The following is a 117,563-nucleotide window of genomic DNA, read 5'->3' as shown; positions in this document are numbered from 1 at the left end:
ATCCCTGAACAAGTATCTAAATGATACAATCCTTTCGGATGGAGTCTGTCCGCTTAGTAGTAACCTCACTTCAGAGGGGAGCCTCCATCGATATAAAAGACGCATATTTACACAACCAATTTTTTTCAGCCTCATCAGAGGTTCCTACATTTTACGGTAGAGGAACATCATTTTTTTCCTTGGGTATTTACAAAGGTCCTAGCACCAGTACTGGGCTTTTTAAGAGCCCAAGAGAATCTGGTGCTCGGGGACCTGGACGACTTCCTGCTCAGAGATCACTCAGTACAGGCTCTAGAACAGAGCATAATACACAGTACGGTATTTAAAGAGCTTATGCTGGATCATAAATACTGACAGGTCAAACTTGAGACCAGCTCAAAATTTTAAGTATCTAGACTGATCCTAAACACGGTCCAAGCAAGAGTATTCTTACCTTGTGAGGATCTGCGCCCTGAAGGTTCAGGTGCATCAGATAAGGGGCACCAGACAACCCTCCATTCGGCTCTGTATGAGCCTTCTGGTGAGGATGGTATCCTCTTTCAAGGCAGCTCCCTATGCCCAGTTCCTTTCCATGCCCTTAAAAACAAAGCATTTTGTTGGCTTGAAACGGGAAGAAAAGCCCTGGATTGTCCAATGTGTTTATCCCCTTGGGTATCCTTAAAGGGGTTGTAAAGGTTTGTTTTTTATTTTCTAAATAGGTTCCTTTAAGCTAGTGCATTGTTGGTTCACTTAACTTTTTCCTTCGATTTCCCTTCTAATTTTTTTTTCTTTGTCTGAAAATACATGAGTGGGAGAATTCTCTTTTTTCTACAGTCAGCTGTAGAAATCAGACTGGCTTTAAATACAGTCAGGGCCAAAACTTGACCTCTATCAGTATTCTTCCAAAGGCCTTTAGCCTCCCATTCGCTGATCCGAACCTTTATGCAGGGGGCAACTCATTTGCTTCCCCCCTATTAGTTCACTGATGTGTCCTTGGGACTTGAACATGGTGCTGTGTTACAGAAACAACCATTTGAACCTATTAAGGAAATTCCATTAGACTTGCTGTCATGCAAGCTAGCCTTCCTGATGGCTATCACCTTGGCTAGAAGGGTGTCAAAGTGGTGGCCCTTTGCCCCGTGCAAGAAACCATATTTCATCCTTTACCATGACAGGGTCATGTTACGACCCGTTCCAGTTGTCCAGGCAGTCAAAGTATATTTGTCTAGATCTGCGGAGATCCGAGGATTACTCTTTCTTTTTGCTTTTACAAAGGGACCCAAGAAAAGGGCAAACGGCTTCCAAAGCTTTCTTTGCCATCAATTGATCATACGGGCTGAAACATAAAGATTTGTAAGACTGCTACCTGGTCTTCAGTGCATAGGTTCACAAAATTTTATCAAGTGGATCTTCGGGCAGCCAAGGATTTGGCTTTGGGCTGCTGTATAAAGTTCTGATGGCTATTATTATTTTGGCAGGGTGTATCCCTCCCCTCAAGGCTATTGCTCTGGGATATCCCAGCAGGTAATGAATATTAGCCTGACTCTGTCCCATGATATATGAAGAAGAAAATAGGATTTTTTCGTCATACTTACCTGTAAAATCCTTTTCTTTACAATACATCATGGGACACAGTGGTCCACCCCCCCCCCCCTTTTTTTCTTTTCTTTTTTTTTAAAGACTCAGTGCTTGCTACAAAACTGACGTGCTTCCCATATGAGAGGGGTTATATATGGAGGGGCACTTCCTGTCTAAAGATATTTGATCTACCAGTGTCATTTACCTGATGATGAAGTATAACCCAGCAGGTAATGAATATTACCCTGCCTCTGTGTCCCATGATGTATCCCAAATAAAATGATTTTTACAGGTAAGTATGATGAAAAAAATTTTTTTATGCCTGGTGGAGATAACTATCTTTTTAGAGCAGTTCTCAAAGCAATATGCCCATACCTCTGTGTCCAGAGTCAGAATATCAAATTTCCACTGTTTCCATAACCTATTAATCTTAGCTGAATGAACATAGCATAGGGAAGTATAGAAACTGGCTATTGGAGAGTACTGTAGGATAGACCGTTGGATCGGCTTGGAGCAAAGGTACATGTGGAAATTGACCGAGCAGCATGGCATATTTGAAAATACCACAATAACATCTGGTGGGGAACAGGGAGATTGTTCTGTCTGAAATAATCCTAAAATAAGTCAAGAAGTGGTCCGTCTCTCCCTCCCCCCCAGAGGTTAGAAAGAAGATCAATGATTAGGCTTAAGAAATCTCCGCCTGCCTATGGCCCACACGCAAGGGTTGTCTTATTTGAATACAGAAGCCCCAAATATGCCCCAAGACTGGAAAATTAAATTGCTCAGCTCTGAAAAAGATCCTAGATAGACAGCTTCCAAACACATCGTAGTGGAGGTATGCACAAACCACCAGGACAGCAGCCCAATCATAAGTTTGGTAAAGCTAACCCTCTCCTTTTGGAAAGGTAGATGTAGAACTAACCTTAAATTAACCTCTGTGGGGGCATGGCCGTGTGAAGTCGCACCATCTCTGAGCTCCCGGCCTGGACCATCCCTTACCGGCTAAAACATTAGGAGAACCGGCATGCAATCTGCCAAAAAACGCAAGGAGAGACCAGGAACCAGAGTGACCCGCTCCAGTGCAGCAACGGGTGATTTGCACAGATATTTCGGGCTAAAACAGCACTCCTCACCGGGCGCCAGAGCAACGGCGCCACGTGGCTCGCCGCAGGGAGACCCCAGACTGCGGGGACTGGGACGGCATCCCGGACACACCATCCACCCCGGCATACTCTCCGGATCTGACCGGGGGGATACATACCAGACATGGCGAATCCCGGACGACGCCCTGAGGACGTGCAGATGGATCCAGACATCCGAGCCATGCTGCAGGCGCTTCCCACACGTTCGGACATCGAAGCCCTCATCCTCCGCCTGGAGGAGACTCATAGGCGAGATATCCAGGAGGTGAGAGCTGACGTCTCCTCCCTCACAGAGAGAGTATCCACAGGGGAGAACTCCCTGACAGCACTGGAGACTAGGGTTGCCGACCTGGAGAGGGCCAGAGACCAACACCGGGACACTGCTGTTGCCCTCCAGCTGCACCTCGAGGATGTTGAAGACCGGAGCCGCCGCAATAATCTGCGGCTCCGGGGTATCCCGGAATCGGTAGCGGCGGAGGATCTAGGGCAGGCAATCCAGAGGCTTTTCGGTGTGGTACTAGATGACCTCACGGGGGTGGTGGAAGTGGACAGGGCGCATAGAACATTGGGGCCCAGACCGGCTGATCCGGAGAGACCCCGCGACGTGGTGTGCCGGCTGTTGCGGTACGCGCAGAAAGAAGATATACTACGCAAGGCATGGGAGCAAGGAGAAGTGCTCCTGGAAGAAGCTGCAATCAAGATCCTACCAGACCTATCTGGAGCGACGCTGAAGCAAATAGACAAAAAAAACTCTGGACGGCCGCACTCCAAAATGACTAAAACAAATTTGGTCTTTATTTTCAAATGCACATGCATTCACCGCAAGCAAAAAGGTACAGTATAGGCCGACGCGTTTCACGCTGTACTTCAGCGCTTAGTTATGACTAAGCGCTGAATTACAGCGTGAAACGCGTCGGCCTATACTGTACCTTTTTGCTAGTCATTTTGGAGTGCGGCCGTCCAGAGTTTTTTTCGTCTATTTGCTACAATCAGCATCGCCAGCACCCTGGTGGTTCAACAGCCCTTAATGATATGTGAGGCTCACCTGGAGCGGTGAAAGATTTGTCTGGAGCGACGCTGAAGCGGAGGGCGATGCTGAGGCCCATCCTGGAGCTGGCGAGAAGGAAGGGATTCACATACAGACGGGGGTATCCCTTGGCCGTCACCTTCCGGAAGGAGGGCAGAGCTTTTACCCTGCAGACGCGCGCGGACCTGCCAGCACTCTTTCGCTTCCTGGAGGAAGAACACATCCCGGTCCCGGACTGGCTGCAACTGCTCCTGAGGCCCGCCGGCCGTTCTGGCCTCTCCAACTACCGGATCCCGGCCCAACCACGTCATCAGAGAGGCAGGAGAAGATCCAGAGCCCAGTCGGGAGGCGACCAGCGTGAGTAGGCCTGGAGCCACATTCTATTAAGGTGCGCCCCGCCTCCCCATGCTTCCCCATACCGCCACACGCTTCCTATTTCCCGGCCGGTCCCTGCCTATCCCTCACTGTTGCGGTGACTACCGCGTCACTCCCCGGGTTTCCCCCGTCCGCCGAGCTTTGGTGGGCCTCGCCCGCAGGGAGGGAATGTTGGTTTACCCCCCGGGAGTGCCCCATGTAGAGGGGGTTTGATGTGCTACCTCATGCCCGAACAGTTATCAGCTTGCGGGCGCGGATTCCCCCCCTCCCCCCTCTCTTGCTCCTCCACCCGCCTGGCCTGGCAATGTCACAGCCCCCGAATGGGTTGTGCACCCTGGCGGGGACACTTGTCCTGCAATCTGACGGCCGCCGCGGCCCCCTCCGACCCCTGTGTTTGGTCTGTAGGTGCCCCCTTTAGCATACCGCAGGAGACAGCGGAGACTGTGACTTTGGGAGAATCAGCACAAGGAGACCCTGGGGTGATCTGGGGGGGGCCCTCCTCCCCCATACCCCCCCTTCTTTTTTTCACGAAGGACAAGGGATGCTCAACAATACCGAGAGTGGGGGGTTGGGGCGGGGTGCTCGCCTGGGAGGGGGCTGTGGACTCGTGGGGGGGACCTGTTTATATATGGGGGAGATCGCCGGATGCCATACACTCGGTGGCCCGTCTACATGACTCGATCATCCTGGTCACCGCTGAAGAGGTACACCGGAAGAGGGACATTGTTGATTGCTTTTGGGGGGCGGATGTGGGAGGGGGGCGTATAGCTCGTTATTCGCTGCCCATACCAATGCTCATGTTGCAAGTTTGAGGGAGATAAGGGTTAACATATGTAGACTGCTATAAATGGATGCTTTACCCTGATCCCCAATATTGCTGTTGTGGAGGGCACATGATGATGAGAGCTCTAGTGGCCTACAAAACTGCACTGTTTAGCACTGTTCTGCTCTGATTTGCAATGTTTTATACTGTTTTGCACTGTATGACTTCACTGAAATACCTGATTAGTAAATAGGTTCATATCATACCACTGCTGACTAAGCTTAGAGGATATGATGCCATTTCTCACCATACCTACCTTCAAGGCCGGTGGGGGTGGGAGGGGTTGGGAGACTCAGTTCCCGGCTCTGTACATCCCACCACCCACTTAGGAACGCGCTCGATTCCCGGTATACCACCGGAGAGCGTCACGGCTTAATTTAGCCCACTTAGTATTTCTATCTTAGGCCTCCTAACATTTCGCTACTCTTGCGGACCCGCAGACTCCTTTGCCCCTCTCTCCTCCCTACCCTTCTCTACCACCCCTCCTCTCTCCCCCCTTGCACCCACGAACATGGATACACTTACTATAATTTCGCTGAACGCGAAAGGCCTGAATACCCCTGAGAAGCGGAGGATGCTGCTTCATGACATGAAACGCATGGGAGCAGACATTGTGATGCTCCAAGAGACGCACTTTAGAGACAACAATGTGCCAGTCTTGAAAAATAGGTTCTATCCTACAGTCTACCACTCCACATACTCCAGGGCGAAGTCAAGGGGTGTTTCCATCCTGATCTCGGCGAGGGTGCCATGGTCGAATGCAGAGCATGTGACTGATGGCGAAGGCCGACATTTATTCCTGAGAGGCTTGATCGGCGCAGAGCGGGTCACGTTGGCTAACCTTTATGCTCCGAACGATCGTCAAGATGCCTGGCTGAAACGCACACTGGTAAAACTCACGTCCTTCACGACAGGTCAACTTATAATTGGTGGAGATCTGAACGTGGCCCTGACACCCACGGAAGACACCTCCATAGGGACGTCTTCGCTATCTCGTGACGCACAGCGGCGCATTACTGCAGCGTTGCATTCCTCGCAACTCATAGATGTGTGGCGCCTCTTCCATCCAGGGGAGAGAGACTATACGTTTTTCTCCAGGCCTCACCGCTCATACTCACGCCTCGACTACTTCCTGATCCCCCACAGAAACTTGCACGCGGTCAGGGATACAACTATCGGGTCAATAACATGGTCTGACCATGCCCCAATCTCGCTGACATACGCACTCTCGGAGACACGTAGTTCGCGAGGACACCCCTGGAGACTGAATGAGGGCTTACTGCATGACGCGGACGTTATAGCTGAGGTGACTAGAGAAATCGGGCACTACTTTGAAACGAATAGCACAGGGGACTGTAGTCCGGCTGTTGTGTGGGAAGCACACAAGGCCGTTGTCCGAGGGCTGTTAATCAAACATGGGGCCAGACTGAAACGACAGAGGACAGAACAATTGACGTTACTACTTCAGAAACTGCAGGGACTGGAGATGCGACATAAGCAGAACCCCACGGGAGGGATAGGGACGGAACTAGATACGGTGCGCAAACAGGTCACTGATCTGATGCACTATAAAGCGAAAGCAGCCCTACACATATGCAGGCAGAGGGTATACGAGTCAGGGAACAAATGTGGGAGATTGCTGGCCTGAGCCATCCGGGCACAAAACCTGGCGTCCTACATACCGCATATTGTCTCCGCGGGGGGACACAAGAAGACGCTTCCCCAACAGATCTCGCAGGAGTTTAAATCCTACTACCAGTCCCTATACAACCTGACTCCCAAACCCGTCGACCCTGAACAGACAGCAGACTATTTGACCTCCTCCCTTATGCCGACACTGTCGAATGAGACGAGAAGCCTATTGGGGGAACCGATCACTTTGTCGGAACTCCAACTGGCTCTGAAGTCCGCCAAGAAGGGGAAGGCCCCGGGCCCAGACGGTCTAACCGTGCCCTACTATAAGCCTCTACTCCCGGCTCTGGGCGAGCGAATGGTGTCCCTATTTAATGTTCTGGGCACGGGTCAAACATTTCATGACTCCACGCTTTTAGCACAAATTTCGGTAATTCCAAAAGACGGGAAAGACCCGGGCCAGTGTGCAAGCTACCGCCCGATTTCTCTATTAAACACCGATCTCAAACTTTTTACAAAAATTATAGCCACTAGACTGCAGCAACATCTTACCGGCCTGATCAACTTAGACCAAGTGGGATTTGTCCCGACGAGAGAGGCCAGGGACAACACCATTAGAGTCCTTAACCTGCTACATACGGTCACCGTCCAAAAGACACCCTGCGTTTTCGTGGGCACAGATGCCGAAAAGGCATTCGACCGGGTGAGTTGGCATTTTATGTTCGCCACCCTGGAACACATAGGTATAGGGGAACAGATGAGGAACTGGATTGCGGCGATATATTCAACCCCAGCAGCAAGGGTGCGAGCGAATGGTGTGCTTTCGGAACCATTTACCATTACAAATGGAACCAGGCAGGGGTGCCCTCTCTCACCCCTGCTGTTTGCGCTTTCGCTCTAGCCCTTTTTATGTCACGTTCGGCGGAACACGGGAATTAGCGGAGTTGAGGAGGACAAGACGCAATACAAAGTATCAGCATATGCGGACGATATGCTGTTCTCCTTGACGGAACCCTCAGTGTCTCTGCCCAACTTGATGACGGAATTTGAACGGTATGGGGCACTGTCAAACCTTAAAATAAATATGACCAAATCGGAGGCGATGGGAGTGGGGATTTCCCCTCAACAGCTGACCCGCCTACAAGGTAAATTCCGCCTAAAGTGGACAGACTGCCCTGACCTATCTGGGCACCCGGATACCGCCTAGACTATCCCAGGTGTTCAAGCAAAACTTTCCACCACTTCTTAAGACTGTACAGACGTTACTCACGACTTGGACGACAGGACTGCATTCATGGTTTGGGAGATGCAGCATACTAAAAATTACGATCCTCCCCAAATTCCTTTATCTCCTACAGGCCCTCCCGGTATTTATTCCTGCAGACTACTTCAAACAAGTATATACGACCTTTAAGACGTTCCTTTTGGCGGGGAAGCACCCCAGGATACATAGAACGATTATGTCCCTACCTAAACGTTATGGGGGCATTGCAATGCCTGACGTTCGTACCTACTATCAGGCAGCACACTTGTGCCGGCTGGTCGACTGGTGCCGACACGGAGACATCAAGCTCTGGCCTAGAATAGAGCAGGCCCAATGCGGGATTCCCCTGCAGCGGGCCCCCTGGTGTCGGGCCACTGTACGTGGAGACATCAGGTGTCACCCACTCATTGGAAACACCCTTGCGGTCTGCGAGAGACTTTTGACGGGGACACACCTAACATCTCGGGCCTCGCCGCTATGCCCGATACTGGGAAACCCGCTATTTGAGCCGGGGCTGCGGGATGGGAGATTTCGGGCCCTGAGAGAGCGGGGCTTTTATCAGGCATCCCACTTTAGTGTAGCGGGGCGGTGGAAGACGAAAGCGGAACTAGTAGACCCGGGGGGAGATTGCCGCTTAGATTTTTTAAGGGCAGAACAACTCAGCCACTTTCTTGGAACAATGAAACCCCCCCCAGCGACTGATCAGTCCCTTACCTCATTGGAGGAATGGTGCTCGAATTCGGGAGCCCTGCCTCACACACTGTCTCTAACGCATGAACTGTTGATCCTATCGAAGGTAAAGGACCGACCTCCGGGCCTGGTCGGGTGGGAGAGGGCTCTGAATCGCACATTCACGGACAAGATGAAGGAGAAAATTCTCTCCCTCACTCATAAGTCTTCTATATGTACCAAGATACAGGAGACTAACTACAAGATCCTGACCGGATGGTACAGGACCCCGGACCTACTCAATAAAATGTTCCCAGCGATGTCGGATAGATGTTGGTGTTGCTTGGGGGAAAAGGGAACGCTGTTGCACGTTTTTTGGGCTTGCCCTCGCCTTCGGAATTTCTGGGGCGAGGTCAGGCGGATAATGCAGGAATTCACGGATCGGAAGATCCCTGATGACCCGGCGTTCTTCCTCCTGCACGCGACGGCTGCCCCCACGAAGGTGTACAGGAAGTCTGTGGTCCGACACTTGCTGGATGCGGCCAAGGCCTGTATTCCACTCCGGTGGAAATCAGAGCACCCCCCGACTATCGCCATGTGGTTGCAGAAGGTAGACGAGATCAATAAACTGGAATATCTAATTCTAACAAGCCAGGAGGCGTATACGGCTACCTGGCGAGGTTGGAATATTTTTAAATACTCCGATAGGGGTCAGGCCCTTAGAGGTGGAAACGCCTCAGTCTGAACTCATTGAAATTGTAGGTTGGAAGCTCCCACACATGGGGAATGAAAGATGACCCAGAAATGGGGTACCCTCTGGGGTTACAGAGGGCACAAATGTCCATGTTCGTGGGACCCTCATTCTACCCCACCCCGCTCCCTCATTGCTTCTCTCCTCTCTTTCCCTTTCTACCTTTCGCACTAATCTACATCTGTCTCTTAGCTTGGTACCCCTGTGGCACCTCTTTCGGTATTTTCCAAGGGCTGACAAGCTCTCTATTCCTAATCTCCTTCTCTATTATTGTTCCCTGGATAAAAGTTGAAAATGTAACGGAAATGGGCTTAGAGCCATGGAAACCAACCTGACCTTCACACACGGGAGCCTACCAGCAGTCCCGGTGGGCATTTAACCATGCCCTTAGACGGCTGAAGTGACATAGGGCCCCTGGTGGTGGTATCGGGTGCTAGCCGGAAAGGTATAGACCAACCTGTTATTATGTACATTTGTACTAAACATATTGCTGTATTGCCTTTCTGAATGTTCATGTAATGCCATGGTGGTTCTTGTGGACCCATTTCCCTGCTTATAAATAAAGAAATTAAAAAAAAAAAAATTAACCTCTGTACTGCTAACATCACATTCAATATTTACAGTGATCAACTACTTCTAATTACAATAGACACTGTGCACTATATGTCACTCCCATGCATTTGTGAAAGAAAAAGTATATTATAAACCAGTGCAGCTGTAATTAAAGTCTTAGTCATTTAAAAAAAAATAAAAACCAGCAGCTACAACTACTAAAGCTAACATTTGGGAGCACAGATCCAAGAGGTGACAAAGTCAAAATGAAGATAAAAATCCATCCAAAGTTAACCACTTAAGGACCCGCTCATGTATATATACATCCTGTTTTTAAAGATGGATATCTCGGTAACGGCAGCAGCTGCTGCCACAACCGAGATATCCATCTTTTCAGTGAGCGGTCCTGTAAACGATAACAGTGGTCTCCGCGGCGGATTCGCCACGAGATCACCGTTATCGGCGGGAGAGGTGCCCTCTGCCGCTTACCCTAGCCGTCGGCAGCGGCGGAGGCAATCGGGTCCTTCCTCCTGCTCGACAGGGATACGAGTGAGGACAAGATGGCCCCCACCCGTCCCCATAGCATAGCAGGGCGTAAGCGACGTCAAAACTTAATTTCTGCCCATGCTTCTTAAAGCAATATTTTCTTGTCATTTTTTCAAATGACAAATTTATTTTTATTTTTTTGCATTTAAGTCCAAATATGAGATCTGAGGTCTTTTTGACCCCAGATCTCATATTTAAGAGGACCTGTCATACTTTTTTCTATTACAAGGGATGTTTACATTCCTTGTAATAGGAATAAAAGTGATCCTTTTTTTTCAGTGTAAACATTTATAAAATAAATAAGAAAACAAAAACATTTTTTTTTTTTTTTTAAAGCGCCCTGTCCCGAAGAGCTTGCGCACAGAAGCGAACACATACGTGAGTATTGCCCGCATAGAAAAACGGTATTCAAACCACACAAGTGAGGTATCACCGCGATCGTTAGAGCGAGAGCAATAATTCTAGCCCTAGACCTTCTCTGTAGCTCAAAAGATGCAACCTGTGAGAAATAATACCGCTCAGAAAACTGCTGATCCCCTGGCTTTGCTTCCGTCCCACCAAGCTAAAAGGGTGCTGGCTATGCACAGGTGCATTGGATGAAAAGAGGTCCTGGACTGCCGCACTCCTTAAAACGATATCTTTATTCAGCAAGTGAAATCCAAAAAACAACCAACAATGTTGCAGTCAAAAAGAAGTGAACAAAAGGAAAAGGATGGCTGACATGTTTCACATCGTGTGATGCTTACTCGTAGCTAGTGAACAATGACAAAAACTGTGTTTTAGCCTAGGTTCACACTGCTGCGAATTCAAAATCGCGGTAAAATGCGCGATTTTACCGCGATTTCGCGGCCGCGATTTCGGCCGCAATTTAATGTAAATCGCGGCCCGAAATCGCAAAAAGTAGTACAGGAACTACTTTTTGAAATCGCAGATGCGGAGTCGCACTGATTAGGACAGTGCCATTGCCGACAATTGCCGCCGATTTGAGATGCGATTTGACATGTCAAATCGCATCTCAAATCGTTCCAAATCGTACCCAGTGTGAACCAGGGCTAAAAGAAGGAGGGAGAAAGGTTCCACCAATTAGCCCACAGGTGATCATTAGTCAATAGAACACTTCGATGAACCCTGATGTGTCACACATGGGATACTATCGTATATGAGCTGGATGAAAAATCAAAAAGAAGAAATCTCTCATACTAATGATAAGAGAGTGAAAAAAAATGAAGAAGAAGAAATCCCATGTGTGAAACAAATATGTATCATAACCGATATAGTGAAAAAAGAGTTATATTAGTGTACTGTGATATAAAGTGTTGTGCCCCAGATGAGGATATATCCCTGAAATCCACCTTCCGTAGATTGGAAAGCCTCATGGCTAAGGAAATTAAAGCATTTTGGGATGTCAATACCCTCAAGGAGTACTTATCACTGGAACAAATCCCTCAAGGGTTGCGTATTAAGAAGTTTCCAACATTTGAGTTCCCCAATGAGGAGTCAAAATCAGATTGGACTGATACTCTCTCCATGCTCCTTCAAACTAATGAAAATCATTGTGGATTTCAAGCAAAAGGAATTGGACAGAGTGCAGAAAGAGATGATTCCCATACAAAAGGGACTCATGGAGCAACAAAATACACCTGGATACAGTGATCTAGATAGCCAGCTAAACAAAAGGCTGGACAAGCTTGAAAAGTGTCATTGCTACCAAAAAAGAAAAACGCACCAGAGATCAATTAGACTATGATAGCAACAATGTTTATATTTGGAAGAAACCAGCTTTTCACATTAATCGCTCAAGAAGATCTGCATCTAAGAAGCGAGTGAGTTTTTCCGACACAGAAGGGGAACCCTTGAACGATACTATGGCAGCTACAGCATCAGACTCATTTTCGGACAACAGCCCTGATCCTGCAGGTACATCAACAGGGAATACCATGTCTTTAACCACTTCCCTACCGCCTCATTGTGAAATTACGGCGGCAGGGACCCCTTCTCGATCCGGGTGGACGTCATATGACGTCCTGCGTTCCCGGAGATCTAGGGCGCGCGCGGCGACGCTCGTGACCCGGCGCGGGTGCCCGGCGGCCGCGATTGCCGCCGGGTGCCTGCGATTGTCGGTAATCACGGCAGGATTGTGGATCTGTGTGTGTAAACACACAGATCCACCTCCTGTCAGCGGTGAGGAGACCAATGTGTGTTCCCAGTACAGAGGAACACACATCGGTCTCCTCCCCTTGAGAGTCCCCTCCCCCCTACAGTTATAACACACCTTAGGGACACATATTAACCCCTTCAACGCCCCCTAGTGGTTAACCCCTTCCCTGCCAGTCACATTTACACAGTAATCAATGCATATTTATAGCATTAATTGCTGTATAAATGTGAATGGTCCTAAAAACGTGTCAAAAGTGTCCGATGTGTTTGCCGCAATGTCACGGTGACAGTAAAAAAATCGCAAATCGCCGCCAATACTAGTAAAAAAATTAATAAAATAAAAATGCCATAAATCTGTCACCTATTTTGTAGACGCTATAACTTTTGCGCAAACCAATCAATATATGATTATTGCGATTTTTTTTACCAAAAATATGTAGAAGAATACGTATCGGCCTAAACTGAGGAAAAAAACGTTTTTTTAAAAAAAATTGTGATATTTATTAAATAAAAAAGTAAAAAATATTGTGTTTTTTTTTTAAATTGTCGCTCTTCTTTTGTTTATAGCGCAAAAAATAAAAACCGCAGAGGAGATCAAATACCACCAAAAGAAAGCTCTATTTGTGGGAACAAAATGATAAAAAAATTGTTTGGGTACAGTGTAGCACGACCGCGCAATTGTCATTCAAAGTACGACAGTGCTGAAAGCTGAAAATTGGCTTGGGCAGGAAGGTGCGTAAGTGCCCAGTATGGAAGCGGTTAAACCAGGGCAGTTACAGCTGCAGCAAGAGGGGGAGAAAGAACGGTACAAAACGAGGAGAGGAGGAAGGAAACACAAATGTTGCAATAGGTATTTTCACCATTAAAGGCAAAGACGCTCTCATTCCTGCTTTTCCCATCATGCCTATCTTCCATCATCTTCCAAATTTGCACACCATTGACAGGCAGACCCATTGTGGCAGGAATTGGTTCTTTAAATGAACGCTTAGGACAATGGGTTGATGAACAACTCCAATCCTTGGTCATAGAGCTACCTGGCTATTTACGTGACACCAAGCAGCTGCTTTGCAAAATGGAAGATGTTGTGTGGAAGGAGAACGTTTGCTGGATTACCTGTGATGTGTCCAATTTATATTCCTCCATCCCACACACCCTTGCATTGCAGGCGGTATCCTTCTTCCTGAGAAGATCGGGACGTTTTTCATTTATGCTTCTAAAATTCATTGTGATGTGCCTGGAATATTTACTCACCCATAATTTCTTTATGTTTGACGGGGATTACTATCTCCAAAAATGCGGAGCCTCCATGGGCGCAAAGTTTTCACCATCCTTGGCCAACCTCTATATGGGGTGGTGGGAGAGGCTCCGTATTTTTGGATCTGGTAGTCCCCGTCGCAGTGACACGGTTTTCTATTGTAGGTACATAGATGACCTATTGTTCATTGTTTCCAACCCACATACAGATCTAAAAGAGTGGTTAAACTACATGAATGACAATCCGCTCAATTTAAATTTCACTGGAACTTTACACCACAAATCCATAGAATTTTTAGATGTGACCTTGACGGGCGATAAAAATACAGTGATCTCTAACCTCTATAGGAAACCCAGTGCTGGGAACACCCTTTTACGGGCAGACTCCAGCCATCCGGGACACACTATAAATAGCATCCCGGTCCGTCAATTTTTAAGATTGAGAAGACTTTGTAGCAAAGAAAGAGATTTTGATCAGGAAGCCATACATATGTCGAACAGATTTAAAGAAAGGGGTTACTCAGGAGCTGTAATAAATAGGGGTCTATCAATAGCCAAAAAAGTACCCAGGAAAAAATTGCTCTTAGATAAATCTATCACTTCCAACAGACAGGGTCGCACAAAAAATCCTAAAGATTACGGTTCTAATTACATTCCCACCTTTTCTACTCCGTACAGTAGCGAGTTTCACAAAGTAAAAAAGATTGTTACCAAATATCTCCCAAATTTGTCAAATTACCCCATTTATTGTGAAATTCTAAAAGGGGGTGTCCGTACTGTATCCAGAAGGGCTCCATTCTTGAGCAGTCTATTGTCCCCTAGCCTTTTTAGTAGCAGGCCAACTTCCACCAATTGGTTATCCTTCAATGGAACATTTAGATGTGGTGGCCATAGCTGCACATACTGTCCTTTTATTACCCCGGGACTGACTGTGCTGCAAACGCCGTTGTCCCTGTTTAAAACAGTGACTCTCAAACATGCCCCGGTTCCTGGGCGACATCTCTAAATAGTCCACTATGGTTCAATCCCTCACTTCCGGAACTTAATACCTTACCTGACCCCCAGAGATAGATATCTAAAGGGATTAAATACCTATGCCACCTATACACCCCAGAAGGCTTTAAATCCTTTGCCCAGTTAAGAGACGAATTTACTCTACCCCTCAATTATTTGTTTTCTTACTACCAGCTAAGACACGCTGTGTGAGCCTAGTTTGGCTCATTGAACAGTCCACTTGCGATTCCTGACCTAGAAAAACTTTTACCTTCCCCCGGATCGAACAAAACTTATCTCCAACTATTACTTAGCCTTTACTGTGAACTCTAATCCTAGATTTAAGGCGTCGCAGAGTAAGTGGGAATCCTTAGACATTATCATGACGGAAGACGATTGGACGGAGTTCAGCGAGACGTTTAAGGTTTCTGTTATATCCTCCAGGTACAGAGTGATTCAACTAAAAAAATTTCACCAATCCCACCTGACTCCGGCTAGGATGCATAGAATGGGCATACTGGCCTCGGCGGATTGTTTCCGTGTATGTGGTCAGGTGGCTGATTTTATCCACTGCTTCTGGAGTTGCCCCATTATACGGGACTTCTGGAGAAGTATAGGATCCTTCCTCTCCTCTGCTTTGGGGCTCCCCAATATATTGTATCCTAAGAACTGTCTGTTGGGGATCTTTGGTGACCTCGCTGTTCCCTCCCAGGTCAAAAAATTGCTTCGAATCCTATACTTCTATGCTAAGAAGTCCATCCTACTGACCTGGAAGGGGGCGGCGACTCCGACAAGGGGCCTGTGGCTGAAACTAATCAATGACGCCCTGCCGCTTTACAAGCTTACTTTTGAAATTAGGAAAATAAATATTCCAAAAGTTTTGGGGCAGGTGGCTGGCTAGCCCCCTGACCTTATCTCCTATTCAGCCGTGAAAGACAGAATTGATGTTGTAACCTCCCTCTACTGTCATAATCTCCGTACGCAGTCCCACAAAGTGGTAATATTGCCTTTTATATTTTGATGTATGTCGCTTTCTATTCTGACCTATGATTTATATATACGTGCTGTTGATACTGGTATAGAATGATCCAGGAGCAAACTGTCTGTTTGATGTATGTTCTGTGATGTTTTTTTTTCTTTCTCTCTGTGTGTTTAGTATTGTTTTGTTATTTTATGTGCAAAACTCAATAAAAATATCTTCAAAAAAAAAAAGAGAAATTGCTCCAAACCTAAAGACTATACATCCCAGAGCCAAATCGTGAGCAAACATTTTTGGGAAAAGGGGTATCCACAGGATCTCCTTTCAGTGGCCTCTACATCCTGTGCGGACAGTTGCACCAATCGTAGACATAACAACACTCCATTTAAACAGAATTCCAGATTCATCACAGGTTTCAACAGCAACTATAGAAACATCACTAAGGTCATGATTAAACATTGGCACATCTTACAATCTGACCCCAATTTTGGTCCTCTTTTCCCAGAGGCACCCCAAGCCCCGGTGTGATAAACCGACCAATATTGGAGGATATTTTGACAATCGTGTTGGTATCTTCCAATGTAAAAAGAGGGGGTGTCTAACTTGCCAGTCTATTCCCTATGTTCACCCTTCCGCTCACGCTGCTCCTCCAGTGTCCATCTCTGATTCCCTCGGTCTTTACTGCGGCTCTAGTCACACAGTGATTGTGCACCCCGGATCTATGCTGGGGCTTTCTTCTCCCTGATGTTGACCGGCGTTTTTGGCTATGGATACCACTCCCAGCTTCTGGAAGGTTTTGGCAACCAGCCCCTTCCTTCCCTAGCCCCTCCATAAGCAGGAAAGCCATCTCTTCACCACCTTTTGGCTCCGATACCATCACCATCATAGTGAGTTTGGCCCCTGTATTGGTTACATGATTTGCCAGCAATAAACTGGTTTTGACTTTGGATTTTTATCTTCATTTTGACTTTTTGTCACCTACTGGATCTGCGCTCCCAAATTAGTTCTTTTTTTTACAACTACTGTAGCTGCTGACCTTTAGCCCTGGTTCACACTGGGTACGATTTGGAACGATTTGAGATGCGATTTGACATGTCAAATCGCATCTCAAATCGGTGGCAATTGTCAGCAATCGCACTGTCCTAATCAGTGCGACGCTGCATCTGCGATTTCAAAAAGTAGTTCCTGTACTACTTTTTGCGATTTCGGGCCGCGATTTACATTAAATTGTGGCCGAAATCGCGGTAAAATCGCGTATTTTACCGCGATTTTGAATTTGCAGCAGTGTGAACCTAGGCTCAGGCCTCATGGACACTGCGTGTTTTTTCCAGTTGCTGTTTTTGGCTTCTGGTGGTTTTTTTCGTACAGCCAGTAAACTCCCCGGCATGATATCCTATGTATCCATGCACACATAGGCTGTTATCTGCGTTTTTTTGGCAGGGGCATTTTCTGGCTGGGGAAAAAAAAAACAGAACTAGTGGGTTTTGAGGGGAGTTTTTCAGCTGTAAAAAGTGCTCCAACTGATAAAAGCGTAAAAACTTAATTTATGAGTGTTTTTGAGCCATAAGCTTTGGTGGGAGTATAGTTTTGCTAAAACAAAAAAATGCTGAAACCCTCATTCTACAGCTGTTACTGAGATTTTTATAATGTTCAGTGTGCACGAGGCCTTAATAAACAGACACTTGCCTGTCCAGTAATCCACTGCTTTCCTCACATGGACCCATTCTTCATCAGTCTTCAGGTCCTTGGTGCTGGCATGTTTACTTTGGGAAGCAAGCTCTGACTCCTTGCAGCTTCACAACCGGCTTCCCACTGCTGCGCTTTGTGAATGGTCCAGCGGCCTCCTGTGATGTGTCCCAGAAGGCTGTGGGCATAGAGAATGTCAAATACCCGCTCTATAAAATAAAGTGTCCAAAAGTAGGAGGAGAGGAAGAAGCTAAAAAGTGAAACTTACCCTTTTGCATGAAATTATACTTTAATAACAAACACAAAACAACACCCTAAAGGCCTCTTGCACACTGCAGCTTAAAAAAGCTCAGTATAGCTTTTTTTTTTTTACTGTGCTAAAGTACAGCCAATTAATTGTAATGTGTCTATGCTCACAGGCACGTAAACAGGGGCTGTGCATTCTTCAGTAAAAAAGAAGAAAAATCTGCATTTCTAGTCAGTAATTTACACCTTGTGCGCAATTGCATGCAAAATCCTATTTTCATATTGTGCAGAACAAAACCGCGAGAGTACGTTTTTGCGCGCCAACGCCTATACGCAAAAATGCGCGCAAATACATACAAAAAAAACTTCGGAAAAAGTAGATGCTCAAACAGGAGTATCGTGTGCCTAAATGTTATACATCCAATAAATAATATTCAATTCTCTGCAATAAAGTCTTTGTACTTCAGATTCAACACCTCATATCATTCTCAGCGCATCTGAAATTATAACAGTGTCATATTCCACTTTCATCTGAGTGCTCTTCAGTAGTTGTGCGCTCACCGCCCTATCTATGACCTATACATTGTAATAGGAAGGCCTCGATTTCCCACAAGGCCACCGAGGCCAGGCCTCGGGGCGGCAGCGGCATGGAGTCCCCCGATGGCCAGAACATACAGTTAAGGGCGGTAAGTTGCTGTGTGGGGGAATCCGCTCGCTCGTTAAGTGATTGCGGTGATGTTGCCGAAATCACTTGTCAAATGTGTGCTGCCATCCGTCCTTCCCTCCCCCCACATAACTTTCTCGGCTGGCTCTGCCTTGAACTAACTGTGGCGCGCCTGCCCTCCAGTTGCCATTCTCCATTGATTTGGGGGGGGTGCATTGCGGAACCTGGCCTTTGGGCCATAGGCTGGTAATAGGCAATATATAGTGTTTTCCCCTTTTGAATGAGGTTCCAAACTGTTGGTTCTGCTTGATTCTTTTCTTCTTCTCCTCCTCCAGTCCTCATAGCAGATAGTGGACAAAGACAAAATAAATTCTGCAATGGTATTTTACCATTTAAAATATTTTTATGTTATAATAAAGTCTGGTAAAACATTTCTATTATAACACACACATAGAATGGCACATAGAACCAAAGCACAGCAATAAACAACTAAGAACACCAACGGCCGATATTCTTCCTGGTTTGCAATGTATGTAATGATGTCTCCCACCATGTTTTCTCAATTACATAAATGAGTAATGTAATGCATTGGGTGGAGCTTGGGTGATGTCATTAGGTACATCGCAAACCAGGAAAGAGCTGGGTTTTTATGTCAGAACAACTCCTAGGTAGGGAAAGGCAGGCAGATTTTAAGCATGCCCTGCAGCAGGCAGAACAAATACAAGCCAACCCAGAGGCCTTACAACGTCTCAGGGAACTGCGAGAAAACTTTTCTAAACTCCTCGATCTACACCTCCAACGCAGGCTATGCTTCTTTGCACATAAATACTATGAATATGGTAATAAGTGTGGAAGGATGCTCAAGCGAGCCTTTTGTAAGCACTCATGTTTATAAACTCCATTCTCCTACGTGGGCAGTGGCTCAAAACACTTGAAAAATTGCTTCTATGTTCCGAGACTATTATACTGCCCTGTACAACTTGGATGCGGCCTCTCCCTCTGTTGATGCCGTGCTGAAATTGTCTTGAATCAAGGCCTATCTTATTTCTTTAGGGCTCTTAACCTTTTCTCCCGAGCAGTAGGCCGAACTGGAGCAGCTCATTTCCCCTGTAGAAATCCTGTCTACAGTGAAATCCCTCCCTAGTGGGAAAAGCCCTGGCCTGGGTGGCTTCACAAAAGCTTACTACTTGAAGTTTTTCCTGCAGCTTCAGCCATTTATGTGTCCATGAAGAGGCCTTTTTAGCCCATGTCACGGTTCTCCCCAAGGAATGGAAGGACCACACTTGGCCTCAGAACGATCGCTCAATTTCTCTACCTAATACAGATTTAAAGATTTTTGCTCTGACCCTCACCAAAAGGTTAGAACCAAATTAAATAGAAAGTTAGGTCCTTTGCGCTATCAAGTGAATCAATCTAATCTAAATAATAATGTGGAAAATTGCTGCTAGACCTAACGTTTACACAGTGCACAAAAATTGGTAATGAATAAAAAAGTGATTAGCGCAACTTTCTAATAGTAAAAAAATCACATGTATGTGCTGAACTGACTAATAAATCATATGCAAATATCTATTGTGCAAAATGAGCAATAATCATACTGTGCAAAATAAGCAAAATGTCAAAATGACTGTGCAAATAAGCAATAAAAAGTCCTAAATAACTGTGATGAGAAAAGTGCTGAAATAACGTCCACAATATCTTATGTAAACAAATAAATAAAGTGCTGTAGTGACTGTGATGAACAAAAACAGTGTCTTCTATAGGAAATCTTCGTGACTACCACTCAATGCTCTCTGGACTCTTAACTCAGTAAGGAGTGTGTGTATGTGTATATGTATCTATATATATATATATATATATATATATATATATATATATATATATATATATATATATATATATATATAGCCTTGATGATTTCCTTAACTGGGGGAACGGGGTAGATCTCCTGGTCTTTGAATCCAGTAATGGCAGGTGGTGTCTCTCCAGGTTATGTGTTCCAAATAAAGATGATGGCTTCCAAACTTCCCAGCATGATTAATTCGTAGGATTCAAGCGTATTAAGGGGATAAAGAAAAATCTCCCATGGTGCAAAACGTATACTAAAGTAGGTTTATTTAAACAGCCATATGGGCACTTGCAAGGAAAAAGTAAAAAAACAGCAGAGAAGTACAAACTACAGCGTTGCAGACACCTCATACTTCACTTCCCATTCATTCGGTATCCGGCCACTCCCTATGCATTACATCACAAAACGTGACTTCATCAGGGGACTCTGTAGAGCACAGACACCGGCCACCCCGCACAAATGTCTTAAGACCCCACCCCCCGGTCCCTGGAAAAGTGCCCGGGCCTATTTTTTGTCCCAGTCCAGGCCTGTAAGAGCAGATCCTTCTTCTGTTCCCACCAGCAGCTGAACTTAAACCTTTGAGTTTTCATTCTTCCTTTTGAAAACAGCCTTAGGACCTACCCTGCAATCTCTTAATTTCTTTACACTTTCCCCTACCTGCATGTTAATTTTGTTCCCTTTCTACAGGGCTTCTAACCTCTAAAAACAAGCACTACCTTTCCTGCCTGGGCCCATTCCCCTGTTAAGCTGCACAGCACCTAGCAACTTTAATCTTATTTTGATCAGTGCCACTGCCTGAATTCTGTTCACGTGGAACTGGAAGACCGTTGAGTCTCCTCTGTTGCTTACTCCAGCAGCAAGGTACTTCCACTGTTAAGCATTTTGTTTGGGTCTATTGGTCCATTTTTTTTCCTGTGGACCAATTGCTGATGTTCACCTCTGAATATTGCTCTGGGCTATCTCATGTTCTAGGAAATAATTCCTGTACTGTACAATAAATGAGGGATTTTGATGTACATGTAAATTCTGTATCGGAATACATACCACAGGTCCCTCCCCTCTCTTCTCTTTATTGCTTCATGGAGTGGATTGGTTAATATAGGGACACTAGAGAGTAGACCCAGTGTACAATCACCTGAAAATAGTGGCATATAAACAACTGAGGACATAGAAAGGGACCAGAGGACATGGAGGGGGACCCGGAGGAGCACACAGAGGAGGGAATGGAGAAGGACACTGGACAGTCGGTGGTACTCTGTGTGGTGGGGGGGGAGATGGAGAAGCGGCTGTCAGCTGCTTTATTGAAATCTATACAGAGAGATTGATGCTTGCTACTCACCCCACCACCGCACCAATCACCCCTGACTGCCCAGGTATCGAGTCAAGCATCGGAGCATTTGCACAAGTACTCATGCAAATGCTCGGTATCAGCATCGATAATGGTATCGGTGCAACCCTAGTCAGGAAGGACCAAAAGGTATGTTTTTTTGGCCGCAATTCTTCCATTAAAACCACTTCTGGCCAAACCTCTCCAGACAGTAGATGGGTGTACCTGAGTCCCACTGGGTTCTGCCAGTTTTGTGCTGATGGCACTGCTCCTCTGCTTTTGAAGGGAAGTAAGGTTTCATCTGCTGCATTAGGCTTCCATTTCTGACCATTGCATCTATGGTCTTTATTGTCACCCAATCAATGGTGTCCTCAATGCTGAGAAATACAGACAGTTGTCTATCATGCCATACCATCAGGGAGGCATGTGTTTGTCCCCAAATTAATTCTGCAGGACAACAAAACCAAACATACAGCCAATGTCATTAAGCACTATCTTCAGTGTAAAGAACAACAAGCAGCCCTGTAAGGAATCGACTTCAAAAACTGTGTGCCTAAAGAATTGATGCTGTTTTGAATGCAAAGGGTGGTCACACCAAACGTTGATTTGGATTTCCCTTCTGTTCATTTACAGCACTTTTTCCACATTTTGTTATGTTACAGCCTTATTCCGAAATGGATTAAATTATTTATTTTCCTCAAAATTCTACAAACAATAGCCCATAATGAAAACTCTTTTTGAGTATGATGGTACAAGCTTTGGCACACCTATATATATATTATATATGTTTTTAAGTAGTTTCTCACATTGTTCTTTACAGGATCTCTCAAGCTTCATCAGGTTAGATGGGGAGCGTTGGTGCACATCCATTTTCAGATCTCTCCAGAGATGTTCAAGTCTGGGCTCTGGCTGGGTCATTCAAGCACATTCACAGAGTTGTCCCATAGTCACGCCTTTGTTATCTTGGCTGTGTACTTGGGGTCGTTGTCTTGTTGGAAGATCAACCTATGCCCCAGTCTTAGGTCCAAAATGCTCTGGAGCAGGTTTCCATCAAGGATGTCTCTTTACATTGCTGCATTCATCTTTCCCTCGATCCTGACTAGTTTCCCAGTTCCTGCCACTGAAAAATATCCCCACAGCATGATGCTGCCACCACCATGCTTCACTGTAGGGATGGTATTGGTCAGGTGATGAGCGATGCCTGGTTTCCTCCAAAAGTGAGGCTTGCCATTCAGGCCAAAGAGTTTAATCGTTGTTTCATCAGACCAGAGAATTTTGTTTCTCCATGGTCTGAGAGTCCTTCATGTGCCTTTTGGCAAACTCCAGGTGTGCTGTCATGTGCCTTTTACTTCCGTCTGGCCACTCTACTATACAGGCTTGATTGGTTGAGTGCTGCAGAGATGGTTGTTCTTATGGAATGTTCTCCTCTCTCCACAGAAAAACACTGGAGCTCTGTCAGAGTGACCATTGGGTTCTTGGTCACCCCCATGACTAAGGCCCTTCTCCACCGATCTCTGTTTGGCTGGGCGGCCTGCTCTAGGAAGAGTCCTGGTGGTTCCAAACTTCTTCTGTTTACGGATGATGGAATCCACTGTGCTCATTGGGACCTTCAATGCTGCAAACATTTTTCTGTATCCTTCCCGAGATCTGTGACTCGCTACAATCCTGTCTCAGAGGTCTACAGACAATTCCTTGGACTTCATGGCTTGGTTTGTGCTCCACATGCACTGTTAACTGAGGGACCTTTTATATAGACACGTGTGTGCCTTTCCAAATCATGTCCAATCAACAGGTGGACTCCAATCAAGTTGTAGAAACATCTCAAGGATGATCAGCGGGATTTCTTTTGTTTTTTATTTTTAACCACTTCCCACCCTGCCTATAGCAAAATGATGGCCGGGCGGTGGTTTAGTTATCCTGACTGGGCATCATATGACATCCAGCAGGATAATTGCCGACGCAAGCCCATCGGTGGTGCGGTTTGTCAGTCTGACACACCGCTACACCGATCTCGGTATAGAGCTTGTGATGGTGGCTCTTTACCACGTGATTGGCCGTGTCCATTCACGGCTGATCACAGTGTAAACAGGAAAGACCGTTTATCAGCTTTTCCTCACTCGCGTCTGACACGAGTAGAGGAGAGCTGATCGGTGGCTCTCCTGACGTGGGGGGCTGCGCTGATTGTTTATCAGTGCAGCCCCCGCGGATTCCTGCACTGGACCACCAGGGATGCCAACTACACATGGATGACCAGTTATGGCCACCAGGGATATCACAGTGCCCAAAATATGCCAATCGGTGCCCACAAATGGTGCCTGTCATTGCCCACTACTAATTCCTGCCAGATGTCTCCTCATCAGTAATGGCAAGCAGTGCAGCCTTTCGTGTGCATTAGTGCCGCCTATCAATGCCCATCAGTGCTACATACCAGTGCCACCTATCAGTCCCCATCAGTGAAGGAGAAAACTTGCTTATCTACAAAATGTTATAATAAACAAAGAAAAACGTATTTTTTTTTCAAAATATTTGGTCTTTTTTTATTTGTTGCGCAAAAAATAAAAACCCCAGCAGTGATCAAATACCACCAAAAGAATGCTCTATTTGTGGGAACAAAATGATAAAAAATGTGTTTGGGTACAGTGTAGCATGACCGTGCAATTGTCATTCAAAGTTTGACAGCGCTGAAAATGTTCCTGGGCAGGAGGGGGTGTAAGTGCCTGGTATTGAAGTGGTTAATACATTTGCAAAGATTTTAAACAATCTTTTTTCACATTGTCATTATGGGGTATTCTTTGTAGATTTTTTTGAGGAAAATAATGAATTTAATCCATTTTTAAATAAGATTGTAACATAACAAAATGTGGAAAAAGTGAAGCACTGTGAATACTTTCTGAATGCACTGTACTTTCCATTTTGTTAATTCATAAAAAATAAACTTTTAATACTTCTATTGTTGAAAGCATTCTTAATTTACAGCATTTTTTCACAGCTGCCTAAAGACTTTTGCACAAAAGTATAAATTTATTTTGGGTACAGCGTTGCATGACTGTGCAATTACCTGCTAAATAGGCACAATGCTACGAATTTGCCTGGTCATGAAGGGTGTAATATCTTCCGAAGCTGAAGTGGTTAAAGATGCTTTCAGAAATAAAAGTGTTAATAGTTTATTTATATCATTTAACAAAATGGAACGTGATTTGATTTGGATTTCTCTTCTATTTATTTACTTTCCATTTTGGTAATTGATTAAAAAATCTTTAAACACTTCTATTTCTGAAAGCATTCCTAATTTACAGCATTTTTCACACCTACCTAAAACTTTTACAATGATGCTCCCCCCCCCCCCTTTGAAAGCGGGGGGCGGGAGAGAGAATCTTCAGCTGGCTGAAGTTTTCCTTGCAGGACAACAATTTTTTTGCCTTGCTCTAATTACACAACTTTGTTAACGGACATCAGCTTCAGCTGGCCATACACTGTTAACGTTTTTTTTATCAGTAAGCGCAAAAAAAACATATTAAAAACGCAAAATGCACCTGCAATATGCAAACTTCAACCTGCATAGGTGTGAATCAGGCTTAATAATACTTACTAAACTTCGACTTCTGTTGGAACTTCAAAACACCAATTTAAATTTGGCCGGTTCAGCAGGTTCGATTTCAAATGGGCAGTTTAGGGTTTGCTCCCAGACATTGTTGGTATTTGACATCACAAAAAGTTTATAGCTTTCAGTTTTGCTATGGCCATTTGTTTTAATGAGAGACTGCCATGTTCTTTTAGACCATGTGCCCAACCAGTGGCCCTCTGATGTGGCCCGCGATCTGCTCTGGGATGGCTGGTTGGCAAGTCCAGATCGCGGATTGCCGATCTGTCATCCCAGAGCATCAGTGTTGTGAATTAAGCAAGCGGATGCGGAGCAGAGCCGCATAAGCCGATGCTTCCTATATAGCACCGTCTCCTGTCACAGGTGGAGTGATACCAAATATTGGCATATCTGCAGTGATTACTGAGCTGCTTTCAAACTGATCAGCAGATGCACCGATACCTCCATTCGATCCGCTAAAAAAAAAACAGAAGAGGATCCATCCCCTTTCACCTGGGTGGATCAGATCGAAGGGCCCATAGAGTAGAGTGGGCTATGTCTGCTCTCGATATGCAGAGTGGACACAGACCTGTCATCCGCCCGCTCCACTCATTGTGGCCCATGACCGGTTACCAAGTCACTTAAGTGGCCCTCGCTCTTCAAAACTCAAAACTCTTCCTGTGTTAGACAATTAAATTAAGATTCTATGTAGTTAAAATTCCACAAATAAAACAAGCTTAATAGAAAATGTTTTATTAATGGTAGGGAACATGCAGGAGGTTTCATGTTTTTAATAGTCCTACTGCACCAGGCAGGGCACTAGTCATTGTTGTGGGGCTCAAAGCGGCTAAGCTGCCCCTGTAGCCTGCGCTGCCTACAAATAGTTGAGAAGGGTATTTGGCTATTACTCAGGTGATGAGGGTAGAATTGAATGCTGGGGGTGTTGGTTGGGTGCTATGCCTGCAGCCTGTGCAGTGATTGGCCAGCTCGGTTGAGAAAACCTTGTCCATGAAGAGTGTTGGTCCGGGCACAGTCACACCGACCCTTCTCCCTCACCATGTCTGACAAGCCGCAGACCATCGGCTCGCTGAAGATGGTCTTGTGCTGGGGTTCACCTGACATCCTCTGGACACTATCAAGGTGAGACTACTGTGGGGGGTTGGGATGCAATGCAGAGGCCTGTAGAGGGAAGGGAGGGGGGTTTTGTGTAATGATGGGGTAGTGTGAGGAAAGAGGTCCTGTGTAATGATGAGGGTAGTATAGCCCATTTTTATTTTTAATAAGTCCATGTGTGTTTTTTTTGGGGATGTTGGGGTGGAGAGCAAAATTTCAAGGGGGGGAGGGGCAAGAAAATGTTCACCCAGGTTCCAATCAATATTATAGACGGCCCGGGCACCAGGTGACTTAACCTGAGTAAGAGTGATGCATGTCCTGTTCTGCTGTGTAAGAGGTAAAATGGTATAAGGAGTGCTACATAGCTTATCCTTCATAGGTATATATACTACCCTTTTCTATTTGTCATTATGAGGATTATAAAACCTAGTATGTTATGAATTTGGCACCAGTTTACGCTTCCAAAAATGCTATGTCTTGTTTAGAGCTTTGAGGTTTTAGGATAAAAAAAAAAAATCCTAAAATAATGTTTGTTTGCTAATCCACTTGACAGTTCCTGAGATCCGCTGTCCTTCTTTTCTCTATAAATTGAGAAACACCATCTGGTCCTGGAACAGGGCAATGCACAGCATAATTCCACATCCAAACAGGAAGCCAGTACTGTGGAGGACGCAGTCCATTCCTTGGCAAAGATCAGAGCTCTCGCGGTGTAGCATTTGGGGCAGCTGAATACAAGATGACACAATGTAGTTACTGTATGATTTGCTTTGCTGGCTACTTAAAATTATTCATAAAATAGCATTACGATAAAGGTCATTAAAGTGATAGACTAACATTGCTTATTGTTCCCCTTTTCTATGCCAAAAACATACTGGTAGGTTAATCAGATTTCACTCAAAAAGTAGTCCTAGTGTGTGCAGGTTTGCTAAAGGTGTAAGATCCGTCACACAGAGGTGATATGAATGGCTTTATATACCGTACTCTGTAAAGTAGCATAAAATTTGTCAGCACTATCTACAAAAATAAAGTTCTAACCCCCTCTGACACATAAAATGTTTTGGTCCTCACCAGTGTCACCATCTAGAAAACTTTCAGTTCATGGGTTTAGACAAAAAAAAAGAGAATGATATATCATACTATTACAATTTAAAGGCTAAGTTCATCTTTGGAACAGGTTACATTTTCCACCCTACAAAATGGAAGGCGCGCACACCTAGTGCATTACCAATGATAATTTAATGAATTATAAAATCCATAAAAAGTGGGTGCTCACAAAACACAACTCTCAATTGGGCCATAAAAATCACACAGTGTATGCACATGTGCAGCACCATAACAGGGTAAAGCTGACGCGGTTCAGGGGCGCACCGCGGTCCTCAGATCTAGGCTAATGAATTTTATTATTCATTAAATTGTCGTTAGTAATGTACTAGGTGTGCGCACCTTCCTTCCTTCCTTCCATCCACCCAGTCTTGGAATACCAATGTACCTGTTGCCCTTCACTTTTGAAGACCCCTTAGAGCTGGAAGGGATTGTGTGTCTTTTCACATTTTCCACCCGTTTTTAGGGCAGAATATGTAACATGTTGCAGCATCTGCAGACTCCCCCCCCCATCCATTTCCTCCTCCCTGTGACAGAGGGTGGGGGATCCTCACCCTGCACCTGCTGTTATAATTTCAAAACAGCGCAGTTGTGCCAGGCTCCACCCACATGGCTGCGTCATTCACCGTTTCCTGTGAATGAATGCCTAGAAGTACCATTTCGACTGATGGCTCATAGTTCTCAATGAGCTGGTGAGCGCTTTTAGTACCGTATTTTCCGGCGTATAAGACGACCCCCTAATTTTCCAGGAAAAATGTTGGTTTTGGGATATACTCGCCGTATAAGACTACCCCCTTCCTACTAGTCTTTCTGGAAGCTGAGGGTTAGCCAGAACAACCGCTGACAGAAACAACCGCTGACAGAAACAGGCTTCTTTCAAGCCTCACTATGCCATTACATGCCCCCACTGTGCCATTACATGCCCCCACTGTGCCATTACTTGCCCCCACAGTGCCATCACATTACATGCCCCCACAGTGCCATCACATTACATGCCCCCACTGTGCCATCACATTACTTGCCCCCACAGTGCCATCACATTACTTTCCCCCACAGTGCCATCTCTTGCCCCCACAGTGCCATCATTTGCCCCCACTTTCCCCCCCACTGTGCCATCACTCACGTTTTGCAGGCCGGTGACAGTCTCCGTCTGCTGCGAGCGTCCATGATTTCAAAGCCGCGCCATCTTCTCAGCGTGTCCTGTGATTGGCGGAACACAAATTTTCCCAGTAGCGCCTCTGTTCTGTGTTCTGCCAATCACGGATGCCTTCTCATCTCGTCCAAAGATGAGAAGGCATCCGTGATTGGCGGAAGACAGAACAGAGGCGCTGCTGGGAAAATTTGTGTTCCGCCAATCACAGGACACGCTGAGAAGACGGCGCGGCTTTGAAATCATGAACGATCGCAGCTGCACGGAGACCGTACCCGGCGTATAAGACGACCCCCGACTTTGGATGCATTTTTTTGCATCCAAAAAGTCGTCTTATACGCCGGAAAATACGGTACATTAATTTTCCTGCTCTTCGGTAACTGCCTGCCTGTACGAACAGACAGCTATGCTGAGAGTCTGCAGAAGCCTAAGGTTGCAGATTGTGGGTGTAATGCTCTGCAGGGTCCTTACAAAAACATGTGCATTTATTATTTATTCTTCAAATGAAGAACTTATCCTTTAAGGTCAGACATAGATGGGCCACATATAAGCCTAATAAAATTTTCACATGTATGGACATAAAATCAATAAATAGCATACCATATCTACAAGTGCCACATATAGAAATATCCCAGCAGTGGCAGCAAATATCCAGGGAGTTATATGAGTAGAACTCCTACTGGCTACAACTCCAACCACCATTCCCAGATATGAGAGAAATGATGAAATCAGACTGAAGCAAAGCACCCTCTTTACTGGAACACCAGTTTGCAGCAAGACAGCAAAATCACCTAAAAAGAAAAAAAAAAAATTGTAAACTTTTTCTGTAGCGAATAAATGTTTTACACAGATGATTTAAATACATACATCATTAAAGTACTTAATTTGTCATTCACAATCTTTCTGATATCTGTTAAAACATCATTGCAGTTTGGGCGGGATAGCAAAAGATTCCAATAAACAACATAACGCTATATAAATACAGTGGAACCTCGGATTACGAGCATAATCCATTCCAGGAGAATGCTCATAATCCAAAGTACTCGCATATCAAAGCGAGTTTCCCAATTGAAGTCAATGGAAACTAAAAAAAATTGTTCCGCATTGACTTAAATGACATGCAATACCGCATGCAGCCAGAGGTGGAGGTACGCCGGAGAGCCTCGGAAACAGCCGCAAAGGCCTGAGGACAGCTCGCTGACCTTGGCAAACCTCCGAAAGGAGGTTTACAATCCTTCAAGTCAATTCCTGTGAGTGCAGAGTGTCACCACAGAGCCATACACAGGGGTATCTGTTCCTGTAATTGTGCCCCAACTATACTGATCACCCTTCCTGTCTTCGATCATCCTTTCCCCCTGTGTGCCCCTTTGTCATGCAGTCCTGCTGGCTACACCTCCTTTCCATCCCACTGGCTGTCAGCTGCTTGGGGCACACAGGGGGATAATTTCAGGATAGAGAGGGGGGCTGGTAAATATATCATATATAACTGTGTTTATTTCATTTCAGTTTGTGAAGGAAGGATGCCTCTGTACAGAAAGCTCCCTGTTCATTTATCTGGAGTGCAGTAAATTCTGCTGAGAGAAACATTTTTTTGGGGAACTATATCCTCAGTTTCTTTTTCTGTCTCAAAAGTGGGACATCAGGAGTCTGTTTAACCCCCCCGGCGCTGAGCCACAAATGTGCACAATTTTTAATGCATGTTGCGTATCTATTTACTCGTTGTAATATCTTTTATATTTTACAAAAAAAAAAATGGGTTATATATTGTGTTTTTTTTGGGGGGGAAACTGACAGCAAACCTTACCTACTCTTTCCAAAATATATATATATATATATATATATATATATATATATATATATATATATATATATATATATATATATATATATATATATATATATATATATATATATAAATAATGTTTTAAGTTTTAATCTGAACAAAACAAAAAAACAACATAAGAATAAGCTAAACTAATAATAACAAACAAAATATTAATAAGCTAAACTAAATAATAATAAATAAAGTAATAAACAATAATAATTAGTCGTAAATAAAATAATAAACAAAATTATAAGCTAAACTAATAATAATAAGCTAAACTAATGATGGACGTTCCATGTGCAACTTTTCCTGCATTCCCTAAAACTGTTAGTTCACTTATGCCGCGTACACACAATCATTTTTCAGCATGAAAAAAAAAAGTTTTTCAGCATGTCGAAAAAACGAAGTTTTCCCAACTTCATCATTAAAACGATGTTGCCTACACACCATCGTTTTTAAAAAATGATCTAGCAAAGCGCGGTGACGTACAACACGTATGACGGCACTATAAAGGGGAAGTTCCATTCGCCTTTGGGCTGCTTTAGCTGATTCCGTGTTAGTAAAAGACGATTCACGCTTTTTTGTCTGTTACAGCGTGATGAATGTGCTTACTCCATTATGAACGGTGGTTTTACCAGAACGAGCGCTCCCATCTCATAACTTGCTTCTGAGCATGCGCAGGTTTTTTACATAGTTTTAGCCCACACACGATCATTTTCTACAACCCCGAAAAACGACATAGTTTAAAACGATATTAAAAAATGCAGCATGTTCAAATTTTTTTTTGTAATTTTTCAGAACCTGAAAAATGATGTGAAGCCCACACACGATCATTTTAAATGACGTTTTAGAAAAGCTATGTTTTTTTCATGCCGAAAAATGATCGTGTGTACGCGGCATTACTCCCATACACTACTGTAGCGACGAACATCCAGCACTGAAACTATCAGCTCAGACTGGAGCACAGTTCTCATAGTGGGTTGCTCGCTTTATACCCCCTCCATTCATCATTATTTTCACTAAATACATGGCTTTCTGTGATTGAAGGAGAAGCGCATGAACAGTACAATCACCCATCTTCCAGTCACAAAATATATTCCATTCACACATGGGGCACATATTATTAGTAGTAACTTACTCTTATAATGCAGATGTCCAAAAATGTATTTTCTTGGAGTTCATTTTTAATGCTTTTGTCCCACAAGGCGAGTATTGTCCCACAAGCCCATGTATTGTAAAAGCATAGCAGAGACCAAGACCCGGATTCACAAAGCACTTACGCCGACGTATCTCGAGATACCCCGCGTAAGTCTATCTATGCGCCGTCGTATATGTGCGCCGTGCCCACAATCTGAGATACGCCTAAAAATAGGCTTCCACGACCAACGTAACTTGCCTACGCCGTCGTATCGTGGGCGCATATTTACGCTGGGCGCATTTTCCGCTCCGTTTGATTTTCTATGCACATATGCAAATGAGGGCATAATATACGCGGATTGCGTAAGTCGTACGTCCGGCGTAAAGTTATTCAGGGAACACAGCCGTCGTATTTTACGTCGTTTAAGTAGTATGTGAATAGGGCTAGGCGTAGGTTACGTTCACGTCGTAGGCAGTGATTCGACGTATCTTAGGCCGTTATTTCGACGTGATTCTGCGCATGCGCACTGGGATGCGTCCACGGGGCATGCGCTGTACGTTATTCGTAACTTAATGACGCTTAGTCCTTCATTTACATGGGGTCAAGCTTCATTAGCATAGCTCACGCCCAATTCAACCTACGCTGGCTTATACTGAGTAAACCTAGCGTATCTTTAACAGCGACTGGGGGCGAGTGCTTTGTGAACACTGTGCTTGCATCTGTGTGCTGCGCCGGCGTAGCGTATATTAGATACGCTACGGCCGCATAAATTTGCGCCAATGTATGTGAATCCAGGCCCATGACTTTAAATATGTATGCAAATCTGGTGTTCTGACTGTGCTTGCTGCATTTTGCTTGTCAGTGGCTCAAAAAGTACTGCAGCTACTAAACTAGCATCTTTCGATAGCAGCTTCTCTGCCTATTGGCTAAGATCAAGTGTAGTATCTGTTCTTATCAGTTGCCAGTAGGTGGTGCTATGCTAACCGTCCCTAGTACACGCCAAGGTGGAAAGGGATGACGGTTGGCAGATGCTAAACCTGCTGGCGTGGAGGTGGAAGCCTTCTGATTTGGACAAAAAAACATGCGGTCGAAGCTGAGGGGCCGGGCCCCTGGCCTCTGGCCTGGATTTTGTGGTGCCTGCCCCGGTCAGTTGTTCGGGAGAGAACACTAGCTCCTATTTCTGTCGGGGGGAGCGGTTAGTATTTCCCGAACGTGATTAGGAGGGAGTGATGGAAGTAGTGGGAGAAGCCTGCTGATGTGGGCTCTCCCCAATCTCCCAGAGCTCCTACCTTCCTGGCTGGGGTGGGTGCTGCTGGTCCGGGCTGTGGGCCAGGGTCCATCGAAAAGCCTGTGGAGATTGTGCCCCTGGAGTGGCAGTCCAGGGGTGCCGTATTTGCACAAGTGTTTGAGAGGGCACTTACAAGTATGGCACCTTGGTCACATCTCCACAAACACCCTTTTCACACCTGCCGAGCCTTTTAGCTAGGACCAGAGGAATTTTTGATTCCTGGCCAGGGGGCCGGCCATTGTGATACTCAACGGTCACTTTTCACTTCTCCCACCTTCCATCTCCCTACTTTCTTTTTATTTATCCCCCGTGTTTGTCACTTTAATGCCTTTTTTTTGGTTATTGCACGTTTGTCACAGTGTAATTAGTAGGGTGTGGGTCCTCGGGCCTACCCTGAACGTCTTGGGAGTGGGTGGACATGGCCTTCTGGCTTAGTTCGCCTGCTCTCATGGGGTCTCCCTTCAGGGGAGTCCCACCAAATACTCCAGAGAAAGGGGTCTGTCTGGTTTTGGCCAAATGGACCATGTAAAGTACCTCTGGCCCCGTCTGGATCCTAACGCCCTGGGAGATCAGGGTAAGGTCCATCCTAGTGGAGGACGGTGTAACACCCTTTGCACGTTTTGTGTCATTCTTTGTGTGTGTACTTTTTTTGGCACCGGGTGGAGTTTTTGGGTGTGTTTCACATGCCATGGGCTTTTAAAAAAGAAAAAATCTTTAGATAGCAGGAACTTTTCGCTTCATTTAGATTAGTATGTAACGCATTCTGTACACATATTTACATATACATTGCTTTTATTCTATATATTTGCCATAGGCCGTTGCTATCCATAACATTGTATACAGCCAAAGAAAGGAGACTTTAAAGCAGAGTTCCACCCATCTGACTCCTTCCCCCTCCGGTGACAAATATGGCACCTTTCGGGGGGGGAGAGAGCGGTTACCTGTTTTTGACAGGTATCCGTCCCCACTTTCGAGAGATCTCACTCTCATTCCACTAGATCACTTCCGACTAGAAATCGCTGACTGCCGCCATTAATAGTAAAAAAATAAAAAGATTCCATAGTTTGTAGACGCTATAACTTTTGCGCAAACCAATCAATAAACGCTAATTGGGATTTTTTTTTACCAAAAAACATGTAGCAGAATGCATATAGACCTAAACTGATGAAGGAATTCGATTTTTTTTGGATTTTTTTTTATTGGGTATGTTTTATAGCAGAAAGTAAAAAGTATTTATTTGTTTATAGTGCAAAGAATAAAAACCGCAGAGGTAATCAAATGCCACCAAAAGAAAGCTCTATTTGTGACCGCGCAAGTGTCAGTTAACTACTTACCCCCCGGACCATATTGCTGGTCAAAGACCAGAGCACTTTTTGCGATTCGGGACTGCGACGCTTTAACTGACAATTGCGCGGTCGTGCGACGTGGCTCCCAAACAAAATTGGCGTCCTTTTTTTCCCACAAATAGAGCTTTCTTTTGGTGGTATTTGATCACCTCTGCGGTTTTTATTTTTTGCGCCATAAACAAAAATAGAGCGACAATTTTGAAAAAAAATAATATTTTTTACATTTTGCTGTAATAAATATCCCCCAAAAATATATAAAAAAAATTTTTTTTTCCTTAGTTTAGGCCGATACGTATTCTTCTACATATTTTTCGTAAAAAAAATCGCAATAAGCGTTTATTGATTGGTTTGCGCAAAAGTTATAGCGTTTACAAAATAGGGGGTATTTTTATGGCATTTTTATTAATATATTTTTTTTACTAGTAATGGCGGCGATCAGCGATTTTTTTTCGTTACTGCGACATTATGGCGGACACTTCGGACACTTTTGACAAATTTTTGGGACCATTGGCATTTTTATAGCGATCAGTGCTATAAAAATGCATTAGATTACTATAAAAATGCCACTGGCAGTGAAGGGGTTAACACTAGGGGGCGGGGAAGGGGTTAAGTATGCCTGGGTGTGTTCTTACTGTGGGGGGGGGGGGTGGCCTCACTAGGGGAAACACTGATCTTCTGTTTACAGTGTACGAACAGAAAATCAGCATTTCCCCCGCTGACAGGACCGAGAGCTGGGTGTTTACACACACAGCTCCCGGTCCCCGCTCTGTAACGAGCGATCGCGTGTGCCCGGCGGCGATCGCGCCCGCCGGGCACACGCACGGGAGTCGGGGGCGAGCGGGGGGCGCGCGCGCGCGCCTCCGGCGGCGCGCACGCGCCCCCTAGTGGCGGCTATACGATAGGACGTATAGCTACGGGCTTTCGCCCAGGAGAGCCGACCTGCCGCCGTATAATGACGGTGGCTGGTCGGCTAGTGGTTAAAGTAACGCAGTGCTGTATCGCAAAAAAGGGCCTGCTCATGAAGGGGGTGAACCTTCAGGGGCTGAAGTGGTTAAAGGAGAATTAAACAAAAAAAAATTTTAGTTAAAAAGGGCTGAGCGAGCCCAAAATACAGACAGTAATAGTTTCATTACTTACCGAGCTCATGGGGCAATTCATGACAAAACACTGCAATGGTTGTGCTGAGGCCTCCAGATATGCTTGCAGAAAAAGCAGCGCCTACAGAGAAAAGCATATATTAGTTCTGTTTTGGCAACTTCAATTCACCACAGCAGTCCACAGGAAAAATAACAAATTTATGTTTTCTTCCCTGCCCTGGCACATTTTTTTATGGCTGTGTTCACAAGGCCCTTAATCAGCTTAGCAGTGGAAGACTATACTGTGAATTAACTAAAAAAAAAATTGCAGGTATAGAGATTCTGTATGACATTGCCCGATATACTAACGGCCAAAACGAAGGGACACTATTCTGTACTCCTACTCCTGGACCTCTCTGCTGCCTTCGATACGGTTGACCACCCCCTCCTCCTCAAAAAACTCCACACCTTTGGCCTCCGTGACTGTACTCTTTGCTGGTTCTCTACCTACTTATCCAACCGCACCTTTAGCGTTAATTACAACTCTGCTTCCTCCTCCCCTCTTCCATTCTCTGTTGGGGTCCCCCAAGGTTCTGTTCTTTGATCTCTCCTTTTTTTAATCTACACCTCCTCCCTGCTGCTGATGACACTCAAATCTACTTCTCTACCCCTCAACTCACTCCTTCATTCTCCTCACGTATCACTATTTTACTATTAGATATATCAGTTTGGATGTCACACCACTTCCTCAAACTCAATCTATCCAAAACGGAACTTATCATTGTCCCTCCTCCGTGCCTCTTCCCCTGATCTCTCTGTCAAAATTGATGGCACAAATATCAGCCCATCCCCACATGCCAAGGTCCTAGGTGTAGTCCTGGACTCTGAATTGTCCTTTAAGCCTCACGTTCAATCACTGTCCAAATCTTGCCGCCTTAACCTCCACAACATCTCCAAAATACACCCCTTTCTAACCAATGACACCACAAAACTCTTAATTCACTCCCTGGTCATATCTCGCCTCGATTACTGCAACTCCCTCCACAATGGCCTACCTCTGCATTTTCTAACCCCCCTTCAGTCCATCATGAATGCTGCTGCCAGACTCATCCACCTTGATGAGATGATGCAAACTATTGCGAAACGCGTCCACAGTGTGCGGGGACCGCCCTGTCAGCCGCCGGCTCAGCGGGGATATACGGAGCGATCCCCGCTGAGCTTACGGACACACGGAGGCGGATCATTACTGATCCGCCCCGTGTAAAAGGGCCCTTAATCAAGGACAGGCAGCAGGAATGCTGTCAGCAAGGTGGACCCAGTGCTGGGGACAAATTTGTATTAGCAGTAATAACAACTATAATGATATCAGCAGTCCAAGGTTTTAGCTGATAAAAAAACTCTGGGATTTGTGACTGAATTAGGAATACAGGGATCATATCAGTCTGCACCGCATATCACTATATTGCATCACCATACTCCTTCCTCGCTGCAGCGCGCTTCAAGGAAAAATCTGACAGCAGTGTGAACGAACAATTAAGCATAAACACCTGAAACGTGCAGTCAGGGGAGGCAGGTGAGGCAAAAAAAAATATATTGAGGGTCGTAGCTCGGCAACCTGGGGTAACAGAGACCCCAAATTTGGTAAGTGTAATTTGATAGTATAAGGAAAATGGTTTTACAAATAATTATCTGAAAAGTGTGGTGTGCATTTGTATTCAGCCCCCTTTAATCTGACACCCCTAACTAAAATCTAGTGGAAGCAATTGCCTACAGGAGTCACCCAATAAATCTAGTAAATAGAGTCCACCTGTGTGTAATTTAATCTTAGTATAAATACAGCTGTTCTGTGAAGCCCTCAGAGGTTTGTTAGAGAACCTTAGTGACCAAATAGAATCATAAATGCCAAGGAAAACACCAGACAGGCCAGGGATAAAGTTGTGGAGAAGTTTAAAGCGGGGTTAGGTTTAGTAGCTGAAGTCTTACTGTCAGGTCACCTGTGGCCAGGTGACAAGTGCACCCCATTGGGGTCAGGGATGCACCACAGGGTAGTGAACCCTATAGCTGACTGCTGCTATCAGAGAGGGAGCGTGAACCCAAGATCCCCCAGGGCGCGGTGTCTAAGACCCAGCTTTGTGTTCACCAAAGCCTCTAGTGGTGAGGATAGCCTTTGCCGCGGCTGGATCCAGGTCGCGACCCCTGGGATCCCCTAGGTCACGCTTCGCAGGGAGAGAGGGGAAGCAGCAAGCAGGACAAGCGATAGTGATGGGTAAGCCGAGGTCAGGGCAACAGGCAGACAAGGGTAACCGAGGGACAAGCAAAAGGTCAGGGAGGGTCACAAGCAAACAGGAGAAGTCAGGGACGAGCCAAAAACGGTACACAGGAAGGTAAACGTAGCACACCGCAGACAGGAACTTAAGCTAACAACACGGTTGAACAGCACTGCAGACCTGTAGTGCAACAGTTAATATAGACTTCCTGGGATGGCCTGGGTGGGGCCATACAGGAAGGAGAGGTTATAAAAAGGCAACCAGAACAGAGTCAGGCCTCTAATGAACAAATGGAGACAGGTAAGCTGCCAGACTTTATTGCATATCCATGAAAGTTACCCTACCACTGTTCAAAATTTGGGGCTCCTGCCACCTATAGTTTCTGGAGATTCGGGGCTTCATGCGGAGCCTGTCAGAAGCTACATACAGAGCGGACAGTTTAATCAGCTAGCACACTGTTTGCAGCAGACTCAGAGGATGAACTCACAGTGCCTCTCACTTCTTGTCAGAAGCAATGAGCTTAATGGACAGCTTGGAGCTTTGGACCAATGGTAAAGCACCATTGGAACAAGCTGACCAATAAAAATGCTGCAGTGAAGGTTCGCCTCTCACTGCAGTGTCATAGAAGGGGGTATGTGTCTAAAAGATAAATTCTCCCTTCCAGCCCAGCCCTCTTAACTAGAAGAAAAAAACATGGGTTTATGTGTATAAGATTTACCCACAATCCCATGTTTTTCTCACACAGATAAAAGGGAGAATGAGAATCTGCTGCCTGCTGAAATGGTACTGTCATAAAATATAGCATAATATATGATTTAGCTTGATTAAAACATAATCCTTTATTATTTATCTATTTACTGTGAAATTACTGGTTTAAAGTTATAACTTCAAGCTTCAGTAATTTGTCCGTTAAGCCACCTGCTTCAGTACAGTTTTTGAAACTATAGTAAATTACCTTAAAAACAATATATAATAATTATTCATATATGAATTACTTATGGTAATTAACCACTTATCACCCAGGCCAAGTCTGACATTTCTCTCCTACATATTTTTTGCTGGAAAATTACTTAGAGCCCCCAAACATTATATATATATATATATATATATATATATATATATATATATATATATTTTTTTTTTTTTTTTAGCAGACACCCTAGGGCAGTGATGGCAAACCTTGGCACCCCATATGTTTTGAAACTAAATTTCCCATGATGCTCATGCACTCTGCAGTCTAGTTGAGCATCATGGGAAATGTTGTTCTAAAACATCTGGGGTGCCAAGGATTGCCATCACTGCCCTAGAGAATAAAATAGTGGTAATTTTTATGTTACACAGTATTTGTGCAGCAATTTTTCAAACACGTTTTTTTTGGAAAAAACTTTCATGAATATAAAAAAAATCACTAAAGTTAGCGCAATTTTTTTTGCATAATGTGAAAGATGATGTTATGCCAAGTAAATGTCAGGCTTTAAAATTGCGCACACTTGTGGAATGGCGCCAAACTTCGGTACTTAAAAATCTCCATAGGTGACGCTTTAAATTGTGTTACAGGTTACAGGTTTAGTGTTACAGAGGTCTAGTGCTAGAATTATTGCTCTCACTCCAACGTTTCCAGCGTATGTAACCTGTGTGTATCTGGCTCTGATACTAGCCAGTGCCTCATCATCCCCTGACCTCACCACACGTCCCTGATAAAGGCCCAGCAAAGGCTGAGCCCTAGGTTCACACCAGTGTGGCCTTGAAATCATGCTACTTCAGTGCGATGTCAAAGCTGCAGATCAGTACTGTTTGGATCTCCAATTTAATTGTGGCTTGCAACTTCATTTAACAGAAGTCATTGCAAGTATCAATGAAATCACAGAAACATAGTGCAGGAATCTTTTTCAAAGTTGCTGTGACTTGAATCACAATGATTTGAATGGTTCCATTGCTGAAAATAGGGTGTGATTTGACAAATGACAAATTGCATTGTGAACAAGGGCTTAGGCGGTTGCAGAGTTCATATCAGCTCACCTATTGCCAAGCCATCTGTGAAGTTGTGTATTCCATCTCCGAGAAGAACCATCCATACAAACTCTGCAATGCCTCCACTGGATGCACTGTGTGAGTGTCCTGAGTGACCGTGATGACTGCTTTCTATTTCTTCCACCTGAATGTCATGTCTTTGCTGACAAATAGCCTGCACACCAGAAGACTCACAAAACTCAGAGTCTTGAAGAAAAAAAAAAAAACATATGTAAGCCATTAATTCTAAAATGACCTTCAAGAAGATCTCTAGAATATGTTTAAATGATGAATGCATATTTAAATTGATCCCATACACCAGCGATCAACCAAATTGGCTCATAATTGTGAAGTGGATAGAAAAATGATAAATGGTTTTCAACAGGGCTTTTTTTCTCAAACAATAGGTGCTGGAACTTAACCGCAACCCCACAAAACCCCTCCCCCTACACGCACCCTCCAAATCACATCAAATAGTAGGAGGGCCTTAAAAGGGGCATTACATACCAGAATTTCAGTACACAGAGTGCAGAGCTGTCACTTGTAAACACAGAACCCCGACTTCTGTGTTTACAAGTGATTGTGGTGAGCAGGCACCAAAGGGTCTGAGCCAAAGGTGGTGGAACTGAGTTCCACCAAGTTCCCCCAGAAAAAAAGCCCTGGTTTTCAATTAGTTTTTTTGCAAATAAATATATGAAAAGTGTGGCGTGAATTTGTATTCAGACCCCTTTAATCTGATACCCCTAACTAAAATCTAGTGGAATCAATTGCCTTCAGAAGTCACCTAATAAATCTAGTAAATAGAGTCCACCTGTGTGTAATTTAATCTCAGTATAAATACAGCTGTTCTGTGAAGCCCCCGGAGGTTTGTTAGAGAACCTTTGTGAACAAACAGTATCATGAATCCCAAGGACCATACCAGACAGGTCAAGGATAAAGTTGTGGAGAATTTTAACCGGTTAAAACCCGGACCATTATGCAGGTTAAGGACCTTGCCCCTTTTTGCAATTCGGCACTGCGTCGTTTTAACTGACAATTGCGCGGTCGTGCGACATGGCTCCCAAACAAAATTGGTGTCCTTTTTTTCCCACAAATAGAGCTTTCTTTTGGTGGTATTTGATCCCCTCTGCGGTTTTTATTTTTTGCGCTATAAACAAAAATAGAGTGCCAATTTTGAAAGAAATGCAATATTTTTTACTTTTTGCTATAATAAATATCCCCAAAAAAGATATAAAAAAAAGATATTTTCCTCAGTTTAGGTCGATACGTATTCTTCTACCTATTTTTGGTATAAAAAAAAAACGCAATAAGCGTTTATCGATTGGTTTGCGCAAAATTTATAGCGTTTACAAACTAGGGGATAGTTTTTTGGCATTTTTATTAATAATTTTTTTTTTACTACTAATGGCGGCGATCATTGATTTTTTTCGTGACTGCAACATTATGGCAGACACATCGGACACTTTTGACAGATTTTTGGGACCATTGTAATTTTCACAGCGAAAAGTGTTATAAAAATGCATTGTTTACTGTGAAAATGGCAGTGAAGTGGTCAACCACTAGGGGGGGCTGTAGGGGTTAAGTGTGACCTCATGTGTTTTTCTTACTGTAGGGGGGCGGGGCTGGACGTGTGACGTCAGTGATCGTCGTTCCCTATATCAGGGAACAGACGATCACTGCCACTGCCACAGAGAAGAACGGGGAAGGTTTGTTTACACTCACTTCTTCCCATTCTTCAGCTCCTGTGACCCGATCGCGGGACACCCGCGGCGAACGGGTCCGCGGGTCACGGAGTTTTGGACCGGGTCGCGAGCGCCGCACCGGCACCGTGCTCGTGACCCATGGTTGGGCTCTTAAAGGGGACGTATATATACGTCCATGTGCCCAGCCGTGCCATTCTGTCGACGTATATAGTCGTGCGGCGGTCCTTATTTGGTCAAAGGGGGGTTAGGTTATAAAAAAAAATAACCCAAGCTTTGAACATCTCATTCAATCATCACTACTAAATCCCTAGTTTTCAACAGGGTTACTAGAACTAGTGTCCCATTGGAAGATTTTCCCTCTATTCCTGTTCAGATGACAACCCATAATTTGGTGAATAATATAGTGAATAATGGCAGCTGGAGAAATCTCCCTGGCTCCGAACTTTCAGGGCTACAAGGGTTAGCAGCTTCAGACAGAACAGGGGTACAGATGGCCTGATGGGAACGTGCCTTCTTCTCCCTCTTCCTCTATTGAGAAATGTTCTTTTATTGACTACTGTTCTGTCTGAAGACCTAAAGCCGTTAACTATTACAGCACTAGAAGTTCAAAAACATGAAGAGGACCGGTATCCCGGCAGTGCAGTGCAGTGCAGTTTTCTCCAGGATCCAGCTACTTGCACAATGTGGGATGTACTTCATTCTAGGTAAGTGATGTAACAAAAACATTTTTTTTTTTTTTTTATGTAAACTTCAGCTTTAACATTAACAGGCTTGTTTAATAATTACAAGATGCAACAACTATGTGCAAATACCCACAACAATCAAATTTGATCTTTTTTTTATAATCTGATATCTGACTGTGATTAATTATTGCCCTTTATTAATTTATTGTGCTTTGCAGTCAAGATAATAAGATTGGCAGCTTAATGTAGATTTGGTATTCTGTTTTTATAGATTGCAGTAATGTAGCTATTCTGCATAACACTGTGTGCAATCAATATTTTTTAATAATACAAATTCAATTACATCCATGTAACTGCCCATAGTAGCTACATCTATCATAGTATTAAAAATCAACCAAGTTTTTTGAAATATTGTAATTTTATATTCTGACCAAACTCTAAACTTATGACACCTACCACAACCCCAATTTCAAAAAAGTTGGGACGCTGTGTAAAATCTACATTAAAACAGAGTGCAATGATTTGTAATCAGATGGTTGTTGGATATTGTACTCCTACCCTTTATTCTTACTCTATTAATTAAGTTGCTGTGCTAATTACAGTATCGGAAGATTATACAATATTCTAATTAATGTGCTGAGCTAATTTGCAAAGAAGAATGGGGAAAAAATGTCACTCTCTAGATGTGCAAAGCTGGTAGAGACATCCCCAAAAAGACTTGCAGTGAAAGGCGGTTCTACAAAAGTATTGACTCGGGGGGGCTGAATACAAATGCACGCCAGACTTTTCACATATTTATTTGTAAAAAAAAAATTGAAAACCATTTATCATTTTCCTTCCACTTCACAATCAGGTGTCACTTTGTGTTAGTCGATCACATAAAATACATTTACGTTTTTGGTTGTAACATGACAAATTTTCAAGGGGTGTGAATACTTTTTTAAGGCACTGTAAAATACAATCTACCAAAATGTGTACTTTTCCTGGGAATAAACAAACCTTGCGTGTGTTTCCTTCAGGTACTCTTTTTTCTTCTCCTCTCTTACGCAAATTGGCCCTAGTGTATATGTATATATGGATGTAAGATAGGAACCTTAGGCCTCGTACACAAGACCGTTTTCCTTGACAGAATCCATCAAGAAATTTGGTGGCAGAGCTTTTTTGCCAAGGAAAACGGTCGTGTGTATGTTTTTCATCGAGAAAACTGTTGAGGAACTCGATGAGAAAAAAAGAGAACAAGTTCCCTTTTTCCTCGTCGGGAGTCTCAATTTCCTCGTCGTGTTCCTCGTCGGGCTGGTTTTCGACGAGAAACACGTTCGTGTGTATGCTTAGAAACCCGCACATGCTCAGAAGGGTGGCGCCAGTGGAATCAAACTTCCCCTTTATAGTGCCGTCGAATGTGTTTTACATCACCGCGTTTGAGAACAACAAGATTTTGTCTTGACAGTGTGTATGCAAATAAAGCTTGTCAAGTTTCTCGACAAGCCTGACAAGGAACTCGTCGAGGAAAATGATGTTTCATTTACGACGAGTTCCTCAGTCGTGTGTACGAGGCCTTAGATTGTAAGCTCCTTGAGGGCAGCGAATGATGTGAATGTCAAACATAAGGCGCCTTTCACACTGTATAGGATTAGAGAGTAGGAATGGCGCTACCTTAATAGATACATAGAATCTGATAAGAGAGATGTATAAAAACTTGATTAATTGTTGAAATATTGACTAGATTACCCTTGTGGTGAATAAAATAAATAAAGTGCATCTGTGCCTGAAAACAAATGTGCAATCCTGCAATACGTGCGATAAAAGGCAGATAATGACAGAAAATATAAAATATAAAGATTAATAAAAATAAAATATATAAAAAATACCAAAAAAATTAATGCGTAAAAATCCAATGGTGCACAAGTGTTAATAGTGTATATATTGAAAGTCCATATACAATAGGGTGAGTTAGTGTGATCTCTGTATCACAAGTGCTGAGTTTCAAAGTGCTTTGTGCCATGTGAAGTTCTGTTACTGTATTCCACACAGTGACCACCTCAATCTGTGCTCTTTTATGGCCTACACTCACCGAATCCTCCACCCCCTCTTGGGGTGTAAAGCGTTTACAGTGTATGCCACTGTGTGGCACTCTGGCGATATTTCGCCCCCCTGTACTGCTGGTGGTACTTCCAGTATTAGCCCATATACAGGAGAGAAGGAATCCCAAATAGTGTGATACCGTTTTTTAAACTATTCTTTTATTAGTAAAAATTAGTACTCTAAAAACTAACACAGCTTATTGTGACCTACTTAGTAGGACTAACCAAGAATGGGTATTAGTAAACATTACGGAAACAGGAGAATATTATGAGGGACATATAAAATATTAAATATTAAATACTATGAGGGACATATAAAATATTATATTATAGGTATGCAGAAGTGTATATAATGATATTTTACGTAAAATTAAGGGGCTGGTGAACAAATGTTGGTTTTGTGCCCCTAGTGGTGGGAACGGGTACAAGATATAATATAATCATAAATGATAGTATGTTATCCTATATGAATAATTAAGGGAGTTGAAATTTTATTTTTGAATAAAGGAATAAAATTATTGAATCAGGGAGTAATCAAAATTATTGAATCAGGGCCTTTCACACTGGGGCGGGGTCGGCCGTAAAGCACCGCTATTATTGGTGGCGCTTTACCGCCAATTTCGTTGCGCTACTTGGCCGCTAGCAGAGCGGTTTTACCCCCCACTAGCGGTCGAGAAAGGGTTAAAAATCACCGCAAAGCGCCTCTGCAGAGGCACATTGCTGGCGGTATAGCCGCGGTGTCCCATTGATTTCAATGGGCAGGAGTGGTGGAGGAGTGGTATACACACCGCTCCTTCACTGCTCCAAAGATGCAGCTAGCAGGATTTTTTTTTACCGTCCTGCTAGCGCACCGCTCCAGTGTGAAAGCCCTTCACACTGGAGACACAGCAGCGGCTGTTTAGGGTCGGTTTGCAGGCACTATTTTTAGCGCAATAGCGCCTGCAAACCAATCCAGTGTGAAAGGGGTCTAAGTAAAATGCTGTGTAAGTTGTCAGTACTTTATAAATACCTGTAGTAAATAAATAAACAACAAGGTCCTTTGGCTCTGGTATGGATTTTGAGGGGAACCCCATGCCAATTATTATTTTTTTAAATATGGCGTGGGGTCCCCCCCAAAATCCATACAAGAGCCTTATCCGAGCATGCAGCCTGGCAGGTCAAGAAAGAGAGTGGACGAGCGAGTGCCCCCCTCCTCCTGAACCATGCCAGGCCACATGCCCTCAACAGGGCCTGGTATGGATGGGGGGGGACCCCATGCCATATTTTGCAGATTTTTTTTTATTGCCGGCAATTTTTGTTTCTACATTCAGCTGTCAGCAGGGAAGCCTGCTGACAGCTGTTGACTTATTGGTTGGTAAGGATGCAGCGGCCAGCTTCCCAACTAGCTATACACAGTTTGTTAAAGTGGAAACAAATGCAAAACGCATCAAAAATGCTTGTTTCAAAACGCACCGCGAAATGTGCCTGAAAACCACATCAACCGCATAGATGTTAACCTAGGGTTAGTCATAAACTATAAACACAAAAAATACACTGTACATTTCCTTTAGTTCACATAAACCAAAGCAAGTCTCCTGTTATCTGATGTGTTTGGAAGTGTGTTACTAACCAACAGGTTTTCCAAGTTCCCATAACATGGTGGTGCATCCTTCATCCTGAGCAGGCTTTTTCACATGGGGAGGTTTCTAGTGATGGAAAGGTACTTAAATGTAAATAAATAAATAACTTGCTTACTTAAAGGTAATTACCAGTTTACACCATGTTGTCTGCAAACAACACAAAAAGGCAAATTTGTCCCTTTGTGGTATATACACTTACAGTAACTCAAGCTTGCAGTGAACAGGTAGGAAATATATAAGAAAAGACAGACAACTGTGTTCACCAAAAAAAAAAAAAAGATGTTTCCTAAAGATAAACCGTGAAGATGAATAGCATGTACAATATATCCAATAATATATACATCCAATAATAAATAATAACCTGTCCAAACAGGGGCAATTAGTTGAGAAATCCAATTGCCACTGTGTTGCTGCTAGTAAGGGTTCACACATATGACAACTGTGCTCATACAGAAAATAAACAATAGGGCCCAGATTCTCAGTGGAGATACGACGGCGTATCTCCAGATACGCCGTCGTATCTCTGCGTTGTGCTGTCGTATCTATGCGGCTGATTCTTAGAATCAGTTACGCATAGATATCTATTAGATCTGACAGGCGTAAGTCTCTTATGCCGTCGGATCGTAACTGCATATTTACGCTGGCCGCTAGGGGCGTGTACGCTGATTTATGTGTCGAAATATGTAAATCAGCTAGATATGCAAATTCACGAACGTACGCCCTGCCGACGCAGTAAAGTTACGCTGTTTACGTTAGGCTTTTCCCGGCGTATAGTTACCCCTGCTATATGGTGGCGTAAGTGCGGCGTACCAATGTTAAGTATGGCCGTCGTTTCCGCGAAGAAATTTGAAAATTTTACGTCGTTTGCGTAACTCGTCTGTGAATGGGGCTGAACGTAATTTACGTTCACGTCAAAACCAATACGTCCTTGCGGCGTATTAGGAGCAATGCACACTGGGAGATTTCCACCGACGGCGCATTCGCCGTTCGTGAAAAACGTCAATCACGTCGGGTCACAGAACATTTACATAAAACACGCCCCCCTGTTCCAAATTTGAATTAGGCGGGCTTACGTCGGCCGATTTACGCTACGCCGCCGCAACTTACGGAGCAAGTGCTTTGAGAATACAGCACTTGCCCGTCTAAGTTGCGGAGGCGTAACGTAAATCGGATACATTACGCCGCCGCAAAGATACGCCGCTGGACGAGAATCTGGCCGTAGGTCTTTAAAAGATATACAGTGCTTTCACAGGGAGATTAATAGCTTAAATAATGTAGTTACCTGTCAAAGGAGCGCTTGTCACTACAGTCTCAATGTTGTTTTAATATAAATTCTCTGTTAAGAAGCCTGTTGAGAAGTCTTAGGCCCCGTACACACCATAGAATCCATCCGCAGATAAATCCCAGCAAATGGGTTTCAGCGGATAGATCCTATGGTGTGTACACGCCAGCGGATCTTTTTCGGCGGATAAATCTCCCCTGGGATGGATTCCAGCAGATCGGATATTTGCTGACATGCACAACAAATCCATCTGCTGGAGTCCATCCCAACGAATGGATCCGCTGGTCTGTACAGACTCACCGAATCCATCCGTCCGAAGGGATCCCCCGCATGCGTCATAATGATTTGACGCATGCGTGGAATTCCTTATATGACAGCGTCGCGCACGTCGCCGTGTCATAATCGCGGCGACGGCGCGACACGTCATCGCCAGAGGATTTCGGCGCGGATTTCAATGCGATGGTGTGTACACACCATCGCATGAAAATCCGCCGAAATCCACGAGAGGATTTATCCACGGAAACGGTCCGCTGGACCGTATTCGCGGATAAATTCTATCGTGTGTATGGGGCCTTAGGCCCCGTACACACGACCGGATCTGTCCGCTGAAACTGGTCCGATGGACCAGTTTCAGCGGACAGATCCGGTCGTGTGTAGGCCCGACCGGACAATTGTCTGGCGAATCGGACAGTTTCCAGCGGACAAAAATTTCTTAGCGTGCTAAGAAATCTGTGCGCTGGAAAACTGTCCGTCGGACGCGTTCGGTCGTCTGTACAGACTCACCAGACACGTCCGACCGACCGCCGTCCCTCGCATGCGTCGTACTGATTCGACGCATGCATGGAAGCTTTGAACTTCCAGGGCCGCCCACGTCGCCGCGTCATCGGCGCCGACATTAGCCCAAGATCCGACTGGGGTAATTCTCTTACGCCGTCGTATCTTAGGGTGCATTCTCACGCTGGCCACTAGGTGGCGCTTCCGTAGTTTTCGGCGTAGAGTATGCAAATTTACCTAGATACGCCGATTCACAAACGTACGTGCGCCCGGCGGTAGTTTTTTACGTCGTTTGCGTAAGGCTTTTTACGGCGTAACGTTGCTCCTGCTTCTATGAGGCACATTGTTAAGTATGGACGTCGTTCCCGCTTCGATTTTTGAATTTTTTACGTCGTTTGCGTAAGTCGTTAGCGAATAGGGCTGGACGTAATTTACGTTCACGTCGAAACCAATACGTCGTTGCGGCGTACTTGGGAGCAATGCACACTGGGATATGTACACGGACGGCGCATGCGGCGTTCGTACAAAACGTCAATCATGTCAGGTCATCATAGATTTACATAAAACACGCCCCCCTTCCACATTTAAATTACGCGCGCTTACACCGGCCCCATTTACGCTACGCCGCCGCAACTTACGGAGCAAGTGCTTTGTGAATACTGCACTTGCTCCTGTAAGTTGCGGCGGCATAGCGTAAATACGATACGCTGCGCCGCCGTAAGATCAAGCGCAACTACTTGAATCTAGCCCCCTGTCTGTACCCAGGTACAAGCTTCCAGCTGGAGAGCTGGAAGGAAATGTCAATGGACTACAAGTGAGGTGATTACTGCACTTGTGTTCCACTGAGATTTACAAGTCTGTCTTCTACTGTGGCAGACAGAACTTGTAGTTTATTCATTCACAGAGATCTGTAAATAAATGACACGGTTGTGTGGGTGGAGCCTGGCATCGTGTGTAGCACCCTGGTGTTAGGCAGAGTTACTAAAAAATTTAGTTTGCCCAGCGGTAACCAGCCTGGCTGATTGTTATGGAGATCCACTGACCTCTTCTTAAATCTGAGTTTGATGCGCCTCTTTCTTCCGTCACTAGGTGGCATTGTTACCTGTGGCAATTGACAACTTAGTAAATCCGGACTAGGAGTAGATGGGTTGTCTCAACCAATTGCAAGGGGTTTCTTTGCCCATGGCCTGCTGGGAGAGCCTACTTATTTGGGAGGGGTCAGGTGATCGGGATTTGGTGCCACTTGGACAGCTGCATTGGTGGACGTGTGTTGAAAAGCTCCCGGTTGCTAGGCCAGAAGCCTGAGGCCTATCCGGGACTACCTGGCTGCTAGGTGGTCTGAGGCCTATCCAGGTTGAAAGCAGGCAGCGCTGGGTTGGGGCTTCAGGCTTGGAGCCCAAACAAGTTGCAGGGGGTTCTGCCGGCTGGAGAACCAAGTTGCCACAGATGAAGGTAAGCAGTTGCCGTCAGAGACGACCACTCCTGTCGCCAGATGCAAACGAGAACCAGATTCAGAGGTAAAGGGGAAACAGCAAGGTACAATTTCTCCTGTTTTTAGAGGCCAGGTTCTGAGGAGACTGAAGTAGTACCAGAGCAGCCTTTTTCACTAGCTGGGGACAGTGAAGGAGTTGGGGAAGCTTAGCAAAGTCAAGCTAGGGACTCAGCGGAACAGTGTAGGTGACGCTTGCAGAGGATTCGGCAGGTTAGATGAAGAGCCAAGGCAGGGACCCAGCTGGACAGTGTGGATGACACTTGGAAGCCAAAGCGGGATAGTTGTGAAGGAGCAAGGGATCCAGTGGTGGCTGGGATCTGAAGCGTCTAGTGAGAGACTGGGAGCTTAGTGAAAGGATCTACAACGGGATACTGTGAGTTGTGATCTGTACTGAAGTTGAATTTACAAGATCAGTTGCTTTTGGAGATAGCGGTCTACAGATACAGTTTGCTGCAACTCAGTTTAAAGGCCCTTGAACTGTATAGCTGTTCTTCTATTCCTATTTTTGTCTCAGAGTCTGCCAAGTATTTTGCATCTGCCTGAGGGTATTCAGGCCCTAACCCTCTCTCCCCAGTTCTGTTAAGAGACAATAAATATTTTTTTTGCATTCTCAAAGTGTCTGGCGCCCAACTTACTCTAACCACACCACACCCACTATGCCTAGTAACCCACACTGTGAAGATGGATGTCAGCTCTCCCTGACTCTGAAGGTCACCGCTAGGCCTCTAAGGGCTGGGGCCATGGCTACACAGGCAAATTTCAAAAGTGACATCTGCAGGGGAGAAGAAACCCTGCATGCAGTCGAGGGTCGGCGGGGGGGTTAGCACCATGTTGCACCCTGAATACAGGTGTAACATGGTGCAAAAGGTGGAGTTAGCCTTTAAAGCTGAACTCCAGGCACATGTGTTCAAATACATTCCTCAATAGTTGCACAGGATAGAAGTCCACATGTGTGCACGAAATGCCTTTACAAACCCAGTTATGACTTTGTAAACATAGTGGTTACTATGCTATTTATAGCCTGTACAGAGGGCCCAGCAAGCGCTCCTACTACAGACTGCCTGCAGAAAACTACAAGAGGGGGCATAGTACAAGACCAGTCATTCTAAACAAGGAAGGGAGAGCAGGAGCGACTAGTCTGACAGGTGATACCTTTTTGGATGCATTAAAAAGGCTATTCATCTTCATGTGAGCGCATTGTATCTCTTTTGAAAACATACTTTCTGGGTGAGGGCAGTTGTCTCTAATTTGTTTGTGGATTGTAAATTACTTCATGATATATAAAAGGTATCATCTATCTCTTTACAGCAGCTACTATTCTGTATAAAACAATGATTTTGTTTAATCTGAGTTTCTTTATACAGGTGAAACTGAAAAAATTTGAATATTGTGCAAAAGTTAATTTATTTCACCAATGCAACGTAAAAGGTGAAAACGAATATATGAGATAAACTCATTACATGCAAAGCAAGATAGTTCAAGCCGTGATTTGTCATAATTGTGATGATAATGGCTTACAACTCATGAAAACCGCAAATCCACAATCTCAGAAAATTAGAATATTGTGAAAAAGTTCAATATTGTGAAAAAGTTCAATATTGTAGGCTCAAAGTGTCCCACTCTAATCAGCTAATTAAGCCACAACACCTGCAAAGGGTTCCTGAGCCTTTAAATGGTCTCTCAGTCTGGTTCAATAGGAATCACAATCATGGGAAAGACTGCTGACCTGACAAGATGTACAGAAAACCATCATTGACACCCTCCATAAGGTGGGAAAGCCTCAAAAGGTAATTGCAAAAGAAGTTGGATGTTCCCAAAGTGCTGTATCGAAGCACATTAATAGAAAGTTATGTGGAAGGGAAAAGTGTGGAAGAAAAGGGTGCACAAGCAGCAGGGATGACCGCAGCCTGGAGAAGATTGTCAGGAAAAGGCCATTCAAAAATGTTGGGGACTTTCACAAAGAGTGGACTGAGGCTGGAGTCAATGCATCAAGAGCCACCACACACAGACGGATCCTGGACATGGGCTTAAAATGTCATATTCCTCTTGTCAAGCCACTCCTGAACAGCAAACAACGTCAGAAGCGTCTTACCTGGACTAAAAAAAAACAGACCTGGTCTGGTGCTCAGTGGTCCAAAGTCCTCTTTTCTGATGAGAGTAAATTTTGCATCTCATTTGGAAACCAAGGAGCTGGAGTATGGAGAAAGAATGGAGAGGCACACACTGCAAGATGCTTGAAGTCCAGTGTGAAGTTTCCGCAGGCTGTGTTGATTTGGGGAGCCATGTCATCTGCTGGTGTTGGTCCACTGTGCTTCATTAAGTCCAGGGTCACCGCAGCCGTCTACCAGGAGATTTTGGAGCACTTCATGCTTCCTTCCACAGACGAGCTCTATGGGGATGCTGACTTAATTTTCCAGCAGGACTTGGAACCTGCCCACACTGCCAAAAGCACCAAAACCTGGTTCAATGACCGTGGGATTACTGTGTTTGATTGGCAGCAAACTCGCCTGACCTGAACCCCATAGAGAATCTATGGGGCATTGCCAAGAGAAAGATGAGAGACATGAGACCGAGCAATGCAGAAGAGCTGAAGGCCGCTATTGAAGCATTCAAGTCTTCCATAACACCTCAGCAGTGCCACAGGCTGATAGCTTCCATGCCACGCCACATTGAGGCAGTAATTGCTGCAAAAGGGGCCCAAACCAAGTACTGAGTACATATGCATGCTTCTACCTTTCAGAGGTCTGATATTGTTCTTATTGTTCTATGTACAAATCCTTGTTTTATTGATTGCATGTAATATTCTAATATTCTGAGATTGTGGATTTGGGGTTTTCATGAGCTGTAAGCCATAATCATCACAATTATGACAAATCACAGCTTGAACTTTCTTGTTCTGTATGTAATGAGTCTATCTCATATATTAGTTTCACCTTTTAAGTTGCATTAGTGAAATAAATGAACTTTTGCATGATATTCAAATTTTTGAGTTTCACCTGTATATGGCAATTTAAAAGATGCCATTGAAAACAAATGTTGTTAAGGTTCATGAGCTGTCAACCGGATCCTTCCTTTTCCAACCACTGTGTCACTGACCTGGAAGAAGCATGCAGCCAGTGAATTGGTAGACAGATGATACACATATTCTTGATACAGGGTACTGACTTAGCAGGTAAAACGATAAAGGTAAAAGATATTCAGTCTGAGGAAATGATTTCCACTAACATATTGATAAATTAGACCAACCAACTGTGAGAATTATCATCTGAGAAATATACAGTACACAATATACAATATGCAATTATTTGAGAAATATACAGAATAGTGGAAGGGCATTTTAACAGATGGGTTGCCATTTAGTTCCTAAAGCTGCCCATACACTGGTCAAAATAAATCTGGTTCAGCGGGGACTGAATGATTCAATCCTTTTTTTATACTTTGAAGGGACAAGTTGGAACATTTTCCTTAATGAACTTTGTTTGTCCAATTAGCTGCAGCCACATATCAGTAAATGCAATGTCCCCGGGAAGAGGATTCATCCATCGACCTCATTTGTGTGGATGGAGGTACGAAGAAAATGAACAGTATATGGGCAGTTTAAAACTGAAGTCCTTAAATGTATGGCTAGTTTGAGTAACATTTAAAAAGTTATATTAATAAAATCAGTCACCTCATGTCTTCTCTGCTTCAGGAGTCCCAGGAGATTTTCAATAAGGAACAATACATAGATACCTCCAAGCACACACAACCCTTTTAGTACTGGTTCCATATGGTTAGAGTTATGATGATGAGCAGGCTTTTTTTGATCTTCCTGAGACTGCAGAAATAATTAAAAATAAAAGTTCATGGACAATATAGGCACAACAGTAAAGTCAAGCCAATCAAAGAACACACTCAACAAGCATACTTCAAAAACAGAGAAATGCACATGAGACGTGCATTCATTTCACTTACCTCTATCATCCTCCTGCTCTCCTCCACCTACCTCCCCATCCACCAGCCTTCCTGTTACTTCACATCCCTTCCTTCTACTCCTCCACCTACCTCTCTTATCCTCCACTCCCCTCAGTTCCTGACCATCCACCTCTGCCATCCTCCACTCTCATCCTCATCTCACCTCCCTTATCCCTAGCTCACCTCTCAAGTCCCCAGCTCACTTCTCTAGTCTCCAGCTCACCTCTCTTCTCCTCTATTCACTTCCTTTGTCTTTCACTAACCTTGTTCCTCCTCAAATCACCCCCTCCTCTACTCATCTCTCCCTCTTGTTCCATTTATCTACTTCTCTCCTACACTCAACCTCCACTTACCCCTCTTCTCCTCCACTATCTTCCTTCTTCCTTAGCTCACCTTCTTCGTGTTCCTTTTGCCTTTACTCAGCTCCCAGTAACTCCACTTGGCTCCCTTGTGCTGGACTCACTCTCCTTCCACATACCTCTTCTAGTCAATTTCCAACACCCTATGCCAAAATACTTTACTGTAGATTGTCTAAGGGCTTGTCAATATCAGATGCATTGTCGTGAATTTGTGGTACAATTTCAAACACAAGCATAATGCAGACAAGAATATATCCATTGTTGTTGAGTCTGTTCATACCCATGTGTTCTCTTGAAGTGTGTGGGGGGAAAATGGGCTTTATTCTGCACTTGAGGTGTATTGACCTGCAGTTTGCAGTTTCCCATTCAAGACTACCGTATTTAAATGGAATCTTTCATATATAATACAACACATCTAAAACATGTCAATGCACAATAAAGCAATGCACATAGCCACACCTGTTCTGGTGTGAATACCGAGGACCGATCAATAAACAAGAAAGACCATATCATGCTTAGCCTGCATTCACATTTGTGTGTCTGGAACGCATGCAAAATCGGTTTCCTGACACCACAGAAATGTGCTGCACTTTAGCAGATACACAGCAGTGCCATCAATGGTTAATGACACCCTCATGCATCTGTTGGCATGTTCTGTGGCACCGTGTGAAAAAAGGGTTAGGGACTTCCGCATTTCTAGTGCATAGATCAGCGTATTCAAATGAATGGGCTGTCCTACATGCTACCTACATCTTTATCCATCCTGTCAGTAAACCTTTGCCTCCTAAAATCCCTGCTAATCTCTGCACCCCAAATCTCCCCCATCCTATCCACTCCAACCCTCCACCCCGTTAACTCTACCTGCCTCCTCTGCTCATCTTTGCACCCACCTTCCTTACCTCTATACATTGTATTTACATGTAAATACAGGGTCTGCTGGTGAGTCATCTGTACACAACAATAGGGCAAAGCTGGGCAGCATTAGTAGCACTTCACACTGAGATATGGGGACACAGCACGTGACTAAAACTTCAAGGGACAAGGGAGCAGTTGGGTTTTATTTTACTTTGCTGTGACTTGTAGTGCTGTCCTTCTTTTAATAATGACTACAATTTGTTCAGAGTGCAGCTGTCCAGAGACAATTTTTGTTCCTGCTTTGCTAAGTGCATTGCCTGCACCTGAGTTGTCTGCAGCGGTGGATGTTCGTTTGGGTTCCCACCTGGAGCGGCTATTCCCTTTTCCCCGACAAGGGAATTTAAACTAGGATATTTGGCAAGTATGAGACAGCTGCTTTTGGCCCCACAACAATTACAGGGCCCAGAGCAGCTGCCCCTTTTGCCCTGCCTTAAAGACAACCCTGAGTAAATGCCAGTGACAGGAAAAGATCAGTGTCACTGTGAGAGTCAATTTCATGTGTGTGTATGTGCCCATCCATTCTAATCCCTTGCCCTCCAAAGTCCCTGAGCTACTTACTTGCTATATCAAAAATAAAATAAGAAATATGTTTTAAATAACACATTTTGCCTTAATATCTACATTAAATCACATTGCTAAAATTGCATATTGTACTTGATTGTACTTGATTGTAGCCCAAATACTGAAATTTGCACTGAAACTTTAACTGTAACTTTTGGAAATGGCAGTAAAAAACTTGGCTGTGCCAAACATTCCCATAGACACACCCCTAGACCGTGTGTACAGCCTTCACAGAAGAGTTGAAGCTGTTATAGCTGCAAAGAGTGGGCCAACTCAATATCGAACCCTATGGACTAAGACTGGGATGCCATAAAGTTCATGTGCATGTAAAGGCATGCATCCCAATACTTTTGGTAATATAGTGTATTTTAGAAGGTCTAGGACAAATGATTGCATCTATACATAAGGATGTACCACTATAAAATACTTTTTCATACATGGGGCAGGAGGTGCAGTAAAGCATCACCACAGAGCGTCCCCACAGCTAAGGCCACCAGGAACCTGAGCAGGTAGCGGAAGAGTGGACGTCTCAGAAGTGGGACAAAAGCTACTGCCAGGAGTGTCGGGGCACTGATCACCGTGACAGCAAGAGTCCCCCAGCCCAACACTGAAAAACAAAAGAGATTGTTATCAAAGAATAGAGCAAACAATCACACCAATTATACAGAGTTTGTTTTATTATATAGAGGAGAGAAAATAGTTAAGAAGAGTGTTTACTATATGCATGTGTATATGGTTGTGCACCAACTATTTTCTATCCCGTCTGCCTTCAAATTCTGCTTCCAGAAGATACAGGGATAGATACATAGAATGATTTAAATTTGTTGACAGCTCCCACGCCGTTTTTTTAAAAACACATTTTTGCATTGCTAACATTGCATCCAAACATAAGTCACATGTCACAAGTTGGATCAGTTAAAATGCTAATCCGACTTGGACGTGACTTCAATTAAATGCAATGGTCTGAAATCGAACCCAAGTTGGACCAAAGTAGTGCAGGAACCTTTTCTAAAGTCAGACTGACAAAAGTCAGGCCAGTTAAGACAGCTTTCATAGGGAAACATTGATTTTTACATGTCATGAGACTTTTGCTCTCAATGTCGAAGCAACTGTCGCACCAGTGTGAAGCGGGCCTTACTGGCTGAAATTCAGTGTATGGCCAGCTTTAGTAACTAGGACTGAATGTTCAATTAAAGATGGAACCCCATCTTCGTCCTGCAGTTCTGATTGCTTATGTTTGGTTGCTGTTTAGGAGAAGACATTCAAAAGATCACGCTTATAAACCCAAAACCACAGCACTATTGCCATAGCAGACATGGTGTGGTGGGCTTTGAAAATGAACTCTTTACTGGTTTCCAATTGAGCGTTGAGTGGAGACCAAGGAACTGTGGAAGGCCTTTCCTCAGACTTCCTTTTGCAAGTGCACTAAGGAAGGAACCGGATTACATTCGCTCAGGGGTTGCCCTGTTGGTAGGGTTGCCACCTCATCCCTTTAAAACCGAACACATATTAATTACACAGGTTCTGGGGCTAATTTAATGCAGAAAGGGCACTAAGTGCATTTAATTACCACCTTAATCAGACATAGAATCAGTGTAATTAATATGTGTTTGGTTTTAAAGGGATAAGGTGGCAATCCTACCTGTTAGCCCTGCTCAGTTCACCTAAAATTGATCGAACAATTGACTTTTATCATAGAAGCCTGATGGAAAATTTTGGGCTGAATAGTGGCTGCGTCCAATCAGATGCAGGCACTGTACAGGTATTTTGACATCTGTCAAAATATAATAGCTGCAGAGGGAGATTGATTTGTCTGTATAGTGTGGATGAAGGAATCAGCTTAGGCCAATATGTATTCTTCTACAATAAGCGTATATTGATTGGTTTGCGCAAAAGTTATAGCGTCTACAAAATAGGGGACAGATTTATGGCATTTTTTATTAATAATTAATTTGTTTACTGGTAATGGCAGTGATCAGTGATTTTTAGCAGGACGCCGACATTTTTGCGGACAGATCGGACACTTTTGACACTTTTTTGGGACCGTTGACATACAGCGATCAGAGCTAAACATAGCCACTGATTGCTGTATAAATGTCACTGACAGGGAAGGAGTTAACGCCTCTGAAGATATCCTGTCGGATGAAACATGTAAGGCTGACCTGACACATGTACACTATACTCCATGGAACTTTCTATGCCTTTGATGCCTGTTAACCCGTTTTGTTTGTAAGTACTTTACAATAAATTGCGTGTTGCTTTCACATACGGGCTTCACTATTGTGCTTCCTCTCTGCATTTTTTTGGTTATTCTCTTTTGCTGATGAACGCAATATATACCTCTGGATCCTTTTGAGTTTTGGATGCTATCCTTATCCTTGATGCGGTTTGTGGATTATTACATTCCGAGTGGAGGTGCGACTGCCATTGATCTCTGCATTATTTAATTCTACATGCCTATAATGATGTCTTTCTGGTAAGCAGTTTGACTGCACAGGGTGTGGTGTGTTTCTATATCTGCACACTGAAATCTCGGTGGAGGTTCTTAGTTTTCAACACTTTGAACACTTTGAAAATTATTCTTTACTCATTTGGACACTGTTTTATCTCATTAATTATTTTATAGCGCTGCACTTTTGAACTTTATTTTTTGCTTGTTTGATCCACATATTGTGCTAGCAGCTTTCTCCTTTTACATTTAAGTTAGCGCAGATATTTTCACGTTAATTTCACTAAGGGGCGATCAAGGGATTGAGGTTCCCTAGGGAGGTGTTTCTAACTGTGGGGGGGATGTACTGACATGGAGTAGAGATCGCTGTACCTGATTACTAGGAACAGCAGATCTCTCTACTTCCCTGACAGAATGGGGATCTGTCTGTTTACATTGACAGATCCCTGTTCTGGCTCTCTGAGGAACGATTCCGGATTGGCAGTGGACATCGCGGGCGCCAGTCACTCGCATCGGCTCCGACATCGTGTCGCGATTCGCGCAGCCGTGCCAACCTGGCGCAGTATAACTGCAGCAGCTGGTTGGCAAGCGGTTAAAGTGATTGTAAAGGTCATTTCTTTTTTTTTTAAATAACAAACATGTCTATAGTTACCTGCTCTGTGCAATGCAATTGCACAGAGTGGCCGCGAACCTCCTCTTTTCTTTTCGGGTCCTCCGCCAACACTTCTGGCCCCTCCCCTTAGTCCAGTGCCCCAATGGGAAGCCACTTCTGACACCTAAACATTTTTTACCTAATTAATGCAAGAAATGCATTAAGGAAAAACATGTTTAGGCTTTACAACCATGGGGGAGTCTATAACCTTTTTTGTTTATTAAAACATATGGCACTATGTTGGTGCACTTAGCATATCTTTAGAAAGTAGATCGAAACTATGGGGGGGATTTACTCAAATTTGCAGTGCAAAGTGGATTTGCCTTTAGTAAATGACCCCCAATATGTTCACCAGTTTTAGTAAATATAAAATCAGATTAGATTTTAGATTAGATTTTCAAACACCATCAGCTTTAATGCTTTTGAGAGTAATGTGAGAACATAAAATACTTGTACAGGAAGAAAATAATTTACTATATACCACACCTTTTAGCAGGGACTGCTGGAAATGTGTTTCTTCTAGGGTTAGCTGATCATTGTGTTTGATGCACACACGGCTGTCAATCTGATAGAGAAGTGCTGGGCACAACAGGGTGAACTGCTCAGGTGTGATTTCCGACACTCCACTAAGGCCAAAGTTCAGCAGCAACTGTGTTACATTCAAACACTGTGGAGGAAAAAATACACACAGATTACTAGAATATGGAGAGAAACATTGACTCAACGCAGGAGCATATTTCCTTATGCATGAAATCCACATGCCTAGGACAATATTGACAGTATGAACAAAAGGAATAAGTGCAAGGATTTTCAAAATTTTACAACATCAGTATATTTTGGTATTTAAAAGTCAAACCAGAGGCATAACTAGAACCAAAAAACATGAAGGACCCTCTTGGGCCCATTTCAATTGGTCTGGGGCTCTTTCCTCTGGTCCCAGGGCCCTTCCCTCTGAGGCCCTTCCCACTGATTCTTTACCCTGTTGCAGAGTCTTTCAAATGCAATGGTCAATGGTCTTGTAGGCCATTCCAGCCTTGTGTAGGTCTAAAGTCTTGTCCCTGACATCCTTGGATAGCTCTTTGGTCTTGGCCATCTGATAGATTGCTTCTGTCGACAGGTGGCTTTTATACAGGTAACAAGCTGAGATTAGGAGCACTGCCTTTAGGGGGCACCTGAGAGCCAGAAATCTTGCTGATCAAATACGTATTTCACTCATTAAAATGCAAATCAATTTATAACTTTATTGAAATGCATTTTTATGGATATTTTTGTAGTTATTCTGTCTCTCATTGTTAAAATAAACCTACCATTAAAATTATAGACTGATCATTTCTTTGTCAGTGGGCAAACATACAAAATCATCAGAGGATCAAATACTTTTTTTCACTCACTGTAACTAACGTTGACTACAGCTTTAAAAATAAATCCACCAGCTATCGAAAAAAAACTAAAAAACAAACAGCAGGCTAAAGCAGCAACACCATTAGGAGTACATTGTACAAGATACATTCATGGAACTAGCACGGCTTCCCACGTTTGGCCAATCAGCTGCCTGGACAGGCCCTCTTGAATGTATTATACACGATTAAAGGGTAACCAGAACAGCATTATATCAGGGGTATAAAAGGAAATGAACATAAGAAGTACCAGCAAAAACCAAAAGCTCCCAAGTCATAAAATATTTTACTGCAGTTCAAAGTCTAAACAAGTAAATAAATCATTATAGCAAGAGGCAGGACTATAACTTTCTGTTAAAAAAATTTGCTTGCGTCAGATCTCAAAGCTGCCTAATCTACTCAGCTGGCTTGCCATACAGACTAGTCACATAACAATCTCAGACAAAACCAATTACTACTCCTCCTGCCCTCACTGTTTGGAACAAAAATATAAAAGTGCAGAAACTTTTTGAAGACCCTTTGTAGTTTGGGGTTTACATAGACTTTAGTATGGTAAAAGTACAGTCACTTGCCATTCTTTGTAGCAAATAATGGCATTCATATGAAATAGGTTAGTGCCATGTCTGAAGCTATTTCTATTCTGTATTTATTTTGTTACAAATTATATATATGGAATTCTAACCACCTAGGAACAGAAAATGAATATCAGTTGGGTTAAAATGTAACTTTTCTAGAGTTGAAGATAAAGCTAGCAGAAGCTGAAAGAACTGCTGGACGTAACTTACATCTTCGTGCAGGTGGGTGTTCTCAAACTCATGAAGCTCTAGCAGTTGGTGCAGTATGTCGCTGTGTGACCACTCTCGGTCCTGTGGATTTACATGATCCATTTTTCCATCTGGCACTGTGGGTTTGCTGTGATCTGGCTCAGACTTTGCCGTATGTTGCGTATTATGTGTTTTATCTGAGCCGGTGTTCACTCTGTCCTCCCAAAGAAAAAAACTGTCAATTTATACAATAGTAATAACAAACAGTCAAAAGCAGTTCAAAATAGAAACGGTATAAACAGGGCTGGCGCTAGCGCAAGGCAACAATGGCACTTGCCTTACGGCGCCATCGCCGCCAGGGGAACAGGGCGGAAAACTCAGGGCCGATCCGAGACGGCTGCGCGGGATGCAGTTCACCCAGGCGCCACAGAGGTGGGGGCGCATAAGTGCCAGAGTGCTCACTGCTCCCCTCCCTCCTCCCCCTCCTCCTCTCCTCTCCTTGTCGGTGCCTCTCTGCGCCAGTCACCAGGAGCCTCTCTCTCCGCCAGCCAGTCACTGTGTCACAATCTTCTTCTCCACCCGGGCGACGCAGCTCCACACTGTCCTCTTAGGCTCTCCTCTCCAGCTGCTGCCCGGGTGGGGTTGTCACTCTGTACTAATAGAGGGCGAGGGGGGGGGGGTTCTGTACTTTTGGAGGGGATGTCTGCTAATGAAGGAATGTACCAAAGAATTTTTCTGCGCTGATTCACTCAAAAAATATTTTTAAACATACTGTAAAATATATTAAATTAAATTAAATCCGGTGAAAGTGTTGTAACTATGTGCACAGTGTGCAAATATATCCTTAATAAATATTAGGTTACGTGCAAAATAAGCATAAGAAAAATGTGCAAATATTCCCTATTCCTAAATTATGTACAAAAAAAATGTGCAAAATAATATATATATATATATATATATATATATATATACATACAGGGCTCAAAATTTCAAATCCTGAGCCACTAGCCAGACCTTAAGAGTTACTCGCCACCAGTTGCCCCACCCAACCTCTCCCCTGCCCCACCCCTAAGTCCGCCCCTAAACACACCCTTGTAAATGATCTCATGAAATTTCACTGTTAAATGTTTTCAGCAGAATTAAGTTCCAAAAAAAAATAACAACAACTTTAACAATATTAACATAAAGTATATTAGTACCCATCAAATGCAGCCTCATTGTGCCCATCAAATGCAGCCGCACTGTGCCCATCAATGCAGCCTCACGGTGCCCATCAATGCAGCCTCACCGTGCCCATCAATGCACTCTCACTGTGCCCATCAATGCACTCACTTTAGAGGGCCCATGTGTCACCCCTGTACACCTGGATAGGAGGAGGGCCGGGGGCAGCATACAGAGGAACCGATCCCCTCCATTTTCCCATCCCCAATCTCATTCCCCCATCACTGCTACCACCGCTCACTGTCACTCATCCCAGCCCCATGCTTTAGGGGGCCCATGTCTCACCCGGATAGGAGAAGCAGCGGGAGGCATATAGAGGAACCAATACCTTCCATTTTCCTCCTGCAGTCACAGAAATTGGTTCCTCTACATGCCGCCCGCTGCCCCAGGGGTGAGACATGGGCCCCCTGAAGCATGGGGCTTGGATGAGTGACCGTGAGCGGTGGTAGCAGTGGAATGGGATGGGATCAGTGGTGGTGGGTTGGATGGGGTGAGTGGCAGCAGTGGTGGGGGGTTGGGATCAGTGGTGGCTGTGAGGGGGGTTAGATCACTGGCAGTGGTGACGGTAAGGGGTGATGGGATCAGTAGTGGTGGTGGAATCAGTGGCAGGCATGGTGGGATCGTGGTGGTGGGATCAGTGGCGGGCATAGGGATAAGATCTGTGGTGGTGAGGGGGGTCAGTAAGAGGCAGAGGTTGGGATCAGCTGCACTGACTATTATGTCACTTACTTTCTCAGAAGATTCCTTCCTCTTCATCGTTGCTCCCATGCCTCCAGGGACGCTCCTGTGTCATGGGATGAGAGCTCCTCCCCCACTGCATTGGTGTCCCCCACCTCTAGATGGCTAGGGAACACTGATACTTTCACAAACGCCGGTCTAGGGGCGGCGGGACCTTGTTACACAGTGCGCCGAACAGAGACAAGCCAGCTCATTCAGGGCGAGTGAGGAGCGGGGTGGAACAGGCTGATCGTTTCCTGGCTGGAAACTGTTTCCAGCCAGAGAACACACAACGGCAGGACCGGACTGCTGGCACGGCTTTGAGCTGAGGTGAGGAGGCTGCAGCGCTCCTCTCCCTCTCTCTCCTCCACAATTGTTATATTGCACACACAGCGGGGATGTCATGCTGTGTGTGCAATATAACAATAACAAGAGGAGGAGAGAGAGGGAGGGGAGCGCTGCAGCCTCCTCACCTCAGCTCAAAGCCATGCCAGCAGTCCGGTCCTGCCGCTGTGTGTTCTCTGGCTGACAGTTTCCAGCCAGGAAACGATCAGCCTGTTCCACCCCGCTCCTCACTCGCCCTGAATGAAATTCCACTCGCAAATTGCGAGCAAAGAGTGCACATTTTGAGGGCTGTGTATATATATATATATATATATATATATATATATATATATATATATAGGATATATTTGCACACTGTGCACATAGTTCCAACACTCTCACCGGATTTAATATAATTTAATATATTTTACAGTATGTTTAAAAATACTTTTTGAGTGAATCAGTGCAGTAACATTTTTTGGTACATACTTTTTCACTTCCTTTTGGAGGTGCATATAGTACTGCAGCAGATCGTTAATATCAACTCTCTCTTGCGCTGGTGACATTTATATTATTTTGCTAATGAAGGAAGTCTATACTAATGAGGGGGGGGGGGGTCTGTACTAATGGAGGTGGGGGGGAGAGTCTGTACTAATGGAGGGGGGGAGAGTCTGTACTAATGGGGGGGGAGAGTCTGTACTAATGGGGGGGGGAGAGTCTGTACTTAAGGAGGGGGGGAGAGTCTGTACCAATGGAGGGGGGGAGTCTGTACTAATGGGGGGGAGTCTGTACTAATGGTGGGGGGTCTGTACTAATGGAAGGGGGGAGGAGTCTGTACTAATGGAGGGGGGGGGCTGTACTAATGGAAGGGGGGGAGGAGTCTGTACTAATGGAGGGGGGCGGAGTCTGTGCTAATTGAGGGGGGGCTGTACTAATGGAGGGTGGGTGGTTTGTCTGGGGGGTTTCTACTAATGAAAGGGGGGGGTTGTCCTGGGGGGCCTGTACTAATGAAGGGGGGGTGGTTTGTCCTGAGGGGGGTCTTTACTAATGTAGGGGGGTGGTTTGTCCTGAGGGGGGTCTGTACTAATGGAGGAGGGGGGTGGTTTGTCCTGGGGGGCAGCAGTGTGTGTGGGCTGCCGCTGCAGGCGGCATCTGAAGGACCAAGTCCAAGCCGCGCTCACCACACAGGCCGGACACGTGCTCGCAGAGCTGCCGCCGCGACTTACTAGGGTTCAAAAACAGGTAAGGGGGACCTGTTTTAAAGTTTCCTGTTTAAAACACCAAATCCCTGCAATAATATAATAAGCAGCCTGTATAATGTATTATTGCTGGGATTTGTAGTCCTCTGTAACTGCTTGTATTCTGCATTGCATTTTATATAATGTATCATTGCTGTGATTTGTAGTCCTCTGTAACTGCTGGTATTCTGCATTGCATTTTATATAATATATTATTGCTGGGCTTTGTAGTCCTCTGTAACTGCTGGTATTCTGCATTGCATTTTATATATGTATTGCTGGGATTTGTTGTTCCTCTATAGCTGCTGGTATTCTCCATTGCACTGTATAATGTATTATTGCTGGGATTTGTAGTTCCTCTATAACTGGTCAGTGGTAATCTGCATTGCGCAGTATAATCATTATACAGCACAATGGATAATACCACCAGCTATAGAGGACTACAAATTCCAGCAATAGTACCTTATATACAACACAATGCAGAATACCAGCAGTTACAGAGGACTACAAATCCCAGCAATAGTACATTATACAGCGCAATGCAGAATAACGCCATCTATGCTATCTTTCTCTGTAAAAGATAAATAAGTTAAACGATCACTTTAAGCATCATAACCATTAAAGCTTAATGGAGTACAGATATAATGTATGGTGTGTGTGCGTGCGTGCGCGCCGAGGGGGGGCGGCAAAATGCACCTTTGCCTTAGTTGGCAAAAATCCTTGCACCGGTCCTGGGTATAAACCTGGACTAGATACTTAGAATTAATATAATAATAAAAGGGCTAGCGATAATCTGTGTCTCACCAGTCAAATGTGTGCAGACTCCTCCTTTGCTGCTAAATAGGCTGCGCTCACATTCCAGCCGTGGTGCGTTGCGATAACGCTGGCATTAATGCAAATCACTTTAGCACATTCATTTTGAATGGCGCTCAAATACATAAAGGAGTTAACACAACACACATTACATGCATTAATACGTTATGGTACTATTCTCCTTTGAGTGACGACCCAGTGCACTGGTGGTGTCAATGCACATGTGTTGCAGTGCACCACTGCCATGTGTTGTGGTGCACTGTGCTGCCAAATATGGTGCATGTCAATTGCTTTGGGGGCATTGTTAGCCCATTCAGTTAAATGGGCTGCCTTAATGATTCATCTGTTTTGGGCATATATTACACTTTTTCCCTGGCTGTAGCCCCCTTAGTTAGTACACTCCATATCACTGCAGTGATCACACACCATTCATTACTTTCACTCACTCATAGGCATAGGTCCATCCCATTAATAGTACGGTATATTCTTTTCACATGGTTTCATCTTCAAATCCTTGCAGAGCACTGTGGACTGTTAAGCATATACCAGATTCTCATGGTCGTGACATGGTCGCCTGATCCTCACCTGGCTGCTGTTTCTGGTCTGGATGGGATTCCTCACCTCAGCCCCCGGGGGGAGAGCATCATGCCTGTCCCATGCACCCCCTTGGACATTGAGCATCACTACTGGGCCGCTTTGTAAGTTATAGACCTTTTTTTGAGAGATGGTTCTCCTTTTAAAGGGTATCATATATTTATAGATATCACTGATTTAATTTAAGAGCATTTTACTCCTGATGATTGGCATGAGCCATGAAACGTGCGTTGAGTATACATCAAACTGATGCCCAGACAAGTTTGGCTCACCATTAAAAATTGCTTATGTTTATTGAACTTTTATGAATGGATGAGTGTTTTTATGTAACTGTATTACTAACCATGTTGTATTTTATTTTGCATAATAACTGTATACTCATACAAATGTATCATAATAAATTGTGTCCGGTACCACAGATTGACACTTTTTATGATGCGATTTGTAATTAATAAACAATTCAGTGAATAATATGAATAAGGTATACATTCAGTGTCCCGCCTCATACAAAGTTACATTTCTCTCTTATTTCGCTCAACATATATCAGGGATGGAGGCTTGCCGCTGCTACAATCAGGTTGTGTCAGGTTGCATTATTATATTGTCTTAATGAAACGTGCACCACACCAAATTGTGTGAAACTAGCCTTATACTAAGAAATGTATTAAATGCTATACTGTGTTTGCACAATTCTTCTAGGCAATGTTTAATCTTTTTTTTTTTTTTCCTTTTTTCTTTCTTTTTTCAAATTTTTTATTTATCATCAAAAAGCCAGTCAGTCCGTCCGGACTACATCCATACAGTAACATCATTTGAAACAGAAAGTCCCTGTATCGGGTTATTAACATGAGATTGTGCAGTCCCATATACAGGTAACGACATTTTACATCTCAGGCATCATTAACCATACTTTAACGTTGTGTTTTCATGGCATAATAATAAGGCCCGGACGGGCCGGCTTACCGACCCATTTTCCGTATTCTGTAAAGAATAGAGTAGAAAAAGATAAGAATAAAGAGAAAGATAGAGGGAAGGGGGGTATTAGGGGGGCGGGGCTGCACGAGCAGGACTAGCACTGGTAGCGCCCCCGAGAGCATCTCGCAGTCTTCGGTTTCTGTTCAGGACCTGGACATTCAAGTCGTCCCAGAGACAGAGACTCCATCTATGGTTGATGTAGTCGGCGGGTGAGCATCTGTCTCCCTTAGTCTCTGTCCCTCCTCTGAATACCTAAAGACGTTATACAGTTGCCATGTGTCTGAGTACTTCTCCCTCCATTGTTGGCTAGAGAGGACCAGGTCCTCCATCCGACTGATCTCGTCTACTTTGTTTAACCACATAGCTATGGTCGGCGGATGAGGGGACTTCCAGAGGAGGGGTACGCAGTCCTTGGCGGCGTCCAAAAGGTGGCGCATTACTGACTTTTTATACACCCCAGGCGACAAATCATTTGCGTGCAATAGAAAATAAGCCGGGTCTTCCGGCACCGCGCTTCCCGTAAATTGCTGGGTAACCCGGCGTACCTCTCCCCAAAAGCTCCTGAGTCTCGGACATGACCAAAATATATGTAGCATGGTGCCTCTATCCTGTTGGCATCTCCAACAGGTGGCCGTGGTATCGGGGAACAGTTTACTCAGCAGATCAGGGGTTCTATACCAGCGTGTGAGTATGGCAATGTGTAATCTATTTAACTACTTCACAACTGCGCTATAGCCGAATGGCGGCTACAGCGCAGTCAGCCATTTGTGGGAGGGCTTCACATGATGTCTTCCAGTGATTGTGCCCGCGGCACGCTCTGTGATCAGGCCCAATCACGGCGACCCTTTATCATGTGATCAGTTGTTTCCAATCACAGCTGCTTACAATGTAAACACAGGCTGGTTATTGGCATTCTTTTCCTTACGCTGACAACGTGAGGAGAGGCAAAGGGAGCCCATAACCAGCTTTTGTGAAAGGGACATCTACACTGATAATCAGGGCACTGATTATCAGTGTCCCCATTATCAGTCCAGCCCCAACAGTGCCCATCAGTGCTGCCTATCAGTGGCCACCAGTGCTACCAATCAGTTTTCATCAGTACAGCCAATCGATGCCCATCAGTGCCTCCTCATAAGTGTCACCTATCAGTGCTGTCTACCAGTGCCCTTCAGTGCAGCCTCATCAGCGCACATCAGTGAAGGAGAAAAATAACCTGTTTGCAAAATTTTATAACAAACTATTGTAGCACCCATTACCTTTTTGGTAGGTGCTAAAATTGTGTTTTTGTGTCTCAGGGTCTAGCATGGGCAAATCTAGGCAGGCCTGTGTATTAAGCTAGTAGTTTGTTTTGATCTGGGATTGGGAGTGTTTAGTGCAGCAGTGGGTGTGGCCACCTGTGCTCTGGTTCTGAGGCGCCTCTCCTGTCTCTGGGGAGAATGTACAGAGAGAGAGGCAGGGCCTGGGATTGGAGTGGCAGGCAGCTTGTGTAGGAGCTCTGACCAATCCCCAACTAGGATTGGCAGGGGGCGGGCCTCCTATATAGGCTGAGGTAACATGCCACTGGGGAGGAGTTATGAGAGTAAAGAAGATGGAGAAGTAGTGTTTCTGTGTGAAGACCCCCTGCTTGGGGCCTGGGGCCTACCAGGTGCTGAGGAGAAAGTCCCAGCGGAGGACCATTCTTCTTCGACACCGCAGAGGAGGAATTTTGGATAAAGAGAAAGGAGTATTGGAACTGTTACTGCTGGACTGTGCAGCCGAACCACATTTCTTCCATGGACCGGTGACCATGGAGAAGGTCAGTGGGTACCGTACATTACAGCAAGTGATGGGACTGGAGGAATCTATTAAATTAGTGCAGATGGCTGTGGCCGGGGAACTCGGCTTCTGCAGTATTGGACTATCTGGGCCTAGTAGTCCACCAGTTGTCATATGCTGCTAAGGCACTGGGTCGTCGGGGAGGTGTGTGGCTACACTTCTGACTCAGTGTCAGCATTTGAGTAACTGTCTATGTGCTGAAGAGTTATTCAGAGTGACTCCTCACAAGAAAGCAGGAAATTCAGGAACAATTTACAGCAAGGGCTTTACTCAGGAATATGCAAGTGATATTCTGCAAATGTCAATGCAGCAGTAAAGGAGCGATAGTCTGCAGTGACACAGCACAATAGACTGTAGGTCTTTGCTGTACCTTATCTTCAGAATTTAATATACCAATGTGCCAAGATGTATGGGCATCCCATGTCATTATATCCTTTCCAACTCTATCCAAGTTAATCCAACAATAAAAATACTGCAAGGTAAAGCAAGTGAGTTTCTTTGATTGTGTCTCGAAAAAAATTAATGAATGTGTGGATCTTCTGAACTCGTGGCAGTGCACCGCTACACTATGAAAACTTTTTTTTTTTTTTATTTCAGTCTTTTTTAATTAATTTTGCAAAACATAATAAACCCATTGGTGATTAAATACCACCAAAAGAAACTCGATTTGTGTAAAATAAATGATAAAAATGTCACATGGGTACAGTGTAGCCTCCAATCTCCAAAAAAAAAATTCTGCTGTGATCTCACTTCCTGTTTGTGAGTGGCTATGTTCGTTCTCCATGGTCCCACTGTATGGGGAATGTAGCCATGCGATGTGATGGACTATGAACTATAAAGCCTCGTACACACGACCGAGGAACTCGACGGGCGAAATACATCGTTTTCCTCGTCGAGTTCCTTGTTAGGCTGTCGAGAAAATCGACAAGCCAATTTTCTCCATTCCCATCAAGGAAATAGAGAACATGCTCTCTTTTTGGCTAGTCGAGTTTCTCGCCAGTTTCCTCGACGAAAATTTACACACGACCGGTTTCCTCAGGAAAAAAATATCTCCCAGCAAGTTTCTTGATGGATTCTGCCAAGGAAACCGGTCATGTGTACGAGGACTGAGATCTGCAGGGTGCATAGAGCAGTACACACAACAGCAACTAATGTGTACTGTTCATGTTTAAAAAAAGGGGGAAAAGGAGCAGTTCAGGAGCTCATAGAGGACACTATAAAGAGACAGAAAAACAACAATAAGATTTTTTTTTTTTAAATATACAGTAGATTACAGGGGCATTAAATAATGGATGTGGATGGATTACCTTTTAAGATAAAAGATACAGTTCAGTGTCACTTGTCTCTATCTATCAACCAACCATACATTCCTGCTCTATTAACTCTGTCAGCAATGATCTTTCCAAAAACTCATGAGTTAGAAAGTCAGTATACAAGAACATATATACAGGGAGTGCAGAATTATTAGGCAAATGAGTATTTTGACCACATCATCCTCTTTATGCATGTTGTCTTACTCCAAGCTGTATAGGCTCGAAAGCCTACTACCAATTAAGCATATTAGGTGATGTGCATCTCTGTAATAAGAAGGGGTGTGGTCTAATGACATCAACACCCTATATCAGGTGTGCATAATTATTAGGCAACTTCCTTTCCTTTGGCAAAATGGGTCAAAAGAAGGACTTGACAGGCTCAGAAAAGTCAAAAATAGTGAGATATCTTGCAGAGGGATGCAGCACTCTTAAAATTGCAAAGCTTCTGAAGCGTGATCATCGAACAATCAAGCGTTTCATTCAAAATAGTCAACAGGGTCGCAAGAAGCGTGTGGAAAAACCAAGGCGCAAAATAACTGCCCATGAACTGAGAAAAGTCAAGCGTGCAGCTGCCAAGATGCCACTTGCCACCAGTTTGGCCATATTTCAGAGCTGCAACATCACTGGAGTGCCCAAAAGCACAAGGTGTGCAATACTCAGAGACATGGCCAAGGTAAGAAAGGCTGAAAGACGACCACCACTGAACAAGACACACAAGCTGAAACGTCAAGACTGAGCCAAGAAATATCTCAAGACTGATTTTTCTAAGGTTTTATGGACTGATGAAATGAGAGTGAGTCTTGATGGGCCAGATGGATGGGCCCGTGGCTGGATTGGTAAAGGGCAGAGAGCTCCAGTCCGACTCAGACGCCAGCAAGGTGGAGGTGGAGTACTGGTTTGGGCTGGTATCATCAAAGATGAGCTTGTGGGGCCTTTTCGGATTGAGGATGGAGTCAAGCTCAACTCCCAGTCCTACTGCCAGTTTCTGGAAGACACCTTCTTCAAGCAGTGGTACAGGAAGAAGTATGCATCCTTCAAGAAAAACATGATTTTCATGCAGGACAATGCTCCATCACACGCGTCCAAGTACTCCACAGCGTGGCTGGCAAGAAAGGGTATAAAAGAAGAAAAACTAATGACATGGCCTCCTTGTTCACCTGATCTGAACCCCATTGAGAACCTGTGGTCCATCATCAAATGTGAGATTTACAAGGAGGGAAAACAGTACACCTCTCTGAACAGTGTCTGGGAGGCTGTGGTTGCTGCTGCATGCAATGTTGATGGTGAACAGATCAAAACACTGACAGAATCCATGGATGGCAGGCTTTTGAGTGTCCTTGCAAAGAAAGGTGGCTATATTGGTCACTGATTTGTTTTTGTTTTGTTTTTGAATGTCAGAAATGTGTATTTGTGAATGTTGAGATGTTATATTGGTTTCACTGGTAAAAATAAATAATTGAAATGGGTATATATTTTTTTTTTGTTAAGTTGCCTAATAATTATGCACAGTAATAGTCACCTGCACACACAGATATCCCTCTAAAATAGCTAAAACTAAAAACAAACTAAAAACTACTTCCAAAAATATTCAGCTTTGATATTAATGAGTTTTTTGGGTTCATTGAGAACATGGTTGTTGTTCAATAATAAAATTAATCCTCAAAAATACAACTTGCCTAATAATTCTGCACTCCCTGTATAAATCAAGTACTTACTAACAATGCAGGATAGTTACAACATAAAACAAATGTAAATGTTCACCTGTTGTTTTCATCATCCTCTACTCTCTCCTCTACACCAGCAGTGGAAGAGACTGAATGTTCGTGGCTAGAGTGGGCATGTTGATGTCTATTTTCCTGGACATCAAGAATATCCAGGTGAGAGACATGATCATGTCCCAGCTCTGTATGCTGGATCTGTACAACCTGCAGGGAAATAGTAAAGCCAGTTATTGATTGTTTAACAATGTGCTTGTAGTAAAGCTTTTCAGTCAATGAAAATGCCATGCAAATTAGTTTAAGTGAACCAGCATTCTAACCACATATTTACCTTCCTCCTGAATGCCATTGTCCAGAGAAGCCTGGAAATTAGTATTGATTTACAAAGGCTGGCCATAGATGAGTCATATATTTTTTTTTCGTTCAACCAGCGAGTTGAATGAAAACAAATGACTTGATTCGCCCATCAACACATTCAAAATATGTATTCTGACATCGGTGTGACTTTTCTGCCATCAGAATACACATATCAGCATTGTAGGCTATAGCTTGCAGCGCTGATCAAACAAGACGTTTGTACACAACAGATTGTAACAGCTTAAGGCTTCACAGCCAGGTGCGCACTGCGCATGCGTGAATCGCGTTGTGTCCTGAATGGTCCAGGAGTAATCTGGAACCTGTGACATGTCCCAAATGACTGCTGGGTAGGAGGGGGAGAGGTGAATCTCCAAGTGGAAGTGGGAGCGGGTACCTGTCAAAACCAAAGTTCCACCCAAAAATGGAGCTTCCGCTTTAAGGGAAGGTGACCCCCTGACATTCCACATTTGGCATGTCATTTTTTTTGGGGGGGGGGGAGTGGAAACCCTCTTTTTCGAGGGTTCCAGCTCCCACTTCCTCTCGAGGCTCCGTAGCGCCGCAAGAAAGTTCAGCTCGCGCATTCGCAGTGCGTGCCCGGCTGTGAAGCTACAGCTGGGCACCCACAGTGACAATGCCGCGCCGCGAAGAGGAGGGGGAGACCCTGGGACAGGTAAGTGTCCGATTATTAAAAGTCAGCAGCTGCAGTATTTGTAGCTGCTGACTTTAAATTTTTTTTACTTTAGTCGGAACCCTGCTTTAATGCGGAACTTTCCCTTTTGGATGGAGCTCCACTTTAAGACAGTAGAGGCTGTTCACCCGGCAAACTGAAGCTTGGTGAATACGACTAAGCTGTGTTTATTCTGAATATCAAATCATGTGTGAGGGAAATTAAAAACAAACATAGATTTCATTTAGCACATGATTGGGTTTAACAAGTGAACACACCCTCACCTTATTCACTTCATTTTAAAAAGTAAATGTACATTTTGCAACGTCATTATTCACCAGCTATGGAAATAGCCACCACTCATTTAGTAAATCAACTCAATCGTGTCTTTTCAATTGTAGAAAGTAAAGCTGCAGAATGAAAGCTGCAGCAGCAATACTAACAACCCATACATGGCTGTTAGCTAATCATGAACAGTATTAGCGCAATACACACGCAACGTTTTATACACTTTTCCAATGGCATTTGTCTGTTCTGCTAACTATGCCTTCTCACTTATGACTGAAAGTATCAAGTTACAGAGAGTTTAGATTAAAACTGCAGTATAAAGTTCAATGCTAGCCTGATCCCTGCAAGTTTATAGTCAATGCAGAAGACTACTCTTACCCTAGCAACATGCTTGAACCAATGTGTAATACATAATATACAACATTTTCAAAAAATATAAGACAACTGTAACTACAAAAAAGAAAAAGAAAAAGTAAAAACTTTAAAACAATATATGAGAAAAAAAGTGAACTTTTATGTTATAAGCCTTTAGGCCCCTTTCACACGGACAGCTGTTCTGCTGCAGTTTAAAGCATGTTTATGTTTTGCTGGAATTCAAGACTCCAGGCACAGAGGTCAGCTGCATTTGTACAGTGCGATTAGCTGCGGTTGCGTTTAGCCGTGGCACAATATTGAACGGGGATCCGACTTGGATCCCTGCCAATACCAAGCACTGTGTCTGGTATGAATCTTGAGGGGGAACTTCACGCCAAATTTCAAATAAAAAAACGGCATGGGTTCCCCCTCCAAGTGCATACCAGGCCCTTGGGTCACTCAGCCCGGCCGGTCAGGAAAGGGGGTGGGGACGAGCGAGTGCCCCCCCTCCTTAACCGTACCAGGCCGCATGCCCTCACCATGGGGAGGTAGGTGCTTTGGGGCAGGGGGGCACCCTGTCCCCATGTTGATGAGGACAGGGCCTCTTCCCGACAACCCTGGCCGTTGGTTGTCGGGGTCTGTGGGCGGGGAGCTTATCAGAATCCGGGAGCTCCCTTTAATAGGGGGCCCCGGGATCCCGGTCCCCCACCCTAGGTGAATGAGTATGGGGGCCCCCGGGCTTCTTTCTTCTTCTGCCTTCTTCTCTTCTTCGATGTTGACACGTTGCTTCCTCCCACTGTAATGCCATGTGCGCGGCTCGCACCGATTTATATAGGCCTCTTATGATGTCACAGTCCCATCATGTTCTGGGTGGTGACGACACAAGGTGGCGGATATCACCCAGGTGACCCCACCCCCTTATATCGTCACCACCCGGAGCATGATAGGACTGTGACATCATAAGAGGCCTATATAAATCGGTGAGAGCCGCGCACACGGCATTACAGCAGGAGGAAGCGACGTGTCAACATCAGAGAAGAGAAGAAGAAGGCAGAAGAAGGCAGAAGGTCGACAGAAGCCCGGGGCCTCCCCGCTCGTAAAAGAGCTAAAGAGAGTGGGGGCCCCTGGTGGAAGAGAACCAGAAGGCGGTGAAGACCAGGCCCCCCCCCCCCCCGGCAGAAGACGTCAAAGAACCCCGGGCCCCCCCCCCGTAAAAGAGCTAAAGAAGAGAGGGGGGCCCCCGGCGGAAGAGTACCAGACGGCGGTGAAGACCGAGACTCCACCCGTAGAAGACAACAGAAAAGACACCGTAAAAGCCCGGGGCCCCCGCTCGTAAAAGAGCATAAAAGAAGAAAGCAGGGGCCCCCGGGCAGAACGCCCCCAGAGCTGACTAATAAATGACTTTAAAAACCCTGTGTAGTGTGTTTTTTACATTTTTTTCCACCAGGTTAATGGGTAGGGGTACGATGTACCCCATACTCATTCACGTAGGGTGGGGGACCGGATCTACGTATGAGTCAGTTAGAGGGCTGAGACAAACCATTAAACAATGACAAGGGGGGGCATACAATTTAGCTTTTATTCATTGTATCCCAAAATGTACAAAACTGCTTGCTGTAACTGCTTAAAAGGTGTTAGTTGGAAATTGTTTTTTAATTTGTTAGTACTAGTGCTAGTACATCTTACTAGCCCCCTTTCCCCCCCTCCCCCAGAACGCCAATACTGCTGTCCAAAGGTGTCTCTGTTGCTTCTTTATCCAGAGTAGGGGCTCTCTAATACAGCCGGTGTGTTACTGGCCAGATCACCAGGTGGAAATGGTTGCTGTAGTTCAGAAACTGAATAAGTTTAATAGTACTCCGAGGCCTTCCGCGGACATGTCCGACCGTGTGTAGGGCCTAGCGGACAGTTTTCCGGCCTAGCGGACAGGTTTCCAGCGGACAAAAGTTTCTTAGCATGCTAAGAAACTTGTCCGCTGGAACCATGTCCGTCGGACATGTCCGATGGTTAGTACGACTCATCGGACATGTCCGCTGGTTCTGACGTATAACCAGCGGCCCGAAATCCCGCGCATGCGTCAAATTGATTCGACGCATGCGTGGAAGCTTTGAACCCGCTTGTTAGAGAACGTCGGTGTCTTATACGTCACCGCGTTCTCTGTCCGCTGGGATTTTGGTCTGATGTACACACATCAGACCAAAAGCTCCCAGCAGACATTTCCGATGAAAACGGTCCGCGGACCGTTTTCATCGGACATGTCTGCTCGTGTGTACAAGGCCTAAGAGATCTTATATCTGGTAAGCCTTCAAGTTTCTAGTAGTTTATATCACACTTGTACACTGGGGTTGATTTACTAAAGCTGGAGAGTATGAAATCTGGTGCAGCTGTACAGAGAAGCCAATCAGCTTTCAAGTTTTATTGTCAAAGCTTAATAGGTAACTACACTTTTGTGGGAGAAATAAAATAGCAAATAAAGAAAAATAATATAGCACATATAATTGCGACACTAATCATACGTATTGTAATTGAATGTTATTAAAAATTACCTTTCCTTTTCAATCTGCAGCCGCTGTAATTTTCTGAGAATGTATGGCAATATGGCTACATGGAGTTGTTCTGTACATAGAGTGTGTACTGACCACTCCCTAGAAACATCATTTCCTGCTTGTGTGATTGGCTCACCAATTTTCCCAGAAGTCTGCCTAAGATACAAGTCAGATTTCAGGCATCCCCTGCAACAAAAATTTAATTTTTGGAGAGATTCTTTCAATAGGAATATGTCTAAAGGGATGCAGGCCCAGCAGATTTCCTAATTAGTGCCCTGCAGCTGCACACCTGACAGTTAATTATGAAACCACTCTCATTAAACCCACTTATCACAGAGGCACAGACAAACACAGAGGGATTTATTCGGAATTCGAAAAGGTAGGAATCGCCAACAAAGGTTGTTATAATCCTTGCAATGTACATAGATCACCCAGAGGGTAATGTTTTTTTCTCAACAAAAGTGGAGTTTCGCTTTACCTGAACAAGCTGAAGTTAGAAACTGATTGGCTACCATGCACAGCTGCACAAGATTGTGCACTCTCCAGTTTTAGTAAATCAACCCCACTGTGTGCCGTCTTGAAATTACAAACCTGCAGTAAAACAAAAAATGTAAACATTTTACCATGGTTCTTGCTCTTTATTTAGCCTAGGTTCACACTGCTGCGAATTCAAAATCGCGGTAAAATGCGCGATTTTACCGCGATTTCGTGGCTGCGATTTTGCCACGATTTCGGCCGCAATTTAATGTAAATCGCGGACCGAAATCGCAAAAAGTAGTACCGGAACTACTTTTTGAAATCGCAGATGCGGCGTCGCACTGATTAGGACAGTGCCATTGTCAAATCGCATCTCAAATCGTTCCAAATCGTACCCAGTGTGAACCAGGGCTAAAGGAGAAGTACATCCAACACTCGTTTGGCTGTACTTCTCCTGTAGATCACAGGAGTACAGTTCGTTCTGCACTCCTGTGACCCCGTTTTCAGCAGACAGCAGGCTGGAACTCACTGTCAGCTGATGTCACAGAGCCAGTCCAGGATGGGGAAAGGTCACAATCATATGGTCGGTATCCGCCCACATGCGAGCCGATGAGAGCCTGAGCCAGCCACTCCCTCCACAGCCCAGCACTCCAGTGAGCATGGAGGGGGCGGGGCAGAGCAGAGAGACAATAACTCACAGTTACCAGCTCTCTGCTCACAGAGCTCTAAGAACCGAGCGATCAGTGGTGTTAGATCGCTCGGTTCTCAGTCCTTTAGCCGGCGGGGGACAGATGCAGCATCCACCTAGGTAAGTGTGATTCAAGAAATAAAAAACATTCCCATGCTTCTCTTTTAAACAGATTGACCTTGAATTTTTAATGCAAGCTGGCCATACACCAGTAGAATTTAGTTGCATTCTTATAGAAATATAACTACAAGTTAAACTAAAACAAACCGTTTTTTCATTTATGTGTGATATATTTATTTTTGACCTGACATAAGTATTCATTTTTCTTATGTTATATTTTACATTGAGTCAATTACCTGTACTTTTCCAAGCCCAAGATTTCTCAGTAAATGTGTGAGCCCCTGGTAAGTCAATGTGTTATTTTCACCATACAAGTGAAAGAGCTGCTGAAGGTAATACCCTTGTTCCTTCTCAGCCTCCTCCAGAGAGGTGACATTGTTTAAAAGTCCTTGTTTAGGGGGCTCTTGTTTGCTTGAAGTTACATTCTGATTGTGTAAATTGTCCTGACATGCAAAGTGTGTGCAGAATATCCAGAGGATGGAAGCAAGCACAAGCCAGGCCCTATGGAAAAGCATCTGAAACAAAGAAAAAAAAAAAACAATAACCTAAAGGGAACAAATAGTTAATTTTTATGATCAGAACTTAAAAAATAACATTTAAAATGGTACTTTTTTATTTTTTGCTAGGTATATAGTAAATACCGATATTGCATATTTATATAATGGCTGAGTGGTGAATGTCTACAGTTGTTGTGGCAAACAAAAAAGGAAAAAGGCAGCTAAATGACTCAGAGGAGGTACACACCCTGTCCTTTTGTAAAGGGATCAATTATACCCCAGGCTGCTAACTAGCATGTTGACAGTCCTGGTCCTTCCTATTAAAAATTGCAGCATACTTTGTAAAGTGCCATGAATGTAATTAAAAAAATAAATGTTTATTTGATAATAGTAACATTTGCTGAGAGAAAGGCCTCATGTACACTGGATGTTTTTGTAAGTTTTTATAGCTGCTGTTTTTGGCTTCAAATGTTTTTTTCTACAGTCAATAAACTCCCCATCATGTTATCCTATGTGTCCATGCACACAGGCTGTTATCAACTGTTTTGGGCAGGGGCGTTTTTGGGCTGTAAAAAAACCCAACACTAGTGGGTTCTGAGGCAGCGTACACACGACCGGTCCAAACCGATGAAAACGGACTGAAGATCAGTTTCATCGGTCCAAACCGACCGTGTGTAAGGCCCATCGTTCTTTTGTCCTTCAGACCAAAGTTTTAGAACTTGCTTTAAAATCAAACCGATGGACGGCTGACCATCAGTCAAAACCGATGGTTAGTACACAAAAGCATCGGTTCAAAACCCGCGCATGCTCAGAATCAAGTCGACGCATGCTTGGAAGCATTGAACTTCGTTTTTTTCAGCACGTTGTTTGTTTTACGTCACCGCGTTCTGACCCGATAGGTTTTTGAACTGATGGTGTGTACGCACATCAGACCATCAGTCTGCTTCATCGGTGAACCGATGAAAACGGTCCGTCGGACCATTCTCATCGGATGGATTGACTGTGTGTACGAGGTCTGAGAGGCATTTTTCAGCTGTAAAAACACTCTAACGCCGAAAAACGCTGCTTGACATGCTTTTTTAACATTTTTGCTCCCATTACAAAAAAAAATAAAAAATGCTGAAAAACGATAAAGTAAAAAAAAAAAAAAAATGCTGAAACCGCAAAAAAAATCTATAAAACGCTATTCCAAAAATGCTGAAAAATTTGGAAAACTGCAAAGCTACTGGAGTTTTGACAATGTTATTATAACGTCCATTGTGCATGAGGCATAATAATGAGGCTTTCATTGCTGACTTCTACATCTGAAATCATTAGTGTTAGTTCTATCTGATCCAATGACCTGTAAAAACAATGTAGATCACAAGGTCTGACTTGACTTGTTAATTTTTTTTAACAGGTTAGCGACCCACCATAATGAACCCAGAAAAAAGTCATTGACATAAATCAAGTATGCCAATCAGGAGCTCTAATATCATTTTTGACTTAACTTGATGCATACTTGTGAGTGATTCAGAAAATCCTGAAGCCAAAGATATCCAAGTAAACAGCAAGCAAGTACACTTCAGGTTACTTCAGAATAAAAATTCGAAAGTGATGTAATTTTTTTTGTATTCAACGAAAATCGTACAATCTGTTATCGTACGATGTGTTTGTCCCTTCGGAAAATTTCTGGCGAAAGCTATGTACTAACAATCAGATTATCGTACGATCGATTAGAAAGCCGTGTTTTTTTGTACAATTTTCTGATCGTGTGTATGGGCCTTTACTCACATTAAAGTGGTTGTAAACCCTTATTTGTCACTTTTACCTACAGGTGAGCGTATAATACGGCTCACCTGTAGGTATCAAGAATATCTCCTAAACCTGTATGGTTTAGGAGATATTCCCCCCGCAATGCGCCGCTGATTGCAGCGGCGCATGTGCAGGGGGGATCCTCGGCTAAAGGACCGGCAGCCGCCGGACCTTGCCGAATTTAAATCTCACGCGCGGGAGTGACGTCATCGCCGCTCCAGCCAATCACAGCGCTGGAGCGGCGATACCCGGAAGACACGCCGGAGCAAGATGACATCTCGCTCGGCGTGAACCAGGTAAGTGTTCCTCACCTCGTTCCGAGGTAAGTATTTCATAATCAGCCAGTATGCGGTGCATACTAGCTGATTATGCCTTTTGCCTTGCAGGTTTAAAAAAAAAAAGTTTATGCGGTTTACAACCGCTTTAATATATACACTAGGACCAAATTAGACAGGAGCCAATTAACCTATCAGCTTGTCTTTGTAGTGTTGGAGGAAACCAGAGTACCGGTGGAAACCTTTGCAGTCACAGGGAAAACATACAGTATCTCACTAAAGTCAATACACACATAACATGTGATAACACTGAGGAAATTACACTTTGCTACAATGTAAAGTAGTGAGTGTACAGCTTGTATAACAGTGTAAATTTGCTGTTCCCTTTAAGATAACAACACACAGCAATTAATGTCTAAGCCGCTGGCAACAAAAGTGAGCACGTCCCTAAGTGAAAATGTACAAATTGGGCCCAATTAGCCATTTTTCCTCCCCGGAGTCATGTGACTCATTAGTGTTACAAGTTCTCAGGTGTGAATGGGGAGCAGATGTGTTAAATTTGGTGTTATCGCTCTCAGTCTCTCATACTGGTCACTGGAAGTTCAACATGGCACCTCATGACAAAGAACTCTCTGGAGATATGAAAAAAAGAATTGTTGCTCTACATGAAGATGGTCTAGACTATAAGAAGATTGCCAAGACCCTGAATCTGAGCTGCAGCACGGTGGCCAAGACCATACAGTGGTTTAACAGGAAAGGTTCCACTCAGAACAGGCCTCACCATGGTCGACCAAAGAAGTTGAGTGCACATGCTCAGCGTCAAATTCAGAGGTTTTCTTTGGGAAATAGATGTATGAGCATTGGCGGCCCGTCCATAGGGGGTGCCTGGGCGCCGCCCCCCTCCCCAAATCAGCAAAAAAATAAAAAATGTTTTTATTTAAACATGTCTCTTTAAGAAAAAAAAGGGTCCTTATGTGCACTGTGTCCGGGCGCAGTGAAGTATGGGTAGCGCCATGTCTGTGCAATCACGAGATTGCAGACGAGGCGCTACATTGGCAACCAAAAAATGCCTTTGTGGCGCAGTCCATCGCGCCACAGCTTCCGGGCGGGTGCATACAGTATAGAGTTTATTTCACCGCCCCACCGGGCGGTGCTTTCTGTGCTAGTGCCGACGTCACTCGAAGTACAGGAAGTGACATCGGCACTCTGCAGCTCAGTGGAACGCACCGCCTGAGCGGATCTGGAACAGGTAAAGAAGTCATGCCTTCCATGCATTCCCCTCTGCTAATCAACAAATTATTTAGAGGCAGCAGCGTCCATACAACCCCCCCTTAAAGTTTGTCGAAATTAGCGGCCATCAATCCCCCCCGCTTATTAACAACTTATCTTTTATATTTAAATAACGGCGAAAATAGCGGCCGTCAAACCCCCACCCCCCCCCTGCTTATTAACAGTTTTTTAAATGAAAAGTCTGGTGGCAGCAGTGTCCATACAACCCCCCCCCCCCCCTTAAAGTTTGGCGAAAATTGCAGCCATACCAACCCCTCGCTTGTTAACTATTTGGTACATTAAGATTGGTCACAGAAAGTTTTTACATTAAGATTTTTGCAGCAGCAGCTTATTCGGCAGCTTGTTTGGCGACAACATTTTTTGTACATTGACAGTGCGGCCACAATAGCGCCACAACCCGCCCCCCCCCGCTTATTAACTCTTTATCTATGAAAAGATTGGCGACAATAATGGAACTCCCCATCCGCTTATCAATTACTTAAACAAGGAATGCGATACAATTTCAGCCATACTAACTGTATGGCTGAAATCGCATCGCACGGACATCGCATGTGATTTGCAGTGCGGTGCAAATCAAATGCAATTTTGCACAACGCAGCAGTGTGAACCGGCCCTGAGCCGAGTTTTTTTGAGGGGACAGCACATTAAAACTGTTATACAACTGTACATGGGGTCAAGTGAGAGTTGTCTTAGTCTGTGCATAGTTCAACTTGGAGTATCCCACTAATCCATTCTCCTATACAAGTTCTACCAATAAATATAAAAAAAACACATAATAACCTAGACTGATCATTGGATAATGAGCTGAAGAGTGTGCGCATGATAGTGTGACACCCAAGTGTCTGGCTACAGGATAATCAGAGGGAGGCCCAGGGAACACTATACTCAGCAACCCCTATGGGGGCAACAGAGAGGGAGCCTTTTTGTTTTTTCAGGGCAGCACAGTGGCCAAGTGGTTAGCACTTTCACCTAGCAGCACAAGGGTTTCACCTGGGCACTCTGGATTCTTACACATTACAAAGACATGCTGGTAGATTAATTGGCTCCTGTTAAAACTGGTTCTATTATATTTATGACTGCGAGATAGGCACCTTAGATTGTAAGCTCCTTGAGGGCAGAGACTGATGTGAATGTATAATAAATATGTAAAGCACTACAAAAATTTACAGCATTATATAAGTATCTGTAATAAATAAATAAAGTGACAGTACGCCTTTTTGTAAACAATGTGTACTGTTCCTTTAATAAAAAAAAAAAAAAGTGTAGCAAGGTCCCAGGCCTCCTTTGATCTAATGAGAACCTCCAGAGCCAGGACAGCTGACATCCTTCTGTGTGTGGTGGGTTGTGAGGCATGGTGGGTGCAGAGTAGATAAAGTTATTGGGCGCCAGACACTTCTTGAATGCAAAAGAACGTTTATTTCTCTTAACAATCTTTTTGGGGGAAAGAGGGTTAGGGCCGGGACACCCATAGGTAGTTGCAAAATGAATTGGCAGACTCCGAAACTTCAATAGGAGGACAGCCATGCAGGGAAAGGCATCCAGCAAGATGCCACATCTGCATGTTCAGGAATGCTGTCTCCTATGGCAACAGTCTTTAACAGTTCCAAACACAAGGCTCAACAGTTCCTTCACCTCAAGTGTCACCCCCGCTTCTCTGCTGGGTTCCTAATTTGGCACTCTAGATACCTCTCAAGCTTCACCCACTCTGACCTGCTCGGACCCTAGCTTGCAGCACCCTCTCTCTTGAACCATACCATGCCACATGCCCTCAACATAAACAGGGTACCTTACAAGGAGGGTGGTCAAGCCTCCCACCTTTGCAAATCACCTTGTTTTCATACTAATGTGGAAAAGGGCCTCATCCTTGTCATTCACCAGGGCCCAAAAATATTCACGTGCTGCTGCCCCCATCGCAAATGACAGATTTCTGGACAGCTCCAGGGATGCTGGGTGACCATATTAGGGCAAAGGGTAAAGTTGTGATGCTGCACTGTGAACTCTCTGCCAAATGTTGTAAACCACTATAATAATGTGCTAGTGCAAAAAATGATATGGTAACAAACAAAGATAAAAAAAAACAACAGGCTGTGCTGTAGTAGGCGCAAATAAATCATGAACTATGACACATAAAGTGCAAAGTGAAACAATAGCTCAGTGCGGCTTGTGCTGTAATCTTGATAATCAGCACATAGTGATATTAACCACTACAAAATAATAATACATAAGCACACAAATGGTAGGTGTGGAAAAGTGTGCTCTCCTCCACTATGTGTCTTTCGTGTTCTATCTTAGCCACCGAATTGGATTAGCACAAGCCCACCATGCAGGACTTGGGAGCAGCAACGCCACGCCAAGGCTCCAATTATGTCACTGTACATTCATACACCATTCACACGGACCTGGGGATCACTTCTCTCTGGTCCTGGGGAACCCTTCTCCACCACAACTGAGGGTGACACCCCTTTTCCGGCAGGAATGTCACCCCCACATTCACAAACATAAAACAAATCATAATCACAGTAAAAAAAATAATAATAAAAATTAAACACTGAAAACAAAAAAAGAGAAAAACTTAACGCCGCTGGCGTGACCCACACCTGGGCCGGCCACGGCCACGGCCCCTCAGGGGAGACTCATGTGGGGGGGGAATCAGGGGAAGGAGGAGCATCCCCTGGTCTCTGCCCACCTGGCGGCCTGCCCTCCAAGGCCTGGGCGATCCGTGTGAGGCCCACATTGAGGGCTGCCGTATTGGCCTGGACAGCCTGGGTCAGGGCACGCACCTCCAGGGCCACGCCTGCTGTGGCAGTCTGCAGTTCATTGTAGCAGTTTATCACTGCCAAAGAGTTGCAGCCCATGTCCTGAAGTGAGTCCTTGATGGAGGCCAGGCTGTCCTCCATCCTGCCCAAAGTCTGGGTGACCTGACCCAGATGGCGGGTCTGAAGGGCCTGGTCCCTCCAGATGAGGCTTGAGGCCTGGGAGAAGGGGAGCCCCTTGGGGGAGCCCTGTTGGGGGAGGAGTGGGAGGGGCTACCCCTGATGGAGGCCTGACTGCTGCCAGCCACAGGGGTAGCCTCCTCCAAATGGAGCGTGATATCATTCCCCGACACCACCTCCTCCTCCTCAACCTCCTCAGAGGACTCCGGGCTTGCCTGGGTGTCTTCCTCAGACTGATGTCCGGTGGAGGCTGCAGACTAGCCAGATGGCCCAGCACCCTCCTGCACATCTGTGGATGACATAAAACATACACAGGTTGCAGGATCCACACACTTGTCACATATTCCCTCCCCCCCCACACACATGCTACTCACCAGATAGAAAAAAAAAAACACTTACCTGTCCTCACGGCCTCCTCAATGGAGTCAAAGCCAGGCAGGCCCTCCACTTGCTGCCTGTGGAAGCACTGGGCCACCAGCCGCTTCTCAGCAGTCAGCCTGACAGTGCATGGTGGTCCCCCTCCAGTGCCCCTGGCATGAGCCATGATCTTGGCCATCTTCCCACGGACCACACGCCTGAGATCATTTATTTATTTTTATATCCCACTGCGGGTCCGGATCTCACCCCCCAACGCTTTGACATCGTCTGTGATGTCCTGCAGTATCTGCCTCCTCCTGGCCCGAGTGGTGTTGGCACTCTCTGGGCCATGCAGCAAACTACCAAATCTGGTAATGGCCCTCACAATAATCTCCTTCTCCCGCAAGTAGTAGTTCAGCTTTCTCTTCTTCTCAATCATCTTTCCAAAACACATGATCAAACACACTCTCCAAAAACCACAACAACACGACACGACACAAACCAACAAACAGCCACAGACAACGGAACAAAAGCACCTTGCTTCAGGAAGGGAAACAAATGGATGTACTTTTGCAATGGAAGGGCGTATGTTTGGGCCTATTTATGCACTGGGCGTATCTCACTAAGTACGCTGGGCCTAGTTCCTATCTCACTGATTGCGCCGGGCCGAGTTCTGAGCATGCGCAGAGAGGCTCTAACCATAGTCGGCGTCATGCGCAGTACGGCCGGCCATTCATTTGCATGGGGTCACGGCTCATTTCAATGGAACACGCCCACGTCCTTCCCACTTTCAATTACCCCGCCTTACGCCCTGTCATTTATGTTACGCCGGCGCATATTTGGACGCAAATACTCTGTGGATACGGTACTTGCCTCTCTAAATTGAGCCGGCGTAACGTAAATGAGATGCGTTACGCCGATCTAGATATGCGCCGATGTACGTGGATCTGGCCCACTGTTTTTATGTCTCATGCCAAAATGCTAGCAATAGAAAGGGACCAAATTCCTGTTATTGAAAAAATATGGAATCCTTGGATTAACTTCACCATCCTGTGATAACAGAATTATCATGCCATGGTAGCTGACAACCCTACCCAGATAAAAGTGACTTACAAACCTAAACCCTAGCTGTTACCCTACTCTTTACTGTGAAGATCATAATGCTCTTTTTACGTCCTCCAAAAAGCCATGTTACTCGTGCCAATCCAGTGAACTCTTTTCTCTATTCCCCCCTTTCTTTTAAATTTATTTTTGGTATTATTATTTTCTTTCTTATTTTCTGAAGAATAATAAAGTATTATTCTACTTAACGGTTTTAATAGTTCTGTTCCAAACTATTACCTCTTACGGTAGCATAATTTCCACCAAAGACAGTTATCTCACGTTTTATTAACTAATGTACTTTTTATTTTTCTATAGTAGTTAAATAACCTACCCATCGGTAGTTTACTGTTAGACCTTAGAGTTTTACCATTTCTATTAAACATGTATGGCTCATTGTAATATTTATTACAACTGTATTGTAATTTACTTGCTTATTCAATCAATAAAATACTTTGACAAGGAAATATCTTACTTCTGGAGAAAAATGAACCATTCAAAATACTTTTTATGCCTCATAACATTATACGTTGGGTGTTTTCTTTCCAAAATGCAAACAAATTACAAAAAATTAAAAAATTACAACTTCAAAAAACTCACTATGCCTCTCGCTAAATACCTTGGACTGTCTACTTTCCAAAAAGGGGTCATTTGGGGGGTATTTGTACTTTCCTGGCTTGTTAGGGTCTCAAGAAGTTAGATATGCTGTTAGTACAGGTGTGATCAGGTTTGATCAATTTTCAATGATTGGCACCATAGCTTGTAGACTTAGACTAATAATATCCACTAATTTTTTTTTTTTTTTTTTTTTTACCAAAGATATGTAGCAGTATAAATGTTGCCCCAGATTTATGAAGAAAAATTACTTATTTGCAAAATTTTACAATACAAACAAACAAAAAAAAATGTTTTTATTAAAATTTTCGCTCTTTTTTCACTGCCATATCACAAAAAAACTGCGGTAATTAAATACCATCAAAAGAAAGCTCTATTTGTGAGAAAATAATGATAAAAAACTTGTTTGGATACAGTGTAACATGACTGAGTAATTGTCATTCAAAGTGTGAGAGCACTGAAAGCTAAAAATTGGTCTGGGCTGGAAGGTGCATAAGTGTCTGGTATTGAATTGGTTAAAGGATAAGTTCCTCTTTGTAAAACAAATGTACATCTTTTGGGCTGTGGAGGGGGTGGAAGCAGCCGGCTCAGGCTCAGGCATAGGCATATGGGCGGATCCCGACTTCATTTTTGGGATTTTGCCTGACCCTGGACCACCTCTATAACATCAGCTGACAGTGGGCTTCAGCCTGCTGTCTGCTGAAAACCATTCACAGGAGTGCCTGTGATCCACAGGAGAAGTATAGCCAAACAAGCTTTGGCTGTACTTCTCCTTTAAGTAACTACACCCTGTTCCAAATTATTATGCAAATTCTATTTCAGTGTCACAAAGATTAAATATTTTGTTTTTCAGTTTAACTCACCTGTGATAATTAGATTGCCAGGTGAGCCCCATTAACCACTTAAGACCCGGACCATTAGGCTGGCCAAAGACCAGGCCACTTTTTTGCGATTCGGCACTGCGACAATTGCGCGGTCTTGCGACGTGGCTCCCAAACAAAATTGATGTCCTTTTTTTCCCACAAATAGAGATTTCTTTTGGTGGTATTTGATCACCTCTGTGGTTTTTATTTTTTGCGCTATAAAAAAAAATAGAGCGACAATTTTGAAAAAAAAGGAAATTTGTTTTCTTTTTACTATAATAAATATCCCCCAAAAATATAAAACAAATATATAATTTCCTCAGTTTAGGCCGATACGTATTCTTCTACATATTTTTGGTAAGAAAAATAGCAATAGGCGTTTATTGATTGGTTTGCGCAAAAGTTATAGCGTCTACAAAATAGGGGATAGTTTTATGGCATTTTTATTAATAATAATTTTTTTTACTAGTAATGGTGGCGATCAGTGATTTTTATCGTGACTGCAATATTATGACGGACACATTGGACACTTTTGACACCATTGTCATTTTTACAGCGATCAGTGCTATAAAAATGCACTGATTAATGTAAAAATTACACTGGCAGTGAAGGGTTACCCTGTAGGGGGCGCTGAAGGGTCAAGAGTGACCTAGGGAGTGCTTCTAACTGTTAGGGGCATCGCTTGCCATGACACGTCACTGATTGCTGTTCCCGATGATAGGGAACAGACGATCAGTGACATGTCACTAGGAAGAATGGGGAGATGTTGTGTTTACACTAACATCTCCCCGTTCTACTGCTCTGTGACCCAATCGCGGGACACCTGGCGGACATCGAGTCCGCGGGTCCCGCGGGCATGGTCATGGAACTCGCGACAGGGTGGCGGCACGTGCGCGACCACATGGCGGGAAATTAAAGGGGATGTGTATATATACGCCAATTTGCCCGTGCCATTCTGTCGACGTAAATAGGCGTGCGGCTGTCCTTATGCGGTTAAAGGAAAAACTACTAAAGGAGGGTGTTCCACATTATTAAGCAGAGCACCATTTTCAAGCAATATAGGGAAGGAAAGGGATCTCTCTCCTGCCAAAAATAGTGAAATAGTTCAATGCCTTGGACGAGGTATGAAAACATTAGATATTTCACGAAAACTTAAGCGTGATCATTGCACTATTAAGAGATTTGTGGCTGATTCAGAGCACAGATGGGTTTCGTGCAGATAAAGGCACATTAACCACTTAAGCCCCGGACCATTTTGCAGCTAAATGCCCAGGCCAGGTTTTGCGATTCGGCACTGCGTCGATTTAACAGACAATTGCGCGGTCGTGCGACGTGGCTCCCAAACAAAATTGGCGTCCTTTTTGCCCCACAAATAGAGCTTTCTTTTGGTGGTATTTGATCACCTCTGCGGTTTTTATTTTTTGCGCTATAAACAAAAATAGAGCGACAATTTTGAAAAAAATGCAATATTTTTTACTTTTTGCTATAATAAATATCCCCCAAAAACATATATAAAAACATTTTTTTTCCTCAGTTTAGGCCATGATTCAGAGCACAGATGGGTTTCGTGCAGATAAAGGCACATTAACCACTTAAGCCCCGGACCATTTTGCAGCTAAATGCCCAGGCCAGGTTTTGCGATTCGGCACTGCGTCGATTTAACAGACAATTGCGCGGTCGTGCGACGTGGCTCCCAAACAAAATTGGCGTCCTTTTTGCCCCACAAATAGAGCTTTCTTTTGGTGGTATTTGATCACCTCTGCGGTTTTTATTTTTTGCGCTATAAACAAAAATAGAGCGACAATTTTGAAAAAAATGCAATATTTTTTACTTTAATAAATATCCCCCAAAAACATATATAAAAACATTTTTTTTCCTCAGTTTAGGCCGATACGTATTCTTCTACCTATTTTTGGTAAAAAAAGCGCAATAAGCGTTTATCGATTGGTTTGCGCAAAATTTATAGCGTTTACAAAATAGGGGATAGTTTTATTGCATTTTTATTAATTTTTTTTTTTTTACTACTATTGGCGGCGATCAGCGATTGTTTTTGTGACTGCGACATTATGGCGGACACTTCGAACAATTTTGACACATTTTTGGGACCATTGTCATTTTCACAGCAAAAAATGCATTTAAATTGCATTGTTTATTGTGAAAATGACAGTTGCAGTTTGGGAGTTAACCACAGGGGGCGCTGTAGGAGTTGTTCACTTAGTGTGTGTTTACAACTGTAGGGGGGTGTGGCTGTAGGACTGACGTAATCGATCGAGTCTCCCTTATAAAGGGATCACTCGATCGATACGCCGCCACAGTGAAGCACGGGGAAGCCGTGTTTACATACGGCTCTCCCCGTGCTTCAGCTCCGGGGAGCGATCGCGACGGAGCGGCCATAAACGAATAGCCGCGCCGTCGTCCCGGATCGCTCCCCGAGGGGATCCGCCCGCCGCACGCAGCGGAGGGGGTCCCGATCGGACCCCCCACCCGCTAGAAGGCAAGGACGTATATATACGCCTATCTGCCTGTCCGTGCCATTGTGCGGACGTAAATAGTCGTGCGGCGGGCGTTAAAGTGGATTGAATTTTTTTTTTCTACTCACCCTAAATAGCTGTTGCTATGCGGAAGTGCCGAATCTGCCTCTTCATCGTCCGCGGTGGATCCTCTTCCTCCTCCTACACTGGGTGTCTTCTTGTGAATGGGGCGCGCTGCATTCTGGGAACTGTGTGTGTCCCAGAAAGCAGCCGGCCCATTCACAAAGCGCCGTGCTGTTTGCGCATGCGCAGTAGGAAACGGGCAGTGAAGCCGTACCGCTTCACTGCCTGTTTCCCTTACTGTGGATGGCGGCGCTTGGAGCTGGTAGGATCGAGGATCGGCCTCGGCGGGGGCAGACATCGCTGGCGGCTAGGACAGGCAAGTGTCCTTATTAAAAGTCAGCAGCTACAGTGTTAGTAGCTGCTGACTTTAAATTTTTTTTTTTTTTTAAATGGAACATCCGCTTTAAGGAAGATTTCTGCCAGGTTCATGCATCAGATCAAGAGAGCAGCTGCCAAAACACCATTACATAGCAGCAAACAGATATTTGAAGCTGCTGGTGCCTCTGGAGTCCCACGGACATCAAGGTGTAGAGTCCTCCAGAATTTTTCTTCCATTCGGCCACCACTAACCAATGCTCACAAGCAGAAATGGCTGCATTGGGCAGAAAAATACATGAAGACTAATTTTCAAACAGTCCTGTTCCCTGATGAGTGCTGTGCAACCATGGATGGTCCAGATGGATGGAGTAGTGGATGGTTGGTGGACGGCCATCCTGTTCCAACAAGGCTGCGATGTCAGCAAGGCGGTGGGGGTCATGTATTGGGCCGGGATCATGCGAAGAGAGCTGGTCAGTCCCTTTAGGGTCCCCAAAGGTGTAAAGCTGACCTCTGCAAAGTATGTGGAGTTCCTGACTGACCACTTCCTTCCCTGGTACAGAAGAAAGAACTAGGCTTTCCGTAATAAAATCATCTTCATGCATGACAATGCACCATCTCATGCTGCAAAGAATACCTCTGCATCAATGGCTGCTATGGGGATAAAAGGAGAGAAATTCATGGTGTGACCTCCATCCTCCCCTGACCTTAATCCTATTGAGAAACTTTGAAGCATCCTCAAGCAAAAGATCTATGAGGGTGGGAGGCGGTTTACATCCAAACAGCAGCTCAACCAGAAACTGTCCAAAAACTCACAAGTTCAATGGATGCAAGACTTGTGAAGCTGCTATCAAATAAGGGGTCCTATGTTAAAATGTAACGTAACCTGTTAAAATGTTTAAAAAGTTAAAATGTTGTTCAAAGTTTGATTGAAATAGCTTTTAATTTCAGCAAATATGCTGCAAACACAACAAATGACAATTTTCAGTCCTTTACAACCTCTAACGTGTTTGGAAACTCAATTATCTAGATTCATAAAGACTTACGACGACGTATCAGTGGATACGCCGTCGTAAGTCCGAATCCGCGCCGTCGTATCTTTAAGCGGTATGCTCAAATTGAGCATAAGATACAACCGGCGTAAGTCTCCTACGCCGTCGTATCTTAGCTGCATATTTACGCTGGCCGCTAGGGGCGTGTACGTCGATTTACGCAAAGAATATGCAAATGATCAAGATGCGCCTATTCACGAACGTACGCACGGCTGTCGTATGTAAGATACGCCGTTTACATAAGGCGTTTTCAGGCGTAAAGATAAACCACCAAAAAGATGGCGCAGCCAATGTTAAGTATGGACGTCGGACAGCCGTCGAGTTTCACGTCGTTTACGCCGTTTGCGTAAGCCGAGGGAGTATTTGCGACGTGATACTGAGCATGCGCGCGCATGCGCCGTACGATCGGCGCTTCATTTACATGTATGGTAATGAATCGTGAATTCATTACCATACAACACGCCCCCTACCTGCCTATTTTGAATTAGGTGGGGTTACGCCGGGCCATTTGTGCTACGCCGACGTAACTTAGGAGGCAAGTGCTTTGTGAATACAGTACTTGCCTCACTATGTTACGTCGGCTTAGTGCAAATGGGATGCACTACGCTGACCTAAAGATAGGCGGCTGTACCTGAATCTAGCTAAATGTGTGTAATAATTTGGAACAGTGCATTGTAAGTTTTTTTTTATTTTTGAAAAAAAAACTGTTATCATTAGGAGATTTGTTCAATAAAATTTGAATTGTACTTTTAATAGTTGATAACATGAGAATTATGCTGACTGTTGTTTACATCAATTATTTAGGTAAATAAGAAAAATATCATTGGCATAATAATTTGGAAGAGGGTGTAGAGAGCTATTTTTATGGAGCAATGCATGTGTATTACAATAGAATGCCCGCAAAAAAAACTTCCTTTTTTACCTTTGTAAAAAAATAAAAAAAATAAATGTACATCATTTTACATTTATTATTTTTTTACTAGTAGTGTACAAAGCATTGCCCCTGCAATCAGCAGATCACAGGTGCAATGCCAGGCACTTGCAGACTGGAAGTATATCTGTCTTCTTGTATGGACAGGCGTTACATACTGACAGGAAGCATCAATAAACTAACTAGAGCACTAAAGAGCGCCCTGGTAGTTCATTGAGAACTACAAGCTGACAGCCGCAAAGGCTGTTGATCTTGTAGTTCTCACATTCACAGAACTTTGTGAATGAATAATGGGCAGAGTCCCACATGGCTGCGTTTTTTAACCACTTAAGGACCGGAAGGATTTGCCCCCTAAATGACCAGGCCATTTTTTGCGTTGTGACACGGCGTCGCTTTAACGGACAATTGCACGTTCCTGCGAGACAATTGTCCAAACAAACTTTATGTCCTTTTTTTCCACAAATAGAGCTTTCTTTTGGTGGCATTTGATCACATCTGCGGTTTGTATTTTTTTGCACTATAAACAAAAAAACAGCAGCAATTTTGTAAAAAAAGCAATATGCTTTACTTTTTGCTATAACACAAATACCCCAAATTGTTTTTAAAAATATAGGGCCAGATTCTCAAAGAATTACGCCGGCGTATCAGTAGATATGCCGACGTAAGTCCGAATCTAAGCCCGTCGTATGTTTAAGTGTATTCTCAAACTGAGATACACTTAAACATGCCTAAGATACGACGGCCTGCGCCGTCGTATCTTAGGGTGCAATATTTACACTGGCCGCTAGGTGGTGCTTCCATTGCGGTCGGCGTAGAATATGCAAATGAGTCGTTACGCCGATTCACGAACGTACGATTGCCCGTCGCAGTAAATTTACGCAGTTTCCGTAAGAGATACGCGGCGTAAAGATAAAGCTGCCCCCTAGGTGGCTTATCCAATGTTAAGTATGGCCGTCGTTCCCGCGTCGCAATTTGAAAATTTGACGTTGTTTGCGTAAGTCATCCGTGAATGGGGCTGGACGCCATTTACGTTCACGTCGAAACCAATGACGTCCTTGCGACGTCATTTACCGCAATGCACGTCGGGAAATTTTAGGGACGGTGCATGCGCAGTACGTTCGGCGCGGGAACGCGCCTAATTTAAATGATCCACGCCCACTACCCGGATCATTTGAATTAGGCGGGCTTGCGCCCAGGGGATTTACGCTACGCCGCCGCAACTTTACAGGCTCGTGCTTTGTGAATCAAGCACTTGCCTGTAAAACTTGCGGCGGCGTAACATAAATGCGATACGTTACGCCGCCGCAGATCTACCTGAATCTGGCCCATAATTTCTTTCTCAGTTTAGACCTATATATATTCTTCTACATATTTGTAATATTACTTTAATAAGCCTATATTGATTGGTTTGCGCAAAAGTTATAACGTCTACAAAATAGGAAATAGATTTATGGCATTTTTATTATTATTTTACACTAGTAATGGAGGTGATCTACAATTTTTAGCGGGACTGCGACATTGCGGCGGACAGATTGGACACCTAACTGCCATTTTTGACACTTTTTTGGGGAACCAGTGACATTATTACAGTAATCAGTGCTAAAAATATACACTGTTATTGTACTAATAACACTGGCAGGGAAGGGGTTAACATCAGGGACGATCAAGGGGTTAAATGTGTTCCCTGCAGGTGTTTTCTATCTGTAGGGGGAATGGGCTGCCTGGGAAAAAAAACACAATAAGTCTTCCTGCATAGAAGAAAGACATGATCTGTGTGATCTCCCCTGTCAGAATGGAGATCTGCCTTGTTTATACAGGCAGATCCCCGTTCTGTCACTGCAAGGAACAATCGCGGGTGGCTGGCGGACATCGAGTCTGCTCCGCCCGCTGATTGCCTCCCCAGCTGGCCAGTGGGCGCGCGCACGCACGCCCACAATATAGAGTTCCAGAGCCGAGATACACTGACGCCAATTCATGGGAACGAGCCGACCTGCCGCCGTACAGCGGACGACTGGTCAGCAAGTGGTTAACATTGTGACATAGAGTAATACATAGAGATTATAGAACACTGCTCAATTTATATCAATGGTCTGGAATGTCCTAGATCTGGAGGTTCCTCTGCAGAACTTATACATAGGCTTTGGAAATGCCCCCAGTTAGTTCGCTATTGGCAGGGTATTATTATTACCAATAATCAGGCTCTGTTACATAATGACCCAATGACATATGTACTAGGTTTCTTAGACAAGGAATCATTTACTCCTCAAGCTCAGACCTCTATCTCAAGGTTACTGTTTTTGGTCTGCACATGTATTTTTATTAAAATGGATGTCTCCGATCACCCCTACTTTCGAGGATTGGCCAGAGCAAGTTAATTCTAACCTGCTGAAAGAACGACAAATTCTGTTGAATAGTTTACCCCTCCTAACTTTAATAAGCTGTGGGATCCATGGTTACAGGTTTGGGGATTAGAAGATCCCCTGCTCGCTGTCACAACAGGGTATGGGGCGGGGGGGGGGGGGGGGGGGGGGTGGCAGGGGGCTGCTGCAACAGTAACATCTTACACGTTACACCATGAATATGAGTGCAACATGTTCTGAAAAAGATGAACGTATCCTTTAATGCTCAGGAAGTGACAGTGGTCGCTAAGAAAGAGTTCTGCAATACAGATGCACAGGAATAAAAAATATATTTTTTATATTATATATATTTTTTTAGTTTATTTCTATGAAATATAAACTAGAAATATACATGATAGCATATAGATCTACAGGAATAATACTAGACAATCACTTCAATTATACAAACTCGGACAAGCTGTATAAAACTTTGGATTTATCTACTTTATAGTGATCTTAAATTGTAAGCGATTAAAAATACATAGACAAACAATATAACATAGCAGGATTCTATCTCTGCACTGGTCCATTACTAGAATATATACTATAGTATGGTACTTGCCAGTTTTGGTGTATGCAGTAAGGATTTATCTGCTGTAGATGTGCCTTCCTACGCCACAGGCAAGCTGTCGCATATCCCACTCTCATTCACATCAAAGCTGTGCTGGCCAATGTAGTTTGCTTTTCCATCCCTACATTTGCCCATTGGAATACAAATGAAGCCTTGGATGGGGGGGGAAGGGTGCAGAAACTTGGCTCAGACTTCCATAGACAAGTTAATGTTTAATTTATACATCAAAATATTTTCTAATTTTAGATTGCACCGCTGCAAAAAAAATGTTGGGGGGAGAATTTGTAGAATATATTTTTATACCTAAAGACTATGAAGAGGATAATTTGCATTTTACACAGATCTATGACTGATGATGATTGCTCTGCCTGCATTCTATACAGCTGTCAAAGGGTTGTTGACTAGGAGCCCAGTCCTGTGTCTTCGGCTCCTGCATGGTCATGGCATGATAGATAACATAATAAGATAATATTTTATTGCCATTGTATACATACAACAAAATTTATCAAAGTACTCATTACACTTTACAACAATTAAAGTTGCCTAATTTGCCTGCGCCATCACCCCTCTTTCTTTATCACCTCCCCTTCTCTCCCCCCCCCCCCTTGCATTAGCTGAATATGTCTGATGGGTGAGGAGGGTGCCCTGGAAGTGGTGCTGATCACTTGTGTGCTAGATCTGTGCATTTTCTGCAGACATTTTTCTTGCTTGAATTATTTTTCCCATTATGGGCCTGAGTGGGGCCTCATGTCTAAGTTTTGCCTGAGGCCTCACACAGCCTAAAGTCGCCTCTGTGCCCACATATCTGTTCCTAAATATAGCTAATATATTAACTACTTCCGTCCGGGCCACTGTACATATACGGCCGAGTGGGTGCTTCCTCCTTCTGAGTGTCCCTCAGAAGGAGGGGGATCATGTGCGCATGCCCGCTCAGTGGCGCGATCTAGATGCGCTCGTGTCACCCGGACGCAGCGCATCTATGATCGGCAGGAGGGCTCTGTGATTGGCCCTCCTGATCACATGACGGCTGTGTCCAATCTTTGCCGTCATGTGATATAAAGAGAGCAGGTTGCTAGCCTGCAGGTTGCAGAAGTTGTCAGTGAGGAGAGAAGAGCAGATCGCTGCAGCCGTCATCAGTGAGTATGAGATGTTTTTTACAGCTTTTTTCCCCACACATGTCCCCACACAATGTAAACACACAAGTCCCCAAAATAGTGTCCCCAAAACACATGTCCTTACACAATAAAAACTCCTGTGCCCCACATATGTCCCAATGATCATCTGCACACATATGTCTGTGATCACCTGCTCACATCTGTACATGATCATCTGCGTACATCTGTCTGTGATCACACAAAAAATTATTATACACTTAACAGGATTTTTTTTTTACCAAAGACATGTAGCAGAATACATTTTGGCCTAAATTTATGACAAAATTCAATTTTATTTGATTTCTTTTAAAATAGAAAGAAGAAAATATTGTTTTTTTTCCAAATTTCCGCAATCTTTTCACTTATATCGAATAAAAAAAAAACGGAGTCGTGAATAAATACCACCAATAGAAAGCTCTATTTGTGTGAACAAAATGATAAAAATGTTATTTGGGTACAGCGTAGCATGACCGTGCAATTCTCACTGAAAGTGCGAGAGCATTGAAAGCTGAAAATTGGTCGCACGACTTCGAAGCCACGACAGTGTGAACAAGGGCTATCAGCAATCTAATCTGTTTCAAATCTTCTAAAGAAAAGCAATCCCTGCTTGCGCCTCAGTAGAAAACAAATGTTTTGAGACCATGACAGCTCTCATAATATGCACACAATAAGATTTATAAAATACCAGGCAATGATTGATCTTTCTTAAACTCCTATGCTGCATGCAGAAGGTTTTTTACCTTAATGCAGAGAAAGTATTAATGTATAAAGTTCACACTGCAGATGGATGCGGCTGACAGCAGGGGTCTGATGCGTCCCTGTTCTCCGTTATAGGGACGAATCAGGCCTGAATTCGGACCTGTAACTGAGCCATAGACGCATAGGACCTCTGTGCAATTCGCTCCGCAGCCGCCCCGGAGATGTGTGAACTGGCTCCATTGAGAGCCAGTCACGATCTCCTTAATTGGATGTGGTAAAAACCTGCATCCAATTTGCACTAGTGTGAACCTAGCCTTAAGATCATCTCAAATAAGTCATAAATCATATTCCGTGTACCACTTAATCAAATGTTGATTTTCCTGCCTACAGTATCTCACAAAAGTGAGTACACCCCTCCCATTTTTGTAAATTTATTGATAGCGGTTTAGACATTAATGGCTGTTGAGTGTTGACTGTTATACAAGCTGTAAACTCACTACTTCACATTGTAGCAAAGTGTAATTTCTTCAGTGTTGTCACATGAAAAGATATTATAAAAATTTTACAAAAATTGTGGGGGGGTATCTCGAGATACGCCGCGTAAGTGTCAATGTGCGCCGTCGTATCTGTGAGCCGTGCCCACAGAACTAGATACGCCTGAAAATAGGCTTCCTACGGCCGACGTAAGTTTCCTACGCCGTCGTATCCTGGGCGCATATTTACGCTGGCCACAAGGGGCGCTCCCATTGATTTGACGTATCTTAGGGAGTATTTCCGACATGATTCTGAGCATGCGCACTGGGATGCGTCCACCGGACGGCGCATGCGCCGTTCGTTCGGCCCATCATTTGCATGGGGTCACGGTTCATTTAAATGGATCACGCCCACTTCCACCTACTTTGAATTAGGCCGCTTACGCCGAAGACTTTACGTTACGCTAGCGCAACGTTGGGAGCAAGTGCTTTGTGAATACTGTGCTCGCCGCTCTACGCGACGTCGGAGTAGCGTATATTCGATACGCTACGCTGGCATAACTATGCGCCGAGGTACGAGAATCCGGGCCATACTGTATAAGCTGTCTCATCATTATTGCGTATGAGTCCTACTAAAGTGGGGTCTTCAGCAAACTTCACTAAGGCTACTCTCACACTGGGGCGGGGGCGGCATTGGCGGTAAAGCGCCACTAGTTTTTGCGGAGGTATTCGGCTGCTAATAGGGCGCTTTAACCCCCACTAGCGGCCCGAAAATTGGTGGAAACCACCTGCTTTGCCGGAAGTTCAGCCACGCTGCCCATTCATTTCAATGGGCAGCTCCAAAGATGCTGCTTGCAGGAGTTTTTTTAACATCCTACCAGCGTATCGCCTCAGTACAGTTCACTGACACTGCACTGCAGCCCAAAAGCGCCTAAAAAAACGCCCCAGTTTGAAAGGGGCCTAAGTGTTTGACTTATGTATGGGAGTACAGTCATGTGTAAACAACATAAACAGGAGTCAACACAAATACCTGTGGTACCCCTGTATTCAGAATCATAGTATTGGACACCTGATCTCCTATTCTGACCATTTGTGGTCTATTTGTTAGGAAATTCATAATCCAAAAGCACAGCAGTGTGTATACGCCCAAATAAATAAAATGGTTCTAAAGGCAGAAGTTTTTTTTTATCTTAATGCATTTCTTATTGGCTGAGAGAGCAGCGGACACCATTGGCGCCCGCTGCTATCAACTGAGATCAAGTGAACCAATGAGGAGAGAGAGGGCGGGACCGAGCCGCAGCTCAGTGTCTGAATGGACACACAGAGCCGCAGCTCGGTTTGCCTTCCTTCATAGCAAGCTGCTTGCTGTGGGAGTACTCGGCAGGAGGGAGGGGCCAGGAGCGCCAGCTAAATGTCTGGCCTGTCATTGAACGTAATGAATTCACGTGCACCCGGCCCGTGAAGGTTTTAACCATTTCACGATGACCGTACGCAAATACGCTGTCTCGGCTTCAAGGGGTTGTACCGGGGTAATGCGTGCACCCCAGTATGGTTTTTTAGAGCCATCGGTTGGCTTTCTTGGGATAACTACCAATGTGGCTAAGAAGCCACTTGGCTGTTATCCCAAGCAGCAGAAGGGGACGCCCCCCCTCCCGCTACCTTCCGTGGCTCGCCCGGCTCTTCCTTCCCTCCGATAGGCCCGAGTGACCAGCTAGCACATCCGTTGGCTGACCGGAGACCCAAACAAAGCCGAAATAGGCTTCAATCAGGTCTTGGATCTAGTAACATCATTTTTCACCTTAATGCATAGATTGCATTAAGGTGAAAAAAAAAATGTCCTTTACAACTCCTTAAAGGATGCGTTGGTTGTCTTCCCGGACCCACTCCTAACAACCAGCTATTCACTGGTTGTTAAGGACACCGGTGGCCTCCACTTACATAGAAAAATAAATGCTCGGCTAAACACTGGCCACCAGCAGAGTGTAGGAGCTGTCAGTGATTTTCCTGCAAAAACGCTACTGGTCCAGAACTCGCTGTCAGAGTTTTTTTTTTTCTGCCACTAAACTCTACTGCCAAAATGCTGCTAAAAGCCTATGTGTGCATGAACACATAGAATAACATGCAGGAGAGTTCAGAGGCAGTTACAGAAAAAAAGTCTGACTCCCAAAACAGCAGCTGTAAAAACGCCCAGTGTGCATGAGGCCTTAAACATGGAGTCTTAATTAGGCTGGGTTCACACTACGGTTTTCCCGTCCGTCAGCCGCATACGATTTCAGTATTGAAAACGTACGGGCCCGGACGGGAAAACGTATAGATAGAGAATGCATTGCAAATCGTATGCACTCAGATGCATCCGGGTGCGTACGATTTGCTGGCAAAACGTTTTTTAAACGTCCGCAAAACCGTGTTCAACCACGGTTTTGCGGTCGTTTTTAAAACAGTATGGCAAACGCATACGTTTTCCTTTAACATTAATGTTAATGGAAAACGCACATGTGTGCGGTTCCATACGTTCCCGTCCGTTTCAGCCGCATACGGTTTTCCATATAAATCGTATGCGGCTGACGGACGGGAAAACCGTAGTGTGAACCCAGCCTTACAGAGGCATGATCTGAAGATTTGGCAACAAAGTAGCACTGGAAACATTTGTATATCTAAAACACTTATCCCTTGTTGAAAAGTGCACAATATTAAGAAATTTTGAAAGAACAATTTCCAGCTCTACATGATTGAAATCTTCAGCCACAATCACAACCCCTCTGGATGCCCATTCACCTGACTGTTAATAGTGTCATATAAATTACCCAGAGCCAGCTTAGAATTTCCCCTTGGAGGTATGTACACAGCCACAATTATAACCTTTGTAACGTTTCTTGATATATAATATGGTCTACATTTTAACATAAGATATTCCAAATCAGGTGAATAATGTGGTTGGTGGACATGAGGAGGATGGCAAGCGCCCCATTCCAATGCCTATATTTACTGATTTAAAGCACACCTGTGCCATTGATGACCTCTTTATGAAAATGCTAACTGCCTAACAGTCATGCTGACCCTTTACCTTCAATACATATGGAATCATTGATCTGTCACAAGCATGCAGAAAATTAAGTCAAAGATCCTTACAAGTAAGCTTGTTCTACGTTAGTGGCCCAAAATATTGAACCCATTAATCACATTGCCAGTTAAGGAACTATCAGTAACGGCAGCCTCCATATGTCTCTGATAACACGTTTCCCTCAGAGCACTACCTACATACACAATTGTGAAAAAGATCCAAAAAGACTAACTGCAAACCCATATTCACAATATTTACCATTGTAGGTAGTAGAGATCAACTCTGCAAACTTCTCTCCAGCTGCATTGGCATTATGTACAGTCCAGTCCAGGCAAATATAATGACAATCACATCAGGATTTACTTGTTACTCCTCTTATACAGGTAGTGATACTGCATACATTCCAAAAGGTCAAGTTTCACCTTCCGGGAGTTACAACATGTGTGACACTGCTGCCACTCACTGGGGAAACTGGCTCTATCCATCAGGGTCAGGTCTAGATAACATATACTTGGATAGCAGTGTTGCCAACCCCAAATTGCTTGAAAAATGTATTGATGGCACACATTTTTCACTGACAACCTAAAATATATCAGAAACTGCTATTATAAACAAAAGCAAAAAAATATTTAAAGTCTAAATTCACCATTAATGAAAAAATAATAAATGTGCATATTTTTGCAGGAAATAAATGTGCATTTATAATTTTTTCCCACAGGGGCCCACAAAGCATTGCACCCTTGATCAATGGATCAGTGGATTACGTGTGCAGTGTCGGGCTCCTGCAGGCAGTTTTTCAGGTTTTTCAGGTTGAAAGCTGGAGGAAGTATCAAATGACTATGAGTGCTCTTATCAGGGGGTGAGGTTTGGGGTGCTTAAGATGTAATACCCTAAATACAGGTAACATATAACATGTTCCTAAAGGCGAACTTAGCCTTTAAACAGTACAAACAATATGTAATCATTAACAATACTCATAACATGTAATCTGCTTGGCTTTACAATTAAAAATTAAAAACAGCACGACAAAATGTGAGCAAGACTAAGATTATGGGGCATTCTGGGAAAGAACAGAAAAATAAGTTTGGGCGTGTTCAGTGGGAGGCCTTGTTTTATACACTGCACACATATACCACAGTCCTTGTACCCACAAAATACTATTTACTGCATCAAAACTGACAGTCTTACAGACACAAATAAACCTCAGGACAAAGGATAATTTATTTTTCTAATTCAACTGTTCCATAAGTTTTTATGCATGCAAAAAATGAATTTTTGTCTTACTGAGCCTACCTTAAAGAACATCTTTAATAAAACCAGCAACTGTTGAGACAATGAACAACTTGGTCAGGTCCGTGCACAGAATGATGAATAGAGTGCAGGGGTCAGGAGTAAGTAATAAACAAAACATCTTTAAAAAACATCATATTTACAGTGCAGCAGTCAGTCCCTAGCATGCCCCCTACAAATCAGAGCCTGCAGAGTACCCCTTACATCTGTGTCCCCAGAGTATCACCTTATATAAGAGCCCACAGAGTCATCATTGGTCTGTTACATCCCCCAGAGTGCCTACATGCATTAGTTCTTGCAGAGTGCCACCTTACATCAGTGCTTCAGAAATGCCCCCTTAGGACCTCCAGGATGCCCCCTTAGTACCTGCAGACAAAGTTTCCCCTTAGTACCTCCATGCCTCCAGACAGAGTGCCTCCATAGACCCTTCAGACAAAATGCCCCCTTTGTGCCTACAGGCAGAGTGCTCCCTTTGTGCCTCCAGACAGAGTGCTTCCTTAGTGCCTCCAGACAGAGTGCCTCCTTAGACCCTTTAGACAAAATGCCCCCTTAGTGCCTCCAGACAGAGTGCTCCCTTTGTGCCTCCAGGCAGAGTGCTCCCTTTGTGCCTCCAGGCAGAGTGCTCCCTTTGTGTCTCCAGACAGACTGACCAGCTGGCGGGAAAGCAAAGCATTTTTTGTATGGACACTTTTCTCCCATCTACAGACATGAGAAAAGCACCTGTTTTTTATAAACCAGCCATAAATTTAGGGATGGTTGGAAACACTGCTGGTTAGGAAGCAGTGTTAGGTCCTAAACTGAATGTACACTATACAATCTGTTATATAATCTCCATTTGTTTTACCATTTTTTTTATATAAGGACAAATCTAAACAATCCATTCAATTAGTATCAAATCAAGTAGTCCATTGTATTACATAGTTGATGGTAGATCTTGTACAACCAGATTGTATAGTGTATGGTCAGCCTTAGGACCAAACTTTATGCAGTGGACTGCTTAAGGCAGCTTGCCTTATTTCCTCATAGTTTGGTTCGCACCACTGCATTGCAATGATGTACCTTGAAAAAAGTAGGACTTTTTGGACTTTTTCAGCACAGTACTGTTGCCAAATGTGACATGCATTATAATTTTTTCTGCAATGCATTGTGGAAACAGTGATTTTGCACCAAACTAAAAATTAAATAAATAGACCTAAAATAGTTTACTTAGATTTAAGCTGCTCCCCCGATTTGATGAAGTGATTAGCTCCTAGCTGCATAAATTGTAAGTAGTAGGGGGCGCTATTTATGTGTATCAATATATATGTGCAATAGTGATAACAAATAACAAATATTGGGTGATATATCCTGTGAAAGATATATTAATAAAAATGGTTATTTAATATCCAGTGGGGCAACCAATGCCAAACTATGTGATAAACATAGTCCCAACTTGTGTCAGATGAAACAAAAGAAGTGATTCAAATCCAATGGAAACAGCCATCAATAACAAATGCTTGCTGCAATAGACGATTTTTCCAGAAAAAAGTGCAACCTTAATCCTTCACCGTGTTGCTCACAGGTACGACACCCAAAGTGCACAGGTGTCGTAATGTGCTTACCAGATTATGTAGACCTCTTTAATGAAAAAGATGGTCATAACCGCTTGTGCAGGATAATGCCTGCACACATTTCAATAGACAGGAGTGAAATGCGATACCTCTTTCCTCCGGTATCAAGAGGTGAGACATGTAACAGAAAAATACTTCCATAGTGCAACCTATTTATTGGTATAAAAGTAGATAAAAAGACTGTTGGCCGATTGGGCGCTTACATAAAAAAATGCCAAACCCGGCACTGGGGCTGCAGGCTTGTCAGTATTAGCACAGGTTCCTCCACCTCTGTGTCGGCGTGCGTTCCAGCAGCTGCTCGCTCTGACCAGCAGAACCGGATGGGACGTAGGGCATAAAGCACATGACCAGGCTACTCCGCCAATGTACGTTTTGTTTGGTTAACGTCTTCAGGGGGCATGCCTGGTCACTGGATGTCACATGTTTATAGTCTATACAGAGAGGAGGAGTGATTTGATAGACAAAATGACTGGCCAATCGGAATGCAGCCACAGTGACGAGTTGGGCAGTACAATATCCATAATTGAGTAAACCACAATTTTAAAACGCTAGTAAAAAACAAAATTTTTGTGCCGTTATAAAATAAAATAGAACTAGGACTTTGTATACCATCCCAAGTTGTTTAGTTTATACTTAACCACATTAAGATTACAATTATTCAGTACATTACGCTAATGGCCACTAAATGGAGTATCCCTCGCTTATTGTCATTAACAATGAGTTGGGCCACTAGATGGAGCCTTCCTCACATATTCCCATTATACATGAGTTAGGCATTAGTGATCTGAATTTCATGTTGGACCCTTGCACTTATGCATAGTGCCTTTATGCGATATCCCTTGCCATTTGAAACTTCCTTGTCGCCAAGTGGTTTCATCAAAATTATTTAATGTGTTTATGTTCCAATAAGCATTGGTTTGATAGTACTCCAATACTGCGCTCATCCCCGAAAATTTGCTATTACATGTATAGAGCATAATATTATTGAGGTTGCACATACCCATTAAGGCCACTGGATATTAAATAACCATTTTTATTAATATATCTTTCAAAGGATATCGTATATCACTCAATATTTGTTATTTGTTATCACTATTGCACATATATATTGATACACATAAATGCATTGTGAATATAGCATGTGTCAACTGCTTCTTTTTACAGCCCCCCCGGTCACCCATGTGAACAAGGCCCAATGCCCTGTACACACGATCAGAATTTCTGAATGAGATAAACTCAGATGGAATTTTTTGTCGGAATTACGTTCAAGCTGTCTTGCCTACACACTGTCAGATTAAATTCCGACTGTCCAAAACGCAGTGACGTACAACACATACGACGGCACTATAAAGGGGAAGTTCTAATCCAACCGCACCACCCTTTGGGCTCCTATTGCTGATTTCGCGTTACCGCGTGTTAGTAAAAGTTTGGTGAGAGCCGATTCACGCTTTCCAGTCTCCGCGCTTTTCAGAAGGTTTTCTGGTGTTCAGTTGGTGATTGTATCTGTCTTTCAGGGCGTATAGTCAGGTCGTATCTGTTTTACAGTGCGTTCTTGTCCGCTTTTTTCTGTTTTTTTCAGGTCGTTCTTCATAGGACTTTCTGTGCGTTCTGTTTAGTTTGTTCTGACCAGCCGACTGGTTTCTAGCCATGTTGGAAGTACGTTCTCGTCATAGAGCTTGTGCTGCATTTCGGCTTGGTGTTGGGGTTAATACTTTGACCCGAGCTCAGTCCACGAACAGGGTGAGGAGGAGTTCATGGACGAAGAATTGGTTGCTCCAGTGTGACCAGTTCAGTAATATGCCTCTGCTGCAGGAAATCCAGGAGAATAATCCTGATGACTTCAGTAATTATCTCTGGATGACGGACGCTGTTTTTCACCATCTGTTAGATTTGCTGTCCGCCTATATCAGGAGGCAGGACACTGTGATGCGCCAAGCCATCACTGCCAAGCAGAGGCTAGTTGCCACGTTGTGATACTTGGTGACTGGGAGAAGCCTGCAAAACCTCAAGTTCTCAACAGGCATCTCCCCCAGGCTCTGGTGATCATTAAACCAGAGACCTGTTCTGGCATAATTCAAGTTCTGCAGAAGGACTATATGAAGGTAAGTTTTCTCCTTTAAAGTGGAGGTCCACCCTATAAAAAATTTCTAACACTACATCCAGCACCGTGGCTGCATATAAAATGACACTGACCTTTATTTTATTTTTCCCGTAGATATCGTTTAGCCGTGGAATTCACCGCAGCTTCCGGGTAGGGAATCCCGCGGGATTGACATGCCAATCAATTCCTTTGGGAAGTCGTGACGCGCTGTGTGCGCCGTCGTTTAGCATGCCAATTGATTGGCATGTCAATAGGAACGCCCACTCCCGTGGGATTCCCTACCCGGAAGCCGCAGTGAATTCCACGGCTAAACGATATCTACGAAAATAAATAAATAAAGGTCAGTGTCATTTTACATGCAGCACGGTGCTGGATGTTGTGTTAGAAATTTGTTATAGGGTGAATCGCCACTTTAACGACTAGTCAACCGCACGCCGTCAAATGAGCGGAAGACTCCATTATTCTGACAGGGCGTCATATGACGTCCTGTCATTTAAAGCCGCTAGGGGGCGTGCGCACCCGTCGCGTTACTGGGAACACAATGCGCATGCCCGGCGGCCGCGATGGCCGCGGGACACCCACGATTGCCCAGTTACTGAGCAGGACCGTGGATCTCTGTGTGCAAACACAAAGATCCACGTCCTGTCAGGGAGAGGAGACCGATGCTGTGTCCCTTGTACATAGGGACACAGATCGGTCACCTTTCCCAGTCACCCCCCTCCCCCTACAGTTAGAACACTCACTAGGCTACACATTTAACCCCTACCCCACCCCCTAGTGGTTAACCCCTTCCCTGCCAGTCACATTTATACAATAATCAATGCATATTTATAGCACTGTTCACTGTATAAATGTGAATGGTCCCAAAAAAGTGTCAAAAGTGTCCGATGTGTCCACTATAATGTCGCAGTCCCGAAAAAAATCACAGATCGCCGCCATTCCTAGTAAAAATTTTTTTTCAAAAAATCATAATTATGTCCCCTATTTTGTAGGCAATATAACTTTTGCGCAAACCAGTCACTATAGGGTTATTGCGATTTTATTTTATTTTTTTACCAAAAATATGTAGAAGAATACGTATGGGATAAAAAATAAATGGGATATTTATTATAGCAAAAAGTAAAAAATATTGTGTTTTTTTTTTTCAAAATTTACGCTCTTTTTTTGTTTATAGCCCACAAAATAAAAGTCGTATCTTAGGGTGCAATATTTCCACTGGCCGCCAGGTGGCGCTTCCGTTGAGTTCGGCGTAGAATATGCAAATGAATAGATACGCCGATTCATGAACGTACGCTTGCCCGTTGCAGTAAAGATACGCTGTTTCCGTAAGAGGTACGCCGGCGTAAAGATGAAGCTGCCCCCTAGGTGGCCTAGCCAATGTTAAGTATGGCCGTCGTTCCCGCGTCGAAATTTGAAAATTTTACGTTGTTTGTGTAAGTCGTCCGTGAATGGGGCTGGACGGAATTTACGTTCACGTCAAAACCAATACGTCCTTGCGGCGTACTTTGGAGCAATGCACACTGGGATATGTACACGGAAGGCGCATGCGGGTCATGAGTAATTTACATAAATAAAACACACCCCCCTCATCCTCATTTGAATTAGGCGCGCTTACGCCGGCCTATTGACGCTACGCCGCCGTAACTTAGGAGGCAAGTGCTTTGTGAATACAGCACTAGCCTCACTTACTTACGGCGGCGTAGCGTAAATACGTACGCTACGCCGCTGGAAAGATGCACCGCTGTACCTGAATCTGGCTATATGTATTTAATGTATGATAATGTATTCAAATAAAAGTGCAGCGCCTGTAAGGAACTCTCAGGAATGGGAGTTCTAAAATAGTGAACAAGGCAATGTAAAAAAAAATCAATTCACACTTGACCAAGTGACTTACAATAGTGATAATTCTAAATGGGGAACAAATCAACGTGAAAAATCAATTCCACAAATTTTAAAGTGACTGTAAATAACCACTCTGTCCATAAAATGAAACAATGTCCAGGTGATAAAGGTGATCCTATAAAATCAGCAAAGAAGGTTCCCCTCCAGAGACAAAGAAAATGTATGGAATACCCTTACCAGATATGGTGGACCCAAACAACACCGTACGGCGGTGGGTCATATATGCATGGAAGGCCGATTGCCCAGTCTGGTCTTTTGCTGTGGACACGCTTTACACCAGGTACCTCGCTCCAATCCAATTTAATGAAAAAAAAAATGGGGGAACGGAATCAGCTGTTACTGAACCCAATGGGCGCCAAAACATATGAGAGAGAAAGAAAAACAGGTCCTCATAGTATAAAAAGTTTTAAACATGTAATTCATAAAAAGTTCAGGAAAACACAAAACATTGAATCCAAAGTAAAAATTTCCTCCAAAACCACATCCAAAAAAAATTAGATATAAAAAAACTGTCATAAATTCATATACAGATTGCGCAGTATGGAAATGTTTCTGACCAGTGTATGTGCCCGACCGTTTTCGTCCGCAAAGACTTCCACAGGGGCATACATCTGATCCCCACTTCCACTGCGCTTAAATACGGGTGCATATGGTGGCACTTACGTGAGACCCCGCTCATTCCCAATGCTTGTGAACCGCGTGCGTTCCAAAGGGAACTTCCTACTTCCGCATTAGCGTCCACGTCATGCGTTCCATATCCCGGAAGTGACCCCAACTATCGGCTTAGAAAGAGATCTCTAATCCCGTTCCGAACCCCGAACATCCGATCATGTGCGCCATCTAGCTCCTGACATGTCCCTCACGTCAGCCCGTCATAAAGCGCGGACAACGGAGCGCACAGACCGGTGCGTATCACACCCAGAACGGTGCGCTCCACACAAGGGAGACGCAACCAATCACCTTGGAGGCGACGTGGGGGCGGAGAGCCATGTTGACGTTAAGGGTCACGTCCGGATGATGGAAGAAGGAACAAAATACACGCCCACTTGCCAATTATATGGGAAGCCACTGTGCTTTCCCATAGAAAATGGTCAATACAGATCAATACTCACGAAAGACCTCCTGTGTCGGAAGTGATGGAACTATAATTTCAGCACCATACCTCCAAAAAAGAAATCACAGGTTTCTCTGAGGCCCTGTACACACGATAGAATCCATCCGCTGAAAAATCTCAGCGGATCGGTTTCAGCGGATGGATTCTATGGTGTGTACATTCCCGCGGATATTTATCCGCGGGAATTTCCCAATTCCAGCAGATAAACATTTGTTAGCATGCTAACAAATCTATCCGCTGGAATCGGCTCCCGCGGATCGATCCGGTGGTCTGTACAGACTCACCGGATCGATCCGTCTGAACCCATCCCTCGCATGCATCGTAATGATTCGACGCATGCGTGGATATCCTTTTATGACGGCGCGACACGTCATCGCGAGGGGATTTCGGCGCGGAGTTCGATCCGATGGTGAGTACACTCCATCGGATCAAAATCTGTGGAAATCCTCGAGAGGATTTATCCGCGGATACGGTCCGACGGACCGTATCCGCGGATCAATCCTATCGTGTGTACCAGGCCTGAGAGACCTAGTATTGACCCTTTTTATACCTCTAATAAAAATGAAGTTTAAAGCGGAAAAAAAACGTATTAATAAAGAGGAGGGTCTCACGAGCACTCACACCAAAAAGAAACAACAATAACGACCTAAACAATTAGAACTCAGGGAATTGTGTACAATATCCCCGAGATTCAGCAATATTTCCCCCAAAACCATAATGACCATTCTGAATCACTATATTGGAGAGAGAATAAAAAACACAGGCGGGTGTGGACTGGGCTTTTAAGACTGATTTATTAAAGCATTAATATCCCAGTCCACATTCAAGCCATGGGGTATGTAGCATTTAAGCTGATATATCCAGAAGGTTTCGAGCCTGGATACACCCCTTAAGCCCGATTCTCCTCTCCAGTGGGGAACAAACTTGTCAATGATCTGAAAACTAGTACCTTCAACTTTTTTGTTATGTCGCTCCAAGTAGTGTCTAGGCACGACCTTTTAAGATACTTGTAATGTGTTCACCTACCCTTGTGGAAAAGGTCCGTATGGTACGACCCACGTATTGTTTCCCACAAGGGCAGGTGATAAGGTACACAATATGCTTGGTGGCGCATGTGAAAAAAAATTTCATGGGGTATTCCAGTGAGGTAGTGGTAGATTTAAAGCATGTAGTTTTCTTTTTTCAGACAGATTGGAACAGTTTCACCTTATCCTCAGTAGTTGACTCCTGGGCACTGATTCCAACCACACCGAATGGTGGCAACTGTCCAGCGGGATATACTCGTTTCGGTCGGTGGCTTTAACATGGGTCTTAGTTAACAGCTGGTCTTCCTGTGCCACAATCTCCAAGTCGAGGAAATGTATATTGGAATAACTTGTACCTGGCCCAGAGAACAATCTCTGGTCGGTTTAAAGTAGGGTTGTCCAGATACCGATACCAGTATCGGTATCGGGACCGATACCGAGTATTTGTGCTAGTACTCGTACTCGCGCAAATACTCCCGATACCAAAATAGAATACTTTTTTTTTTTTTTTTTTGTGACATCGAACACAAATTGGATGGCACCATTGGATGGCACTGATATGTGGCACTGGCATTGATTGGGTGGCACTGATGAGATGCACTAATAAGCTGCCTCCCTGCACTGATGCACTAATGGGCACTGATCTGCACTGATAGGTGGCACTGGCTAGCTGCACTTTTGGGCACTGGCACCGATGAGCTGCACTGACAGTGATCACTCCTTCAATGATATGTAGTTTTCCAGTACCGTATGCTAAAAAACAGCCCCACACCATGATGTACCAGTTCTTCATAATTCTAAAGAAAATATCTTTGGTCTGTATTGTGGTTTGAAAACGGTCACATGACATTAAAAAAAGTATCGGTATTCGGTATCGGCGACTACTTGAAAAAAAAGTATCGGTACTTGTACTCGGTCCTAAAAAAGTGGTATCGGGACAACCCTAGTTTAAAGCATAGACGACATCCTCCTCCCATTTAGCCATGAAGATATTGGCCAGGCTAGGGGCAAACTTAGCCCCCATAGCTACCCCTTTTTGTTGGAGATGGAATTCCTAGTCATACCAAAAAGTTATCTCGAGTTGCGAACTGCAGTAGGTCCATAATGAACCTTTTTTGTGTGTTAGAAATATCTTTTACTCTAGCCAAGAACGACTCAACCGCTAGGAACCCAAGATCATGGGATATGCAAGTATATAACGAAGCCACATCTGCTGTGACTAGCAATATGTCCCCACTATAACTAATCTCCTGTAGCCGAGAGATGGTGTGACGTGTGTCCTTCAAATAGGATGGTATGGCCTTTACTATGGGCTGTAGATGAAAGTCAATGTATTTTACCACTCGGGAAGTAACTGAATTAATCCCACTTATAATAGGCCGTCCTGGGGGACACTGAGTGTCCTTATGTACTTTTGGTAGGTAATAAATCACAGGAATTATAGGAACAGTGGGTATGAGGTAGCTCCGTTCCTTTTTATCCCAAATCCCCAATTGTGACCCTGTTTCAATGAGGTCAATAAGGGATTTCTTAAAATCCGAGGTGGGATTTTTGGATAATTTAACGTATGTTCCAGTGTCACTCAAAATTTTGGACATTTCTGCAGGGTATGCTGATTTTCCCAAAATAACAATCCCCCCCCCCCTTGTCTGCTGGACGTATAACAAGATCTTTCCGTTCTCATAATGATTTCAGAATTTTTATATTGGGATCAGAGAACGTTCTTTTTGGAGGGAGTTCATCCAAATCCTTAAGAACCAAATCTCTAAACACTTTTATGCTAGGAGCCATGGGGCAAGGAGGATTGACTAAAGAGGGATTTGCAAGACCTGTATGTCTAACATGGGAAGAAATCTCTGGAAGACCTGAACTCATAGGGTTGGTGACAAAATAACGTTGAATGTTTAATTTTCTTACATATTTCTGCACATCAATAAATGTGGCAAATTTGTTAAGAGATTTGGGAGGGACAAATTTGAGCCCTTTATCTAAAACTACTTTCTCAGCCTCAGTAAATTCAACATTGCTGAGGTTGAAAATACCTGCTTCTGTTATACTCTTCTTCTTTTTTTTCCTGGAGCACCGCCCACCTCTGGACCCACGCTTGGTTCTACCTCTCTGTAGTGATTTCCTTGTTCCCTGTGAAAATCCCCTGGGTGCATAGACCCAGGCCGATTCTGATTATAGTGGTAAGGAGACTTTTCATGGCAGTTATCTTCCCTCTCCATATACCCGTATTGTGAGTTATGAGACCTTCTCATATATTCATTCCTCAGAGGAGAAAATCCCTTGATGATTATATGGCCATTTTGAATCACAACCAGGTTGCAATAAGTCTGACATACGAGGCAAGTTATTCCAATATACATTTCCTCGACTTGGAGATTGTGGCACAGGAAGACTAACTAAGACCCATTTTAAAGCCATCGACCGAAACGGGTATATCCCGGTGGACAGTTGCCACCATTCGGTGTGGTTGGAATCAGTGCCCCGGAGTCACGAAAAAACACGTTTTTTGGTGAATGTTGGCTGAAAATGTTGTGCTGTGAGTATGCAGAACAAGTTCACGGCCAACGCCCTTCGGACCAAAATCCACAGAAAAGTCAGATGGAAGTCCGATAGTGTGTACGAGGCTTAAGAATGGCAAAACCAGTCAGGTGTGAGCCTTTTAACTTATATCCTTTCTCATGCCCAGATTTCACCCAAAATTTGAAGCAGGGTGGTGACATGACAAATCCCACCTCATCCAATCAGAAGAAATCTTGTAATTATTAAGAAAAATACAAGGTGTTCTCTGAATGGAACCCATGCTACGCAAGCAACACCCTGTGTTCTCAATGTAGCACCCTCCTAGGTAGGTGCTAGAGTAAGTGTATCTCTGCTTAACCACTTCAGCCCCAGAAGAATTGTCTGCCCAATGACCGGGCCATTTTTTGCGATTCGGCACTGCGTCACTTTAACTGACAATTGCGCGGTCGTGCAACGTTGCACCGAAAGAAAATTGACGTCCTTTTTTCCCACAAATATAGCTTTCTTTTGGTGGTATTTGATCACCGCTGCGGTTTTAATTTTTAGCGCTATAAACAAAAAAAAACGACAATTTTGCAAAAAGCTATATTTTTTTACTTTTTGTCATAATAAATATCCCAAAAATATATAATTTTTTTTTCATCAGTTTAGGCCAATATGTATTCTTCTACATATTTTTGGTAAATAAAAAAATCACAATAAGCGTATATATTCACATTAGAAAAATGCAAGGGGTGCGCCCGGAATTTGTTTTTTTATGCCTTTTTATCCATTGTGCCATCCTTTTTAAGAAAGAATGGCCAGAGGGATGAAATATGAATTGATTTCAGCCTGAAAAAGCCAAAAACAATCTGAGAATACCCATTTTCTTAAACCGGAAGTGAAACCACCAAAAGTCATCAATGTGATGTCACCAAAACAGAAAGTGGCTCTAAAACAAATTGTCATTGTTTATTTTCCATTTCACTTATTGTTTCATCATTTTGGAGGGCTTTTGAGCCCATTTTAATACCTTCTCAGCCTTCCTGAGACATTTTTCAAAATTTCGAAAAATGCAAGGGGCACGCCCTAAAATTTATGTTTTACACATTTTTACCTATTGTGCCATCTTTTTAAGAAAGAATGACCAGAGGGATTAAATATAAGTTGATTTCAGCCTTAAAAAGCCAGGAACAATCTGAGAATACCCATTTTCTTTAACCGGAAGTGAAACCACCAAAAGTCAAAAATGTCATCAATGTGACGTCACCAAAACAGGAAGAGGCTCTTAAACAAATTTTCATTCTCCATTTCACTCATTGTTTCATAATTTTGGAGAGCTTTTGAGACCATTTTAATACATGTTCTGCCTTCCTGAAACATTTTAAAATTTTACGGATTTTTAACTATTGTGTCATCTTTTTAAGAAATAATGACCAGAGGGCTTAAATATGAGTTGATTTCAGCCTTAAAAAGCCAGGAATAATCTGAGAATACCCATTTTCTTAAACCAGAAGTGAAACCACCAAAAATCAAAAACGTCATCAATGTGATGTCACCAAAACAGGAAGTGGGTTTTAATCAAATTGTCATTGACCATTTTCCATTTCACTCATTGTTTCATCATTTTGGAGGACTTTTGAGCCCATTTAATGTCTTTTCTGCCTTCCTAAAACATTTTTAAAAAATTTGAAAAATGCAAGGGGCACGCCCCAAAATGTATGTTTTACACATTTTTACCTATTGTGCCATCTTTTTAAGAAAGAATGACCAAAGAGGTCCCTCCCCTCTTATCGGGATATATATATGTTGCTTTGCTACAAAAACTGAGGTACTCCCGGTATGGGAGGGGTTATATAGAGGGGGACTTCCTGTCTTGAGTGTACCAGTGTCCATTCACCTATAGGTGGCGTATAACCCACATAGTAATTACTATGGTGCTCTGTTTCCCGTGATGTAATCCAAGAAAAGGATTTTACAGGTAAGCTGTTATAAAAATCCTATTTTTTAGAAGGAAAAAACAACAGACTCAAAAAAGTTAGATTTGGCCATTCTTTGAATACATATATTGTACATTATGCTTTAAAATCACCCAGCAGAACAGCATAATATATCAAAGCCATTTTATTAATCTGTACAACAATCACCTCTTCATAGGATAGAAATCATTCATGCAGAAAATAATTGGAAAGCATTTGTATATCAATATAACCTGTTTTTAATAGCAAAGAAACAATTCAAGCACAGTGCACAAGTAAAATCCATTGACCTTAGCATCCACATATTTTGATAAAATACAGCATGTGGAATCTTTAGTGTAATAATTGTAACAATATTGCCACCATACGCCACATTCAAATATATTACTGCTGATTTCGAAATCTAAAGGGAATCAAACTGGCCACACTCTGGTAGAATTTAGCCTAAACATGTTTTTAAAACATTTGTTTGATTTTGTAAGGTTCAGGATGGAAAATGTTTGTTACTTATCTGTAAAAAATTTAAACCTAACTATTAAAGTACAAGTGAATTCCCTTTGTTGTTTTGTACCTACAGGTAAGCATATAACAAGACTTACCTGTAAGTACAGTAAATATCTCCTAAATGCTGTCAATGTAAATATCTCCTAAACAGTGTACATTTAGGAGATATTTACTGTACCTACAGGTAAGTCTTGTTGTTATATGCTTACCTGTAGGTACAAAACAACAAAGGGAATTCACTTGTACTTTAATAGTTAGGATTCAATTTTTTACAGATAAGTAACAAACATTTTCCATCCTGAACCTTACAAAATCGAACAAATGTTTTAAAAAAATGTCAGTGACATCACTGGTATATGCGCACTGTGCTCTCAATGAATGGCATGCCATCCATTGAGAGAGCTGTGCCGTGACCTTGACTCCAGCGCATGTGACGTCATTGCAGCTCGCCCATTTAAACTGCCAGAGCCTGCGGACCCAGAAGGATGACCTAGTAAAGATGGATTCCCTGTCAGCGGTGACAGGGCCCTGCTAGAGGGATCCGTTTCACAGGTATGTCTGTCATAATGTGCTAGTATGTCATTTTTTTTAAAATCGGTTTACTATGATTATAATGTGATTCTCAGTCAGGAAAAATTATTTAAATTCTATACATTGCTATGGCAACTGAATGAAAAATTTCACCTTTGAATTTATATTTAAAAGATGTAAAAAAAAATATGTATGAACAGTTGTTTGAAAACCGAACAGTGTTTAAAGCCTAAGTTTAGCCTGAAACTAAAGGATATATCCGTTAGTATGATGTGTCCCTTATCCTGATTCTTCTGCTTTTAGTAGAAATCTTCATCTTTCCTACCACAAAACCCCCACTGCTGCCGTAACTCATCATGCAAGTGGGGATTAATACAGCTAAAGGGCTGTTGGAAACTCTCATAAAGAGAGCTTGACTATGTCTGCCTTTCCTGCACTATCCGCCATTCATAGAAGCCATACTATAGCTTCTATGAATTGAAAAAAGGATATACACATATGTATATAGATACACATGTGTATAGAGCAGATAATGGACTTTGAAGGCGTAATGAGTAAAACATTTTTATATTTAATAAGAATATACATAAATAAATTAAGAAACATAATTGACATAAATAAGGCCATTGCTGGGGAGGCCTAAGAATACAGAAAAAACATTAGCATGACAGACAACCTACTACATATGGGTACAATACAGAAAATCAACAAGAGTGGGAAATTAGCAACCTCTTTGCATTTATAGTTGAAAAAACCCTTGAAGTACTCAGAGGGTGACGTGTCATGCGATGCTCAGCCCGACATGTTGCGCGTTGAAAAAACGCTTCTTCAGGAGTTTAAAACAAATTATTCGAAATAGGGAGGATATAAGAACAGTATGGGCAGAGGACGTATCGGTAGTAATAATAAACAATGCAACGAACAAAAGTACAGGGAAATATAGTCCTTCACTTGCTCCAAGTAAAACCAGTTATGCTCACCATGTAGACCCAAACTCTGGTATAAATCCTTGATTGGGATATTAATCAGCAGTTTCAATGTTTGGGGGGGGGGGGGGGGGGGGGGTTCAGAAACGGGTTAGCTTACTAGTGAATCCTGATGATTGTCAGGTACACGAAGCAGGAATAGACATTCCCAGAGTACTAAAGAACATGCTTCTCCAAATCCAATATCATGGTATTGTGCCGACCAAGCGAGTCCTCTGCCCGTGGTGACAGTCTCAGCGTGCATGAGAACTATACTAATGAATGACACAGGATCTCTGAACTGGGGATGGGCAGATTATTAAAAGCTCCTCCCCCTTCATTCATGAGGGAGTTGGAATACAGATAAAGATTTCTACTGAAAGCAGAAGAATCCAGACAAGGGACACGTCATACTAACTGTGCTGATTTTTGTGTTTTTAGTTTTAGCTAAAATCAGGCTAAGTCCTTATTACCAACAGCACCCACTCATCATCCAGCTCACATTTAATTTTAACTTGCAGCAGAATAATTACAGCTGTATTCTGATTTGTTGTAACAGCCCCACTTTGTAATATGGGAAGGCAATTGGTTCCCCTGTTGGCTGGAAGAAACTGCTGGGAGTGGCTAATTGATATCTAGGGAACCTTAGTGTGACTAAGCCTAAAGCCGGCCATACACGGTTCGAATCTCGGCCGGTTCAGCAGGAATGAAATGTATATTTCTTTTGTGTTATTACATATTTTTTAAAAGAGAGCTGCACCGATGACTGTATTTTTTTTTTTTAACATTGTGTTTTAATGATTTCACAGGGGTGTATATCTGCTTTTTGCATACTCCGCTGAGATTAATTAACCATGTTATATTTTAGTGATTTAAGTTAGTAGCGTGTGGGTTTATATATATATTTATATATATATATATATTGTACAGGACACCGGGGTTGGGTCCTGGACGGGTGCTATACAGCACCACTATTTGGGCTATGGTCCCTTTAAAGAGCTGTGAGAGTGTTCAGGGGGTCACCCAAAATGGGTGAGGGAATCCCAGCGTAAGAGTTAATCCAGAGAGGACTGGCTCGCAGTCCTCTCTGTCTTGATAGTCATTTGGGGCCCGGAATTTCGGAGGCTCTAAAGTGCTATTCGGGTGGGAAAGAGCCTCCACCCTTGACCACTGGGAGTCAGCACACAGGGAGTTAACACTTCCAGAGAACAGCTCATAAAACAGGAAGTGGTGCTAGAGGTGTGTGAAGGAGTGTGGGGTTTGCACCTGTAAAGATGAGCTGGGAGTCTGCTGGGAGCTGTTAAGAATACACTGAGGACTTTTGAAATTCAGGGGGGCGAAGACCCATCTACAACCAAACTGTATATGATTTTGCTTTGACTTATTTTTGTGCTGAGGACAAGAAGACTTTTATTTGATGCTGAAGCTAAAGCTGACTTTTGTGTTATAGTTTTCCCTGTGTGCTGAGCAAAGCCTTATTTTGTTTTTTCTGTAAATAAAAGCCTCCCCCCCCAAATGGTTTATGCACTTAATCCCGCTGAGCTATAGCCTCCAAACGTTACAATATACAGTGTATATATATATATATATATATTGTGACAGGAAGTCAGGTAAATCTGTGGGTGTTGTCACAGTCGGGACATACGTTTCTGCCTTGTTAGACAATACACCAATCATTACTAGGTGGAACTCCTGCGCTGTAATGGATAAGTGGAAGGAAGGGAGGTGAGGAGGGGCAATGGGGAAAAGTGAAGGTGAATGTGGGCACTGCGGCAAACAAAAAGGTATATCCTATTTAGACAAAAAGTGATAATATGAAAAAAGTAATAATGTCTGCGCAGACATTATTACTTTTTTCAATACACCAATCATTATTAGGCGTCGGCTGCCAGAAATAGCCAGGAAGGCTAAGGGCCGTTGGAAGACTCCAGCTGTTCAGAGTGAGGCAATTAAAGGCCTCTATAAAGTAGCCCAGAGGATTAACACTAATTGGCTGCGTCACTCCTAAGGCTGTGTGAACAGGAGAGCAGTGCCAGAGAGCTGCATGCTGAGGCTTTCTGTGTGAAAAAGCCCAGTGCTGAAGGTCTCCTGGAGAGGTGAGGAGACCATTGACTTTTCTGTGTGATAAAAAGTCCAAAGACTATTGTTTGTGCTGTATGAGCAGCACTGTCTATCCAGCAGTAGGCTGAGTTAGACTTCATAGATAGGTTCCTGTGTGGAAGGTAGACGCCCAAAGTGGCTAGTTTTTATTTTATGTTTTGATTTTGTTTATGCTGTTTGGATGCTTGCAATTGTTTTCCAGCAAGATGGAAAAATAAACCAGAAACTTTGTTTTCAACCATCTTCGACTGCCAGTCTGTATAAGTTCAGTGTGTGGTGAGCCCAACCAGGGGGTCACACACCCCGCTACCGAGCTAACCCCTCACAATATATATATATATATATATATAAACCCACACACACACACTGAACCTGTAGTCCTGTCAATTTGTAGAGCCCCAACAAGCATGTTCAGATCATGTTTTCCTACAGCTTCCTGTGCCTGGATATAAGTCGTGGTTGAACAAATAAATGTAGACTTTAGGAGTAATTCAGAAAGAGGGATTATTCTGGATTCTGTATAGCTGCAGAATGTGTTCTATGACTGGAAATGTTAGTTAAAATGTTAAAAAAAATAAGATAGTGGTTTGCTAGAGGGAAATTAACAATGTTTTTACATATGTAAAATTATATTCAACAACAACTTCACTTGGCCAATAAATTGAA

General features: G+C 43.8%; 1 protein-coding gene and 1 pseudogene across 4 annotated transcripts; one reads left to right on the top strand and one right to left on the bottom strand.

Moving 5' to 3' along the window:
- Nucleotides 1–26,666: 26,666 nt before the first annotated feature.
- On the bottom strand, nt 26,667–99,732 carry SLC39A5 (solute carrier family 39 member 5). 4 transcript variants are annotated; one of them, XM_040341116.1, is made up of 12 exons: nt 99,527–99,732; nt 76,531–76,809; nt 70,844–71,007; nt 60,094–60,286; nt 58,398–58,578; nt 55,248–55,417; nt 52,692–52,838; nt 45,464–45,539; nt 39,397–39,594; nt 35,172–35,252; nt 29,038–29,228; nt 26,667–26,911 (listed from the first exon to the last, which is right to left on the bottom strand). In XM_040341116.1, exons 1-12 carry the CDS (start codon nt 99,527–99,529, stop codon nt 26,768–26,770), a joined length of 1,827 nt encoding a protein of 608 aa, XP_040197050.1. In that variant the 5' UTR covers nt 99,530–99,732; the 3' UTR covers nt 26,667–26,767. The 4 variants fall into 4 exon arrangements, with proteins under 4 accessions (XP_040197050.1, XP_040197051.1, XP_040197052.1 ...); XM_040341117.1 differs by lacking the exon at nt 99,527–99,732 and adding an exon at nt 93,873–94,321; XM_040341118.1 differs by lacking the exon at nt 99,527–99,732 and adding an exon at nt 86,020–86,061.
- On the top strand, nt 32,307–32,442 carry LOC120929988 (annotated as a pseudogene).
- Nucleotides 99,733–117,563: the final 17,831 nt, after the last annotated feature.

This window comes from Rana temporaria, chromosome 2 (assembly GCF_905171775.1).
Source record: "Rana temporaria chromosome 2, aRanTem1.1, whole genome shotgun sequence".
Classification (NCBI taxonomy): Eukaryota; Metazoa; Chordata; class Amphibia; order Anura; family Ranidae; genus Rana; species Rana temporaria.
This window is presented reverse-complemented; position numbering and strand designations above follow the sequence as displayed.

Excerpts from the sequence above, each read along its gene's own strand:
- SLC39A5 (XM_040341116.1), bottom strand. Across the intron at positions 60,287-70,843 it reads GAGGATGATGAAAACAACAG|AGTGAACACCGGCTCAGATA; the intron begins GTGAACATTTAC and ends TTGGGAGGACAG. Across the intron at positions 55,418-58,397 it reads CCAGCAGTCCCTGCTAAAAG|TGTTGGGCTGGGGGACTCTT; the intron begins GTGTGGTATATA and ends TTTGTTTTTCAG.